A 126,845-nucleotide genomic window follows, 5' to 3' on the forward strand; every position below is an offset into this window, starting at 1 on the left:
GATCGAACCTGCATTTCTCAAGTATCCTGCATCAGCAGGCAGATTCTTTACCGCTGCACCACCTGGAAATCCCTCTTCAAGCACCTAGTGGTGGACTGTGGATCATGTTTTCACCTATTGCAGATCAGTTACTGCCTACTGCTTCTTTATAGGTAAGTTTGGGTAATGGGCTTTTCTACAAGATATCTCTTTTGAGCTGGGATCAGAAAATCAAGCAACAGTTTCCCTGGATGATTTGCTGAAGGAGAAAATGTGCCAAGCGTCAGTGGCAATGTGGCAAGCTCATACCACAAAACAAATGAGCAAGCTAACAAATAAAAAGCAAGGTTTGTTAATGGTACATTGTTACAGGCCTCAGTAACCGCCCTCCGCCCCCCACCCCATTCTTGCCTGGAGAATCCCAGGGACGGGGGAGCCTGGTGGGCTGCCATCTATGGGGTCGCACACAGTCGGACACGACTGAAGTGACTTAGCATCAGGAGCAGCAGAAACCGCCCCCCACCCCGCCATCAGCCTAGAAACCCTCCACCATCCGAGTCCAAGTGCATGCATGGGGTTGCATTTCACCCGACCTCTCTTTCTCCATGTTTTTTCAAGGGTTTCTAGAGGATTTTAGCTTTGATGATTTCTCCCGTTAAGCCTGCTTTTTAAAGAAATTCAGGAACGTCCACTGGTGGTCCAGTCTAAGACTCTGCATTCACAGCGGCTCAGGTTTGATCTCTAGTCAGGGAGCTAGATCCCACATGCCACAACTAAGACCTGGCATAGCCAAATAAATAAAAATATCCTTTTTTAAAACTGACATATTTATTTAAAAAAAAAATGCATTCAATTTTACTTGCTCCAGATGCATAAATATATGTAGGCCTATGGAGGAGATCCCACAGTATAAAGGATCAGTTTCCCTAGACTTCCTGTCTCTGCGCAGAGAGCGGAAGGATATTTTCCCTTCCTGCAGGTAAATTTGCTTACAGGCAGAATGGATGCAAATAAAATTTTTAAAGAGTAGTTGTAAAGAAAGAAGATCCTAAGTGTTCTCAGTGCATACACACACACACACACACACAATTGTAATTATGTGAGGTGATGAATGTGTTAATTAACTTTAGTGTGGTAATCATTTCATAATATATACATGTATCAAATCATCCCCTTGTGTATCTTAAATTTACACAATGTTATATGTCAATTATATCTCAATAAAGCTGGAAAAATGAAAGAGCAGCTATAATGAGGAAGATGGCTAGCAAGTAACAGTAGCTTAAGGAAAAATAAAATCTTTATATGAAATAACAGAAAGCTCGGGAAGTGGCCTCCTAGATGCTATTTTTATTTTCAGAGTTTCAGGTTAACACAGATTGAGTTAATGATGTTTTCCTATAGCTCCCAGGCAGCTCAGCAATGGCAGGGCTCAGACTAGCAGAGATGCACTTCATGCAGATTTGGAAGAGATGAGAAGTCAGGCCTAGGGGGTGTGCTGAGTCTCCAATCTGCAGACATAGAGGAAAGCAGTATTATGTCAGGGATTTCCTACTGCACCCTAGACACATGGCAATTTTCACAGGTCTTCTCATTGTCAGTTTAACCAGTTTGACTCAGCTACCCAATTTCAATGGCTAACAGGCTTTTTTATTAAAGTAACCCCAGAGGTTCAATGATGGAAAATGAGCCGTATTAGAGCAGAGGATCATTTAAGAATCCTGAATTCCATTTCACCCCCGGTGTTTATGTTTTCCAAGGGAGAGATAAAATTGTGTATGTTCAGAAAAAGGAAATTTCTGAAACCCTAATGGGAAAGTTTGAGATGCTTCCTGCTGCAAATGGATTGTTAAAGACTAAAGAATCATCTCAAACTGAGGTCCACTTTTTGGTTGACTGGTGATTGCTACTTAGAGACTTTATGTCAATCTGTTTAAGTCAATGAAGATTGGTTGAGACATTTTGAAGTTCCAGTTCCACTGTCTTTAGAAACATTTTCTCAATATATGCCTTTTATAGAATTATTTTCTCAACATTATTTAATTATTCAAAAACCTGACTCATGAATGCTTCATGAGTTTCAGCAAGTTGTGTATGTGTGTGTGAGTGCACACACATGCTCACATGCATGTGTATATTTTCATGTGTACTCTTTGGACAACTCTCTTAAATTTTCTGGACAATTGTCTGCATTGGAGTCATATTCTTTGAATCATAAGCTCCAATAGGGCTACTCCCAGATCACTGAGTATTGAATTCTATTATTGTGTGATGCTTAAAACATAAGCATAAGAGAGATGGTGTAAGATAGAGGATTTCCCTGAAAAGGGAATTGGAATTTTTTGGATATTCCTATCATATTATAATTCATATTATCAATGCGCATTGTCAAATTATGTTATTAAATTAAAATAGTATAGGTTTTGTATATCCTTTTTTGCCTTCCCTGCCCCCAAAATGCATTTAGGATAAATGAGATAAAGAAATCAGCCTGATGTGACCTATAAAAACAGAAGTCATAAATGTTTGGTCTTCCTATCAAACTCTTGGCCTTTAGGCAGCATATTTCATGTCAAATGCACTGTCTATTGTGTTTTTAATGACTTGTTTTATTGTGGCAAAGGCACATAACATAAAATTCACCATGTTAACCATCCTTAAGTATAGAGTTTAGTAGGGTTAAGTATATTCTCATTATTGTGCAAAGGATCTACAGAACTTTTTAATCTTGTAGAACTGAAAGTCTATACCCATAAAACAACAACCCCACCTTTCCTCTTTTTCTTAGCCCCAAGTAACAACCATTCTACTTTCCATTTCTAAGAATTCAACTACTCTCATGTAAGTGGAATAATAGGGATCTCATGTAAGTGGAATAATACAATATTCATCCTTTTTGTGATCAGCTTATTTCATTTAGCATAATGTTCTCAAAGTTCATCCATGTTGTAGCATCTGACAGGATGGCCTTCATTTTTAAAGGCTGAATAACATTCTATTGCATGTATATGTCACATTTTGTTTATCCATTCATTTATCAATGGGCGTTTGAGCTGCTTCTACCCCTTGGCTATTATAAATAGTGCTGCCATGACCATAGGTATGCAGATCTATTTGAGGTCCTGATATCAATTGTTTTGCTTGCATACCTGAAGTAGGAATGCTAAACCATACTACAGATGTATTTTGAAATTTTTGAGAAACCACTGTCTGTTTCCATAGTGGTTGAATCTTTTTACAGTCCTACTGATAGTGCACAAGGGTTCTAGTTTCTCCTCATCCTCATCAACACTTGCTATTTTCTGTTTTTCTGATATTAGCCATCCCCCTGGGTGTGAGTCTTACTGACTTTTGATTAACAGGTTCCACAACTTCTTTTAGGGTCTATTTCAGTCTCCTATAATCCTCACTATTGAAATTTCCTGGTTTCTGTTTTTTCACTCAGCCTTCATTTAGCACCAACTTTGTGATAGGGATAAGGGGATACAAAGACTTTTTAAAAAGACACCTTACATGCCATCAGAGAGTTGACAGTCTCATCAGGCACAGACCTGTAAATATATAATCATGTATTTACATGTGATAAACATGTTGCATGTACATCACATGAGCAATGTGTTAAGTGTCAAAATACACTCAGATACAGTGTTACATGGTAGTATTAAGAAGGGAGCACTTAACTGCTTGGGGAGAGAACCCCAAGGAAATAGTGGTTGAGCTGATTCTTGAAACATAAGACAGAGAAGGAGAAAGTAAAGGCTTAGGGATTTTGCAAGTGCAGAGGTACAAAAGAATGGAAGAACAACAACAAAAAAAAAAGAATGGAAGAACATTCAAGTTTAGGAAACCACCAGTTGCTTCTTCTGGATATGGTCAGAGCATAGCATATGGAGAGAAGTGTGAAAAGGCGCAAAGGAATGTGACAAAGGAAATGGCAGAGTTGATGCTAAAATGTACGCAGGAGTCAGAAATGAAGAGTCTTGTGTGTCATGCTCTGGAAAAGGATGTCACTTTCATGGTTAGGGAAGTGACACGTTTGCAAAGTGTAATGGTGGCTGGAGGAGGATTGGGGAGGACAAGAATGAAGATAAGGAGGACACTTCAGAAATTTCAGTTGTCCTCTACAAGTTAAATTAAATAGAGATGTTGATGTTGGACCAGATTCAAAAGATGCTTAATGGTTGAATACATGGGCTCTGATGAGTCTTTTGAAGTGACGCATAATGGAATATGAGGAATCTAGAATGGCTCGGATTTTTTATATTTCCCTTATTTCTGAAGGGCAATGGAATTACCTGAGAAGAGAAAATAGGAAGAAGGACAAGCAAGCTGTTGGTGTTTGTTGGGGTGAGACTCCAGGAAGATGACAAGGAGATAGAGAGGTAAGAAGCACCTGTGAAATATAGAAAGAAAGATGCTTAAAGACATAATTGGAAAAATTAGGCTGGAGTCCCAGAATGAGGTCTGAGCCAGAATAGCATAGATTTGGAAGTCACCATTGGTAAGTTAGTAAAGCCATGGGAGGGGATGACATTATTTAAGCAGACCATGCTGATCAGGAGAAGGTTGATCAAAGCTCCAGGAACCCCAGTATTCACAGGGTGAGGACTTTAGAAGAGCCAGAAGAAAAGGGTTCTCTGGTTACCCAGAGAAGTGACATAATGACTGAAAATTGTCTGGTGAATTTGGTTATTGTTACCTTAGCAAGAGCATATTCACTGGATTAAAGGCTTCAGAACTCAGATTGCAGTGACCTGAAGGAGGTGAGGACTGAAAACCCTAAATGCAGAATACTCTTTCAGGGTTTTTTTGTAAAAAAGAAGAGGAAAGGGTAGGAGAAATAGCTGGAGACCAGAAGAAAGTTTTTATTTTTCACTTTTTTTGGTTGTTAGATTTCCTGAGGTGCATATTCATTTCAGTTCAGTCACTCAGTCGTGTCCAACTCTTTGCGACCCCATGAACCGCAGCACACCAGGCCTCCCTGTCCATCACCAACTCCCGGAGTTTACCCAAACTCATGTCCATCGAGTTGGTGATTCCATCCAACCATCTCATTCTCCTTCTCCTCCTGCCCCCAATCCCTCCCAGCATCAGGGTCTTTTCAAATGAGTCAACTCTTCACATGAGGTGGCCAAAGTATTGAAGTTTCAGCTTCAGCATCAGTCCTTCCAATGAACACCCAGTACTGATCTCCTTTAGGATGGACTGGTTGGATCTCCTTGCAGTCCACGGGACTCTCAAGAGTCTTCTCCAACACCACAGTTCAAAAGCATCAGTTCTTTGGTGCTCAGCTTTCTTCACAGTCCAACTCTCACTTCCATACATGACCACTGGAAAAACCATAGCCTTGACTAGATGGACCTTTGTTGGCAAAGTAATGTCTCTGCTTTTTAATATGCTACCTAGGTTGGTCATAACTTTCCTTCCAAGGAGTAAGCATCTTTTAATTTCATGGCTGCAGTCACCATCTGCAGTGATTTTGGAGCCCCAAAATATAAAGCCTGACACTGTTTCCACTGTTTCCCCATCTATTTCCCATGAAGTGATGGGACCAGATGCCATGATCTTAGTTCTCTGAATGTTGAGCTTTAAGCCAACTTTTTCACTCTCCCCTTTCACTTTCATCAAGAAGCTTTTTAGTTCCTCTTCACTTTCTGCCATAAGGGTGGTGTCATCTGCATATCTGAGGCTATTGATATTTCTCCCAGCAATCTTGATTCCAGCTTGTGCTTCCTCCAGTCCAGCGTTTCTCATGATGTACTCTTCATATAAGTTAAATAAGCAAGGTGACAATATACAGCCTTGACATATTCCTTTTCCTATTTGGAACCAGTCTGTTGTTCCATGTCCAGTTCTAATTGTTGCTTCCTGGCCTGCATATAGGTTTCTCAAGAGGCAGGTCAGGTGGTCTGGTATTCCCATCTCTTTCAGAATTTTCCATAGTTTATTGTGATCCACACAGTCAAAGGCTTTGGCATAGTCAATAAAGCAGAAATAGATGCTTTTCTGGAACTCTCTTGTTTTTTGGATGATCCAGAAGATGTTGGCAATTTGATCTCTGGTTCCTCTGCCTTTTCTAAAACCAGATTGAACATCTGGAAGTTCACGGTTCACGTATTGCTGAAGCCTGGCTTGGAGAATTTTGAGCATTACTTTACTAGCGTGTGAGATGAGTGCAATTGTGCAGTAGTTTGAGCATTCTTTGGCATTACCTTTCTTAAGGATTGGAATGAAAACTGACCTTTTCCAGTCCTGTGGCCACTGCTGAGTTTTCCAAATTTACTGGCATATTGAGTGCAGCACTTTCACAGCATCATCTTTCAGGATTTGAAATAGCTCAACTGGGATTCCATCATCTCCACTAGCTTTTAGTGCATATTAGGAACCAGTAAAGAAGAAAAAGTTGGCAATGGAAGAGAAGGGGGAAATGGATAAATTGAAAAATTGGATGGGTTCAAAACAATGAGTAAAGACAGCACAGCTGACCAAAGGAGAGTCCCTTCTTCTTCAAGAAGAGAGAAAAAAAAAAAAAAGATATTCTGGGGTATACATCTGTATATGTAAGTGGTATCATTCCTATTTATAGCAAGTCTCTTAATTCTCAGCGAAGATAGAAAGTGGATCAACATTTTTCTCCATTATTAAAACAACAGAAATACAAATCCTTCTATCTAAATTTCTACTCCTCTTAGAACTCCAATGAAATCTTTTGTAAAAGTCGCCTTTGGTTTGCATGATCCAAAAACAAAAGGTTTCTCCTAGGCATTACTCTTTAGGATTTCCCAGCAAAAGAGGGATCCTGAGTTCCTTAATGGTGAGGTTACTAAGCAACCACGGCAGTATCTAACAATGGCCCTTCAAGGCTTCTAAACCAGGTAAGAAACAGTGTGTACAGTATATTCATTAAAGGACAGCGGATGGTATTACTCCTAGATCCTGTATAGAGAACTAATGAAATTGATGAGTAGATATATCTTGAAATGAAATCTAAAGTTAACACTTCTCTCACCTACCAGGTTAGAACTCTCTGGTAAGAGCACAAAACTCTGGTTACCACAGTTCAATTGTTTGAACAAGGAGGCCATGAGACTGGGGTGGCTTTACTTCTATTGTGGCCCATGTAAGCAAAGCACAATCTCAGCCTATAAATGCCTCCAGGTTACAAAATTGAAGCCTGAGGACAACCAATCACAAACAGCCAACTTGCTTAAACTATACCTGATCAACAATTTCCTTACTTTGTTCCACCCTCTCTCTAAAAGTCTTTCCCTGAGCTCCTGTTTGGAGAAAGAAATGGCAACCCACTCCAGTATTCTTACCTGGAAAATCCCGTGGACAGAGGAGTGTGGCAGGCTACTGTCCATGCGGTCGCAAAGAGTTAGACACGACTGAGCTACTTCACTTGAGCTCCTGCTAGTGGAGCACTCATCATCATTTCTGGTTTGGCACTATTTCAAATATATTTTTGCTCAGATATGCCTCAGTTTATCTGTTAACATCACTCAATGAAAACTATGGACTGAATGAATGAGGGAAAAATTTGGTGAATAATATCTGGATTTGATTTTGCAATTTGCACCTATTCATGCAAATTGTCTTCTCTTCCCTCTAAGGGCATCTCACTGCAAAATATACTGCCTCCTTGGTGAGATGTTCCCTCCCAAGGTAATGGCTTCTACAGCATTGCTATGTCTCTAATGCTTAGCATAGGAATCACTCAATATATACGTCAGGCTTCTGGCAATGATCCCTGCTATCCATTCCCTCTAGAAAGTGCTTCAGACATTCTAATCTATAGTTGCCTTCCTTCAATATCTGGAGAAAGAGATTTTGGAATATTAACTACCATCTACCTAGAAGAAAATAACTGGCTTTTCAAAGGGGTGTGTGTGTATGTGTGTGTTGCACACAATTCTGGTACATTTTGAACAGGCATCAGATTGTGTTACTACATTTGCTCTTCATATTGTTAGGGGAAGCACACTGATTGAAACCGCCCACCCTGGTCAGGTACCATAGTAACCATTTGCATGAGTTGTTTTATGGCAGGAGATCCTGATGAGGAATACGGAACTAATAGGCCACCACCAGCCGGAAGAGTTCGGGAAAGATCCAGAGGAGACACTACCTGTCCGTCCACTTCCCAGAATCCCTCTTGCTAGCATCCATCTTGGCTGAGCGATGCGTGCGCCACCAGGAAAGACTCTGAATTAGAATGATTGGCCAAAGACCACCCGGAAACTAATCCCATCACCATAAAACCCAAGACTGCGAGCCACGCGGCAGAGCAGTTCTCCTGGGTTCCCTTACCTACTGCTCTCCACTCGGGTGCCCTTTCCCAATAAAATCTCTTGCTTTGTCAGCACGTGTCTCCTCGGACAATTCTTTTCCGAGTGTTAGACAAGAGCCCAGTTTCGGGCCCTGGAAGGGGTCCCCCTTCCTGCAACAAATGGCGACCACGAAGGGACATCTTCTTCGCTGAGACTGACATCCTGACCACTCGGGGTTCTCAGGGGCCAGCTTGCCTGCCAATGGACCAGACCCAGCGGCCGCAACTGGGACCCTTTTGTCCCTGGTCTCCTCCTGACACGGACAACTGGCCAGAGTGCCCCGACCGGTAAGGAACAAGAGACTTTATTGACCTCCCTCCTCTTCCCTCTCTCTTTCCTCTCCTTAGCCCTTCCTATCCTTCCCGTTTTTCTAGTCCCCCGGTCCTGGACGCAGGAATCTGGTCGAAGGGCCTCAGCTTAAGCTGAGGATTGGAGACTGATCACCTCCTCTTGGCAGAGAACTCGAACTCTGGTTCTGGTAGGGCCGAGTTCCAGTCCTCCCTTCTCTGGAAGCCCAGGGAAAAGTCCCGTAACGCCTGGGTGTCTGCAGGTGGCAGGAGACGTCTGTAAGGCCACCCCTTTTTCTCTTTCTCTCCCCCACTCCTAGACCTTCTGTCTCGTCCCACTCCTCTTCTCTCAACCTGGCCCTCTTCCCTCTCTTTGAAGACCCAAGTTATTTCCGCTTACTCTGTCTGTCAATACTTGGACCTGAAGTTCTGGGTCTTTGTAAGAGATTTTCAGAGAGGCTACACCCTCTGCTCCCCATCAACTGTGCTTTCTGTTCCTGGGGAGACGATCAGGCGTTAGAAGCCCTCCATCGGGTGCCCTGTTTCTATAAATTCAGCCATTTAATTGCGCATTTGGCTGAGTGCTTCCACGTGGAAGTGATTGACGGGGTTCAGTATAGTCGCACCTGGTCTTGGGTGAAAATTAACACCCTAGATACATCCTTAGGGGTTAACTTACCTTTTGGGACCAGCCCTACAGCCCCATTGATTGTGCTTACTACCGAACATTTCCTTTGGCGCTTATACAATCAGGCCCTTTGGGACCAGGAGAGAGCTTACAATCTCTCTAGAGTCAGATATAGAGGCATCCGCCCCAGTACTGGTCCCTTGGGAACGAGATATAGGCTATACCATCGCTAAAATGGAAAATAAGCCTAGCTTCCCTCTAGACACCCCGCTCGGTTGTCTTTTGGACAACTGGGAGGGACACCAACTGGGAGGGTTAAAAAAAAAAAAAAAACTTATCAAATACTGTACTCAGTACTGGCCTACTTACTCCCTGGGAGGAGGGGAAAAATGGCCCCAGTCAGGATCACTTGGACACAACACCATTTTACAGCTCAGTCTATACTGCAAACGTGTGGGTAAATACAAGGAAGTTCCCTATGTTCAGGCCTTTATGGCCCTCTACCAGGATTCTAAAAAAAAAGGGAAAATATAAGCCTGAGGACTTCGATAAATGCTCTTCCAAAATCCTTTTAGCAAGGCCTAAAACAAAAGATCCCCTTGACCTTCTCTTGACCTCCCCTGCTTCAGCAGAGAGGCCACGAGGAAGGGAGGGTCAGACACGCCCGGAAGTCAGGAGCCCGGCCCAGAAGACATGAGATCAGAAGGGGAGTCACTCCCAGTCACCTCGGCTCCTCCTCCATATGTCCCCTCCCCCATGGGGTTACAATCAGGAAGTAAGCTTTGTCCTCTACAGAAGGAAAGGTCATCCTCAGACAAAATCTGCCCCCTAAGAGAGGTACCAGATGGGGAGGGGGGAACTATGCACATTCATGTTCCATTCTCTATGCAAGACATTACCCAATGCATGGAACAATTGGGTTCATATTCCGAGAACCCCCGAAAATTTAAGGATGAATTTAAGCGTCTTAGCCTTAACTTCTCCCTCACCTGGAGGGATATAATGGTCATCCTCACCTGGTGTTGTAATGATGAGGAAAAAGCTCGAATCCTAGATCAGGCTAGAAAAGTGGCTGATAAAAGACAGCGGGTAGATGTCAGTCTGGCCCCTGCCAAAGAGGCAATTCCCTCGACAGAGCCAGACTGGGATCCTAATACAAGGGCAGGAAAGGAATCCTTAAGACACCTCATTACTTGCCTACTACAGGGAATGACCCAGGGTGTGCGAAAGGTTGTTAATTATAATAAGATAAAAGAGGTTACACACAGAGAGAATGAAAATCCAGCTCTTTTTTTGGGCAGACTCACAGAAGCCTTTAAAAACTTTACCGAGACAGATTTAACAAGTATGGAAGGACGAGTCCTGTTGGCCCATTCCTTCATAACCCAGGCAGCCCCAGACATAAGGAGAAAATTACAAAAACTAGAAAAAGGACCAGAGACCCCAATTTCCGATTTGGTGGAGGAGGCAAATAGGGTGTTTTTGAACAGGGACCGGGAGGAGGAAGCAAGAAGGGAGCAAAAAGAAGTCCGAAAAGATAGGAGAATAGAGAGGCAGACCCAGGCCTTGGCCCAACAACAGGCTAAAATCTTGGCCTTGATTCATCCTGCCACTATGCGAGAGTCCCGGGGAGAGCAAGGAAGGAAAAAAGATCTTAACAATCCACCGCGGCTGAGCCGCACCCAATGTGCCTACTGCAGAGAGGATGGACATTGGAAAAGGGAGTGTCCATATCGCCCTAAGGGAAGGCGTATGGGGACCCCTGCTCCCTCTGTGTTAGTTCTGGGCGACCAGGACTGACGGTGCCCAGCGGCTCGAGAAACCCCCGCGAATGGTGAGATCCAGATCACTCCTCTCGACCCTTGGGTGACTCTACAAATAGAAGGTAAGGATGTGAACTTTCTTCTAGACACGGGGGCTGCCTTCTCCGTTCTTCCTTTCCGATTAAGACCTTTAGACTCCCAGACTAAAACGGTGATAGGGGTAGATGAAAAACCCCAAAACCGGAATTTTACTAAGCCCCTCCATTGTAAGGTGGGAAATTGGCAAGGAACCCACCCCTTCTTATACATCCCTGGTTGCCCTGCTCCCCTACTGGGGAGAGACCTTCTTTGCCGCCTCCAAACCAAAGTGACTTGGGGAAAGGCAGAAGTCGATAATTTTCTTTGCCTAGTGTCTGAATATTTACAGTCAGAGGTAGAAAAAAAGTCTGTCCCTTTCCTAGATGAGGTCAATCCCCAGGTGTGGGATGTCTCCAGCCCTGGTTTAGCCATAAATGTTCCACCGGTAAAGATTTCTCTGAGGCCAAATGCTCCCTACCCCTGGAAAAGACAATATCCCTTAAAACCAGAAGCTCTTGAGGGTCTTAGACCATTAGTTAACAAATACCGAAATACTGGAATTCTAATCAGCTGTGAGTCCCCCTGCAATACTCCAATCTTGCCCGTTAAAAAACCAGATGGATCTTATCGATTCGTCCAGGATCTAAGAGCTGTTAATGAAGCTGTGGTTCCCATCCACCCCATAGTCCCAAACCCGTATACCCTCCTATCCCAAGTCCCAGGAAAAGCCAAGTACTTCTCAGTCTTGGATCTTAAAGATGCTTTCTTTTGCATTCCTCTCCATCCTGAATCCCAAAAACTCTTTGCTTTTGAGTGGCGGGACTTGGAAACGAGGGAGACCATACAACTCTGCTGGACTCGACTACCACAAGGGTTTAGGGATAGCCCTCATATCTTTGGGACTTCCTTGGGGACAGAACTAAGGGAATTAACTTTAACCAATAGTAGTCTAATACAGTATGTGGATGACTTGCTCATAGCTAGTCCAGATTTTACCAGCTCTCAAATGGACACTATTAAAACTCTAAATTTCCTATATGAAAAGGGTTATCGAGTATCCCCCAAAAAGGCTCAGATTAGCTTAACCCAAGTAAAATACCTTGGATTTATAATTACAAAACGAAAAAGAATGCTTGACCCCGAGAGGAAATCCCTCATCTTAAATACCCCGTACCCCCAAACAAAAAAACAGCTTAGGGGATTTTTAGGAATGACCGGGTTTTGCAGGATCTGGATTCCTAATTATGGCAATCTGGCCAAACCCCTATATGAAAAGTTAAGGGGGAAAGAGGAAGAGCCACTCGACTGGGATGAGACCTGCAAGGTGGCCTTTAATGCCCTAAAAGAGTCCATCACTACAGCCCCAGCTTTAGGCCTCCCAAACCTGGAGAAGCCTTTTAGACTCTATGTTTCTGAAAGGATAGGAACTGCTCTTGGGATGTTAGGGCAGATGATGGGGCCTGTATTACAACCCGTGGCTTATCTCTCAAAACAACTAGATGAGGTGGCCAGAGGGTGGCCCACTTGCCTCCGGGCAGTAGCAGCCACCGCTCTTATGGTTAAGGAGGCATCTAGGCTGACCCTGGGTCAGCCCACCACAGTGTATACGCCTCACCAGGTGCAAGCAGTCTTGGAAACTAAGGGGGAAGGATCACCCAATACCAAGCCCTCCTCCTTGACACTCCAGAAATAAGGTTGAGGGTCTGCCAGACTTTAAATCCAGCAACCTTACTGTCAGATCCCCCTACTTCCCCTCTGGATCACCAATGCATACAAATCATAGACGAGTTATACTCTTCTCGCCCGGACCTATCAGAGACACCTTTATCTGACCCAGAGGAAAACTGGTACACAGATGGCAGCAGTTTTGTAGAAAAAGGAGAGAGGAAAGCAGGATATGCAGTAGTGAGCCTAGAAGAAACTAAAGAAAGTGGGTCTCTTCCCCCAGACACCTCAGCCCAGAAAGCTGAACTTTTTGCCCTGACAAGAGCTTTGGAGTTAGGAGAAGGAAAGAGGATTAATGTGTATACGGACTCTAAGTATGCTTTCCTCATTCTGCATGCCCATGCAGCAATTTGGAAAGAAAGAGGGATGCTCAGTGCCCGAAGCTCTCCTATTAAACACAAAGAGCTCATTCTCAGGCTCCTGGAGGCAGTCAAACTTCCTGCAAAATTAGCTGTCATCCACTGCAAGAGTCACCAAAAGGGGCAAGAAAAAGAGGCCCAGGGAAATAGGAAAGCTGATCAAGAGGCAAAACGAGCTGCCAGGAAAGCTACCCCTGCCACTGCTATCTGCCCCCTTTTCCCCAAGGAAACCCTGACTCCAGATTATACCCCAGAGGAACATTCCCGATATGCTGAGCGGGGGTGGGAGATTGGGTCACATGGGTGGTTTCAGCCTGCTCAGGCCCAAATAATACTCCCTGATTCTCAGGTTTGGAAAATTACTAACTCCTTACATAAGAGCACCCATTTTGGAAGAGATAATCTAGAAATCTTGCTTAAGTCTATTCTCTACCATCCCCAGTTAGCTAAGGTTGTTAGACAGGTCACACAGAATTGTGATACCTGTCTAAAAAATAATCCAAAAACCAGACCCTTGCCACCTCTAATTAAACCTGTCCAACATCGGGGATCATACCCAGGAGAGGACTGGCAAATAGATTTTACAGCCATGCCAAAGACCCAAGGGTTTTCTTATTTGCTAGTCTTTATTAACACATTCACAGGATGGATCGAAGCGTTCCCTACTAAGACAGAGAGAGCTACAGAAGTCTGTAAGGCTCTGCTGAAAGAGATAGTGCCTAGGTTTGGGCTGCCTCGGTCACTTCAGAGTGACAATGGGCCCTCATTTACAGCCACGATATCCCAAAACCTAGCCGCATGCTTAGGCATAAAATACCGGCTCCACTCATCCTAGAGGCCTCAAGCTTCAAGAAAGGTAGAGAGAGCCAACCAGACTCTTAAAAGGGCTCTGGCTAAGCTATGCCAAGAAACGCATAATAAGTGGATACACATGCTACCCATAGCCCTCATGAGGATACGGACATCCCCCAAACGGCCACTATTGTTAAGTCCTTATAAAATAATGTATAGACGTCCATTCTTAACTTCTGATTTGTTTTTTGATGAGGATGCCTCACAACACTTAAATCCGTTTCTAAATGCCCTCACTGCTGCCGGTTTTGCAGCAAGTGGGGTGACAGTCTCCTCCCAGCTGCTAAAGGACTGCCCCTGTTCCATTATGCCATGTTCCAGTTGTAAGGCAGATGAAAATCCTGTTCCTCTTTGGCAAACCCATTTTGCTGCCCAACTTAAACCTAGTCATGGTGTCTATTTCATATGTGGGGATAAAGCTTATTTATCCCTACCACCTTTTTAGTCAGAAACTTGCTCCCTAGGGTATGTTACGCCCCACATAGATCTGGCCTAGAGTAATACCTCCTTGCCTCTACCAGTATATACCAACCAGAGGATACGTCGTGCAGTAATACTTACCCCTATTTTCCTGGCATTAGGACTGACTGCTGGTTTAACAGGAGTTGCCATGGGAAAAACTTCTTTACATAAATTTCAGCAGCTTTCTACCGACACTGCTGTATCCATAAAAAAAACAGCGAGGACCCTCCAACACCTACAATCCCAGTTAGACTCCCTAGCCGCAATGGTCCTACAAAATCGTCGGGCCCTAGACTTATTGACTGCAGGACAGAGAGGCACTTGTCTATATCTAAAGGAAGAATGCTGTTTTTATTATAACCAGCCTGGGCAGGTCCAAGAAGATATCAAGGGGCTTTTGAAACAGGCTACAAAGATCCGGGATTTAAGTTCAACAGGTGTACGGAGTTCTCCTTCTTTCCCTTCTTGGCTCTTACCATTCATGGGTCCAGTGATAACTATCCTATTAGGCCTCCTACTTGGCCCTTGTATACTCCAACTCCTTACAAAGTTTATCTCCAGCAGACTCCAGCAGTTCCAGGCCAAATTGATGTTACTACAAGGGTGAGAGCTGGTTTCAAATATAGAACACCCCAACTTAGATCAGGTAGAGAGAGACTTCTGCTCTGCTAGGCAGGCCTACGCCCCGACACAGCAGGAAGAAGTTACAGAAAAAAGAGACCTCCGCCCCAATTCCCAAGAAGCATCTTGAATATGAAGTCTCTCAGGGGGGAGTTGTTAGGGGAAGCACACTGATTGAAACCGCCCACCCTGGTCAGGTACCATAGTAACCATTTGCATGAGTTGTTTTATGGCAGGAGATCCTGATAAGGAATACGGAACTAATAGGCCACCACCAGCCGGAAGAGTTCGGGAAAGATCGAACTAATAGGCCACCACCAGCCGGAAGAGTTCGGGAAAGATCGAGAGGAGACACTACCTGTCTGTCCACTTCCCAGAATCCCTCCTGCTAGCATCCATCTTGGCTGAGCGATGCGTGCGCCACCAGGAAAGACTCTGAATTAGAATGATTGGCCAAAGACCACCCGGAAACTAATCCCATCACCATAAAACCCAAGACTGCGAGCCACGTGGCAGAGCAGTTCTAATGGGTTCCCTTACCTACTGCTCTCCACCCGGGTGCCCTTTCCCAATAAAATCTCTTGCTTTGTCAGCACGTGTCTCCTCGGACAATTCTTTTCCGAGTGTTAGACAAGAGCCCAGTTTCGGGCCCTGGAAGGGGTCCCCCTTCCTGCAACAATATGAATGAAGACTGTAGGTCTGAGATACAATCTGTGAGAGTCAAATTTCCACCCATAAGACAGAGATACCTTGAAAAATGCATTTCACTGAAATTGTATTCTAAATGAATATTCACAACTAGACATGCATGCCGGGAGCCATTATGGGACATCCCACCCATGACAAGGTCATGAGGAGAAGACCTGAAACGCAAGGCTGTTCAGGCTACAAGGGACCCTCAGGTTGACCCCGGCCTCTACCCCACCCTGTATCCTCCCCTTCTTGCTATTGTCCTTGTTCGTCCCTTTGCGGATCTTTGCGTTGCCTGCCGAGAGCTCTCCTGCTCCTCTTTCACTAAATAAAGACCAACTTAGAACCCTAATTAATAAATCTCCTGGACGCTGGTTCCCTATGAAGGGGCCAGGGATGAAGGAAATGTTTCAAGTAAAAACCCTTTTGCTGGCACTCTGGTTTCTTTGGCAAATGCGTACTAATATACCTGACTGCTCACAACACCTTAATCATAAACAGCATAAAAAACCTGATCACAAAAGGCCCTAATGGTCACAGAACCCTTCAAGGGATGAGGAGGCCCTATTAGAGAACACAAAAATATTATTATAAAAGTGGTTATAGTTAAAGATTTATAAGAGTTTAGGATTGTTAATTTTAACCAGGAGTGCTAAACAGAGGCTGCCTCACCAGAGCTGCAGAGTCTTTGTGTGGTAAACTTTTTAGATAAATTTAGCTGAGAACTTTTGCAAAAAGACTGACCTTTGTGTTAACAGGATTGTATTTCTACTATGTTGCAACCTCCTCTACCGTGAGACTGCAACTTTTCTGTTTTCTGCTAAGCTCAAGGCAAAATAGAACAATAAAGAATAGACTACGAAAAACAGCTTTGCCTTCACCTAGGTCATAAAATGTTAATAGGCCCCAAGGCCAGAAGATAATGTACAAAGATCCACTATGAAAGAAGACTCTCATAAACAAAGAAGTATGCAGAAAACACCCTGGTTTTGTAAAGGACAAACTGACATAATATTAAACTAAACTTTGTATGCTTATCTTTCACCTACCCTTAGAAATGTACTACTTAGGGTATAAAGGCTATGGTAAAAAATAAAACACTGCCAGACCCTGCTGCACACTCCAGTCTGGTCTCTCTCTCTCTCTCTCTCTCTCTCTCCCCACCGTTCATCCTGAGGGTACCCCTGGATCCTGCTGAGGCTGGACCTCGGCACATGCAAATTAAGAAATTGATTTAAATACAGTAAAATTGATTTCACCCTAGTTTCAAGAAACTTGGAAAATAGAACTTCACACTTGGCAAACTTGGCTGTAAAAATGCACTAAGGTATTTCAGTCTTCTCATCAACCATAACTTTTGATCAAAAGTGAATGCCTTACCAGAAAAACAAACAACCCAATCAAAAATGGCTAGAAGACCTAAACAGACATTTCTCCAAAGAAGACATACAGATGGCTAATAAACACACGGAAAGATGTTCAACATTACTCATTATTAGAAAAATGCAAATTGAAACTATAATTAAGTATCACCTCACACCAATCAGAATGTCCATCATCAAAAAAAATCCACAAACAACAAATGCTGGAGAGGGTATGGAGAAAAGGGAACCCTCCTGCATTGTTAGTGGGAATGTAAATTGATACATCCACTATAGAGAACAGTAGAGAGATTCCTTTAAAAACTGAGAATAAAACTACCATATGACCCAACAAACCCATTATAGGGCATATACTTTGAGGAAGCCATAATTGAAGAATACTCATGTATCCCTAATGTTCGTGGCAGCACTGTTTACAATAGCTAGGACATGGAAGTAACCTAGATGTCCATCTACAGGTGAATGGATAAGGATGCGGTACATATATATGATGGACTATTACTCAGTCATGAAAAGGAACACATTTGAGTCAGTTCTAATGAGGTGGATGAACCTACAGCCTGTTATACACAGTGAATTAGGTCAGAAAGAGGGGGAAACTCATAAATACATATATTAACACATATATACAGACTCTAGAACGATGGTACTGATGGATCTATGTGCAGGGCAGCAGTGGAGACACAGACGTGCAGACACAGTGAGGGAAGGAAAGGGTGGAATGAACCGAGCAAGCAGCATTGAAACATATACATTACCACATGTAAAATAAGTAGTGGGAATTTGTTGTATGACATAGGAAGCTCCAACCCGGGGCTCTGTGACGACCTAGAGGGGTGAGGTAAAGTGGGACGTGGGAGGGAGGTTCAGGAGGAAGGGGACATAGGTATGTGTATGGATGATTCATGTTGATGAATGACACAAACTAACATAATATTATAAAGCAATTATCCTCCAATTAAAAATAAATTTTAAAAAGTAAATGCCTTTGTTACCTACAGATTTGTTTGTTTACCTCTGTCAGAGACTAAGCTGTTCATAAAATCTAATGGGTTCACGTGGCTCCATGTTGGCTAATTTAAAAAAAAAAAAAAAAAGCATGGATTTGAGGACTTTTCTGCCCTGTTTATGCACAAAAATTACCCTAAACTGGAAGATGTTTTGTGTTCCTTTACTCCCCTCTGCTGGTAAGTTCTAATATAGTGCTTAACTATTGAAAAGTTGATAGAAAATGTTCGCTGTGTTCTTAAAACCATAAGAGAAAATAATGTTGAAAATCATGGGAAAAAATTTGCAATTCTTTCAGTTTGATTTATTAAACATTATTTTCTAGAATAAATCATTGGCCTCAGTTCAGTCACTCAGTTGTGTTCAACTCTTGGTGATCACATGAACTGCAGCATGCCAGGCTTCCCTGTCCATCACCAGCTTCCGGAGGTTGCTCTGGAATAAACCCACCATAGGAGTGGGTTGCCATTTCCATCTCCAGGATATCTTCCTGACCCAGGGATTGAACTCCGGTCTCCTGCATTGCAGGCAGACACTTTACCATCTGAGCCGCCAGGGAAGCCATATGATCCAGAAATCCCACTCCTAGGCATATACCCTGAGGAAACCAAAATTGAAAGAGACACATTGTTCTTTGCAGCACTATTTACAATAGCTAGAACATGGAAGCAACCTAGATGTCCATCGACAGATGAATGGATAAAGAAGTTGTGGTACACAATGAAATATTATTCAGCCATAAAAAGGAACACATTTGAGTCAGTTCTGATGAGGTGGATGAACCTAGAACCTATTATACAGAGTGATGTGAGTCAGAAAGAGAAAGATAAATATCATATTCTAATGCATATATATGGAATCTAGAAAAATGGTACTGAAAAATTTATTTATAGGGCAGCAATGGAGAAACAGACATAGAGAATGGACTTATGGACATGGGGAGAGGGGAGGAGAGGGTGAGATGTATGAAAAGAGTGACATAGAAACTTACATTACCACATGTAAAATAGATAGCCAATGGGAATTTGCCATGTGGCCCAGGAAACTCAAACAGGGGTTCTGTGTCAGCCTGGAGGGGTGGGATGGGGAGGGAGGTTCAGGAGGGAGTGGATATGTTTATACTTATGGCTGATTCATGTTGAGGTTTGAGAGAAAACAACAAAATTCTGTAAATCAATTATCCTTCAATAAAAAATAAATACATTTAAAAAACAAAACAAAATCTGTGAACAATAAAGACTGGAGAGGATATGAAGAAATAGGAACTCTCCTGCACTGTTGGTGGGAATGTAAATTGAAACAGACACTATGGAGAACAGTATGGAGATTCCTTGAGACACCAGGAATAAAGCTATCATGTGTAAGTTGCTCAGTCATGTCTGACTCTTTGCAATCCCATGGACTGTAACCTGCCATGCTCCTCTGTTCATCGAATTTCCCAGGCAAGAATCCTGGAGTGGGTTGCCATTTCCGTCTCCAGGGGATCTTCCTGACCCAGGGATTGAACTCCGGTCTCCTGCATTGCAGGCAGACACTTTACCATCTGAGCCGCCAGGGAAGCCATATGATCCAGCAATTCCACTTCTGGGCATATATCCTGAGAATACCACAATTCAAAAAGACACATGCAGCCCAGTGTTCATTGCAACACTATTTACAATAGCCAGGACATGGAGGCAACCTAATTGTCCTTCAACAGAAGAATGGATAAAGAAGTTGTGGTTCATATATACAATGGAATATTGTTGTTGTTCAGTCACTAGGTCGTGTCCGACTCTTTGCAACCTCATGAGCTATAGCATGTCAGGCCTCCCTGTCCTTTACTATCTCCCTGAGTTTGCTCAAATTCATGTCCATTGATTCGGTGATGCTATCTTACCATGTCATTCTCTGCCACCCTGTTTTCCTTTTGCCTTCAATCTTTCCCAGCATCAGGTCTTTTCCAATGAGTCATCTCTTTGCATCAGGTGGCCAAAGTATTGGAGCTTCAGCTTCAGCATTGGTCCTTCCAATGAATATTCAGGGTTAGGTATAGTGAGGTGGATGAACCGAGAGCCTGTTGTACACAGTGAAGTCAGTCAGAAAGAAAAGAACAAATATTGTATACAATACAAGTGTGTGTGTCCTTAGCTGCTCAGTCATGTCCCACTCTTTGTGACCCCATGGAATGTAGCCTGCCAGGCTCCTCTGTCCTTGAGGATTCTCCAGGCAAGATCACTGGAGTGGGTTGCCATGCCCTCCTCCAGGGGATCTTTCTAATCCAGGGATTGAACCCAGGTTTCCCACACTTCAGGTGAATTCTTTACCATCTGAGCCACCAGGGAATGGAATTTAGAAAAACAGTACAGATGAACCTGTGTGCATGGAAGGAATGGAGATACAGATGTAGAGAACAAACCTATGGACTCAGCAGGGGAAGGAGAGAGTGGGACGAATTAAAAAAGTAGCATCTACATATATATAGTATATATATATATATATATATATATAGTATAGTATATAGTATATAGTAGTATATATATATATATATATATAGTATAGTATATATATATATACTACCATGTGTAAAACAGATAGCTAGTGGGAAGCTGCTGCATAAGACAGGGAGCCCAGCCATGTGCTCTGTGAGGACCTAGAGGGATGGATGGGAGAGAGCAGGGAGACTCAAGAGGGAGGGAATATATATATAATTATGGATGATTTGCATTGTTGTATGGAAGAAACCAATACAACATTGAAAAGCAATTATTCTCCAGTTAGAAACAAAATTTCTTTAAAAGTACCAAAAAAAAAAAAAAGAGGCTGTTCTCAAGTTCACTGGTATTCCCTGCAGAAAAGGTGCTGCAGTCCAGTTGTGTGTCTATCAGACTGAGCGTGTATTCTGGAGCCAGGCAGATACAGACTGGAACCTTAGCTCTGCCATCTAACAGTTTAGGACCTTGTACAGTTTTCTTAACCTTTCTAAGCCTCATTTCTCTCATTTGTAAAACAGGAATAGTACCTATTTCTGAGGGCTGCTATGAGGATTAATGCCTGATCTGTTGCATACAATAAATACTAGTTCCTTCTGCCTCTCTGCTTGGTGAAATTTCTCAGATGGCAGAGTAATTAAGTTTTGCCATAGGGAACACCAAAGATCATTTCAGTTATAAGGTTGTGAAGGTCAGTAAGCTCTTTCCGAGGAATTTTTCTTAAGAAACATTTCCTAGAAATATTTACCAACCAGGCCCCACAGCTGCTTCACCCAGAATTTCTGTAGGTATCAAGGATCCTCTTCTGAATGTGAGAGATCCATGGAGCTTCATCTTTGCTTCTGTACACTCTTTCTGGGCTGCAAGGCTACTATCTACGTTGAACAACTGCTTTTACTTGTTACAATATTGCTTCCATTTTAAGTTTTTGGTTTTTTGGCCATGAGGCACATGGGATTTTAGCCCCCCCGACCAGGGGTCGAACCCACACTCCCTGCATGCCACTTCTGCTTGGAGCAGTGCAGAGGGACAGATCCATGCAGGGCTGACCCTGCTGCATGGATAGTGGATGAACAGGTCATGAATTTAGGCTGGTCAGCATCATAGACCCAGGAGGTCAGGTGCCCAGTATCCTTGAGAAACCACTAGCACTCCTTTAACCATCATCCTCATCTCAAATGTGTGAAGATGTCTTACCCGCTGGTCCTGTGACCTATCACCCACTCTTGTCTCACCTTTAAGACTCCTGGCATGGGTTAAGAGAATACACTCATTTTAATTCTGGCCATAAAAATGTACTGAGGTAGTTCATTCTTCTCATCTCCAATAAATTTTGATCAAAAGTCAAGGCATTTGGATTTTAATGCCTCATATATTCTGTGGATTATAGTAATGTACTTTACTGCCATGACCTTTTCAATTTTCTGGAGTTTGCTTGACTTAGTCGGGAGCTCTTCTCTGTTTACAGTATTATTGACCTTTCTGCACGAGGCACACAGAAGACAGATTAAACACACTAGACTCTTCGAGGGACACTTGCCATGGGGAAGTCTCACACCAGCTCTGTCAGTCTGACAGTGAAGTGGGGATACTGTCCTTTCCCCCTGTGTTCAGCATTTGGGAGTGAACGCCTTTGCTCTAAGGAGTATGGAGAAAGGATCACATTCAAAAGATCCTGGAGAAGAATTCTACACACAGTACGGCACACAGGATAAAACTTCTCCTATGGCTTGGCATTTCCTCCAGCTGTCAGGATTCCCCAACGGCTGAGACTTCTGAGTTTGTACCAGCTACAAATACCTGTAAAACTTATTAACAGTTAACATTTATTGAGGTCTTCAGTGCACTGGGCAAGATACTAATAATTTCATGAATCACGTAAGTCTTATAAGAGGTGGATACTCTAATAATTTCCACTATAGGTGAGGAATCTGGGGCTCAGACAAGTTAGGTAACTTTTCCATAATTACATGGTAGAGCTGGAATTCAACCTCTGGTCACCTGACTTCATTGTCTTCGAAGGGTATTCTCAATGGGCTTACATGAACAGGGTGAACACTCCTCAAACACCAACCACCGAGTGCTTGGAAATAATGAGAGAAAAAATAATTTACCAGTCAAATACAGGAAGAGCAGCCCACTCCCTCCTCTTATTGGAAAGTCCCAGTGCACAATGGTGTATTAAAAGCCCTAGAGTCCCTATGGTAAAGAAACTGGTACATTTGTTTGACAGGAGACCTTTTTAACACTCTAAACAACTAGAGATCTGGAGTCTGTGCCCACAGACGTGTTGGCCTATAGGACCCCTGCCTTCCTCTCCTCCCAAATCCAGAGTCTTGCATTTTTCATCCTCCCGGTGTTCTGTTGCTTTTGTCTGTCTGATTATCCTATTCTGTAAGAGTGGGAGGGAAAGCTTTTCTTGCTAATAGGAATCCCTTATTTAATAATTCAAAAAGCATTCATTGAGATCTTTAGTCAAAGTTCAGGGCTACATTTTATGGGATGTGAACATGAACCTGGCCCCTGCCCTCTCAAGGGAATTTAGACCTGGAGGAGGAAAGTGATGTGTGCAACTAGCTGCTCCCACCAAGGACTCTAGTGTTGCCTCTCTGAACCCTCAGGGAAGGTTTTGTGGGAGAAATCACCTGAAGGAAGATGAGTGTCATACAATTCATGTAACTTTGTGACTTGCTTTTTCTCAAATTATATCTTGAACACCCTCCAAATCAATAAATTCATATCACTCGTGTGTGTATGTGTGTGTTAGTCGCTCAGCTGTGTCCGACTCTTTGCGACCCCATGGACTGTAGCCCACCAGGCTCCTTTTTCCGTGGGATTCTCCAGGCAAGAATACTGGAGTGGGTTGCCATTTCCTTCTCCATGTAATGGTGCTCAATAACTTATTAAGCCTGTATTGTGGTTGAAGGCACTATTAAACTGTCCACTTTGTAGTTTTGCGAAAGACAGAAAAAATCTTAAGCTTTTCTATACTTATAGTTTTATGTAATCATTTTGGCTTATCTATCACTGTCTTTTTCCACTCCATTTTTCCTATCTTCCCTCACACCACTGTAAAAAAAACCAGTTTGAATTTCTTGCTCTAGAACAGAACAGAAATTTGCAAGTGTCTCTTCCACTCATGAGTCTCCGAAGGCTATTATTCTATGTTTGACACCTTTTGTCTCAGAGTTATCACAAGTCCTCGACTTTTTTTGGATATCAGAACACCACATAAGGCAACCTCAAAAGGCAAAAGAAACCCTGTGACCTGAGACTAAAAGACCTAAAACTGAGTAGTCAGATAACATTTACTCTCTATTCTATTTGCATGATATAAAATACAACAAAACATTTTGTTGGGTTTTCCCACCTAATAACTCACAGTAAGAAATATTTATGAGTTCAGACCAATTGTCCTTTGAGCCTAGTCCAGAGTTTCTTAAACTTCAGTGTATAGATAACTCATCTGGAAATGTTATAAAAAGGCAGATTCTGATTCAGTAGATCTGGAGTGAGGCCTGAGTTACTTCTTTTCTAACTTTTCCATGGTGATAGCAGCGGTGCTGATTCATGGACCACATTTTGATAGCAAGGCTCTAGCTGGGAGCGCTGATTAGGGAAAGCATCAACCCTATGCCTTAGGGCTGCCTGAATAACAGGGACTGAGAAGGTTTGTGAGCAGGAGGCTTACTGGGGCAAACTCTTGGAACAGCAAGAGCAAACGAGTTTGGAAAGCAGGACTGGACAGATGGAAAGGCCGAGTTGTGATACAGTTGCCACATAGGCCTCAGCTCATCCTATAAGACTTTCTAGGGTTGGGAGGCCCTTCAGTCGTCCTGAACTGAGGTTAGGGACAGGTCTATGTCCCCCCACAAGGACCAGACATGGCACACAGACTGCCCCCCGGAGGAGGCGTCATCTGGGGTGAGGCAGCTCCCTTCTGTGAGAGCAATTCTCCACCCTCAGAGGGACTTGGCTGTGAGCCGTCTGTAGCCAATACTCCTGTAAGCAAAAAAAGAGCAAGCACCTCAGCCTTGGAGGGTGATGTAGGTGAAGCATCGCTGTGCCATTATTCTGGTGAGAACTGCAGTGACCTGAGAAAATCACTATATTATTTTCTGTTTTTCAAGCTAAATTTTAGACATCTCCCCAAATGTTTTGGTTTTATTAATCAGTGAAATCATGTCTCTGCAATGTGCCAGGTCTTGAAGACAATGATTTCAATGCCAATCACTTTGGCTTTACAGAGAATATCTCTGGATCTGATTTGGAAAGCTACTCAAGTCACCTTCTCCCAAGCAGGGGTGCAAGAAAAAAATGTAGGGAAGAACTTTGGGAGATACTTGACTAATTTCACAGAAAAGAGAGCTAAGTGGGATAGCTAAAGAAAAAGATGTGTGCTGCCTAGTGGGGCTAACTAGAAGCAAAGTCTAGGGAATTCCCTTGCCGTCTAGTGGTTAGGACTCTAGGGACCTGGGGTTCAATCCCTGTTTGGGGAATTAAGATCCCCACAAACTGCAGGGCACAGACAAAATTAAAATCAAATAGATAAAAATAAAGGCAAAGTCTAATGATCCAGTCAAGGTACTCTATGGGGCATTCAGTAGTAGTGTCTTGCTACTTCTAGAGGTAGGTGTGGGAGTTTGCTGAAGTGAGATAAAATGTCTAGGGCTGAGTAGCCATATAGAAAAAGGTAAAGCTTGATCCACCCTTTATTCTCCAATGGATAAATTCCAAATGGATCAGAGATGTAAATTTTTTTAAAAATGAAGCCATACTGATATATTTTCAAAAAGAATAAATGAATTCTTTTATAAGTTGGGAGTGGGAAAAACATTCCTACCTATCATCCAGGTCTCATTAAGGGAAGAGGTTGATTATTTTAACTACAGTTTAAACAGACAACAGATAAGCAAAGCAAATAGTCCAATAAAGGTTAGTTTTTAAAAGTGCAACCCAGGACTTCCCTGGTGGCCTAGTGGTTAAAGATTCACCTGCTGATGCAGGGGACATGGGTTCAGTCCCTGGTTGGGGAAGATCCCACATGTTGCAGAGCAACTAAGCCCCTGCACCACAACTATGTGCATGCCCTAGAACCATTCTCTGTAACAAGAGAAGCCACCTCAATAAAGGTCTGGCTGAATCAACTACAGTACATTCATAGTAACCAAAGAGAAGATGTATATGCAGCTCATTTAAAACACAGTTTTTTTCTGTACATTTCCAGTGGGACACTAATATGGAGGGAAAAAACACACACGCAAATTTAAACTTCATTCAGCAGTCTTATGTTAGCAATACTGCTATTCTTATTCTGTTAATATATATGTATTATTTATACATAAAGAGTTATGTGTGTATTTATAAATATGAATAAAGCAAGTAAATAATTGTGTCAATACACTAAGAACTAGTATTTTCATCTTAAGAGAAAGGACAAAACATAAAATCAAAGAGCTCAGCTTTAAAGAAAAAGCATTAAGACACAGTTAGAAAAATTAATATTCAAGAGATACAGTGGGTCCTAAAACCCAAAACAAAGAGAAGTTTGGGTAAAGGAGGAGGCTAAAAACCATGTAAGTAATTTTTTATAGTTATGTCTGAAGCAAGAAAAGAGGAGAAATATGTTTAGTATAGCCTCTGATGTACTGGTCCTGTCAAAATGGATAGCTTTTTCTGTAGTGCTTTTGTCTCCTGAATGCTAGTCCCAGTCCACCATCCCACCTTCACTTTTTATTAAGTTAATTTCTGCTGATTCTTCAGATCAGTTCGTTGTTACATCACTCCTCCCCCATCAAGGATCTTTCATTGTACCCTATCACAGAATATTCCTTTCCTTAGGGCATGTCTCCTGGTTAATAATTATGTCCCCGTTCATATAATTACTTGGTTGATGGTCTCCCCTGCTCCCTCCCTCGGAGGGCCGAAATCGTGTCTGGTTTCACTCACCCTGTATCAAACTGCTCGTGTATATGCTCAGTCGCTTCAGTCCCGACTCTGTGACCCCATGGGCTGCAGCCCGCCGGGCTCTTCTTTCCATGGGATTCTCCAGGCAAGAATACTGCAGGGGGCTGCCATGTCTGTTTCCATTTCAGGGCATCCTCTTAGATGGGAAAGGGTAGACTATCTAAGCACCTGAACTCCAAAAGGAACAAAATGCTTCTAAGAAAAAACTGTTCCCCACTTAAACCCTTTCAAGTCGGGCAAATGACGCATTTGGCCTCTGGCAATAAGCACACAAATGGATAAGGCAGATAAAGTTTTGTTTGTGTGTACGTGGTGTGTTTTTTTTTTTTTTTTTTTTTTTGTTACTCTTGCCAAGTTTACATGGGACGGAGGCATGGGTGGTAGTAAGCGTATGCTGTAGTATTTGAGTCCAAATCTCCAGCCCTAAGAATATTTAATCCCTGATGGGACTGCTGACGTTTGAGAATGGAAAAGCAGCCCGGGGACGAGTGCTGGGTATGTGCAGTCTTGTCTGTCAACAAGAGAAACCACGCTCTCTGCAGCGTGAAGGCCGGGAACCAGTCTCCTTCGTGGTCTAAGTCCAGACCTCACCGAATGAAGCTTTTGCAGCGGCCGCCTCCCCTAGATTTTCCTCCCGCACTCCATTCTCTCTTGACAGGTCTTCTTTATTGTATTTTAACTACCTAAACGCAAAGATCTGGGCGTCATCATCAGTCCCCTAAGTATGGACCAGTTCCCCAAAGCCGAAGTTTCCACTAAACAGTCCGGCTTAGGGTTACTAAAATCAGCGTTGATGAATCCCGACCAAATGGTCTCCCTTACGGGGCCGTAGAACCGGTTTCTTCGTAAAAGGGCCTTCAGCCTCCGCCGAGATCTTAAAAAAAAAAAAAAAGAGAATGAGGTGTCTACTACATTTCCCCAAATATATTATCTCAGGTTCAGACCAGGTGTTTTAAAATACACAATAGACAGTATTTCTCTATAAATTATGGCTAAGAAGGAGCAAGTGGAACCCATTTTTCTTTCCGTGTTTCTTAGTTTTGCCCTCCGCACCCTTCGTGCCCCACCCCGCCGCCCGCCCCCGGCCGGTAACCCGGTAACGCCTGGACAGGCAGCTCCTGGCCACCCTCCGGGGTCCTGATTTTGAAAAGAGGAGCGGACCAATCAGAGTGCGGAGCGCTGTTTGGCGCTGCCATTTGAGCCTGGGCTGAAAGCGAGGGTGGGCCGGCCGCGGCACCTTGGGTGTCTGCAGAGGCGGTGGGGGCGGAGGAATGAGGAGGGTCGCTCGACTTCAGTAAGCGCACCGGGATGTGCTGGCCGGGGCAGCCGGCAGGCTGATGGGGGAGGGAGGGAGCAGCCTGTGAAACGGGGTGACGGCGGCCACCAGCCCGGGCGGGGACCGGGACTGGGAGAGGCCCCTGAGCAGCCGGCTGGTCCGGGGGCTGGGCTAGGGTGGGGGGCGTGGGGTCGCAGGGACAGACGCTCAGCCGAGCCTGCGGGGGTAAGGAGGGCGAAAAGAAGGGTAGGCTTTACTGGTCGGAGAGAGACAGGACAAAGGGAGGTTTGGAAGAGAGTGGCTGGAAGTAGTGAGAAGCTGGTAACAGGCGTGCTGCAAGGATCTGAGAAAAAGAAGGGAAATCTATGTAAGTAGCTGAAACGATTAAGTGACAAGAAAGAAGGCCAGTGAAAGTGAAGGGAAGGTGAGGGGTGGCACAGGGCTAAGAGAAGGGTCGGTGGAAGTGTATAGAGGATCGAGGAAAAAGCCGTGGAAGTGGCTGGGGTCCGGGGCCGGAAGGCAGGGGAGCTGAGCGCAAAACTGAGAGTGTTTGGAAACTGGAAGGCTTGGTGGCGAAAGAGGATCAGGACTCAGATCGCACCTCGGAGAGTGAGCGACATGTCCGGGATGTGGGATCAGAGGTTGGTGCGTTTGGCGGTTGTGCAGCAGCTTCGGGCTGCCTATGGAATTAAGGTCAAGGGTGGCCGGGCGCAGAGCGATCGCAGGAGACCGGAAACAGCAACCACGGAAATAGTGGTAAGTTCTGGGGAAAGAGGTTTAGATTTTAGGGGCAGGGGGCGCATTCTGGACCGTCGCTTATTACCAGGTCATGCTAAAATGTTCTTTCTGTATGGATCCAAAAGAGTATGTTTAAGTGTATCAACCGCAGCAACATTGACATTTTGAACTAGATAATTCTTTGAGGGGCCTAGGGGTTAGCTGTTGTGTACATCATAGGATCTTTAGCAGCATTGGCTTCTACACACGAGAGGCCAATAGAGTGTCCCAGTTGTGACAATTAAAAATGTCTCCAGAAATTGCCAACTTAGTATTTTGAACAAGTCGCACGTGGGGAGGGAGACACACTTTCACCACTGTTGAGTAATATTTGGAGAGGGACAAGGGATACCAGTACATTTTCTAAATGAATCAGTAAATGAGGAGATGTGATAGCATTAGGAATAGGCTTTAAATGAGTAAATTGAGAAACCACAGTGGAATAGTTCAGAAGCAGTTGATTTTTGGGTGGTTGAGGTAAGGGGATTTTGAATGAGATTTTAATATTTGTACAGAATCCTCAAGAATTTCATTGTGAAAAATAAGTTGCATATAAGGATTTTGTTTTATATTTATATATAAATATATACCTTATATATATACACACCTAATTACATGGTACTTTCTTTTAAGATCTTTTAAGTAGGTTTGTAAGTGTGTGAAAGAATTTGTGTGCATATTTCTTTTTCTTACCTCTAAGGAAAGCTGACACTTTGCTTCTAGAGTCAGATAGACTTTGATTTGTGTTTGATTCATGCTCTCCTCCTATTTGGGGTGTGATCTTGGGCTGCTTGTCCTAAGCCTCAGTTTCCTACTCTATAAAATTGGAATGGTATCTCTCCTTGAGTTGTTTGGGGGAGTTAAAAAATAAGATTTGTAGATAAGACTAGCACACAGTGCCTGTCACATGCCACTTATTTATTCATCCAGTTGTTATGATAATAAGAGGTCTACATTTCAAATTAGTAGTCATGCTAGAAACCCTAATAAAGTAGAGAAATACAGAAGATTATTGTGTTATGAGATCTAACATGTTAGGTAATTATTTAAATACTAGATTTCTTTAGCTCTTTGGTGTTTTATTTTCTAATGAGAGTTTTGAGCTCTTTATGAAAAGTGCTAGGCATCTTTTTAAAGATGATATTGTAAATGGTGTTCTATTAAATTTTAAAAGCATGTTATTAGTTTTATGAGATTAAATTATAGCACTTATTTGTGAAGTCAATTATTGTGTGTAATGAACAAAAAAAAACACACCAACTCTGAGTTCTAGGTATGTATGACATTTGTAAACTTCAGCTTCGGCATATGATTTATTTTTGCATTTTGTTTAATTGTGTAGTATCAAGAAAATTCTGATTTACCCAAATAAGGGGTTGCCTATACTAACATAATTTTTTTTTTCCTTAAAATTTTTTTTGGCTGCACCTTGTAGCATGTGGGAAATTAGTCCCTGATCGGGGCCTTTTCCAATGAGTCAGCTCTTCCAAATCAGGTGGCCTAAGTATTGGAGCTTCAGCTTCAGCATCAGTCCTTCCAATGAATATTTAGGGTTGCTTTCCTTTATGATTGACTGGTTTGATCTCCTTGCAGTCCAAGGGACTCTCAGGGGTCCTCTGTAGCACCACAGCTTGAAAGCATCAATTCTTTGGCACTCTGCCTTCTTTGTGGATCAACTCTCACATCTGTACATGAATACTGGAAAAACCATAGCTTGACTAGACGGACCTTTGCTGGCAAAGTGATGTTGCTGCTTTTTAATACGTTGTCTGGGTTTGTCATAGCTTTCCTACCAAGGAGCAAGAGTCTTAATTTCATGGCTGCAATCATCATCTGCAGTGATTTTGTAGCCCAAGAAAATAAAATGTTACTGCTTCCCCTTTCCCCTTCCTATTTGTGATGGGGCCGGATGCCATGATCTTTCGGTTTTTAAAAGTTGAGTTTCAGGCCAGCTTTTTCACTCCTCTTTTCACACCCATCAAGAGGCTCTTTAGTTCCTCTTCACTTTGTGCCATCAGAGTGGTTGTTGTTACTGTTTAGTTGCCCACCCCTCTTCCATCTCCTTCATCAGCTCCCTTTTTCTTCTATTCCTTAAGTGTGGATCTTCCCCAGGGTTCAGATCTCTGTTCCTCTTTTCTGCTCTGCCCCTTTTGTTGTTGTTCCGTCACTAAGTCATGGCCAGCTCTTTTTGACTCCATGGACTGCAGCACTCCAGTCCTCCCTGTCCTTGACTATCTCCTGGAATTTGCTCAAACTCATGTCCATTGAATCCATAATGCTGTTCCACCATCTCATTCTCTGTCACCCCCTTCTCCTCCTGCCCTCAGTCTTTCCAAGCATCAGGGTCTTTTCCAGTGAGTCAGGTGTCTAAAGTATTGGAGCTTCTTCAGCTTCAGCGTTAGAGTAGTATCATCTGCATATCTGAGGTTGTTGATATTCCTCCCAGCAATCTTGATTCCAGCTTGTGATTGATTCATCCAGCCTGGGATTTCGCATGATGTACTCTGCATAGAAGTTAAATAAGCAGATGACAACATACTGCCTTGTCATATTCGTTTCCCAATTTTGAACCAGTTAGTTTTTCCATGTGCGGTTCTAACAATTGCTTCTTGGCCCGATACAGGTTTCTCAGGAGACGGGTAAGGTGGTATGGCACTCCTAGCTCTTTAAGAATTTTCCATTTTGTTATGATCCACACAGTCAAAGGCTTTAGCATAGTCAATGAAGCAGAAGTAGATGTTTTTCTGGAACTCCGTTGCTCTCTTTTCTATATTCATCAATTAAATTGAACCAGATGCTTGAAAAAGGACTAGTAAGATTTTGTCAGATCATTAAGGTGAATGGTTTTGCCATGTAATGCAGCTTGCAGAATCTTAGTTCCACGAGGGATGGAACCCTGACTCAAAGCAGTGAGTCCTAACCACTGGACTGCCAGGAAATTCCCTGAATGATTTATTATTGTTAATAAAAGTTAAATGTTAAAATATGCTTTAAAAATGTTAAGTGCTTCAAGAGCATTCAGGGAGAGCAGATGTATCTAAAATAAATTAACATATGTGATTAGGTGTGCCCACTTAATATAATTTTATATAAGCAGACATGTACAGGCTTGAATTAAAAATAAATTCAAGTCCAAGGTATTGCTACAGGCTTCTTAAACAGTGACTCATTTTTAAAGTTTGAATATATGCCCAAAAATAGTGGTAGATTCTTTATTCAGAGGTACGCATACTCAATCAACATGTGGATATACTCTTGGGATCTTCAAATGAATTAAAGTTTGAAGGTAATACATTCTATTGTGACTTAAAAATGGTTTTCAAAGTGTGAAATAAAATTTAAATTGTTTACAAAATCCTTTCCTTCGATATCCAGAGCAGATTGCTCAGTCCTCTCCGGGAATGTGGAAAGGGTTCCCAGGTGGCGCAGTGTAAAGACTCTGCCTGCCAATGCAGGAGACGCCAGAGATGTGGGGGTTCAATCCCTGGGTCGGATCAGTCGATTTGGCCTTCTGTTCAAGTTAGGAAATGTTTAGAAGGTGACCAATAGAAAGTTTAAGGTCAGTGTTTATATGTAGTTACCGAAGGAGCTTGTAGTATTTTCCAGAAATGTTAGTATTTTGGGCCAAATTCTGTGTAAGAATTTCCTGACTGAACACTAAATGGATTGATTTTCCATTGTGGGACTGGAAACAGGGAATTTGCTTCCTTGCTTAAGTGCAAAGTGACTGTTTTTGTACTCCCAGCACCTAGTATCTTAGTATTCAGTAGTTACTTTTTAACAAGTCTTGATGTAATTGTTTTCTATGTCTTGACTAATAGTTTATTTCTGCTATCTTGTTTTATTTTTTGAAATTTTTAATTTACCTAATATTTAAGAAAGCTTATATTGAGCCTAATATTTGTGTTAGAGTAACTGAATTTGTCATTCTAGGGTAAAATATTTGGAGTACCATTAAATGCATTGCCCCAGTCCGTTGTACCAGAATATGGACATATTCCAAGGTGAGCAAAGTTTGAAATGACAGCAAATATTTCAAACTACTATTTGAATGTATGAAAATAGTTAATTGATGCACACAATTAGTTGGAACTAGCAAATGATTTTATTTCTCAACATTTACTCAGATTAAAAGTTGTTTTTTTTTAATTTTTCTTATTCTAACTTTTTAATTTGTATTCATTTTCAGGATTGAATTTTAAGGTTCAGTAATGAATAAATGTTAGAAACAAGAATTTTTGGTTCTCTATCAGTCTTTTCACTGCTGTTCTGATTATACTCAGTGATATAGTAAACTATAAATTCTGTTATAATTTTTATTTTTTGTTTTAGACATGTTGGATAAAAGTATTTAAGCTTTTGGGGTATTTGTGAATATAAATTATGTAACCCTTGAACTTTTTTATGTCACTATTGGTAAATAACTTTTTGGACTAACTGCATCAGAAATTACTAGGGAAGTTTACGTCTTAAGAAAATAGTTTAAAAGTGCGTAATATAAACAAACTACCTTAGCTCTTACTAATTCATTTCTTCTCTATCCAAAATAGGGTTTATTCTGGCTACTATTGTCCAATAACCTAAGTTTTTAGTTGATGCATTCTCCAAAAGCTTTTGAACACCTTTTTGCCTTAGGACAATTTTCCCTCACTCACACTGTAGATTCACAGTCTTCATGAGGTAGCCACTTAGTATTTTGCCTTTTAGATGGCCTATGAAAGGCGTTTTTATGATGATATTTAACATTTAGAATTGCAGTCATAACCCTAGTGTGTGTGTGCATGCTTAGTCACTTCAGACGTGTCCGACTTTGTGATCCCATGGACTGTAGCCCGCCAGGCTCCTCTGCCCATGGGATTATACTGGCAGGAATACTGAAGTAGGTGGCCATGCCCTCCTCTAGGGCATCTTCCCAACCCATGGATCAAACCCATCTCTCTTATGTTTCCTGCATTGGCAGGCGGGATCCTTACCACTAGTGCTACCTGTGAAGCCCCATGTCCCTAGTAATAATGACTAAATCTTTGTTGTAATTTGTTTGCCTGCTGTTGTTTTTTTTTTTTTTCTCATTTATTTTTATTAGTTGGAGGCTAATTACTTTACAATATTGTAGTGGTTTTTGCCATACATTGACATGAATCAGCCATGGATTTACATATGTTCCCCATCCCCATCCCACCTCCCTCTCCATCCCATCCCTCTGGGTCTTCCCAGTGCACCAGCCCTGAGCACTTGTCTCAGGCATCCAACCTGGGCTGGTGATCTGTTTCACCCTGATAGTATACTTGTTTCAATGCTATTCTCTCCGAACATCCCACCCTCACCTTCTCCCACAGAGTCCAAAAGTCTGTTTTGTATATCTGTGTCTCTTTTTCTGTTTTGCATATAGGGTTATCATTACCATCTTTTAAAATTCCATATATATTGCCTGCTTTTTTAAAAAGAAAACTTTTCTGTCAGTAACTCTCTGCAACATTCAGCCACTCTGCATCAGTAGAATGCCTTCATTTTCTTGCAGCTGACATCCATTCAAATTTGTGTTACCAGCTGTTAACTAAGCATATAAAGCCAATATTGATTGTTAAAAATTATTCAGTATAAAGAAATTGAGCACACACCTCTAAAAACATGAGAAGGGTTGTAAGGACTGGGATCAATTTATCCGACTTTCTGAGAGGTAATATTGATGAGGGGAAAAAAAACCTTCCCTTATTTTTGGGCAAATGTGCAGATGCTAGGTTTTTTAAGCTATGTGTGTTGTGCAAGATCACCTGTGGAAAGAGAATAGGTAAAGAAAAGAAGGCTTTGGAGCCCTGGGTGATCTTAGGATGGAGAAGTCTGGCAGAAAAAGAAGAACCAGAAAAGAAGTTTGAGAAGGAGCAGTCAGGCAGACAAGGAGTTACTTACATTACTTACAAAGGAGTAAGTGTAATGAAAAACAGTATTTTCAAGATCATCAGGAGTGGTCAAGTATCAAGCAAGATAAAGACAGTGACTTGACTCTGGATTTGGCAAGGCAGAGGCCATTAGTGACTTTGATGGAGTAATGGGGATGAGTTTGATTGCAGAGGATTTGTGCATCTTGCCACCTGAGAAGAGTTCTGTCTTTCAGTTTTCTTGTTGATGCTTGCACGTCTTTAGAAGAGCATGTTCATACAGAAGGGCTTTTTAGGAAATCAGGATCTGTTATTCGTCTAAAAGCACTAAAGGTAAGCATATTCTTGAACTATATTTGTACCCCTCTTTGATTTGGTTTTTAGGATCGAAATATTTAGAATTAGTACATGAATTATTGACAGAAATTGAGTTTGCAAATAGCTTTTTTTCATAACAGAAGAACCTTTTTCCAAAGTGTGTATCGTTTATATAATCCTTTTTTTAAAAAATTGAGGTATAATTGACAAATATATTTAAGGCATACAACCTGATGTTTCGATATACCTATATGTTGTGAAATGATTTTCACAATCAAGCTATTTATATAATGCTTTAAAAATTTTCAGAGTACTTTCAAACTCATGGTCCTTGTCCCTGTGTACTATAGGAAATGAAAGTTCATTTAAAATTTTGTTTTTAGCCTTCTAAAAAGTAGTGATATATACTAAAACAAGAGTTAAGAGAAATTCATTAAAGAAAGCTCTTTAGAGTATAAGGAAGGATACTTTATTTGCGTTAAACCCTCAAGCCCCAGAGTACTCAAAATGATTATATTTATTTTAGAATAAACTCGATCATGGTGAAAGATGCCTGTCTTCTGCACCTCCTTGTGATACCGCGGGACTTCTGAAGCAGTTTTTTAGAGAATTGCCAGAGCCCATTCTCCCAGCTGATTTGCATGAAGCACTTTTCAAAGCTCAACAATTAAAAACAGAAGAGAAGAATAAAGCTACATTGTTGCTCTCCTGTCTTATGGCTGACCACACAATTGATATATTAAGATACTTCTTTAAGTTTCTCAGGAAAGTTTCTCTTAGGTAAGTAGTAAATAAAAGTTTTTGGGAGATGACAGTTTAATTTCTCAACTAGCTAGATTTACCCTTATGATAATAGATTTCATTTGGAATAGAAATTTTTCTTAGAGATATTATATTTTTCCTTACTATAAGAAGTTTATCCTGTACAATGAAAAATATGTAATATTTCCTTGCTGTCCTGGGGTTGCCATTGTGAATGCGTTAATGGCTTATTAGTGTTATAGGATTCTGAGGCCATTAAATGGCTTCTAATGATTACTATGTTTTTAAAATGTTTGTGGTTTGCTTTTCAATTTGTCCCTTCTCCTGGCTGTCATTGAGCCTGTTTGTTCTAAACATACTTACTGCCTTCAGTAACTTTGAATTTTCTGTATGTGAAAATCAAAGAAATGTGTTCAATTTGTGTGGGGGAAAAAAGTGTGGACTCTAGGGGTAGCAGTGTTTTCATGACATATATTTAAGCACACGGAGGCTGTGTATTTCTGATTCTGTCTTATTTAAAGTCAGTCATGTAGATGGGTAGGTGAGGGGTAACTGTATCTTGGTTTGTGTTTAACTGGTAAAGTGAGAGGTCTTCAGAATGTGCTCAGTGTTATTTAACTCTGTATTTTTATCTTTGACTCCATCTTATAAAACTTTTTTCATTTAAGGTCCAGTGAGAATAAGATGGATAGCAGCAATCTTGCTGTAATATTTGCACCAAATCTTCTTCAGACAAGTGAAGGACATGAAAAGATGTCTGCTAACACAGAAAAAAAGCTACGATTACAGGCTGCAGTAGTACAAACTTTTATTGATTATGCATCAGATATTGGTAAGATGTAGTTGCATTCTTAAGTAACAGAATTTGTTTAAATGAGGGAGGTCCCAGCTTTTTCTAAGTGAGCCACCAAGACAACTGTTAGGAAGTGGTTATGTACTATTTAAACATTTTGAGGGGTGGGTAGAGGAAAAATCTTGATTGTAAGCATTTTTGTTTAGGGCATGTTCCAGATTTTATCCTAGAAAGGATACCAGCGATGTTGGGTATTGATGGTCTCTGTGCTACTACATCGCTAGAAGGCTTTGAAGAAGGCGATTACGAAACTCCTGGTGACTGTAAGAGAAAACGAAGACAAAGTGTAGGAGGTAAGTGGTCATGGCAGTCCCATATGTGGAGGCACGGCAATTTGCGTTTGCCTGAAATGTGTTTCAACATAAAAAAAACATAAGCTATTAACTGTCCCATTGCTTTTTTGAATCTTTTGGCTTGTATGGCATTCCCACCTTCTCTTTCTTCTTGCCTTCCTTGTAGATTTTCCTTGTACCTTCTTTGTTCTGTAACAAAATACTTATGATCCATCCCATATCAAGGTATTTATCCAAAGAATATGAAAACACTAATTTGAGAAGACATATGCACCCTTATGTTCATCACAGAATTATTTTCAATAACCAAGATAAGGAAATAACCTTAAGTATCCATCAATGGATGAATAATAAAGATGTAGTATGTACATATATAATGAATACCACTATTCTTAATTTTTTTTGAGGAGTCTCCGTAATGTTTTCCATAGTGGCTGCACCAATTTACATTCGCACCAACAGTATATGGGGCTCCCTTTTCTCCACATCCTCTCCAACACTTCTTCTTTCTCGCCTGTTTGATAACAACCATTTTAACAGTTGTAAGGTAGTGTCTCGTGGTTTTGATTTGCATTTCCCTAATAGTTAATAATTTTGGACATCTTTTCATGTGCCTGGTGGCCATGTGTGTGTCTTTAGAGAAATGTCTATTGAGTTCCTCTGCCTATTTTTTGACTGGGTTGTTTTTTTTTTTTGGTGGTTGTTGTTGAATTATATCAGTTCTTTATATATTTTGGATATTAACCACTTATCAGATAAGTGATTTGCAGATATCTTCTCCTATTTAGTAGGTTGTCCTTTGATAAAACTGATGTCACATAGGCTACTGCCAATGTTTTCCTCTAGGAGTTTTATGGTTTCAGATCTTACATTCAGACCTTTAATCCATTTTGATAAGATTTTTGTCTGTAATGTAAGACGGTGGTTTAATTTCCTTCTTTTGCATGTGACTGTCTGGTTTTCCCAACACCATTTTTGAGAAGACTTTTCTCTCTCCATTTTATATTCCTTTGTCATAAGTTAATTTTTCATATATGTATATATGGGTTTATTTCTGGACTCCTTTTGGCTTCCCTGCTGGCTCATTGGTAAAGCATCTGCCTGCTAATGTAGGAGGTGTGGGTTTGAAACCTGGATCAGGAAGATTCCCCAGAGAAGGAAATGGCAACCCACTCCAGTATTCTAGTCTGGGAAATAACCATGGACAGAGGAGCCCGGTGGGCTACAGTCCATGGGGTTGCAAAGAGTCGGACACGGCATAGCAACTGAGCACGTACATACACCTCCATTTACCCACATTCTTTTGGCTGCCGTTTCCTTGGAGTATCACCTTCCATCCCTTCACTTTGAGCCTGTATCTATCTTTGAGCCGGGGTAAGTCTCCTGGAGGCAGGGTTTTGTTTTTTAATCCATTCAGCCACTCTGTATCTTGATCAGCGAATTCAATCCATGTACACTGTGACTCAGATGGTAAAGAATCTGCCTGCAGTGCAGGAGACCTGGGTTTGGTCCCTGGGTCAGGAAGATCCCCTGAAGAAGGAATAGCTGCCCATCCCAGTAGTCTTGGGCTTCCCTGGTGACTCAGATGGTAAAGAATCTGCCTGCAGTACAGGAGACCTGGGTTTGATCCCTGGGTCAGGAAGATCCCCTGGAGAAGGGAATGGCAACCCACTTCAGTGTTCTAGCCTGGAGAATCCCAGGGACAGAGGAGCCTGGCAGGCTGCAGTTCATGGGGTAGAAAAGCCAGACTTGACTGAGTGGCCCTTTCACTTTCACATTTAGGATGATTATTAACAGGTAAAAACTTAGTACTGCCTAAACTAATACTGTTTTCTGGTTGTTCTATTTGTCCATTGTTTCTTTTTCTTTGTGTTTCTGTCTTCCATTTTGTTCTATGGTGTTTTTCTGTTTTCTCTTTCATGTTTTGTGTCTCTGCTCTAGATTTATGTTTTGTGGTTACTGTGAAGTTGGTACCAATTGTCTTGTAGATGAAATAGTTCTTTTTCTGCCAATAGCATCTTATTACCTTCACTTGCTTATATGAATGTCATCCTCTTCCTCTTTTGTGTTTTTGTTGTCTCAAATTATGTCTTTATGTTGTGTGTTCACTACCAAATTGAAGTAGCTACAGTTTTACTGCTTTTTTCCCTTTAACCTTTAATATAGAATTATTTGACAGCTTATTCTGATACAGAGTTGCAATTTTCTGATTCTGTTTATCCTCTTACTCAAAGCTTTGTTTACTTTTGCATTTTGTTTCTGGTAGAAGAGTTCCTTTCAACATTTTTGTAAGGCAGGTGTAGCACTGATGAACTCCCTCAGCTTCTGTTTGTCTGGGAAGCTATTTCTCCTGCTTATCTGAGTAATATAGCTGACAGTTTTTATCTTTCAATATTTTGAGTATGTCATGTCATTCCAATCTGTCCTGGCTTGTCCTTAGTCATCAAAATTAGAATTCTACGTGTTCTTATCTGCTCTTCTCATTCCCATATCCTACTGTCTACCAAGTCTTATCACTCTGATCTCGTAAATACCTTTATTACTGTCTCTGTATCCACAGGACCTACCTCAGTTCAGAGCCTCTTCTCTTGCCTGGCTAATTCCCATTCTTCCTTCAGGTCTCACCTGAAATACCACTTCCTCAAGGATACCTCCACGATTTAAATCTGTTGTTAATATTTGTACTTCACGCTGTTTACCCATTTTTCGATAGGTATTTATTTGCTTATTATATTTAATGTTTGCTTCCTCCAATAGAAAGTTTCATAAAGGTCACTGTTTCATATTTTGGCTACTGTTGTATCGTCATTGTGTCTGACACATAATAGGTACAAAATATATATTTGTTGAATGACTGAATAAAATAGTTAGAAGAACCTTTAGCTAGTTTGCCTATCTCCAAGGAGGCTTACACACACACACCCACACACACACCCCCTGCCCCAACACACACACATACACCCTACCCCCAACTAATCTATCATACTGCTGTCAAAGTGCAAAAATGATGGTTTTGTTCCTTTTTCCCTTTGGAGAAGTTCAGATTCTTCAAAATTATATACAGCCTTGTTTTCCTTACAAGACTTATCTCTTAACCATATCCACAGTTCACTAGTTGCTCTAGCTGTATCAAACTCCTGGCTTCTAGTATACATAAATTCTGTTTTTTCTTACATGCCTTTGCATATGCTAGTCACCTAGCCTGAATTTTACCTTCTACCTAATCAACACCTACAAGGTTTTATTTCCCTTTCCAAGCTTTCTCTCTTGCTGCCATTTCTTCCCTTCCTCAAAACATAATGATACCCTCTTCTGTACTCTTTTATACATTGTATGCATTTTATACATTTTAGTTACTTGTTTTACAGTTCATTCTGTATTTAATGTTTTCCTGTTTATTTATGAATTATTGATGAAAGATAGGTAAATGTTGTTATAATTGATTATATGATTATATATGCCTTGCATTTCAGATTTTGTTAGTGGAGCATTAAATAAATTTAAATCTAACAGGACACCTTCTATTACACCTCAACAGGAAAGAATTGGTAGGTATTATATATTTTTATTTACTTGGACATTTATATGTGTACATTATAGGCTTCCCTGTTGGCTCAGATGGTAAAGAATCTGCCTGTATTGCAGGAGACCCAGGTTCTATCCCTGGGTCTGGTAGACCCCCTGGAGAAGGGAATGGCACCCGACTCCAGTATTCTCGCCTAGAGAATCCCATGGACAAAGGAGCCTGGTGGGCCACAGTCCATGGGGTCACAAAGAGTCAAACATGACTGAATGACTAACAGTTTCACACTTTCATGTATATTATACAGAAATTAATTGTGATAATAATTACCTGATTTATTTTGTTTAACCAATTCCAAGTGTAATTTTTAGTGGAGATTTGTACTATAATACTGTATTATGACATTGGATATATATGTGATTACATGTATAATTACAGTGGATATGTTGAACCTAATATTATAGGTAAGAATTTATTTTAGTCTGTGTTTTTTTTGTTTCTTTTTTTTTAATTTTCTTTTTTTTTTTCTTTGAACTTTTAATTTTGTTTTGGGGTACAGCCAATTAACAGTGTTGTGATAGTTTCAGGTGAACAGCTGAGGGACTCAGTCATACGTATACAATATTTTAGTCTGTTTTATATCTGTGATCTTCTAAGTCATGTTCTTCCATTTGCAAGTTGGATGCTACTGAGCATGTGAGACCGAAAAACTCAATCTCATTTTTATTTCAGAACCAGAAAATTATTACTGTTTGTTCCAGTTTTTTATTTTGATTTGCTTGTGGCTAAAATTATTTAACCTGGTAATAGAAAATTTGATTGTTTCATTTTCCAGATTGAAGACATTAATTGGTTAATAGTTACTATGAAAAGCAAAAATACTTAGATTAATTTTTGTTTCAGCTGTTACTAAGAATCTTGCCTCTTTACAACTTGACTTTAAGTAATTGCATACTGTTAATTTAGTTATTAACATATTTGTGATAATGCTAATGTAAACATCCCCCCATTTTTGGTTAGTTTTAAGTAATAGCTTTATAAGAAGAAGTTATATGAAGTGTTTGTATTTTATCAGCTCTGGGAGAAAAAACAAATTGTTTTTTTTCAGCCCAGCTATCCGTTTCACCAACAATTCTTACACCAAATGCTAAGCGTAAACTGCCGGTAGATTCTCATGGTTTCTCAAGTAAGAAAAGGAAGTCCATCAAGCACAATTTTAACTTTGAGTTGTTGCCAAGTAATCTCTTCAATAGCAGTTCTACACCAGTATCAGGTAACAAATAGAATTTGTATAACTGGATTATAAACATTAACATGGGTGCTTATCCTGGGCAAAGTGCTATTTCATAATAATTCCTTTAGAAGGCAGATTTTATTCTCTTTTTTATCAAATCTCTGGATTTTGTAAAGTCCCCTAACTTTTAAAATAGACAGTATGGTTCAGTATAATTAATGTGTATGTGTATGTGTGTATGTGTTTTACTGCCTTGCCTGTTGAAAGCTATGGGTCACTGTGAATAGGAATAGTACTGGTGCTCAGGTTTTACCTGATTGAATATCCTGAATTCTGCTTTAGTTACTTCTGGATCTATGGCTGTGAGTAGATTACTGCCTTGTGTTGAATTGAGGTCACCAGCATTTGAGTGTCTCTGAATTCAGAGTGGGGGTGTTACCATTAATGTAATCATTGTGGGTTAGTTGGGGACGGGTACTATTTTTAGTTTTATACTCAAGTAGCTTTTTTAAAAGCCCTAAGAGCTAAAATTTAACACCATTCCTTATGGCATGATTTCCACGTCCCTTTATCAGCTCCGTCATTTTATTCTGAATGAACTGCAAGCTCCTAATGTGGCCAGCCAGAGCCTCCAGAGAAAAATAAAATCACACTAATTTGAACACCAGGTTTTTGTTAGTGTAATCTTGGATTGGCTTGGCTCCTTTAGCATGTATGTGTAGAATACAAGTTGGCTCGTATTAAACTATGATCAACCCAAAATGAAATGAAGCTCTAAGCCCAGAGTCTTCCATCTCATATTTGTCTCACATTTAATCAAAATGTGAGTGGTCTCAGATTCTTTTAGATTTTCTTTGTTTTCAGACAATGTTAAGAGTTCTACTTTGAATTTGCTAGCTGGATTATGAGGTCTTCTTCCCAAAAGTCTCTGTTTTGTTTGTTATCCAAAAGCTTTACATTTTACTTGTCTTTTATTTTAAAAGGTGAACAGCATAGCAACTTGTTCTCTGTAGTCCTTCAGGTTCTCTATGGTTCATTAAAGTGTAATGATAAGAACTCTGAAGCTATGTCTGTAGTTCTGGTATTTACAGGTTGGAGATATAAACTTTAACTTAGTATATTTTTAATGTTCAGAGAGTTTTCCACTTTGGAGGACTATTTCCAAATGGCAGATGTGCATTGGAGTTTTTCTTGCCTTTGTTTATTAGTAATACAATATCTTCCCCAGGAAACAAACCTCTTTCTCTCCAAGCTCCTGACCCTAGAATAAAGCTACCTGAGTCACATTTGATATATCATATTGCCTCCAAGTTTTTTTTTTTTTTTTTTTAAGGCAAATGCACCCCAAAAGTCACGGTAATGGATAACTCTGGGGACCTGTGTAAATTCTTCATTAATACCAGTGAGAAGTTTAGAGGGTTCATGTTCACTGAGTGTATCCTGGGCAATAGTCAAATACAAGTCAAATGTATATGGAGCCTTTGCACATAACTCATAATACTTTTCCCCTAATTTTTTTCATTATAGTTGGTTTCATGATATAGTGTTAAATAACTTTATCAAAATGAGCTTTTGTAACCTCCACTTGTTAGCATGGAGCATGGCAGTAACCATGTGGTTAGATGTGTGTTATGGGTCAGTTTTTGTCAAAAATATTGGACAAAAAAAAAATTGGACAAAAATATTGGACAAATTACACTCTGGAGTCAGATAGACAGCAGGTTGGCTAGCAGATGCATACTGCATACTCAGACACTAAATTGCTTTTCAGTAGTTCATTTTTGATAATGGCATTAATTAATCTTATGCACCAGGTTCTGTGCTAGACATCTTATATACATTATAGCAATACTTATATTCACCATAAAAATCCAAATTTAGAGCCTAAAGCCATTTAGTAAGTGGTGGACAAACTCAGTCTGTCTCAAAAACTTATTTCTCTAAACTGCAGTAGTGCCCACCTCTCCGTTGTAAGTAAGTATTGAGTTTAAAGTAAAACTCTTAATATAAAAATAATGTTTAATCTGACCTTTAATTGGCAACTAAGAAGAAATTAATGCTTTTTTTTTTCTTTTTTAGTTAACTTGGGTTATTTGACCCTTGAGGATTCTAACCAGAGATTATGTGATTTGTTGTTGTTTAGCGATGGAAATTAAGACTTTAAATCTAATTGCTGTTAATATTTCATACTTTGAAAAGAAAATAAGTATGTATGGTCTATCACATGTGGTTGTTTTTATAGTTCACTGTGATACAAGCCCGGAAGGGTCATCTCAGAGTTCATTCTCTCCTGTCGCCATCAGTGGAAACCATTTGATCAGTACAAATGTGCTAAGGCGAAGTAAAAGGCTTGCAAGCAAAAAAGTTTGCAGGTAAGTTATCCAGGTTGGGTAAAAATTTGATATATATACTTTAAAAATATTTTATCTTTCTATTGAGAATCATATTTGAATAATAATCTTTAAAAATCCCCTTTGCCTTTATAGTCTTATTAATCTAGGGCCTATCCTTCCGAGAAAGATTCCTAATTTGAGTCCATTTTGCCTGTTTAAAATCCTATTTTATGTTGATGTGGGTAATTTTTAAATTTCCTGTTAATATAAAAAGCTAGTCTAATGATTCTGGTTTATAAGTGACTCAACTCTTATGATCAACAGGAAAAATCATTTTTTATGCAGATACAATGTGTTCATGTATGGTATCTTAAACCTAAAAAATTATTACTCTATTCAGTTATTAACAATGTGATTTGCTCTGGGCTTTCAAACTTTATTTTGTAGGAATTCCTCTAGTTCTTATGCTGTAAACTGATGTTTTTAATTTCAGTCTTTCTAGGGTGGAATCAGGAAAAGCAGGCTGCTTCTCTCCTAAAATCAGCCGTAAAGATAAGGTTCGAAGATCTCTTCGTTTGAAATTTAATCTAGGGAGAAACAGCAAAGATGGAGTAAGTGTCTTTCACCATTTCACTGCTATTCATATTAGTGTACAGCTGAAGATTGATGCTAAAAGGCCCTCTCAACCCTGTCTCTCTTCCATCTACTGCCCTGTTCTCAACTCGTCTTTATACCAAGCATTTACACTTGAGTAGTTATCTCCAGTTCCTCCTTTTCTATCCTCCTGAAATCAATTCCAGTGACGCTTTCATCCCCAACTCTCACTGAAATAGATCTCACAAGATTACTCATGAATTCAGCACTGCTCAAACAGGTGGACAAATATGAGTCCTTATTGGACTCAATCCATCAGCAACATGTAACCCAGCTAATGACTTGCTCTTCTTTGGCATATTTTCTTTCCTCGCTTCAAGGATATTTTAGTCTTTTGATTTTCTTCCTTCTTTGCCAGTTAATTTTCTAATTCCTTTATACTGGAGAAGCCAAAGCTTTGCCCTTGGATTTCTTTTCTCACTCCACTCACTCAAGGTGATCATCAGCTCTAACTAAATATCATGTATTTACTTAGGACTTTAAATTTGTATCTCTAGCCCAAATTGCTCTCCTGAACAACTTGACTGCTTAACATTTACCTATTTGACCTCCCAGTTGGGAGGTACTGACATCTTAATAGAGCTCCTGAGATGCATTTCTTCACTGCTGTTACTTCTCCACTCCTCCCTCTCTCCAACCTATACTTCTACCTGTAGTCTTCACCATCTCAGTTATGGCAATTTATTCTTCCAAGCATTTAGGCCAAAAACCATGCAGACATTCTGGACCCCTCACTTTGTCTCACACGTACCATCTAAACCATTAGGGAATCCTGTCTAACTTCTGCTTCCAGGGTCTATCCAGACTGACCACTTTTCACAGCACTTTATTTCTAACCTTTTGAGTTATGTCATTTAAAACTTGGATTACTACAAAAAGTTCCTACTTTGCTGCAGTACTAGAGCCTAAATTATCCCCTAAAGAGCAGAGTTAAGTCATGTCACCCCTTTTCAGAACCCTCCAGTGGCTCCCCGCTTCTCTGTCACGAAAAAAAAAAGTCAAAGTTCTTACACTGATTTGCAGTGCGCCACATGGTCTGTTCCTGGCCTCCCTCTTGGAGCTCTCCTCTACCACCCTCCCCTGCTCATCTGACTTCATTCACTTCTGCCTCTTTGTGATTTCTTGAATGTGCCAAAACTTGCTTCAGCATTAGAGGTTGAGGCATTTTCCTCTCCCTGGAATGTTCATTCCCCTTATACCTTCATGACTCACTCTGTTTTCTTTACTCACAAATCATCTTCAGATCAATGTGTTTAAAATTGTACCTCCCCCCGGCCACAAAAAAATTATACTCCCACCCTTCACCACTCCATATCCTTTTTACCCTGTTTTACTTTTCCTTCTAGCATTTTTCATTTTGTGTATTGTATATTATACATTATAATTTATTGTCTGCCTTACTCTGGTCTAAATCTCCCCATCAGAAATGTAAATTCCATGAGGGTAAGATTTTGGTCTGTTTTTGTTTTCTTTCACTCTGGTGAACAGTCCTGGGCACAGAATCACCACAAAAAAAATTTTTTTTAATTAATGTATGAGGCTGTTTTTATTTTAGATCATAATATAGCTAATATTATGATCTAATAATAGCCATTAATAGCCAGTCAAATGCTTATAATTTCCATCAGCATGCATGCAAATATATTGTTTGCTATAAAATTATTCCTAAATTATATATATCTACCTTTTAAAATTAGCTATAGATGATTTTGATAACTACAAAACAATAGTTTGTCTTAATATTTTGAATTAACAAGGTTTATTTCTTAACCAAAACATTTTCAATTTTTTGTGTACAGAATGAGTGTTCTGGTGTCAAAAGATCTGAAAATGTTGGTCGACGACTTGCAAATCAACAAAGTTTAAAAACTAGGATTGAATCTGTAAAAACAGGTCTGCTTTTTAGCCCAGATACTGATGAAAGATTAACAAAGAAAGGTATGTTTACATGATATTGGTAGAGTTTTACCCCAAAAACCTACTTTAAAAATTTTTTTTTTTTTTAGTTTTCTTTCCATTTTATTGAGATAATTGACATATAACCTTTAGTTGCTTTTTTAATGATAAAATGTATTAAGTACTTGAAAATTCATGTTTGAATAGTGAAAATATTTGAATTGGGGTGTATTTTTATATGAACAATTGGATCTTTACGATGTAAAAACAAAAATGTTTATTATTTATACATTAAAAAATTACTTTTTGTATTGACTTGTCATTTTTTATCCACACTTTAAACTTTTTATTTTGTATTGGAGTATAGTCAGTTAACAATGTTGTGGCAGTTTCAGGTGAGCTGCAAAGGGACTCAGCCATACATATACATATATATCACAAACAATTATTTTTAATACAAATCTAATTTATCGGAATTAAATGCTTAGTATTTATCATATATTTGAATAACATTTCAAAAGTAAGTTAAATATAAGTTTTAAAACACTGAAATGCTTTATTTTAGGTTCGAAAAAGATCAGTAAGTCAGAGGAAAACTTAATAACTCCAGAGCGACTAAGTGGAACAAATTACCGGATGTCTTGGATAGGACCTACTAACTCAGATTTTCAAGAAGTAGATGGAAATGAAGCTTCTCCAATAGATGGAACTCTTGAGGTGGAGGACTCTTCTTTGGAGCCTGATATGATGGTTGAAAAGTCCCCTATTGGCTCATACGAGCTTACCCCTCCTAATGTACACAGTACGCACAATAACAACATAACTGGCGGCTCTCTTAGTGGTGATGAAAATAACTTGACCACAGAGACTGTGGTGAAAATTCAGAAAGCATTTTCTGAATCTGGAAGTAATCTTCACGCATTGATAAATCACAAGCAGTCACCATTAACTAATGTGGAGAAAGTAAAATTCAATGAAACATCTTCTACCAAAGGTAGCCCAGAGAAAAATCTCTTGAAAACTAATTTGACTGTGATAGAATCAAATGGACACCGTACCAGTAACGATGAAAATAGCTTTTCAGAAAGTGACTTCTCACTACATCAGCCTCAAAAATCAGATAGAGAAGCCACTATAAAATGTTACTCAACTCAGATGAAGATACAACTGGAAAACAACATTCATTTGAATATACCAAAAGATTATTTAAGCAAGCAAGAGTTGCCCAGTGATGAACATGTAAGGAAACAAGAGTCCCCAGGGGATACCCTCAATACTAAATTAAAGGATAATCAAAATTTGATTGAAGAGAACTTACTGAAACACACAGCTTCTAGGGAGGTTGTGGCTAGCACCTCTTCCTCGGAACAGAGCACGTGCAGTAGCGCAGACCTGCCAGAACCGAGTCCTGTGGGGATCATTAAACAGCGGTCACTGGTGGAAACACGTGATGAAACGGTTTCTGAATGTTTACAAATGACAGAGCATGGAAGGGTTTCAGACCACATACAGTGGTTTAACAGACTTTCTTTAAATGAACCAAATAGGACAAAAGTTAAGTCACCTCTTAAGTTTCAGCGTACGCCTGTCCGTCAGTCAGTGAGAAGAATCAATTCTTTGTTGGAGTATGGTGGACCTCCTCCAAGGCATAAATTAGCAAGTCTTGGTGATACTGCTTCTCCTCTGGTTAAATCAGTGAGCTGTGAGAGTGCTCTTCCCTCTTGTATAGAAAGTATGACTATGACAAAAGATTCCTCCCTTCCATGTACCAGATCAGGTCCTAAAGAACAGAAGTCTACATCTTGCAAGCAGTCAAATATTGATATGATTTCAAAATCAAGCATGGAGGTAACTTCTACATCTTTCTTACAAATGAAGAGGCACCCAAACTCTGTGAATGCGTCTCTTGGGTCCACCAGAGTTTGTAAACAAGAAGTGATATCTAATAATCAAATTAAGTTTCCCTTGGATGATCTAACAAACCATGATATAGTAAAATCTATTGTAAGTAATGATAAGGTCATTCCCCCTAGCGTAAGCAACAGGGTCCTTAGAAAACCATCAGAAAAAGAGAGGATCTGGTATAAAGGTTCTCCAAAAAATCCTATTGGAAAAGTTCAACTACTACCAACAAGTAAACCTGTAGACTTGTAATTGGTAAATGTTGTTCTTGTCATTAATGTATATAAAATTATCAATTGGTGATATGACTTGCAAGGTAATATGATGTGTTTGTAGCTCAGGATGATTGTTATGTGATGAATTTAATTTCATTGCACAAGCAACTTGAATTCTTGTTTTTCTTAATTATGGCAATATTTAAGCTATCTTTAATTTTATTGTGATCTCTTAAAGCAGAGGTTACACTTTACTTTCTTAAAGAAATTGTTGACTGGGTTTATAAGAAGTTAATTTTTGAGAATTGGATGGATTTTATTTTTTAATGTGTGATAGAATGGAATGAGTTGTGCTGATTTCTTGTTACTCCTAAGTCAGATGAAGTTTCTCCAAGAAATCTCAACACACAGAGGGAGAGATAAGCCCTGCAGATCTTATTTCTCAAATTCCATTAATGTTCAGTGTCTTTAAAAATCCCTAGAAATTAATTTGCTTCAATAGCATTTTAATCCTTTGTTCCTTTTGGATGTAATTAGGTTTATATTGCCTATAGATGTGACAGTGTGGTCCCTAGAACTAAGAATAATGGCTGGTGCAGAATGACGATGACTCAAGTGTGCTCACATAGTATGAGGCTACAGAAATAACAGATGACTTTTAAGCCATACTACATTTTTAAAGTTAATTTGCACAAATACATTTGTATCTGTTTTGTCCAATATAGAATTTAAAATTTTTTAAGAAGGGGTAATTAAGCTTGGAAGATTTTAATCAAAGTGATTGCTTGTATGCAGATGCTTGGTTTTAGACTTTGAAGTAATTGATGCGCCTCTGTACATTTACCTTGGATTCTTTCAAGAACCTGTGATGGTTTTGTCATGTGTGTAAATGTTATTTATTTAGCATAGACATTAAAGATAACTTTCTGGAAAATGACTTGCCTGAGACTCTAATGAAATTCAAAGTACCTTTTAGAATTTGATCCAAATTGTCAAGCTAATCTATCTAAATTGATATTTAAATTATTAGAAATAACAAAGTTTTAAGGACAGAATACTATCACCAGTAGAGTGTATTTAAGTTTTAGAAGAAGGAATATGCATGCAGAATCAATCACTAAAGATGGTTTTGCAGGTCAGGTGTTAGAATGCCACATTCAAAGGTGAGGGCAGAACAGAACCACACTGCACACCGCTCAGAACAACCAGGCAGTATGAATGTGTGGGAGGAATTTAAAGTCATCAGAGGTTTGCTTTACCAAGCCCTCCTTGATAGCAGTACATCTTATTCAAAAGCTATTTCCCATTTCTATAATCACTACCTAGGAATTGACCCTATCTCAGAATTAGGAAGTATTACTTATTATGTAAAGACTAAAATCTGTAGATAGAAACATCATGTTTATCTGACATCAAAACAGGTTTTTAATACAGGTATGCATTTCTGTTGATGGTATTTCTAATAGTAAGTAGATATAGAAAATATTCTTAAATTCTGAGATGTTTGTTTTTGCAAGCAGTTCTTTTTAACTTTATTTTTTTAAATGCATTAATGTCCTTTGATTTCCATGGGAGTAGGTGAAATGTTGAATTGAAAGCCTAATTCAGTAAGAAGGCAAGAAATTAACTGTACAAATCACCTGAATCAGTGGATTTTCTGAGAGACTAATCATTAATAATAAAAGATATTTATAAAAAAAAAAAAACTACCCACATGTCACTCCATTTTTTGTTAGCTGAAAGCTGCAGTACAGAGTAAAGGATTATGCAGGTGCAAAGCTTGGAGATGTAACTGGAGAGTTGGGAAAGTTGAGTTTTAGCCTTGATTTAGTATTCATGTTTTCATTTTTTCTTATACAATAGAATGTTTTTAATCTCATGGGGATATTTAATCAAATGATATACAAACATACTTAAAAGTCTGGGCATGTGCGGTAACTCCAAAAACTATTTTCATTTTATTCTTACAAGTAAATGAAACTCTAATATTAATTTGGTTATTATGGGCAACAAACAATACAGTTATACATAGAACTTAATAGACCGCTTGACAACATTCTAAAATCACTAAAAATTTTTGATACAAGATTGTGAAAATCATCAAGCTCAGAACATACAAGGTTTTGTTTTTAGAATATAAAATTTCATATGAAGCATGAACAGTGTAGTTTGGTCAGATTTCCATTCAACACAAAGGCAGTCAATTATAGTGGCATTTCTGTTTTTCCAGGCACAAAATGAAGATAATAAACATTAAAATTTAGAATTGGAAAAAACCCTCATTATGTGTGAATAATAAATATTAAAATCCAGCATGGTCTTTAAGCCTAGAACCAATGGGCAATATATTTGTTATTTTGCACTGTTAGCATGCGCTGAAATAAAAAGCTGGAAGCATAAGACCATCCATGGAAGAAAAGGTGCTAGGAAGGAGGCTGGCTTCAAACCAAAAGGTCATGGATGAATTTTGCAGGCCCCCTCTTGATTGCATAAAGTTGCTGTTGATGATAATGGATTTGGGGACAGAACAAGGATACAGAATTCTGGATTCTAACCTCATCAAGGTATTTACTCTGGGATCTCCAAGTACTTAATCTCCAAGTATTTAACATCCCCAGTCTTGATGAAAGAAACTGAAATACTTATTCGTCGTATGGTTTTACATTTCAATTCTTGTGTTTGAAAAGAATAAAAATGGATATGTTTTCCAGTGTGCAGAGTATGATTTCAGGCAAAAGAAATCTTACTTGATAGCTGGTGTGGAAGTTTAGAAATAGCATTCAGAACTAATATTCCTAGAGGTTTTCATGTGGTTTTGGTTTATCACTTTAACAGAAATTTAGAGCATCTTGTATTAAATATCTCCATAATTTTCCTGCTCAATGAAAAGTCTTCTGAAAGCACTCAATATACCTGATCACTGCCATCATTAAATATTCTTAAGGCCTCAACTTCTGTTTCTCTCTCCTATCAGTGCCCCAGTACCTGTTTCCTCTTAAATATAAAAGATGTTTAAAAAGCTGAAAAGTGGCAAAATTAAAGGTGTGCTATTGCAAATGAAGGACAGAAGTGGGGAGGCAATCTAGCCCATTGTTTAGATAATTGCTTGAGAAAAGGTTCATTACTTCCAAAGGGGTCGACGGAGGAAGAGGGCCTCGGGGAGATGTGTATGTGGGATGCGTGGGCGAAAGGCCCCCAGCTTCTGGGTTGGCTTCTGGGGAGTCCTGGCCAGCAGCCTCCACCTGCTGGAGGAGGGACGGGGCGGGGCTAAGATGAGGTGGGAGGTGACGCACCAGCAACCCAGATCGCCCCGCTTCTCGCCCGACCCCCGCAGAGGCCCAGACCGCGGCAGGCTCCTCCGTCTGCAGCTCGGTGAGTCCTTGGCTGATGCCAGCTCAGACCTCGGCCTGACGCCCACCCCCGGCCGACGGGTTCTTCGCGATCGGGAGTGGGGGAGGGCGTCCCGCTGAAATCCTTGAGCCAGAGGCTGGGGGCAGACAAAGGATGGGTGGGAAAATCGGAGGATCGGCTCTAAATGAGAGGGAAAGAGTCGGGAGGAAGAAGGTTGGGTAGCTCGTCAAATCTGAACGATGTTGGCTGGGGGTGTAAATGAAACAAAGACATCCTGCGTGCAGAGCCGAGGAGGGAAAGACGGAGATGGCCGGAGAGGCGGGTGCCTGCCTCTGGCCTTTTGGTCAGATTGCGGGCTCTGCTCTCTCAGCTCTTTGTAGAACAAGGTTTTCCATCTGAGAGTGGCTTCTTAAAAGCCTTTCCTTTACAGAACTAGAATTTGGGGGTTATGAATATTTCCGTTTCAGGGGAGAAATGCACGCCGCCACCATCTCTGCCGGCTCCCAGAGCAGGGTGGGCAGAAGAGGGTTTGCAGGGCCCCTGCCTGAGGTGTCCGCCCTAAGGTCCAGCAGCTGCAGACGGAATCTGTGTGAATATTTGTTCTCTTGTTCTGCAGGCTTGCGGTTGCATAGATAGAAGCCAACGTTCAGGACAGGTTGACTCCCCCGACTTTCACCTTCTCTTTCACTTGTTCTTTTCTCTCGTCACCTTTCGATCCCCCCAATTCCAACCTCCAGAACAGTGCGGTGATATTGCCAACTTAATAACAGCAATCTGGGGGTCTCTGTGCCCGGCACTGTTCTCTGCGCTCTTGCATGTGCTCCCACACTTATCCTCACGGTGACCCTGAAAGACAGATGCTTTTCTCGTCCGTTTTAGCAGAGACGGAAGCTGAGGCATTTGCCTACGACCCCCTGGTCTCATTTGGTGCAGCAAGCAGCCCTCCTCTTTCTTCCCAGATTGCAGGGCAGGCCTGAGCTGTGTATATATTCATCCGCACTCAGGATCTCAGGTGTGTTCCGTGTTTGCTCAGCTAAGATGGTCTCTTCTGCCAGCCCCAAGCTCTCTGTGCTTCTGTACGGTGTGCGTCTTCCAGCGCCTTCCCATGAGCCTGTTCTTCCCCAGGACGAGGAAAGCCAAGATGTCACTCTCCCTCTCCCTTTCTCAAGATGGAAGCAAAGTTTTGTTGTTTGTTTAAAAGCCGGAGAGAGTGGTGGAGGAGGAATGGTGCAGAACTTCCAGAGAGCTATGAGGACAATAAAAAATGACAGAACTGCCATTATCGTCTAGTCTTTCAGGATGTGAGGACACAGGGAACTGGCCATCTCGGACAATTTTGTTTCTTTAATACCTTCTCACAGCTCATCTCCTGGTTAGTGTGGACATGTGAGGCCTAAGCAAACCCTTAAGAATTTTCATTGCAGTCTCTCCCTGGGCGGCCCTTGAATCACTCCCTGGAGTGATCACATGATCGCATCATCACAGTTGATGATTGTGGCCAATCGATGTACGTGTGGTCTTTTTTCTGCAGGTTAAAAATGGTCTCCAGGATGGTTTCTACCATGCTGTCTGGCCTGGTGTTATGGCTGATGTTTGGATGGACTCCGACAGCTGCTTATAGCCCAAGAACCCCAGACCGGGTCTCAGAAACAGACATCCAGAGGCTGCTCCATGGCGTGATGGAGCAGCTGGGCATTGCCAGGCCTCGGGTAGAGTACCCAGCTCACCAGGCCATGAACCTTGTGGGCCCGCAGAGTATCGAAGGTATTTACTGTGTCCTGCCAGTTAGCAGTTTCTATCATTGCTGTTGTTCAGGTGCTAAGTTGTGTCTGACTGTTTGCAACTCCATGGACTGTAGCACACCAGGCTTCCCTGTCCTTCACTATTAGCAGTTTCTATTAGCAGTAAAATAATTAATACATATTGAAGAAACTCTACTTTCTCCCTGTTTTCCCTTTCTTCTTATACTATACAGCATATACATGCAGACACATAAGAATATAAGTCCTGTGATAACAGCGACCTTATCTAATTCACAGCTGTAGCCCTAGCATCTAGCACAAAGTCTGATACGTTAGTATATATCAAGTGAATGAAGAAACATCTAGCGTTGTCACTAAAAAAAGATTAGATCCCAGATCCCACATCTTCTCCCAAACTGATCTTTGGGAAATTGTATCCCCAGCTGCCTACCTCTGAACCACTGCCAGCCAGTATTTAAAAAAGATCTTCAAAATATAGGACCTAAAGGATCTGATTTGATTCTTAAGGAGGACATCAGATAAACCTAGAAGGAGCCAATGACGTACTGGCATTAAGAGTTTAGGTCAAAAACTTAAAAAATATATCTTAAAGTGTAACGAATGTTAATTTAATTGTTTCATGGTGGTAAGACGATTGCCCCCTTGAGTTTCCCTGAGTTTCTGGCAATATAGTTTTAATACTTTTCTTAGAAAGTGGTACTTTTTTGCTTAGCGCTTTATTTATAGAGAATTGGAGCCTAGGTCTTGAGCAGCTCTTAAGAGCAGGTGCCTTATTTCCATGCCTGGCTTTATATCTCTGATTCTGAATGTTCTCTTTCTCCACTGAGGTGGAGCCCTAAAGCTGGAGGATGGTTAATTTTGTTTGAACACAAGAGAGCACTTCAGGTGCTTGGGCACAGGAGTGGGTCTGAAGAAAACATGTGAATTCTTTCTCTGAGTTTTGTCAAAACATACAACCAGCAAATGCTATTTCCCGTGCATCAATTTTGTATAATTTTGCCTGAGTCTATAATTTCTTACAACAGCTATCTGCCTTGGGGGTCCAGGGAATGCCATGGATATTGTTGACATATGATTCTCATTTCTGTCGTTTTACCCATAGTTCTAAACCACTGAGAAAAACTAACTCTGTGGGATTGTTGTGTATGTGGCTGACATTTGATTTCAGGAGTGGATTAACGCAGATGACTTGAATCAAAAGCATGCCAGCCTAGCACGGGGCTTGAGGTGGGAACAAATCAGACAGAGCTTCACACCACCCCTTCTGGGGTGAATCTAAATCCTGCCCAGTACCTGCTGCCACCTCTGGCTTCAAACACACCTACCCATTTCAGACCAGCTCTTTCAAGACATGAATATGCCCCTTTAATCATAAGTGCTGTTTAGTCACCCAGCTGTTGTCATGGAGACAGTTTCCCAGGTTTCCTTTAATACTGGAAGCCTGATCATCTGTGCGGAAGAGAAACAGCAAATCCCTGGCCATCCGCAGCCTGTGTTTATCCAGAGCCTCCTTGTCTTTGCTCAGTAGCCAGCTGTTTGGCACCTGCTCTGTGACAGCCACTGTGCAGAAGGCGCTGAGACCGCTCTGTTCTAGAGGATTCTTGTCTGGGAGTAGGGGCAAGGGGAGGTGATTACTGTGTCAGGGCCAGTGTTCTGACAGATATACAGGCAAGGTGCTACCACGGAAGTGAAGAACAAAGTATAACCTATTCTGCTTGGGGGTAGATGGAGGTGGTGGCTTTAAAGAAATGCTTCTTTGAAGGAGCAATGTTTGAACTGGGTTTTGAAGTTTGAATAGGAATTCATCAGGGAATGGCAAGTGAAAAGGTATGGAGATACGAAAGCGTGGCTTAGAACAATTCAGAATCAAAAACTGTTTTTATTACCCTTGGGGTAATGTGATGTCATGAGCTTCCCAGGTGGCGCTAGTGGTAAAGACCCCAGCTGGTGCAAGGGATGGAAGAGATGTGGGTTCCATCCCTGGGTTGGGAAGACCCTCTGGAGGAGGGCATGGCAACCCTCTCAGTATTCTTTCCTGGAGAATCCCAAGGACAGAGAAGCCTGGTGGGCTACACAGTCCACAGGGTCACACGGTGCCAAACACGAATGAAGCGCCTTAGCGCGCGTGCAGTGTGATGTCATAGCCGTGTTGGATCTCTTATAACAGTGTCTGTGGAAGGTATGAATATCAGCTTGTGTTCTAGATTTGTTACTGTGTAAAATTTATCAGACATTTAGCAGCTTAATACAGTACTTACTTGTTACGTCAGAGTTTCCTTTAGTCAGGAGTCGGGCATGGGTTAAGCAGGGCCTTCGGCTCAGAGTCTCATCAGGCTGAAAATCTCAGTGTTGACAGGAGATGCAGTCCTGGCTGGAGCTTGGGGTTCTCTTCGGAATGCATCTAGATTGTTGGCAGAATTCAATTTTTTGCTCTTGTGGGACCAAGGCCCCTTTCTCTGGTTGGCCGTCAGTGGGGTCCCTCAGGTTGCTTGTAAGCCTCTCACAGCTTGGCAGCTTACTTTCTCAAAGCCAGAGGGAGAATGTCCCTTTAGTCTGCTAATCATCATACAGTATCATTGTAGGAGTGATGGTCCCTTTGTCTTCGTCATTTGTCAACGGAGTGATAGTCCACTGCGTTCCCAGGCCGCACCCACGCTCGAAGGCAGAGGATTACTGCAGGGCGTGTGCACCAGTAGGTGGGAATCTTGGGGGGAGTGGGGGGGTCATCATAGAATTCTGCCTATTACAGCTTGAATGCAAACTAACAGAGAAAATAGCCCAAAGACTTTGGAGGGAAGAGGAAACAAACTGGGAAGCCTGACTTTTTTCCTGTTGTGGACTTTGGCATTTAAGTTATTGCATGGTCTAATATTTTCTCATGTGAGTGTATGATTGTTTCAGCTCACTTGTTTATTTGCATTGTCTCTGCTCAGACAATCATTCCTGCTAATTCCCAGGGGTCTGACAGATGCCTGGGTTATCTTCCATATACCTTCAACATTTATTTTAGTATATTGTTATGAAGGACCAAGTTAGAAAGGCTTTCGAATTTTTATAGGAAGAATACCCAGAATATAAATGCAAAAACCTCAAGATGAGCGCAGGGAGGCTGGTGTGGCTGCAGTTTCAAAGTCATCCGCTCAGAGAGGCCTGCCCAACTGCCCAGAGGAGCTCTCCCCATTCTCTGCCATGGTGCCCTTTTGTATTTTTTAAACTCTAGCATTTAAAAAAAAAATTATAATGAATGTTTATTTCCTTGCTTGTTTATTGTCTGTCTTCCCACTGGAATGTCAGTTCCACGAGGCCACATCTTTTGTTTACTGCTTTATACCCAGACACATTGTAGGCAGTTGGTAAATATTTGAAGAATGGATGTGTATTTGAATAAATATTTTAAAACTAAATATATCTGGCAGTGGGCTGCCCAGGTGGCTCAGAGGGTAAAGAATCCACCTACAATGAAAGAGACACGGTTCAGTCCCTGGGTTGGGAAGATCCCCTGGAGAAGGAAATGGCAACCCCCTCCAGTATTCTTGCCTGGAGAATTCCATGGACAGAGGAGCCTGGTGGGCTACAGTCCATGAGGTTGGAAAAGAACTGGATACAACTTTGAACAACAACATATCTGGCATCAGTAAGTATATGAGTATAGAATTTATATTCTATTTGACATCTGGGTCTCTTGAGACTTCTTCCCCTTAAGCTCAAGGAAAATATTCCACTTCTGTTCTCTCTTTTAAAAATCAGGACCTCGGTGATAATGTGCTCGTCCAAAGGTCTGTTTACTTTGACGACGACTGATCGACTGATCCCCAGGGTGCAAGTTTCCTACCTTCCCTCCAGGGGCGTATTGAGAAATGGGGACTTCTGCAGTTCTGGAACAAAACCAGCAGAGGGCCTACTAGACCTGAAGCATGTAGATGTAAGAGGGTTCCTGAAGCCTGCTACCCAGCCTCCTGGTTGTTAAGCCAGCCTCCTTGTTGACCTACTGTAGATGGTCGCTGGGGAGAAAGCGTTTGCCCAAAGCATCAAGAGGTTGGAGGTTATTTTTCACTTCTCCATAGGTACCTTAATCATGACTTGGTAAGGAATATCTTTCAAATGTGTAAATTTGTAACCTAAAGCAAAACAAAAACAGAGTGAAGACAAACAGGCACCAACTAATTGTTTTATAGAGAAGAAAACATGGTTTAATGGAAAGGAAAACCTGGCATGAGTCTTTTTTTTTTGGATGGTAGTTTATTTTTCCAGATTGAGTCTTAAGCATACTTTTTACAAGCTGTGTGTGATCTCAGTGACTTTCCTGAAACTTGGTTTTCTTATACATAAAGTGGGGCTCCAGCCTACTTACATGTGAAAAGTGGGTGCTGTTAGTAACTGAATCAGGCAAGCCTTTTCTCACTTTGTGGAGTATCAGGAGCATAGCTGCAGTCTTTAATGGCCTTCCCTGATATTATTGTGGGTGATTCACCCAGTTACCAGTACATCTCAGCCGTGCTACCATGCACCTTGCATCTCAGCTGTGTCCCCAAGCTCAAATCGGCTCATTAGTCAAAATGACATAGATAACTGCTTACTGTTGTTATATTTTCCCCAGAAACAAGGAAAGTCACCAGCTGTCCAAGAGATTAGTTCAGAGAGCCATTAGCTATGAGGTAGAAATGCTTGGGAGTCAGAAGTGGCTCTGCCAGCAGACACTAATGTTAGCTTTTGATGAATCCAATCAGAAAATGTGCTTCTGTTTTCAGGATAGCAGCCTCAGGTAGAAAGGGGTCTGCTCAATGCCACGGGTTCATTTCCCCCTACCCTCCTAGACCACCTGATAACACCAGATATCAAACCACTGAGGGATTTATATATACTGGCACTTAATGGATCCCAAATAAATTTAAACCGATATTGCCAAACATACAAATACCAAAATTCCTTTTTATAACGCTAAATTTTGGGCTTTAAAATTTCTTTTTACTTTAAACAAAAATTATTTACTTAATAAATGTCAGGTGGAGAAAGAATCTGTAAGATAAGGTCTGTTTAAAGGGGTGGATGCTAAGGAGCCTCTATTTCGTCAACCTCTGGCCTCGTAAAGGAACCGCAGTGCCTGCATTTGACCACCAGGGGGCACCAGTTGCCTCCTATTTGAAGGTTGGTGGTGGTTTAGTTGCTAAAGCGTGTCTGACTCGAGACCTCCAGGACTGTAGCCCGCCAGGTTCCTCTGTCCGTGGGATTTCCCAGGCAAGAATACTGGAGTAGGTTGCCATTTCCTTCTCCAGGGGATCTTCCTGACCCAGGGATCAAACCTGAATCTCCTGCATTGCTGTGGTCTCCTGCGTTGTGGGCGGATTCTTTACCGACTGAGCCACCAAAGGTGCCGGTTGAAGAGAAGAGTCTTAAACACTGATCAACTGACCTGAGCCTCTCAATTTCAGGCTAGCCTCTGTCTGCAGTTGGAGGAAGGGCTGGGGGCTGAGACAGATATCTTGACTAAAATCTGTTTCTAGGTTATCCTCATCCTGGGAGAGCCAATGAGAGCAATGGGCTGGAAGGGTTGTCTTTGAGTGCAGCAGGGCCTCCAGTTTGGCTCATGTCCTTTGGGGTTCTGTTGAGCTCACCCTGAATTCAAATCCTTAATGTTTCCCTGGATGATTTCCAGTTTTTTGTCTTAGGCAATTACACCAATAGTGATAAGAAATTGAAAAGGAATAGGGGGAAATTTGGGTTTTTTTCTGGTGGTAGGGGAATAAGGAGATAAAAATGATGACTTATTTTACTGTTGCTTAAGGTGTCCTGGGACATCCAGGTGTGGATGTCCGGAAGGCACTTGGATGTATATGACACAGGAGAGCTCTCTGGGTGAAGGAAGGGGTTTGATAGTCATCATCATATTAGTGGTGGCTGATGTCATAGAAATGGATGAAGTTTCCTGGTGAAGTATTAATTAAGAAGAGCAGATACCTGAGAAAAAGCCTGGAAGACTCCATTTATAGGGCCAGGTAAAAGAATCTGCAAAGGAAGCCCAGAAAGATTGGGCATTAAGGAGAAACTGACAGGTTCAGTGTAACCAAAGAATGAGAGTTTCAGGAAGGGGCTGTGATCACTTTGTCAAAATTAGCAGAGAATTTATATAAAATCAGGACCATTGGTGCGGAGTGTATGCTAAGTGTAACCTCACTGAAGTTCCTGGGACTTTGGGTAGAACAGGTTCTGCAGAATAGTGGGGGCCAGAAACCACAGTGCAGGAAATAGAAGACAAGATATAGAAGTCTGTTCCAGAATGTCAGGTTGTGGGAGAAGACTGTGAAACGGTTGTGGAAGGATGAGGGGGTTGGTGATGGAGAGATGAGCAAGGTTTTTGTGTAGGTTGTTGTTTTAGAGATTTGAACTTGTCGAAGTGCTAATTGGCAAGAGCTGATGGAGAGAGGGGTTTCCCCGGTGGCTCAGACAGTAAAGAATCTGCCTACAATGCAGGAGATGCAGGTTTGATCCCTGGGTTGGGAAGATCCCCTGGAGGAGGAACTGGCAACCCACTCCAGTATTCTTGCCTGGAGAATTCTATGGGCATAGGAGCCTGGTAAGTTACAGTTCATGAGGTTGCAAAAAAGTCAAACATGGCTGAGCAACTAAGCATGCATGCACGCACATTGGAGAGAGAGTTAATGTTATGGGATGAAGGGCAGATGACTGATGGGAGGATATGGGAGGAGATGAAACCAAGAGCTCAGGTGGAGGCTGGGCTTTAGGTCTTTCCTCAACTGGGAAAAAAGGGAAGACATAGAAGTGTGTCAGGATGCAGTGAAGTTCATGCTTTGTTGTTCTTATTGTTGTTGTTCAGTCACCAAGTTGAGTCTGACTCTGCAACCCCATGGACTGAAGCACGCCAGGCTTCCCTGCCCCTCACCATCTCCCGGAGTTTGCCCAAGTTCATGTCTGTTGAGTCAGTGATGCCATCCAACCGTCTCATCCTCTGTCTCCCTCTTCTTCTTCTCCCTTCAATCTTTCCCAGCATCAAGGTCTTTTCCAATGAATCAGCTGTTCCTCCTCACCCCTCACAATCACTTCCTTGATTCAGTCGAGGAGGGCAGGTATTCTTTGCCACATTGTACAGAGGTGGAAGGAGAAGGTCAGAGAAGTGACTTTTCTAGGGATGCAGTTTGTATTTGAACTTGGTTCAAACACACTAGACTCTGGTATATCCTTCTTCTATCCTGGTCTGCTGTACAGAGCATGCTGCTTCTTAGGCTAGTTGATTAATGGTATGGTAGAGCACAGGCTTGATCTTGGACCAAACTGGGAAACAGTTTTATCTTTAGGGATGATCCTTGTTCCTGGGCTCATTGTTGACCTTTCTTTGAATTTGCTGCTCCATATAGACTGCCCATGAAGTGGCACTTATGATAAAGGGCCGTTTCCCTTCCCCGCCAAACTATGAGATCTGCAGGAGCAGACGCAGGGTCTGACCTGCTTTTTCTGTGTGCAGGGCCTAGACAGGGCCAGGCATGTAATGGATGATCACGAAATGTTTTTTGAAAGACCCTCTCACAGTATGTGTCCTAGAAACACTGACCTCTGAGATGCCAGCAGGTGAAACTGGTGTTATTTTAGTTCAGATCATCCAGCCTGTAAGTTTGAGCATTTAACCCTGATAATCCAATACTCACTGGCTTCCCTCCTACCCTTTGAGAATCCCAGCTCCTCAAAGTGTCTTAAATCCATGCATGATCCAGAACACAGAGGGCTGGTCCCTACCCTGGGGCACTTACCCATGTTCTCCTCTTTCCTCTCCTTGTCCCCATTGCTGGGCACCCCCTCATCCTCTGGACTCCAGCCTCTGAGCAGTTGCAGCCTCAGGGAGTCTGTCATAAGTGTTGGGTGGTGAAGATAGGGGGAGACCCCTCTGGTACCTCTAAAGAGGTTTAGGGACACAGAGCTTTCCCTTTTATTTCTCACTGTTCCCAACAACCCGCCGCCCCACCCGCACACCATGCTCTCCATAGATTCACAGGAGAGGTTGCACGGGAGAAACACCTAACTGGGCATCGGGCACCAAAGGGGTGAAAGTGGGTAAAGAATCCGCCTGCAATGCAGGAGACCCCGGCTCAATGCCTGGGTCGGGAAGATCCGCTGGAGAAGGGGTAGCCCCATTTCCCTCCACACCCCCACTGCCCATGAAGGCAGAGCTTGTCCCTGCCTCTGGTTGGCCAGCCAAACTCCTTCTCCCTTTAGTTTGAGCTTTTCCCCAGGGTGTATCTCATTCTTGGTGCATACAGGCTTCTGGAGATTGTCCTCCCAGACACACTGTCTCGTCTGAAGCCCAGAGCAGGTTCAAGCTGGGACCTCGACCTCATCCCACATCACCTGAGACTCACCATCTGGAGAGAGGGTGTGACAACGGCAGCCGCTGAGTCACCGCGGAGCGTGATGTCCACAGATAATTGGCAAAGGGGATCACACACGTATGGGAAAATGGTAACCAAATCTTATGTAATACTCTATGGTTTGCAAAAAACCCTTTCCTGAGCCCTGTCATATTTGATCGAACCTTTCTAACCATTAAAAAAAGTGTGATGTTGCCTGCAGTCACATCGCTTGATCTTTTCAATTTAGCTGGCAAACCAGCTGTGTTGGGTTTGACTGCATTTCTCCAGCCAGCTGTCTTCCATCCCCATCGACTTGGCTAATCCTGTGATATTTAGCTGAGAAGCTGTAATGATGCTGGGAGTCGTGGTAAACCACAGGCGAATTGGGGCAGATGGTGATCCCGGGATAGGAAGCCTCAGAAAGCAAAGTGTCTGACAAAATTGCCCTCTTGGAACAAATTGGCACCGTGGTCGTAAAGAAAGCTATGGAAGCCGGCTTGGGAAGGTTTAGCAGATCACAGCTTGGCACCACAGTTAAAAGTAAGCATGACTTTCAGCCATTGCAGGCCGTGGGATTGGAGTAGCAGAAGGGGCATGTGGTGTGGATGGTGGGGGATGTGGTCTCTGTGGAGCGGAGCAGGAACGGTGAGGCTTGAAGCCCAGGGGTTTGGGTCCTGGCTCAGACCAGCTGTGTGGCACTAAGTCAGTCCCTTAAACACTATGAAGTTTAGTTTTCCAGTCTGAAGACGGAGGTGAGCTACCCAGACCATCTCTCGGGGTTGATATAGTCGTCATGTTAAATCATGTGTGTAAAAGTGTTTGGGGCAATATGAAGTTTTACTCGTAATGGGAAGTATCGCTGTCATGGTCATTACTGCTTTCATTCAACCGTATGTATTTCTAGGTTAAAGGTTCCAGGGCTGGAAGATGGTATGTCTGTAGTGGTATCCCGTGTTTCCTGTTCCCCGTGTCCTCCTAGACTTGGCCTGGGGAAAATTGCCTGCAATAGTTGCATGTTAGACTTGGAGGAACCAGTTGACCTCTGGCCTTAGGAACTGCTAAGCTGCCTGTTAGTGTTACCTTAGGAGTTAGGAACTGTGTCTGCAGTGAGGATGGATGGTTCCTGAAAACCAGTAAAGATTAACTTTTCCATACTCAACAGTGCTCTGTTCTACTTCTTTTCTGGGTGGCTGTATAAGTCTTGTGTTTGGCTGTGACATGGGTTATAGAAGCATCTTAAAAGTTAGGACGACTGGCTGTTTAGTCAACTGCCAAGCCAAGAGCTTGCTCATGTGCATGTAGGAGATGCTGGTGTGAGAATGGTGTGCAGATGGGTTGGAAAGCATGTTCTCAGTGGCTTGAAAGGAGGCTGTCTACATGTCCGTGTTTCCATGGATGTGACTGGCAGGCCCTGGTCGGTACACTTCCCCTGAACCATGCATTCTATCAAAATACCATTTAACATATTTCCATCTTTATTAACTTTCTAAGTAATTATTGAGTACCTACACATTTGGGCTTCCCTGGTGGTGCTAGTGATAAAGAACCTGTATGCCAATACAGGAGACAGAGGAGACGAGGGTTCGATCCCTGGGTCGGGAAGATGCCCTGGAGGAGGGCATGGCAACCCACTACAGTATTCTTGCCAGGAGAATCCCATGGACAGAGGAGCCTGGTGGGCTGCAGTCCATGGGGTTGCAGAGTTGGACACAGGTGAAGTGACTGAGCAAGCATGTTACCACCTGCCAGGAACTGTGGCCTGGACATTTGCAAACCAACCTACGTACGTCTAATGTATTTACAAAGGATCTTTGTGAACTAGTTAAGAGTCAGCCATTATCTTCTAACCTGTTAGTAAAGGTTAAACTCTGACGTGAGGGACTGAGGCGTTTTCCCGAGACCCGGGGCAGCGGCAGGATTGGACAGCCTTTCCCCTCACTTTCGCATCCCTGGATGCGTTTTCCATCGGCGCTTCAGTCTCAAGGCCTCCAGAAGAATGCGTGTGTGCTAAATCACTTCAGTCGTGTATGTCTCTTTCCAACCCTGTGGACTGTAGCCCGCCAGGCTCCTCTGTCCTTGGGATTCTCCAGGCAAGAAGGCTGAAGTGGGTTGTCATTTCTACTTCAGGGGATCTTCCCGACCCGGGGATAGAACCCATGTCTCTTAGGTATCCTGCATTGGCAGGCAGGCTGTTTAACACTAGCACCACCTAGGAAGCCCTCCTGAAGGATAAGAATCAGAAAACACAGGCCATATCAGGAATGATGAGCTGTGTTTTCACATACCTGCTAGCTCCAGTGGGGTGGGCTGGCTAAATACAAACTGATCTCCAAGGAGCTGCTGGTTAGTAGCTGGGCCTGTGTTCTCTTATTGTAACCAGAAGCCCTTGTTTAAGCAGCTTGAAGTCCAGGTGAGGAAAAAGGACATAGAAATGGAAATGCACGCTTTCCACAGGCTGGGATAGAAGCTGAGAGTCCAGCATCTTGTTCTCATAGTCACCGTGACAGGAGCTCTGGGGGGAGTAAGGTGTTGTGCCCACAGCCTGCCCCTCACCAGTCGAAAAGATGTAGCAGGTCAGTTGAACTTGAGTTGGGCTTCCTTGAGGAGGGAACATGTGGATCAGGGGGACTCAGGTTCACGAAGGAAGAGGTAGGAGGAAATAGACTTTTTTATCCAGAATGTGTTGAGTGCAGGATGGTTGGGGGTGGGGAGGAGGTGGCAGGAAGGCTGGACACTTTTAAGGTTGTCACTGAATTTCTCTCCTTAAGGGGATCTGGGGGCACTTAACCTGATGGTCCAGTGGTTAAGACTCTCCGCTTCCACTGCAGGGGGCACGAGTTTGAGCCCTGTTTGGGGAACTAAGATCCCACATGCCAAGCAGTACAGCCAAATAAAGAAATAAAAGCGCTTAAAAAAAAAAAAAAGAAAAGATTTATACAAAGAATGTTGCAAGTGCCTCTGGCGACAGGGGCAGGTGGTCTGTGAGGCTCAGGGCCCTAAACTCCCCCAGGGCAGCACCTGCCTCCCCAGCCCGTCCCCTTGTCTGCAGAGTGTCCAATGAGCTCTCCGTCTGCTGGCAGATAAGGTCACCCGAGCCTGCAGGTGCCCTGGAGGCAGCAGTGGGCTGGTGGTACTGGGTGGGAGGTGGGGTGGGTACTGCGTTGTGTTTTGTCAAATACATGCACACTCAGTGCAGCACCGGTGGGGTCTCAGGGGCTGGAGGTGGGTGTCGCTTCCGTCACTCAGCGCATGTGGGTGTCAGAGAATAGAGGGGGCCTGCCTCGCACCTCGCTCAGCAAGGGCTGGATGATCTACCTGCACGCCGGCTCATTCCTCTAGTGGCTTCACTGTCCCGGGTCGTTCTTCCCTTGGACACCCTAGATTGTAAGCTCCCAGGGGAGCAGACACCGACCCTTCCCGGCACTTCAGAGGACACTGGTGCCCAGTGGGAGGTAACACTGCAGTGGGAAGAGAGCTTTGGCATGGCATCGGGCCTGAGCAAGGCAGAGGGATGCTCCCCCAGGGCCCGTAACGACTGTGGTGATGGGCCCGTCCCCCGGGGCTCCCCGGCAGGCTCAGGACACCGCTGGCCCGCTCCCATGGAGGCCTGTCAGAGTTTATCTTTGTGCGAGACATTGTGGCTGAGAAGACAGTCAGTCCAGGAGACTGGCCGGCCCTGCAGAGGCCCAGGGGACCTTCCTGGTACCATCCTCCCGCTCCAAGGATTCAGCAGGCCTGTTGTCAACCAGCCCAGCCCAGCTTGGATGAGATGCGGGTGACTAACGTTTTCCTCCCAGGCAGCAGGAGTGGACAGGCCTGCTGGGAGGAGTCCCTTTGCTGTAAAGTATGAGACGCCCGTCTCCCGAGCTGAACCAGTGGGTCTCTTGCTTTCTTCTTTTTTCTTAATCTTTCAGCAGATGATGGGAGGGGTCATCTGTTGAGTTTGTCCAGACTCTGAATAGTCCTTGGTCGCTGGAGTGTGCAAAAATATGGCAACAACACAGGTGCTCTTGCCTGAAAATGTTACCAAAAGGATGGGAACAAGAGCGGTCCTTCTGACAGTAAATGATGCATTATGCTAATATCAGAAGGGCTTTTTTTTTTTCCCCCTCCCCACATGTGTGGTCAGTGAAGAGAATTTTGGCAGTTGGTTCTCATTGAACCGGGTCTGTATACAGCACTCTGGAGCCCGGTCATCGCCTCTGGCTTTTTTAAAGGCAGGGTTGTGGTGCCTAGGGGTCTGGGCTGTGACGGCAGGACGTGCCTGCAGCAAGCAGGGAGTGGTCAGCCCACTCTCAGCTCTCCAGATCCAGGCCTTGAGCAGAGTGAGCAATTGGTACCCACGCAGCCGTCTTTGCAGCCTGCCCGCCCACGCAGGCCTCCCGACCCTCCCGACCCTGCTTCAGGGCATTCCTTTGTGGTTAATGACGAGTCAAATCTCATCCCTTACCCCCAGTTACAGCACCGAGGCGAGCACATGGTGACCATCAGCCTCGCTCCAGTCTAAGCAGACAAGCTGAGAGGCAACTAGTGGAAAACATAATAGTTTCTTTCTTTAAATGTTTTAGGGGAAGAGAACTAATATTGATTTTGTATCTACTATGTGCCAAACACTATATATATATATATATATATATGTATGTATATGTGGTGATGGTGGTGATTTAATCGCTAAGTTGTGTCCAACTCTTGTGACCCCATGGACTGTAGCCCACCAGGCTCCTCTGTCCCTAGGATTTCCCTAGGCTAGAATACTGGAATGGGTTGCCATTTCCTTCTCCAGGGGATCTTCCCAACCCAGGGATCAAAACTGGGTCTCCTGCATTGCAGGTGGATATACATGTGTGTGTGTGTGTGTGTGTGTGTGTGTGTGTGTGTGTGTGTGTAGTGTATATATATATATGCATATACTTTTGTCCTCAGAATTCCTATGAGATGCTTTCCTCTTGCAAGGACAAGTTGAGGTGTAGAGTTGGTGAGTAATTAATTGGGCAGGACTGACTAGCTAAGGGGGATATGGGTCTAGATTCAAATCATGTGAGTTTGACTCTAGAGCAGAGTTTTCATCCTCAGGACCTGTGACATTGGCCAGAGACGACTCTTGTTGTGGATGCTGGCAGAACGCCTTCGCTTTTGACAACCAGAAATGTCACCTGTGGATCATTATCGCCCCCTGTGGAGAACCAGTTTTCTACAGGCTCTATTATTCCTGCCACAGCACATTTCAAAAGGATATTTGGGGTACCTTTAAAGACTCTCTTGGGCTTCCCTGGTGCCTCAGAGGTTAAAGCGTCTGCCTGCAGTGCGGGAGACCTGGGTTTGATCCCTGGGTCGGGAAGATCCCCCGGAGAAGGAAATGGCAACCCACTCCAGTATTCTTGCCTGGAGAATCCCATGGACAGAGAAGTCTGGTGGGCTACAGTCCAGGGGGTAGCAAAGAGTCGGACACGACTGAGCAACTTCACTTCACTTAAAGACTCTCTAGATGGTATGGACTAATTATTTACAGTAATTTTTATTATAAAAGTAATAAAAGTCATTATGGATGATTTGGAAAATCGTATATAATTGCATATATTTCTATGAAAAGAAAAATTAGGTCAAACTCCATGCATATTTTTAGGCTCCATTTCCTACATAGTATCAGATTGATTTCTGTAAATGTTCGACTAATAAGGTTGTTCTCTCTGTCTCTCTGTGGGAATCTTATTTCACTTGTTAACTATGAGTATTACCATACAAATCCTTGAATTTAACAGGCAAAAAAAGATGTCTCTTTGTTTCAGTTTGTATTTACTTGATTACTAACAAACATGACCATCTTTCTATCTATTGTATAGCTATTTGCTTTTCTTATTCTCTGAAATATTTGTTAATAGGATGTGCTGGTGTTTAGTAGATCTAGTTGTGACTCCCCACTTTCAGATTTTGCCGTCTTCAGAGTGCAGGCTCATAAAGTTCCTTACGCTTTTTAGCAGTAATTGAGGGACTGGACTCTGGGAAAGGATTGGGAGAAGAGAGGAAGGGAATGCTTGTGTATAAATACTTAATTACCTAAATTAGAATGAATCGAACCCTGAAGCTGGAAGCAGGAAAGAGGAGAGAATGGCTTATGCCTGAGGTCCCCAGACCATGAGAGAAGGTAGGGCACAAGGACCTGGGCAGAGATTTCCTGTGATGGCCACCAGGTGGTGCTATCAGCCTGGGACGATTTTGGTGTCTGATGGGGGAGAGAGAGGCAAGTATTAACAAGTGGTCACAGGTGAGTGAGGTGATAAGGAGGCTGAGTGTCCAACACAGAGGCTTGTTGGGTGTTTGGCGTTAACCTGCCAGTGATCACAAGTTGGCCTGGTGCGTGTATGTGTTTTTATATGTGTGTACAGAGGAGGAAGGGAAGGTTAGGACTGGTTATTTACTTATTTATTGATTGAGATATAATTCATATACCATAAAATGCACCCACTTCCAGCATACACTTTGATGGTTTTCAGCATATACTCATCACCATAATCAACTTTAGAACATTTTTATCACCCCTAGAAGAAACCCCCTTCCTCTTAGCTATCACTCCCCCTCCATCTCTGCCACCCGCCTCCTCCCTTCACTTCGTATTCCCCTTTCCCAGTCCCTGGCAACCACTAATCTACTTTCTGTCTGTCTGGATTTGTGTGCTCTGGACACCTCATGTAACTGGATAGTACAACGGGTGTTCTCTTGTGAAAGGGCTATTTTCTGGTTGTTACTACTTGTCCCAGCTAAAGCTACCCCAGTTGACTTTGTAGCAAGAGGCATCAGAGTAGCTAGATAGACTATTTCAAGTGCTGTGGCATTTCCAGGCATATTAGGATAGAGAAAGCTACAGAGAGCAGCAAGATTCTCATCTGATAGATAAACAGAATCACCTGGGAAGCTTATGGACTCTCTCTCCAGAGAGCTTCCCACGTGGTGCGGTGGTAAAGAATCCGCCTGCCAATACAGGAGATGTGGTTCGATCCCTGGATCAGGAAGATCCACTGGAGAAGGAAAATAGCAACCCACTCCAATATGCTTGCCTGGGAAATCCCATGGGGCAGAGGAGCCTGGTGGACTACAGTCCATGGGATCGCAAGAGTTGGACACAACTTAGCAACTAACCAACAACTTCTCCAGGAATTTATATTTGGTAGTTCTAGGGAGTTGAGGCTGCTGAGGATTTTTTTTTTTTTTTTTTTTTTGGTGCCCCAGGTGATTCCAATGATTGTCTAGCCGTCGGCAGTGGGCAGTCAAGTAGTGGAGAGTGGAGAAAAAGAAACCTGGTTTGGCTTGGAGGCAAGAGAACAAAACGACCTTTCCCTGCAGACTGTCTCAATCAGCTGCAGCTTCAAATCCAGCACCTCTCGTGGGAAGGGAGCTGCACGCTTACGGTCGCCACAACCACATGCTACAAGGCTGGTTCATGTCAGAGCGTCATCTTTGACTCAGCATGACAAGAGTGCATTTTTGAAGGCCATCAAAAACAATGACATCAGCCTTATTTAAATACTGCTCGGCTGGCAAATAGCTTTAATGGGGTATAGCAGAAGGAACACTGAATTAGAAGCCGGAAACTCGCCAGAATTCTCCACTGAATACTCCCTGCAGCTATTGTGAGCATCTGGTGAGAGTGGGTGAGAGGTGTGGCCCGTGGCTTAGGTTAGGGCAGCGCAGGACAAGACGGGTCTTCAGAGAGCATCTGGTCCACCTGTCCTGTCCCATGGAAGAGCGCACTGTGGTCCTGAAGTTCCTTGCTGAAGGTGACGGACGTACCAGCTACCAGCAGCGCAGCCAGGAGCGGAGCTGAGGGCTCAGGTCCTTCGCCGCCCCCTCTCCCCCTGCGTCTCACTTCTCCACATCTCTCCTTTTGGGATCTGAGGAATCCTATTGAGTCACCTGTCACTTTCAGAAGTGAGGAAACCCAGACCTAATTTGTCCAGGGTTCCAGAGCTAAATGATTTATATTTGCCTTTGGCTAAGCAGGAGTTAAAATAATGGCAGATGAAAACTCCACAATGGCATTCATGGATGGCTTTTAAGAACAAGCCCAGAACAGATCCAAGCTTTGTGAGGCCTGAAGCTTATGTAATTTGGAAACCCTCTTTAAGACAAATAATACCAAATTACAAAATTAGGTCCAGGGCCTTGGAAGCAGTCTGTGCAAATGAGAGACTTTGAACCCTCAGCTTCATTCACTTCACTGTCAGCTCACCTCTAGGAACAGTTATTGCAAGATCCCTGGTCATCTGTGTTCTGCTAGAATTTTTTTTATGTGTGTAAATAACACATATCCTGCTTCGAACCATTTAGTTACACCAGTCTCACCAAATGGAGGCCATTCTGTCAACAAATACGTCTTGAGTAGCTACTGTACATAAGGAATACTGAAGGAGGCGAGTTCTCTGGTGGCCTAGTGGTTGGGATTCTGGGCTTTTACTGCTGTGGTCTAGGTTCAATCCCTGGTCAGGGAACTGAGATCCTACAAGCTGTGTGGCCAAAAAGAAAAAAAAAAAAAGAATACTGAAGGGGACAGAGGCGACAGTAAGGAGTAAGTACAGTAAGTAAGGAGTAAGTACAATAAGTAAGGAATAAGTACAGTAACTATAGTAAGGAGGCCACAGTCTCAGGATATGCAGCTCCAAAGTATGTAATAATAAATCCCAAGACCATTCTTTCTTCCCAGCCATGGGCTGGGCCAGGGATGGATGCCTAAGGGGTCTCAGCCTCTATTTGTGTCTCCAATTTTGGTCTCAGAGAGCCTTCCTTTCACAGTCATTCTTCTCCCTCCATCAGACGGGGAACGGACATCAACTTGAGGGAAACTCTTGGGGTTTTTGAATGAAAACCTTTTCATGGTTTAAATGACATCTCTGTGGTTGGGCACCCCTTCCCAACCCACTGCAAAGTCCCTTAAATCTAAAATCATTGCCTTCAAATGAATTAAAAGTACGTTCATCCATCAGGGTCCCTTTTCCCTAAAATGTGCCTGATGCCATTGAGATAGTTAGAATCACATGAGTATCCTGAAAAATCTCTATGAAGATTCTCAGGATATTTATTTCCACTTTGGTAAGAAGTGCATGCATGCTAAGTCACTTCAGTCCTGTCTGACTCTGCGTGATCCTATGGGTGGTAGCCTGACAGACTTCTCTGTCCATGGGATTCTTCAGGCAAGAATACTGGAGTGGTTTGTTATGCCCTCCTCCAAGAGAATCTTCCCAATTCAGGGTTCAAACCAGTATCTCTTATGTCTCCTGCATTGGCAGATGGGTTCATCATCTCTGGTGCCACCTGGGAAGCCCTTTGGTAAGACATCTGTACTCAATTCTGTTTATTTAATTGACCATATCAGTATTAACTCCCGTGTTTTTTTTAAAGGTGTGGGTTTTGCCACTTTCTGAGAGAAAGAACATGGTGATCGAGATAAATCTGGGTCAGGAGGGGGCCTACGTCAGTGGAGGGTGTTTTGTGATGGTTGTTTTATTTCATTTTTTAATTGATACCCTTAGTTTTATTGATTTCCCTGGAGAAATGGGGAGTCAGAGATGTGAGTCCCTTTAGGTAAAATCAAGTACTGTTCATGTCTTACTGAAATTTCCCTTTCCGTTGGTGGGAGGGGTGGCTGAGTCCTTGCTGTCATCTAAAGCTCAGTGATTCTTGTGGCAGTTTTATTATTCAAAAACGAGCCTTCTGGAACATTAAAAGCATGAAGGGACATTAAAACCTTGGGAGGGTTTACAACATTTTGAAGTGCAGGGTGGAAGGTTCTGAGCTCCTGGGTTGAGGAATGGCTGGATCCTTCTGGTGTCATAAGCAATCCCATCACTCTTGGGACCCTCCCTGTTTTGAATCATGGATTTCAAACATCCTCAAAAGTTCTTCTCTGGTAATTCCAAAACTCTTAACAAATCAATCCTAAGAAAAAATAAACAAATACGCAGAGGAGCAGAAGGATATTTAGGATATGGTTCTAATTAAAATTTTTAAGTTTTCCTTCTCAAAATCTTGTATAAGCCATTAAATATGAAAAAAAAAAAAACAACAACAAAACTCCAGAGTAGGAAAGCAGTCAAAGCCATTACCATTAGAGATTTTGAATTTTATAACACACAAACAGTTTGTTTTTCTTCTTATTAACACCAAGAGAATCAAGTCACGGCTGTAGCTTTAAAACACTGAATGGCCGTCTAGTTGAACTGGGCATGCATAGGGACAGATCCCAGAAGGTGAAACTCCATCTTCCATCAGCATATGAAGCAGCGAGCCTGCTTGCTGTCAGATGGCCTCTGGTACAGGCACTACAAAAGAAGCACGCCTTGCGGGCCTTCTCAGACTGCCCGAGGTAGGCTGGAGCCATCTGGATGTTTGCCTGCAGTTCCCTTGTGACGACTGAGTCTGCCAGCTACCCAAGCCTATTTACCTCTGTGGCTGTTCTGTTGGTCTTTTGGCTATTTCTCTGTTTGGTGACACCTGAAGCCAAGGGGAAACAAACGAACATTTATTAAGTCCTATGTTTGTACCAGTTAATCTTCTTAATGAAGCATTACTATCACCCCTGTTTTACAGAAAAGGAAAATGAACATTGTAAAAGGTAAAGATGTCTTGTCCAGGATCACATAAGTTTTAAAGCATGGAGTGCATGCATTGTAAAATGACAACCACTTAACATTTGCCAGGATCCTGCAAAAACTTTACAAGGTCTATTTTATTTTTATATTTTTTTACTTTATTATTTTATTTTACTATTTTTTTAAAATATTTTTAATTTTTAAAATTTTATTATTATTTTCATTTATTCATTTGTATTATTTATGCATTTCATTGTTCCATTATCTTATTTTTTTAACTTTTTATTTTGTATTGGGGTGTAGCTGATTGACAATGTTATGATAGTTTTAGGTGCACAGCAAAGAGACTCAGCCACATATACACATGTATCTATTCTCCCCTCGAATCCCCTCCCATCCGGGCTGCCACATAACATTGAGCAGAGTTCCATTCTAAATGTGACGGTGGGTACATATCCATCCCAAACTCCATAACTGTCCCTTCCCCCCATCCTTTTTTATTTTATCCTCATACCAACCTCTTAAAATTGACATAATTTATATTTGCATTTTATAGATGAAGTCATACAGTAGTATGATGGAGCCAAGATTCAAACTCAGGTAGGCAGACTGCAGAGCCCCTACTTCTGCACAACATACCTCACCTCCTCTGATTTGAGCTGTCCGCATAGACCCCAGCCACGGGTGGCTGCCACACACTTGACAGGTGCCTGGTTTGAATTGCAAGGTACTCTACGTATAAGCCACACACCAGATTTTGAAGGTAATACCATAAATAAATAAACAAACAAAAGAATGCAAAATATCTCATCAGCCCTTCTTATTTATGAAATGATAGCAATTTGCATTTATTGGGATACATTTTTTAAAATTAAACTTCATCTTTCTTTTTTTTGAAATAAGGCTACTAGACAATTTAAAATTAACTATGTAGCTTTCATCATATTTCTCTAGGATAGCACTGCTATCTACTATTGCAAGTAAAGAAGGGGCTGTGAAATTTGTTTCTCATCAGCAGTTAAAATTTTGGTTAGTAGAGTGGGTGGGGAGGTTGAAGCTGTTTCAAAATTTTGTAAAGTGTTTTTTAAGGCTATTTTAAACTGTAAGCCTGGATTTATGAATGAATTTGAATTATGCTTTCTTCACATACCATGTGTGGGTAAGAAAGACTGCCATTTCTAAGGTTCAGAAGGAACTTGTGATTTATGATTTCAGTGTTTGCGTGGCTGATGCCTTTCTTCTATCCTCCGTGGTGGGAGCTGCTTCCATTTCCACACACTTTGTGACAGCCAGCTTTGTGTCTCCTCCAGCATGCCAGGGGGCCCTAGCTCTGGGTATGGCGCTTGGCCCTTAGTTTATACTAAGTAATGAAGATAGAATAAGTAGTTAAGCACTTTTTATTGGTTTTGATGTTGTCGTAATATTTTTTAAATTGACACTTAGTTTAAATTTCTATTTTTTAGCTATTATGGTTTAACGTCTCTCTGAACATTGAGTACAAGTTTTTGTGGGGGGATATCTTTTCATTTCTCTCGGGTATATATCAATACCTAGACCTGGGTCGTAGGATAGCTCTGTGGAACTGAAGCTCTGTGAAGCTGCCAGATTGTTTCCCAAAGCAGCCGCCTCCTGGTATTGATACATTCCCATCTGCAGTGTGTGAGGATGTGGTTTTATTCTTAACTATTGCCAGGCAGAGATTACATGGATACAAAAGGAAGAAGTTGGGAATATTTGTGTGAGATAGGCAGACTACAGACCAGAAACACTATATACCAAATGTTTGCAGGAGATTTAGTCCAAGTGCCCCTCCTTCCTCCAACACACATACCATCTGCCCTCTCCTCCCGAGGCTAGAATTCAGAAACAATAAAAAGAAAGAAAAAAGGTAATAGCTGCTTAGAAACTCAGAAAAGAATGTCCTGCAAAGAGATCACTGTTTGTCCAAAACAAATGCTTATGCTGCTGCTGCTAAGCTGCTAAGGCACTTCAGTCGTGTCCGACTCTGTGCGACCCCATAGACGGCAGCCCACCAGGCTCCCCTGTCCCTGGGATTCTCCAGGCAAGAACACTGGAGTGGGTTGCCATTTCCTTCTCCAGTGCATGAAAGTGAAGTCATTCAGTCGTGTCCGACTCTTAGCGACCCCATGGACTGCAGCCTACCAGGCTCCTCCATCCATGGGATTTTCCAGGCAAGAATGGGAGTGGGGTTCCTTCTCCGATGCTTATGCTAGCTCTTTGTAAAAGATGCTTAGCTACTTATGGCAGCTTTGCATGGAGAAAGGGAAATAGGGACTATATCAGGTAGGTACCGATTAGTAAGACCAAGTGGGAGTGTTCTTTGTCATGGCCCAAAGGCCTTCTCTGACCCCCAATTCAGTTCCTTTGTCTTAATCTACTGACAAGGGGGCTGACATATGAAATGATTGGATTTCAGAGCCAGGTTGCTGCTCCTCTGGCCAGTGCAGAACCTCAGAGAGGAGATGACTCCAAGCAAGTGGAGTGCCAAGCCCTATCACCTCTCCCATCTCCATCCCATTCAGAATGGACCCATTGTGGTCTCTGCTGCCCCTTATTCACACCTCCTTGTCAGTGTGTTCCCAGTGGCCTGCTTCCTCTGTAACACTCAAGCTTTACCAAAGAGCTTAACGTCTGGCGCAGAGGACCACCTCCATGATCATAAGGACTTGCTGTTGATTTCACCTATTGGCTCATCCATTCAGTGCTTCCCTATTTTTTGCTTCTGCAGACATCCTTCCCTGGTGGCTCAGGCGGTAAAGAATTTGCCTTCAATCTAGGAGACCCAGGTTCGATCCCTGGGTGGGAAAGATTCCCTGGAGAAGGAAATGGCAACTCACTCCAGTATTCTTGCCTGGAGAATTCCATGGACAGAGGAGCCTGGTGGGCTACAGTTCATGGGGTTGCAAAGAGTTGGACACGATAGAATGAATAACACTTTCACTTCACTTTCAGACATCCCTTATTTTCTTATGTGTTGGAAGCTATTTCCTTGGATGCTCAGTCTCTAACTGTGAATGTTGTAGCCATTTCCTTGGCTCTGGTTTGGCCTCTGAGGTCCTCCTTACGTTGATTTTTGCCTGCCAACCTGGATTATTACTGCCATTGCCCTTTCTCCTGACCTGAAAACCGGATGTAGCCTGCTTGTTTCTTTGGCTGGTACACCAGGGAGCCAGGAACCTCCTGTTAGTGAAGTCATGAACTTAAGTTAAAATAATTATCCCAGGAATTCTATAATGTGCAAAGATATTATACAGGAGCAGAGTACCATGTGTTAATTCATACTCAGAGACCCTCTCCCACAGGAATGACACCCAGGACTTGTCACATCATTGAGAACAAAGATGTGGCGCCTAGATTTTGGACAGAGGATGTCTTCAGTAAGTGAAGTTTCAAAAAGGAAGATGTAGTTGGGAGCTTTGAGAAACTGGAGACAGCAGGACTCTAGATGGAACCAGGTTCTGGAGGCTCCAAGTGCATAGTTTGCCTTTTTTTTTTTTAAAGCAATATCCTCACCTAATACCCATCCCTACCACAAATTTGTGTTGTTGTTTTTCAGTTGCTAAGTCATGTCCAACTCTTTGCAACCCCATGGACTGCAGCACCCCAGGCTTCCCTGTTCTTCACTATTTCCCAGAGTTTGCTCAAACTCATGTCCATTGTGTCGATGATGTCATCCAGCCATCTCCTCCTCTTTCACCCCCTTCTTCTCCTGGCCTCAATCTTTCCCAGCGTCAGGGTCTTTTCCAATGCATCAGCTCTTTGCATCAGGTGGCCAAAGTATTGTAGCATCAGCTTCAGCATCAGTTTAGTTTTTCCCAATGAATATTCAGGGTTGATTTCCTTTAGGATTGTCTGGTTTGATCTCTTTGCAGTCCAAGGGACTCTTCGAGAGTCTTCAAGAGAACTATTTGAAAGCATCACTCAGCCTTCTTTATGGTCCAACTCTCACATCTGTACATAATTCCTGGAAAAATCATAGCTTTGCCTGTGTGGACCTTTGTCGGCAAAGTGAAGTCTCTGCTTTGTAATACACTGTCTAGGTTTGTCATAGCTTTTCTTCCAAGGAGCAAGTATCTTAATTTCGTGGCCGCAGTCACCACCTGCTGTGATTTTGAATCCCGAGAAAATAAAATCTGTCACTATTTCGACTTTTTCTCCATCTATTTGCCATGAAGTGATGGGAGCAGCTTTGTTTATATGTCCCATTATTTTTTCAACATTAGTTGATCAACCTTAATTTAAGCTCCACTACCTCCTAGTCAAATCACGTAATTTCAGCAAGAATCACAGACTACAGGTTTTAAATGACCCCAAATTGGCTCTAACCTCAGTACAAAAACACACCTGGTCTCCAAACCAATTGCCAAATAGAGACTTCATTTCAGGCAGCAAATAAATTTACATGAAGGGCCTGGAAATGCTACAATGTAAATTACCTGTTAAAACAATTTTTTCAAAACCCACAAAATTCACAGCTATCCTGAAAATGCCTCATTTTCAAATTAATGCATTTTACTTTAACTTGGGGTTTGGGGTGTACGTGTTGGGAAGGGGCGGGGCTTGTGGCAGCTGCAGGCAAATGAGTTAAATTCACAGAATAGAATTTGAACTTTTGCAAATGAGTAAATAGCCAAAACAAACACTGCTTTGGAAAAAAATACACATTTTCTCCTTTTGAAAAGCAAGCAATGCCTAAGCAAAATACCTTAAAAGTGAACTAAAAAGCTTTTCTAAAATAAACAACTCTGCTTGTGATCCTAAATTGGGACCATATGGACATGCGAAAGCTACAAACGCACTACATTTCGACTCCTAGTTTCTGCCTTCACTGTTTGCGTGCCTCCAAGTAGATGCTGATAAAGTTGCCTTTGGTCCCAAAGGAACCTGAGATTCTTAGATCCTAGGATGAGGGAGCAAGCAGAAGAAGAAAGAAAAGGAATGAAAACAAATGCCTTTCAAGACAAAATATCTGAACAGTGAGTTTTATTTTTGCTTCCTTGCCAGCAGGCACGACTCAATTTGAATCTCTCCGGCACATATAGGATGATGCCAGCGAAATGGAGTGCATTTACCAGGGATGCTAGCTATGTGGGGAAGTCCCTGTTGAGGAACCAGGCTCACACTCAGAGCATTAGGATAGCTTTAGCAAGCCGCCTGGACTAGCCCCCTGCCCTGGGGCAAATCAATGAATAAGCCAATTCAGCATAGATAGAATCATTCCTTTGTTTTTCTCAATTACCAAATGTTGTGTGCTTTGGGGTCACTTGTCATGAGTTTAGAGAATGTGAATATTGCAACATAAGTCCTCACCATTCTAAGCAGCTTAAACTGAATTCCATTTCTAGGGAGGAGGAGAGCTGAAGACACAGCATCCATCGCTAATTGTATATAATTAGAGGCTATTTTCTCATCCTAGGGTACGTCTTTCTTTTCTCCCACAGTGCTCATGGTCTGTTCCATGAAACCGGCACTTATATCAGGTGTGAATTTATGTGGATATATTCTGTTTCCTATAACTGGGTAGCAAATCATTGAGAAAGAGATGATGCCACCTGGTTGGGGAAGGGGCGGTGTGCTTAACCTTGAAAACAATGAGTGAAATGAGTTCAAGCATTAATTTTTTAGTTTTAAGTGAATGAGGATGCACTACTGTTAATGAAGAGTTCAGCTGTTTTTGAGTCCTTGTTGCTAACTGCCCCAGATACAGAACTGTGGGCATCAGAATGAAAAATATGTAGGATCATGAATCTGGGCTCTGTTAATTGTGCTATTAGGAAATATTGATTGGATAATGGAAGGAGTTTACATTTCTTGAGTGCTTATTACATTCCAGGCACTTAGTTATGCATTTAGCATCTTATGCCCAAGTTAAAAAGGGTTTGGGATATCCTCAGATGCCTGACAACATGTGGATTTGAACCTGAACAAAGGGAAGCTATCAAGTTTCTTCATATAAAAGGTGCTCTGTGTGCGTGTGTGCCTCATCGCTCAGTCGTGTCCAATTCTTTGTGACCGCATGGAATGTAACCCACCAGTCCCCTCTGATTATGGGATCTTTCAGGCAAGAATACTGGATGGGGTTGTCATTTCCTTCTCCAGGGGATCTTTCCCGCCCAGGGACTGAACCTGCATCTCCTCTGTCTCCTGCATTGCAGGCATATTCTTTACCCAGGCTTGTCTGTGTATGTGCAGTAAATGAAAATTAGTTGCTTTTCACAACTACATTTGACCTTTAGGACTCTCATGTCTCACCAGGAATCAAGGCGAAAAAGGCTCTAATGCACAGAGTTAATTTGGAGAGTGGATATGTACAGAAACTACTTTTTAAAGAATTTATTGAAGTAGAAATAAATACAGTAAATATTATAAATCAATACTGTATTAATTTTTGAACAGCAAAGTGATTCAGTTATACATATAAATATATTTCCTTTTCCATTTTGGTTTTGTCATAGGATGTTGAGTGTAGTTCCCCGTGGTATACAGTAGGACCTTGTTGTTTATCCTTCCTGTGTATAATAGCCTGCATCTGCTAATCCCAGACTCCCAGTTCTTCACTCCCCTACTGCTCTCCCCACTGGCAACCACAAGTCTCTTCTCTGTGTCTCTGTGTGAGTCTGCAGAAACTACTCTTAACTCTTTTCATTTCTCCCTTTGAGCCCACTGAAATTACTGGGTTTGAAGGAGGAAGAAACAAAGGTTAGACATTAAAAATTTTAAAAATCCTACCCCTTAAGTTGGCCATTTCTTTCAGGTGTTCCTCCCTCATGAATAAGGCCCAAGTTGTTTCTTTCCAGCCCTTTCTCCTTGCTTCTACTCTCTGCTCCAGTGCAGACAGTCATGTGCATTGAAACTGCCTGAAAGCTATGCTGAGAAACCCAGGCATGACTGTATCGGAGGTGACAGATTACAGGCGTTCTCATTTTATTGCGCTGCACAAATGATGCAGGGTTTTTTTTTTTTTTTTTTTTTTTTATTAGTTGGAGGCTAATTACTTCACAACATTTCAGTGGGTTTTGTCATACATTGATATGAATCAGCCATGGATTTACACGTATTCCCCACCCCGATCCCCGCTCCCACCTCCCTCTCCACCCGATTCCTCTGGGTCTTCCCAGTGCACCAGGCCGGAGCCCTTGTCCCATGCATCCCACCTGGGCTGGTGATCTGTTTCACCATAGATAATATACATGCTGTTCTTTTGAAATATCCCACCCTCACATTCTCCCACAGAGTTCAAAAGTCTGTTCTGTATTTCTGTGTCTCTTTTTCTGTTTTGCATATAGGGTTATCGTTACCATCTTTCTAAATTCCATATATATGTGTTAGTATGCTGTAATGTTCTTTATCTTTCTGGCTTACTTCACTCTGTATAAGGGGCTCCAGCTTCATCCATCTCATTAGGACTGGTTCAAATGAATTCTTTTTAATGGCTGAGTAATATTCCATGGTGTATATGTACCACAGCTTCCTTATCCATTCATCTGCTGATGGGCATCTAGGTTGCTTCCATGTCCTGGCTATTATAAACAGTGCTGCGATGAACATTGGGGTGCACGTGTCTCTTTCAGATCTGGTTTCCTCAGTGTGTATGCCCAGAAGTGGGATTGCTGGGTCATATGGTCATATTTCCAGTTTTTTAAGAAATCTCCACACTGTTTTCCATAGCGGCTGTACTAGTTTGCATTCCCACCAACAGTGTAAGAGGGTTCCCTTTTCGCCACACCCTCTCCAGAATTTATTGCTTGTAGACTTTTGGATAGCAGCCATCCTGACTGGTGTGTAATGGTACCTCATTGTGGTTTTGATTTGCATTTCTCTAATAATGAGTGATGTTGAGCATCTTTTCATGTGTTTGTTAGCCATCTGTATGTTTTCTTTGGAGAAATGTCTGTTTAGTTCTTTGGCCCATTTTTTGATTGGGTCATTTATTTTTCTGGAATTGAGCTGCAGGAGTTGCTTGTATATTTTTGAGATTAATCCTTTGTCTGTTTCTTCATTTGCTATTATTTTCTCCCAATCTGAGGGCTGTCTTTTCACCTTACTTATAGTTTCCTTTGTAGTGCAAAAGCTTTTAAGTTTCATTAGGTCCCATTTGTTTAATTTTGCTTTTATTTCCAATATTCTGGGAGGTGGGTCATAGAGGATCTTGCTGTGATTTATGTCGGAGAGTGTTTTGCCTATGTTCTCCTCTAGGAGTTTTATAGTTTCTGGTCTTACATTTAGATCTTTAATCCATTTTGAGTTTATTTTTGTGTATGGTGTTAGAAAGTGTTCTAGTTTCATTCTTTTTTTTTTTTTTTAGTTTCATTCTTTTACAAGTGGTTGACCAGTTTTCCCAGCACCACTTGTTAAAGAGGTTGTCTTTTTTTCCATTGTATATCCTTGCCTCCTTTGTCAAAGATAAGGTGTCCATAGGTTCGTGGATTTATCTCTGGGCTTTCTATTCTGTTCCATTGATCTATATTTCTGTCTTTGTGCCAGTACCATACTGTCTTGATGACTGTGGCTTTGTAGTAGAGTCTGAAGTCAGGCAGATTGATTCCTCCAGTTCCATTCTTCTTTCTCAAGATTACTTTGGCTATTCGAGGTTTTTTGTATTTCCATACAAATTGTGAAATTCTTTGGTCTAGTTCTGTGAAAAATACCGTTGGTAGCTTGATAGGGATTGCATTGAATCTATAGATTGCTTTGGGTAGAATAGCCATTTTGACAATATTGATTCTTCCAATCCATGAACACGGTATGTTTCTCCATCTGTTTGTGTCCTCTTTGATTTCTTTCATCAGTGTTTTATAGTTTTCTATGTATAGGTCTTTTGTTTCTTTAGGTAGATATACTCCTAAGTATTTTATTCTTTTTGTTGCAATGGTGAATGGTATTGTTTCCTTAATTTCTCTTTCTGTTGTTTCATTGTTAGTATATAGGAATGCAAGGGATTTCTCTGTGTTAATTTTATATCCTGCAACTTTACTATATTCACTGATTAGCTCTAGTAATTTTCTGGAAGAGTCTTTAGGGTTTTCTATGTAGAGGATCATGTCATCTGCAAACAGTGAGAGTTTCACTTCTTCTTTTCCTATCTGGATTCCTTTTACTTCTTTTTCTGCTCTGATTGCTGTGGCCAAAACTTCCAACACTATGTTGAATAGTAGTGGTGAGAGTGGGCACCCTTGTCTTGTTCCTGATTTCAGGGGAAATGCTTTCAATTTTTCACCATTGAGGGTGATGCTTGCTGTGGGTTTGTCATATATAGCTTTTATTATGTTGAGGTATGTTCCTTCTATTCCTGCTTTTTGGAGAGTTTTAATCATAAATGAGTGTTGAATTTTGTCAAAGGCTTTCTCTGCATCTATTGAGATAATCATATGGTTTTTATCTTTCAGTTTGTTAATGTGGTGTATTACATTGATTGATTTGCGGATATTAAAGAATCCTTGCATTCCTGGGATATAGCCCACTTGGTCATGGTGTATGATTTTTTTAATATGTTGTTGGATTCTGTTTGCTAGAATTTTGTTAAGGATTTTTGCATCTATGTTCATCAGTGATATTGGCCTGTAGTTTTCTTTTTTTGTGGCATCTTTGTCTGGTTTTGGAATTAGGGTGATGGTGGCCTCATAGAATGAGTTTGGAAGCTTACCTTCATCTGCAATTTTCTGGAAGAGTTTGAGTAAGATAGGTATTAGCTCTTCTCTAAATTTTTGGTAGAATTCCGCTGTGAAGCCATCTGGTCCTGGGCTTTTGTTTGCTGGAAGATTTTTGATTACAGTTTCGATTTCCTTGCTTGTGATGGGTCTGTTAAGATCTTCTATTTCTTCCTGGTTCAGTTTTGGAAAGTTATACTTTTCTAAGAATTTGTCCATTTCATCCAAGTTGTCCATTTTATTGGCATAGAGCTGCTGGTAGTAGTCTCTTATGATCCTTTGTATTTCAGTGTTGTCTGTTGTGATTTCTCCATTTTCATTTCTAATTTTGCTAATTTGGTTTTTCTCTCTTTGTTTCTTAATGAGTCTTGCTAATGGTTTGTCAATTTTGTTTATTTTTTCAAAAAACCAGCTTTTAGCTTTGTTGATTTTTGCTATGGTCTCTTTAGTTTCTTTTGCATTTATTTCTGCCCTGATTTTTAAGATTTCTTTCCTTCTGATGCAGGGTTTTGTTTCACTTTTTTTTTTTAAACAAATTGAAGGTTTGTAGCAACCCTACATTGAACAAGTCGATCAGCACCATTTTCCCAACAGCGTTTGCTCTTCTTGTCTCTGTCACATTTGGGTGACTCTCACGCTGAAAGGGAAAATGAAAGTCACTCCGTCGTGTCCGACTCTATAGTCCCTGGAATTCTCCAGGCCAGGATACTGGAGTGGGTAGCCTTTCCCTCCTCCAGGGGATCTTCCCAACCCAGGGATCGAACCCAGGTGTCCTGCATTGCAGGCGGGTTCTTTACCAGCTGAGCCACAAGGGAAGGCCAAGAATACTGGATTCACACTCCTGGAAGCTTTTTCATTATCATATTTGTTACAGTGATCTGTGATCAGTGATCTTGGTGACCACTACGACTTGCTGAAGGCTCTGGTGATGGTTGGCATTTTCTAATAAGAATGTCTTTTTTTTTTTTTTTTCAAATATGCCCTGATATTAGTTTTATTTTTTTTTCTTTTTTTTTTTTTAAATTTTAACTTTGTGTTGGAGTATAGCTGGCTAACAATGTTGTGATAGCTTCAGGTACACAGCCGAGCAGCTCCGTGATACACAGTAAGGATATGTGTATCTTCTTAATGAAGGTATGTACATTGTTTTCTTAGACATAATGCTCTGCACACCTAATAGACTACAGCACAGTGTGAACATCACTTTTATATGCGCTGGGAAACCAAAACATTGGTGTGACTGGCTTCATTGTGATATTTACTCATGGCAGTGGTCTGGAACCAAGCCCGCCACATCCCCAGGGCCTGCCTAGCGTCCTCCGAGTTGAGAAGTGATGGCTCTTTTTTTGTAAAAGTGTGTGTGTGTTTACAGGTTGTGAGGAAAAACCCACAGCCCTTCAGGGCCAGCCAGCCCTCCCTCATGAAGGCCCCCTGGTCCCCCACGTCCAGCCAGTGCTGCCCCATCACAGGATCCACACCTCAGGCGCCCTGCCTGCCTCACTTTACCTCCCTCCTCAGCCCCTGAGGGAGAACGCCCAGGTGGTGCGGTGGTAAGGGGTCCACCTGCCACTGCAGGAGAGGTGGGTTCCATCCCTGGGAGGATCCCCTGGAGGAGGAAGTGGCAACCCACCTCAGTATTCCTGCCTGGGAAGTCCCGTGGACAGAGGGGCCTGGCGGGCTGCAGTCCATAGGGTTGCAGAGAGTCAGACACGACTGAGCATGCACACCGCAAAAATGTCGGCCCCAGCGGGGGCCTTTGCTGTCTCTCCACCTTCTTTCCTCTTGGCCTGCTGCCCTCTTTGCACCTTTGAAGGGAGAAACACAGCGGGGCTCCATTCATTGGCATCACCTATCTGACTGCTTCAGTCTCCCAGACTGTGAACAAAAGGAAAGCTGGTCATCGCTTTATAAATGATGTATGGAGACACGCGGAGGAATGAAGGCCCAGACCGCAGTGTATTTTTAGCGTCTGCTGTTTGTGGTAACATAAGTGAAAACTGCTGGATGCCTTCCCTTCAGCTGAATGGCTGGCATTCAGGCGAGTGTGCCCGCTGCCTGCCAGACTCTCCTCACGGAACTCCCTCTTTATGAGGTGGGTGACTGGCTCCTTGGCACCAGGCGGCCCCGCCACAATTCTCCTTTATTGCCCGGTCGCATGGATCCCCAGGGGCCCCAGCATGGGGCTGCGGGTGAGACTGCTGGCCGCGAGCTTGTCAGGGTGTTACCAGATTGCAAGGCAGAGTCTGCAGGGCAGGGACTGTGTCTGGATGCTCTAAACCTTCTGGCATGAAGCTGGCACCCAGACACGCAGGAACCACAGTGGTGAGGCCCATGGCTGGCGCCCCATCTCAGAGTCATTCTTCTGGTGCCTGGCTTGAGTAGGATGTCAACCCCCACTGGTCGCTGACACTCTGGAGCCTCAGAGTGAGATAGAAAATATGAGAGAGGCCTCTCTTATGCCGACAGGTCATTCTACCAATGGTTGCTCTCGAGCTAATCTTTGGAAAGGATCTGGGTGGGCTGCCTGAGGCCCCTTGGGGGCATGGAAGCAGCCCTGGGATCCCAGGCTGCAAATAGCACTGACTGGCTAAGCAGCTTTAGGCAAGTAAAGGTCTCCCAGGACTCACTTGCTCACAGTTATGAGTAGTAACTCTTGTCCTACTGACCTCACTAAAAATTTTTAATAAAGATATTAAAATAGTCTGAAACAATTGAGACCATAATGTTACAAAAAGGCAGGGGAGTGGTGCGTTTATTTTCTTCATTTCTGACCAACCTTGACTTCTACCAGAACCATCCCCCTCTGACCCCAGCTCTTGCATCATGGGGCGACCCGTGGGGCTCCGCTTAGTCCCTGAGAGGACGTTGCTTATTCCATGAGAACGTACCTTCATGCTTCATGAGCGGGGTCTTTGCTTCCAGTCCCTACAGGATTAGGGTGAAAAAGGGTGCTGTGGGCTCCTTGTGAAATGTGTGAGAGTGCCTCTATAATTGGAATAAAACCTTCTGTAAAGGGGCTTAAGCCAGCTATGGCTCCCTTATCTGAAACCTTAAGTGACTTTCAAAAAGTCACGAACTCCACAAATGAAGACGGTCACGCCAACATTCTCAGTGCTGATTTACTCTTAGTTTGCATCTAATTTGAGTAAGTCTGGCTCTCTCCTTTTCTAGCCCTTGATACTGAATGTATGGTTAATGGACCAATAGCATCAATGTCACCTGGGGGCTTGTTGAAACTGTGGTGTCAGGTCTATCCCTCACTTGATCAGAACGTAGACCAGAGTCTACGTTTTGACAGGACCCTCAAGTTATGCATATGTGTGTGGTAAAGCAAATTAGAAGACAAGACTTGCAGGACCTAGACCCACTATTTATTTATGCACTGTACTTTATTATGAAAAGGATTGAGGATGACCAGGATTAATAGCTTACAAAGAAGGAGGAGACAAAGAACTTTAAAAGCCCTAGCAGCTGGGACCACTTATTACAGTTGTATTACTGTATACATTTTAATGCTCTGAGAACACACTGCTACAGCGCTATAGAGTCACGGATATTCCCAATAATAGTCCCAAAGTATCAAGAAGAGGTAAGGTCATATTCCGAAGTTGCTGTTTATAGAAGCAAAAGGGCTTAACATTTATTGGGCAAGAATGAAATATTTTCTGTCTATTCTAGAGACATTTGTGGAGTGATATGGCCATGATGGAAACATAAATAAAGCATCATCACCAGATAGAATTAATTAATTAATTGCCTGAAATAATTTAAAAGCTGTAGTGAAAGATCCCATCTTTAACCAATGGCATTATTTTCCCAAATAAAGAGGCCTCTAGATTTGGGAAACTTCATGTGAAATGGAGCAGGACCCCCATGGTCCCTCCCCCCACCCCACCCCTACCACGTTCTCTGCCTGCCTTTTGTCTGTGGAAAACTTTAGTCAAAGGATAAGTTTAATCAGAGAAATGAGAACTTGCAGAAACAAAGGAAAACAGTCAACGGAGACCAAATGATAATAATGTAGTCATTCAGCATGGTCAAGGACCTTTATTTCTTTCTCACGGGCTGTAGATAATATTCTGAGCCATATCCTGTGAGCTGTCTTGTAGATACTAAAACATCAGGTGGAGAAGTTAACTACATGGTGACCAGACTATACCCAGGACATGAGCTGCTTCAATTCTAAGAAATGGCCTCAAAGAAACAGGGACAAATGGACCCTAGAACTGAAGGTTAACTGTCCCTGAAGCAATCGAGATGACACTGGTCAGAGCACTGATGACCAATTTGAAGATGACTGTCAGATCAGAGATGACTGTGCTGTTTCTGCATGTAGCCCCCTCCTTCTGTCTATAAAAGCTATTGCCCCGCTAGTTACCAGTTGTGGGGGGGCGGGGAGTCGGCCTTTGGACAGATGTCCGCCCCCAACCCCCACCCGTGGTTGCCAGCATCTGAAATGAAGCAAACTTTCCTTTCCACCAACCTCGTGTGTTTATTGGCTTTGTGGCAGTGAGCAGCCAGATCCCCCGCCTCACCTCTCAGTAACGCATGGACTCTTGACTCATCTCTCCCTTCTGCACTGTTTGAAATTTCTCTTACTTCTGCTCATGTTGTGGCTGCTCCAGCCCCGATCTTTATCACCTCTCCCCTGAGTTTCAGCAGTAGTGTTATATTAAGCCTTCTTAACTTCCCTCCGGTCTAGCTTTGTACAGTGGTCTGCAGAAAGATGCTTGAGTACAGTGGATCTGGAGTAAAGGGCTGGAATTTTTTAAAATTCCACAAGTGATTCTGATGTGCACCCTTGGTGGGAAAGAGGGTTTTAAACTATTGATAAATTAATGCTCTACACAACATCCAATTATTATATCACTCTTTTTCCCATAAAGCTTTGGTTGCTGTTTGTTATTATATCAGTTCATAATTTTCTCCTTGGTATTGGCTGTCTCCCCTTCTCTCTAGCTCCTCCCTTCCCAGCAGTGCTCCTCATTGATGCTCAAATATTGCTTGCTTTCACCTACCTCTGTGCCCTACGTGTGGCTTTTCCTTCACCTCCAATAAGGATGGATCCTGCCTTTGCTGCTTCAACTCAAGTGTCACCTCCTCCATGGAAGTTTTCCTGGAAGGTTCCCTATTGCCTGAATTTCCACATCATTTATAATACCATAATGAATTATATCAAGGAATGTTATCTCATCAGGTACCCGCTGGCTTGTTGTGTTGTTGTGCTGGTGCTGAACAACCAGCTAGAATGAAGAACTAAGTAGGGAGCAGAAGTCCTGTCTTTTACATTTGTATTTTCTGTGGCACAGAGCATAATCGTTGGCACATAGCTTCTTGCAGGCAATCCTTCATGTCTTAGATCTAGGTTAGATATTTCTTCTCTACATACCTGTGACATCTCACTGTAACCCTGTCACATCATAACTCTGCATCTTAAATGTATTTCCTTTCTTTTTACTGAGGTATAATTAATTTGCAATATTGAATTTACAATGTTGTGTTAGTTTCAAGTGTAGCGCAAAGTGATTCAGTTATATATATATATATATATACACTTTTATACATATATAAAAAGTGTATATATATACTTTTTTAGATTCCTTTCTATCTCAGGTTATTATGAAATATTGAGTACAGTTTCTTGTGCTATAGAGTAGGTCCTTGTGGTTTACCTATTTTACATACTGTAGTGTGTATGTGTTAATCCCAAATTCCTCATTTATTTCTCCCCTCCTCCTGCTCTCCCTTTTGGTAACTATTAGTTTGTTTTCCATGTGTGTGAGTATATTTCTGTGTTGCAAATAACTTCACTTGCATCATTAAATGTGTGTTTCATTATGTCTCCCTTACAAAACTGTAAACTCTGTAAGATCGGGGGTCATTTTTACCTGGCTCATCACTGACCCTCTAGTCCATGTCTTGATGGTCATATATACTCAAGAAATATTTTTTAAGTTGACTGAATAATAACTTTAAAATATGTTTGGTTTTTAGAGACAAATAGACCAGATAGCATCCATGGCATCCTAACAGTTTGATTGACTTGGTTTCAGGTGCAAAATAGAGCAGCATAATCTAAACGTTATACTGAACCAGTTAACTAGCATTTGATTGTATACTCAAGTATATAATTTTCTAGTTATTTTCTATATGTGGTTACTTTTCTTGGCTGGCTTCCCTGATGGCTTAGGTGGTAAAGAATCTGCCTGTGAGGTGTGGGAGACCTGGGTTTGATCCCTGGGTTGGGAAGATTTCTTGGACAAGGGAATGGCAACCAATTCTAGTATTCTTGCCTAGAGAATTCCATGGACAGAGGAGCCTGGCAGGCTACATACAGTCCGTGGGGTCACAAAGAGTCAGACACAGCTGAACCACTAACAGTTTTACTTTCTTATCTATAAAATTCAAGCTCTTGGAGAACAAAGGATAGCATTAAAAATAATTTTTTTAAAAAATGTTGTATTGTGGTATAGTCGATTAACAATGTTGTGATAGTTCCAGTTGAACAGCAAAGGGACTCAGCCATACATATATATGTATCCCTTCTTCCCTAAACTCCCCCCCACCCATCCAGGTGCAAAAGATAGATTTTTTTTTTTTAATTTCCATCGAACTCCCATAGTTCCTCAGTGAGTATTTCTTGATTTGATGTAATTAAATGTAGTTTTAAAGGAGCCTGTGTTATATCTGCCTGGTGCTAAACATCTGTTGCTTCCTAACAAGTGTACCATTCATTCTAATGGCACTGGTGCACAGAGGTAAACAGAACCTTGGCAGGCATTCCATAAAGGAAACTGTGTTTGCTTCCTTCATTAATTACTAGCAGAGCATTAAGACATGCATCTCCCTGAAGCCAAGTTGGATAATTCCTGGCACTTAAGCCTAGGGTGCTTTCAAAAGTTGAGACATGTATTGACGCACCAGAAGGCATGCCCTATAGCAATCACCAAGGTGGCTCTAATGCCAAGATGGTATGAAGCCTCAGATATACCAATACCAAGCATGCTGGTCTATCTCTCTAAACTTTTGTGGGTCTTGGGTTAATGTGAGATAATAAATGTGAATTTCTAGAATGTCTCTGAAGGCAGGCACCTCAGTATGAATTGGATAAATCTTCAGAGAGATATAGAAAGTTTAAAAATAAAAGAATGATCAAAAGTTCACCAAACAAAACAACAGAATGAAAGTGGCAATGCTAATGGCAGAAATATGTGTCAAGATATGATTTGTCAATTGTTATTAATTTTGCCAGTTAATGACAATTAAAATGAAGAATTTATACTCTTGGACATAGCAATTAGCATAGCATCAAAATACTAAAGCAAAAACAATAAGAAATGAAAGATACTGACAGACACTTATTGGTAGTAATAGATTTTAACACAGCCATCAGATTGTGATAAATAAAATATGAATAAGGACATAAAAGAATATGATTAATAATGTTGGATAATTGGCTATATTTAGGTATTTATGGGTTATATAAAAATACATCTTAAATACTCACATGGAAAATTTATAAAAATAATACCTTTCTTTAAAAATGCAAAACTTCTGTGCACTACTCACTCAGTGAACTATAATATAAAGGTAAACAAAAAAACCCAGTTACTTTATGATGTCTATATTTGGAAGCTAGAGGAATTTGGAATTAAAAGAGGTACAATTATCCTTTTAAGAATTAAGACTCTACACTTCCACTGCAGGGGGCATGGGTTTGATTCCTGGTTGGGGAACTAAAATACCACAAGCCATGCTATGTGGTCGAAACAAAAAAACAAACAAACCAAAGGAATAAATGTTAATCAAGCACAATAAATTAAGACAGAAAGATGCAATGTGACTTCAAAGAGACGATAGGATTCCCAGGACACTAGGAGCTAGCCATGATCCTACTGAATAGATTAATATTTCCAAAGGAAAATTATGTGTTGATCTCAATGGGAGTTGATTCAACCAACAAAGAGGGGAAAAAGCAAGTGTCGGAGGTTTATGCCTTGGCACAACTTGTCCAGGGGAAAAGGGAGATTCACCTAGCTCAACTTAAGTAACATAACCCATTGGCAAGACCATGTTTCCTGTGACGGTGGAAGTATGGTTACTTTATGCTATGCTGTGATTAGTCACTTCAGTCATGTCTGACTCTTTGTGACCCCCAGAGACTGCAACCTGCCGGGCTACTCTGTCCATGGGGATTCTCCAGGCAAGAATACTGGAGTGGGTTGCGTGCCCTCCTCCAGGGGAACCTTCCAACCCAGGGATCGAACCCAGGTCTCCCACATTGCAGGCAGATTCTTTACTGTCTGAGCTACCAGGGAAGCCCAAGAATACGAGTGGATAGCCTATCCCTTCTCCACGGGATCTTCCCAACCCAGGAATAGAACCAGGGTCTCCGGCATTGCAGGTGAATTCTTTACCAGCTGAGCTACCTGATTTTGTTTCTAATTTCATGCACATCAAGCAAGCACATTTTGATCTGCCCTTTTGTGTGTAGGTCTATGTAAATAGTGATTATGCATCAAGGCAGTGGTATCACGATACAGCTAATAAATAGGAATTCATTTCTGAAATGGCTGCTATAGTGTTGGAAGAGTAAGATTCCTGAGCCTTATGGGATATTAAGGCTGCAAGAGAAGAGTCTGGAAACGGACATGCATCCAGGTGGTGCAGAGGTAAAGAATCTGCCTGCCAGTGCAAGAGATGCAGGAGACAGAGTTCGATCCCAGGGTCAGGAAGATCCCCTAGAGAAGGAAATGACAACCCACTCCAGTATTCTTGCCTGGAGAATCCCATGCACTGAGGAGCCTAGCAGGCTACAGTCCATGAGGTTGCGAAGAGTCAGACATGACTGAGCAACGGAGCATGAGCAGGATGTTTAAGTAAAGCAAGTTATACAATGTGAACCTACTTGCTCTTATTCACTGTTGTGCCTTGGTGTTCAGAGCAGGCTTGGTATCTATGGGGCAACTAAATATTTGTTGAAGGGATGAAATATGTAGAGAAGGACAGAATCACTCAGCAAATGCCAATAGGATAATTGGTTAATTATTTTACATGCCCTAAAACACACACTGTATATATAACAGAGTTAATTTTTTCTTTTTTTTTTGGAAGTACAGTTGACTTGCAATATTATATTAGTTTCAGGTGCACAACATAGTGAATCCCATATTTTTATAGATTACATACCATACAAATTTATTATAATACTATTAACTATATTCCTTGTGCTGTATATTGCTTACTGTTGACTTATTTTATAACTGCAGTTTGTGTAATTCCCTTCCTCTACTTTCATTCAACCCCTTGCCACCCCCATTCCCCTCTGGCAACTACTAGTTTGCTCTCTGTATCTGAATCTGTTTCTATTTTGTTATTTTCTTCATTTGTTTTGTTTTTGAGATTTCATATACAGGTGAGAGCATATAGTATTTCACTTAGTTTAATACCCTCCAGGTCCATCCATGTTGTCATATGGCTGAGTAATATTCCACTGACTGACATTCTCTCTCTATATATATATATGTATATATACATGCACACACATGTCTTCTTTATCCATTCATCTGTTGATTCATTCAGTTGCTTTCATATCTTGGCTATTTTAAATAATGCTGCAATGAATATTGGACTGCATATATCTTTTTGAATTAGTGTTTTCATTTTCTTTGGATAAATACCCAGTTGCATTGCTCGATCACATAGCAGTTCTGTTTTTCATTTTTTCAGGAACCTCAACAGTGTTTTCATAGTGGCTGTACCAAAGAGTTAATTTTAAAAATAGAAAACTGAAATATCTAAATATTGAAAGTACTTTTGTGAAGGGCCAATAGTTTTGTAAGTTTAGAAGGTGAGAGGAGATAATGAAGGATAACAACAACAAACCTATGTTAGCAAACTATTACAAATATAATGACCAGAAGTCAGTCAGACAACATGGAAAGTGTTTGCAGGAAATGTAATGGCCAAAGACTTGATACCTTTATTAGGTAAAATGTTCTTGCAAGTTGATAAGAGAAACACTAAAATTCCAAGAGCATAAACAGACAACTCACAGAAAAGAAATTAAATCGGGTAAATAAACATGGAAAAAATTCGACTGAGCTAGTAATCAAAGACATTCAAAATGAAACAGTAATTTTTCTAAAAGCCTTTAAAATTAGCAAAGAAAACATAAAACTTTATTTTGGTAAAACCCAATACTGGTTAAAATGTATAAATATGGAATTCTCAGATTTTGTTGATATTTTATAAATTGGTACCTCCTTTCTGGAAAACAGTTTGGCAATATAATATAAAGAGTCATAAAAATATTTATAGCCTTTGACCCAGTAATTTGACTTCTGGGAATCTTTCCTGAGGAAAACTAATCCAAAATATGGAAAAAATTAAATGCCTAAGAGCAAATTGGGAAACACTAAACATCCCACAATGGGGGAATGATTAATATGTTGTGGTAGAACCACTGGATTGAAGACTACATAGTCATTTATAATCATGGGGCTAGAGACCGTGCAGCCACATGCTTTAATAGTAAATGAAAAATGAACAAATGGATAGAAAAAGATGCACAGAGGAGAAAAGATTGAAATAAATACACCCAATTTTAAGTGGTTGATTTCGAATGGGAGAAGGTCAAATATTTTCTTCATCTCCCTTTTATGGGTAATTGGTTGTCATTCAGCCTGTCCTTTTATCTGGATGCCAGTTGCATCTTTGTCTCTTCCCTGAGCCCCGTGCCCAACTTGCAAAGTCCAGCCCATCTGTGCCAGTGCCACTCAAGCTCCAACTTGTCCAAAAGCCCTGCCATCCTATCAGCCTAATGAAGCCTCCCTCTACGCTGTTCCAAGTACTGTATTTTAACATGTCCACCATAGCACATACACAGTGTGCCCTAAGTGGAAATGGTATTTGTGCAGTTTGTGCCTGTTTCCACAATGAAAACTTTAACCCCCTAAGGGCAGGAACTATTGTATTTCCTTTTCTCTCTCCACAGCATAGAACACAGTACTTTGCTTGTCTGGTGTGCCTGAATAAATAGTAGTTGAAATGAATGGCATTGCCCCGAAATGATCTACTTCTGATTTCCTGGCAGGTGGAGCTCATGAAGGTCTGCAACACTTGGGTCCCTTTGGCAACATCCCAAACATCGTGGCAGAGTTGACCGGTGACAACATTCCTAAGGACTTCAGTGAGGACCAGGGCTACCCAGACCCTCCAAACCCCTGCCCCGTTGGAAAAACAGGTAGTGAGCATTAGTGGGCACGCTCCTGGGTTCCCATGAAAGGTAGGAGCTTTGGGAGGAAATTAAAAATGCTAACATTGGCTGCATATGCTCAGAGAAAAAGTATTTCTAGTCCCATGAGCCCCTATGTATTTATTTGTAGGTGGATTGGAAAGGGAAGTTGATTCTAGAACTCCTGGTGAGTTCTGGTGTTCAGATATACCTGCAGAGGCCTCTCTTGCCAAGGCTTCACCTTCTCTCTCCCTCTTTGGGAAGTGATGTTCTTTTCTTCATGTGCTTCTTTTTTTAATAAAAGAGAGGGCTTTCTCTTTTTTGCCTCTTCTTTGGTACAGTTGCTGCCCACTTTGGAACTTGTTTCCTTTGTGGATGATCCATGCCCATTCGTTTTCCTCACTTCTCTTGACAATCGACACTTCAACTATGTTGTAACCAGTGAGCGTCTATCCTGAAATATTTCTTTGGGAGTTGGGAGGTGGCATGAGAGAGGGGACCCAGGAAGGTAAGTTGGTTAAGGAAGTAGGCTGAAACCTTCCTTGCTGTTCATGCATTTCTCCCAATTTTCTACCCTCCAGTGCCAAAGAGGATGAATGGGGAGTGAGCTTCACTTATGCTGGGCTTTGAGCAGCTTACTTTGCTGGTTCAGAGTAGTTGCTCTAGACAGAGGACTACCTGAATTCAAACCCCAGGTCAGGAGATGTGACCTCGAACAAGTTAATAAATGACTTGCATCTCAGCTTCCTTATTTGCAAAATGGAGGTTATTGGGGAATTAAATGAAATTATCCATGTTAAGCACTTGGCACATCACCTCACACAGAGTAAGGACTCATTAAATATCATCCAGATTGTAAATAGCTTTGCCACTAGTAAGCAACCAGAGTAGTCTTTTCCAATAATAATAATAATGTTAGTATTTATTGGGCTTCCCCCTGGTGGCTCAGATGGTAAAGAATCTACCTGCAATGCAGGAGTCCCAGGTTCGATCCCTAGGTCGGGAAGATCCCTGGAGAAGGAAACAGCAGCCCACTCCAGTATTCTTGCCTGGAGAGTTCCATGGACAGAGGAACCTGGCGGGCTACATGGGGTCACTAACAGTTGGACACGACTGAATGACTAACACTACACTTACATATAATGAACCTGAAGCTTCCAAAATAGCTTGCTCAAGGTTATTTATGTAACAAGTAGCTGAGCCAAGACTCAAACTTGGGTCTATCTGATTCAGGACCATGGACCCAACCACTAAGACATGCTGCCTTGCTCTGAAAATTCTGGCAGTATTTGTACCTCAGCTTTTCTTAAACACAATACAGGCTCTCTTTGAAAGAGGTTCCCTCTGAAAGATAGGTGAGGTCTCTCTTTCCCATGGGGGACAGAGCCTCCATCCTGGGATGGGACAACCAAAATAGACATGGCCAAGCCAGTGTGGGGATGCTGGCCCAGGACTGTAGGAAAGTCTAACTCACTGCACAGAACCAGTGATTCAGCCACATTTCACTTGCCTGTGAGGCTTTGGATGAGCAGGAAGAAAGACCAGTTTGGAGTCTGAAGAGTAACAGTCTCCATGGGGGCTTGGTTAAACTGATTCAATATCATATCAGACATTGGTTCTTAAAATGTAGTCCTGGCAGTATCAGCATTACCTGGAGACTTATTGGGAAGGCAGATCTTCACCCCTATTCCAGAGCTATTGATTTAGAAATGCTGGGGGTAAAAAATAAAAAAGTAAAATGTTAGTTGCTTAGTCGTGTCCAACTCTTTGTGACCCCATGAACTGTATGTGGCCCACCAGGCTCCTCTGTCCAGTGAAAAAGAAACCCTGGGGGTAGGATGCAGAAATCTGTATTTTAAGCTGCCTTTCCTATGATTCTGGAGCATACTGAAGTTTGGAGAACTGCTGTTAGAGGAGAATGGAAGGAGAGCCAGAGTTTGAGCCAACAGATCTGCTATCTAGTCCTCATTACAGCGTGTCAGTTTACTTCCTTGGGCCTCAGTTTCTTCATCTGTAAAATGAAGACATAGTCAGTGCCTTAAAAAAGCGTTCAGTGTAGTCCTAGCTAATCCTTGAAACAAGTAGTATAGAGATCTATGTAATCAAGCCCTAATCAGTAGCACTTAGGAGCTCTGAGATGGAGCAGTCCTGGCTGGCGGATAGAGTTGGATAAAAACCCAGCTCCCAGGCCCTTTCTTGTCTGCCATTATCTGCCCCTTCCCTCCCTGCCTTTCCAATAAGCTAACATACTTCTCCCTCTTTGTTCTACCATAATCTGCATTCTAGAAAAAACTCACTTGCTAAATTTAGCCATTATTTGTAAGAAATTGCTTGAGACATGCCTCATTGAGAATCATGACACCGCATAGTCCAGCCATCCAAGAATAACCTTCACTTCCCTCCCCAAGCCACACTCACCTCTGAATCATGGCTCACTCACTCTGGTAGAGCGGCAAACAGAACTCACAGCCTGTCCTGGGCCTCAGGGAGCATTTTCAGGCTCCAGACACCTTCGGTTCCCAGAGCCACAGGGCTCTATCTCTACACCTCAGTTTGGGCCCACTCAGAGGTACTTGAGAAACAATTAGGAAGAGGTAGTAAAGCTGCCATGTGCAGACTGCCTGACCTCTTTTGCTCTGCTCTCCCTTTCCTTCATGTTAATTGCTCTAGATGAAGAAATCAGATAACCAGTTCAGTGAGAAGTGGGGAGCCATGTTAGAGTCACATTAGGGTTTTTCCAAATGCGAGTGCTTTCCTCCCAAGCTTCCTGCTGCTGAGGGATGAGAGACTGGATGCTGAAAGCTGCTGGTAGGCGTCAGAGCAGTCTCAAGAGACCGGACTACCTGCCTGATTATGTTAGACCCCTTTTAGCATTGACTTTGATGCTTCACTCTCCCTTTGAAAGGAAGCCTCTTTCATTTTCCTAGTCCTGCACAAACCACCCTCCCAACCTCCCCCACCTCCTCCCCACCCCCACCCTTTTAAAGCTGTTGTCTATAAAGCACATTAGAGACGGGGAAAAAAAGGACTCAGTTTCAGAGCACTGTGTCTTGTAATGACAGGGCTTAGGTAAAAGCAGCCTCCGAGAGGGATAACCTTTTTCTGTGTTTGAATGGAAGACATGCTTTATTTCAAAGAGCATTGATAATAAGAACTGTCATTTAAAGAGAGATGGTGAGAAGGGAACTAAAACATAGAGGAAACCTATTATGTGCCAGATGCTCTCTACATGATCATCTCTATTCCCTATAGCTACTCTGAAACGTAGGGATTTGATTATTCTCATCTCATAGGTGAATGAATGAAATTAGACTAAGTTAACTCTCTGAAGGAACTAACCCTGTCTATCACTCATGAGCTAAGGTTTGAACCCTGAGCTCGGGTCTATCTTTCTGACTCCAGGCTTACCCTGTTACCACTACAACACACACCATCAAGTTCTGTCTAATAATTATTTTTCTTATATAATGGATTTTCTCCAAGAAGCCAAAATCATTTCTAAAGAGCCACCCAAGAGAAAACAGAGTAAGTCATGTGGAATGGAAGTGTATCAGTAAAGGAAATAATTGCTGTTATGACAGATAAAAAATAGCACTGGCTTAACACAATAGAAGTTTATTTCTCATTTGTGTGAAGTCCTGCCAGAGATGGGTGAGGGTGTTGTGGAGGTGGATGGTTCAGCAACCCAGACTGCCATCTTTCATCTTTGCACTTGACATCCACAGTTGCCCTGGTCGGCAACATGTAGCAAGCAGACCAACAGATGCTGGGGGTGAGGGTGGGGTTGGGAGAGCAAGAGAGGGGGTCCTTTAGAGGGTTTTTATGGGCCAGGCTTGGAGGTGGAATACATCACTTCTGCCCACATTCCATCAGCACAAACCCAGGCATATGACTCCACCTGATTGCATAGCAAGGCTGGGAAATTAGCCATGTGCCGATGGGGAATGGGAAGTGGGTTTGGTGAGCAGCCAACCATTCTCTGCCATGGGTAGGAGAGGAATGGGAATCTGGGATGAGCAGATCCCAGAAGGATATTGATTTAGAATGACTGATGTGAATACATTCTGACCTTTGGATGTCTAGTTGTTTTTAATAAATTAACTCTTAGAATAACAATAGATCCTTGGCTGTTCCTCAAAAAACCTTTTGTTGTTTGCAGTAGATGATGGATGTCTAGAAAACACCCCTGACACAGCAGAGTTCAGTCGAGAATTCCAGTTACACCAGCACCTTTTTGATCCAGAACATGACTATCCAGGCTTGGGCAAGTGGGTAAGTCCAATCTTCATTGCTAGTAGGTCCTATGCTCTGGTACTCTGAAGGTACTGATGGCAGAGAGAAACAATATGGGTGGGGAGAGAGAAGGAAAATTGTTTAGACTCTGATTTTTTTTCCAGAAATCTCTAGTTGAGAGGGACTTTTAATTCCAAACCACACTCACTGCCTAGAGCACAATATACCAACCCATTTGAAGAGTCAGTGACCTGAACCAATCTTATCAGCTCTAATCTCAAGAGGGTTCTACTCTGGTCTGCTCCATAATCTGTGTCATAATACGTCCTAAAATCTCACCAGTGTTTTATTCACCTCTTACAGGAAGTATATGAAACTTCTGTTTTAAAAAAAAAGGATACTAAGAAAATTTGCAGATTTCCCCCCTAGACTGAGGGAAGTGATCTCTGCAGAACTAAAGGAAAACCATGCCAGAAACTGAGAAACAGACATACAGTTCTGCTTTATGGAAAGAGAAGAAAAATTCCAAAATATGTGGCAGTGAACTTGCCATCAATGGCAAGAACCTACAACTGCCAGTTAAGGAAATTGTTTATACGCACTTGGAAAGCAAAATCATGACCACTTGGCACAGGTTTGCTAAAAACAAGTCTTGTCGATCTAATTATATTCTTCCACTTGCCAGCATTATTCATTTACTTTCCAGCTTGATGAGGGAAATGAAGTGAGCATGGTGCGTTTAGACTTTAGCAAAGTATTTGATGAGCTCTTTCATGATATCCTGTTGGAAGAGGTGGAGAGTTACAACCTAGGCAGGAAAACATCACCAAAAGGGAGCTTGTTAAAGAGTCCATGTCAAGAGGGAGAGCAATTTCACATGTATCCTCTGTGTCTTAGCGATATCCCACTCCACATGTTTATAAATGTTTGTAGTAAAAGCTATAGAGCATATGCTTATCAGATTCTCAAAGAAAGACACAAAGTTGGAAGGGAGAACCCTGAATGACAGAATTGGGATTCAAGAAGATCCCAACTAACTGGAATAATGAATTGAACAAGATCACAATTGAATGGAGATAGATCTGTTTTCCTGTGGTTTGGATGATGTAATCAAATGCAGAAGCCATGTGAGCAAAGTGGAAAACTACTAAGGAGGCTTAGTTCACATATACAGAGGTGGTCAATACACCTGTGGAAGGAGTGAGTGAATGAGGAATGAGCAGATACTCCTAACTGCCTAAACCTATCTACAGCTATAGGTCTCCATCACTGGCAGCCAACTTGCTACCTACTTTACTGGGAATACTGTGGTCTCAGAACTAAACTCTCTCTCTTCCTTTTTACATTGTTTTAGAGAGAGAGGTCCCTCCTCATTAATGACCACTTCCACTTTTTGTATCATCCAAGCATTGAGTTTGATTCCCTCTCCTGTCAACATGCACATGTTTCCTGTCTTAAATTGACAAGGCAACAATACCCTCTGTTAATTTTGCTTCCTCCAATATGCATTCTTCTATTTCTCTTCTTTTTCATAAGCAGTTAGGGAGAATTTGCAGAGCCATCCTGAAGCCTACTAGCAGGGTTTAAACATGTTGAATTAAATAGGCAACCATCTGTAGGTTCTTGAATAGGAGGCTAAAATCATGAAAGTCTTCTATAAAAGTTATTCTGGTGGCATAGGGAAGGAGGAGATGTAGAGAGAAGAAACTAAAGGTGGGAAAAAAATAAAGGAGATAATTCTAGTTACAAAGGCTGTGAACACAGAGAATTTAAGTGAATCTCACTAAAGCTATAAGAATCCAAGACATTTCAAAGGGAACTAGGAAACTGACTAGGTTTGGTATATGGCATAAACATAGCATGAGAAGGTAAAAAGAGCTATGTTAGGTTTGTAAGAAATTGATGGTATGAACTTTTCCTCTGAGGAAACTTTTTTAAAAAGAAAGGAAGAAGAGAGGGAGGTAGGAGGGGAAGAAAGGAGCAGAGGAAGAGTAGGAAGGAGTAGATCGTAGAGGAGCACTAGGAAGGAATCTACAAGAGATGGGCAAAAGTGCTACCTAACAGAAGCAAGGGACCAGACAGAGCCTGCGGTGTTCCAGGCACTGGGCTAGGTGCTCGATCTACAGCAGTCATTGACATGATATTGGTCTCAATGAGCTTACCAACTTGGGATAAATTGCATGTGATTAAAATGAACCTATCTCAGCACGGATCAGCTTCCTGATCAAGCTCTGCCAGGTGCAGTTACTGGGGGAGATGAAAGAACATAGTCAAGGAAGGCTTCCAGGACTGAGGACTCTCACATGGCCAGTTGTATAGTAACCATTGAGGATGCCGAAGGTGCTAAAAAGGGGCAGCACTGGATTCTAGGGTGACCCATCTACCGTGCATGACTGCTAGTCTGGAAATGAGGGGCAGGTGCAAGGGGAAGATGGAGGACAGTCTGAGTGGGGGCAGAGAACCCAACTGAGGATGTGAGAGAGATGGAAACTTCTCTCTTGCCAACTTTCCTCTCCTCTTCTAGAAAATCTTTACAGACTTCTCTCATCGTGTTCCACTCACTCCCAGCACTCCGGTATGAAGCCAGCCACCATCTCATTGTTTTTGCCTCCTTTCAATACTGACTTCTTTCCTTTGAGTCACTGCCGTTCATTGTCTACATCGGAGCTAAAGACTAGAAGTTTAGGACTATGACAGATCAATGAGCAGGAAGAATGCTTACACACTTTCCTCACCTGTAATTATGTGTCTGTTTAAACTTGTTTCCTTCATTTATTTCCTCATTACCACCTAGCAGGCAAGCATGAGTTCCACTTCATGTGGAAGTATGAATTGAGTCTGTCTTGCTTTTCTAAGCTGGGGTCCCCAAGCTTTCCTCAGCATTTATAAAGAATGATGGTCTCAAGCTCCACTGTCTTTTAAATTAGCAAAGGGATCATCTTTCACAAGAGAGCTACACACAAGATCCTGATTCCTTTTTTTTTTTTTTTTTTTGCTAGTAATGTTTCCCTGTGTTTGACATTAGCTGGAGTTCAGTTGAGTCTTGAGTAGTGATTCACATAAGTATCAGCGTCTGTCTAATTTCCTGCATTTCTCTCTCTTTGTTAATGCATCAAGACACATTTATTAAATGCATATCATATACCTTCCAGGCCCTGCATTAAGTGATGGGAATACAAAGGTGATAATAGTCATTGTATTTTATAATAAGACAGTAAGTAGTTATATTTGTTGAGCACATACTGTGTGCCAGACACTGTGCTAAATACGTGAATTAATTTCATTCAGTCTGCCTTCCCTATCATGCTCATTTTACAGATGAGAAAATACAGGCTTAGGGAGTTTAAGGGCTTCCTGGGTAGCACTAGTGGAAAGGAACTCACCTGCCAATGCAGGAGACGTAAGAAATGCAGGTTTGATCCCTGGGTTGGAAAATTCCCTGGAAGAGGGCATGGCAGCTCACTCCAGTATTCTTGCCTGGAGAATCCCATGGACAGAGGAGCCTGGTGGGCTCTAGTCCATAGGGTCGCAAAGAGTCGGACATGACTGAAGCGACTAAGCAGGGATGCATGAAGAGGGAGTTTAAAAGGCCTGCCTAACCCCACGGAGCTGATCATTGACAGAACTGGGATTTGAACCAGAACACTGGACTCTAGGAGTTCTCTAAAAACTGGATAAATTCCTTTTCTTTCCATGGCTCAGCGCTTATCATGTGTCCTGTACAGTGGTTCTGTCGAGTCCTGTCTACAACTGGTTGTCTTTCAGATGATGTGTCACCTGGAGCCGCCATAGACAAAGGCTGGCTACCATGGATGTCAGCCAACCCCTCCTTCACACATTCGTTACTGAGTATTACTCACTTGGGACGAAGTTGCCTTGAAAAGCAAATGTTTCTCCTTTCCAAGTGCTTTTCACATCTTTTCACCAGCAGCTTGGGTGACTAGAGGCTCCCTCCTTAACCGGATGCAGCTGAACTGAGCCTTGAACCTGAGCCATGGGAGAAATGAGGCACAGGACCCTCTGCCTTTCCCTGTCTTTCACGCCCTCATTGTGTCTGAAGAGTCAGATGCTCTTGAGTTTGGGTTTCTCTCATGTTTCCATGTCCTTAGTCATGAGCTGTGCCTTTCTGATATGTTCTTAGTGTTTCCCTCAGGAAATGACTGAAGCCAGTTTATCCCAGAGTTGGTGGTGACTTGGGCAAAGTGGTGTCTGCCAGTTTTCTCCAGTGTAAAGTTACTATTTTTCCCTTTGAAATTAATAATTAATCTGTGGGGATTTACTTCAGTTCAGTTCAGTCACTCAGTCGTGTCCAACTCTTTGCGACCCCATGAATCCCAGCACACCAGGCCTCCCTGTCCATCACCAACTCCCGGAGTTTACTCAGACTCATGTCCATCGAGTTGGTGATGCCATCCAACCATCTCATCCTCTTTCATCCCCTTCTCCTCCTGCCCCCAATCCCTCCCAGCATCAGGGTCTTTTCCAATGAGTCAACTCTTCGCATCAGGTGGCCAAAGTATTGGAGTTTCAGCTTCAACATCAGTCCTTCCAATGAATACCCAGGACTAATCTCCTTTAGGATGGACTGGTTGGATCTCCTTGCAGTCCAAGGGACTCTCAAGAGTCTTCTCCAACACCACTGTTCAAAAGCATCATTTTTTCGGCCCTCAGCTTTCTTCACAGTCCAACTCTCACATCCATACATGACCACTGGAAAAACCATAGCCTTGACTAGATGGACCTTTGTTGGCAAAGTAATGTCTCTGCTTTTTAATATGCTATCTAGGTTGGGGATTTACTTCAAGACTGTATGAATATTCTGTCCCTGTTACACTTTCAACTAACAATTTTAATATCCACTGATGGCACTCGCCAGAATAATGATAACTATGGTAGTTTTAAAATGGTGATTTATTTTAAAATGTTACTATTCTTTCGGCATTTCTTGGTTGGCATTCTATTCTAAGCAAGAGTTTCCCCTGTTCCCCCACTTTTAAAAAAATTTTTTATCAGTATAGATTCATTGTTTCCTATTATTATTTGTTTTGCTGTTCAAACTGTCCTAGATTCAGCCAGTGGGAGTCTCTGCAGGCTGGCTTTTCTTTCCTTTCACGATGTCTCATCACTTTTTGAGCACTTCCTTACTTTCTGGCCCAATTAGATATCCCAACTTCATTCATCCTTATACTTTCCCTGCCCTAGCTCTGGAATCAGACATTTCTCCAAGAAGCCTCCCTGGTTCCATTTAGGAATGGAATTTGAAACCAAGATCTGGGCAGTTGTCCAAAATCTTGATGGCACAATGGAAAGCCCTCTTTGTGAACTCAGACCTGCTACTCACATGGAAAACAGGCTCACTGCTCCCCCTCCCCACCCTATCTACAGGGAATGGGTGTCAGGAGGGGAGCTGGTCTCTTCTCATCGGCTTTCTGTACTTCTTTCACCCACAGGAGACCTGTCAATCCCTGCCTTCAAATCCATACAATAGCAGGGCTCATCAGGAATGCCAAGATCACTGGCAGGCAGGGGTGGGAAAGCATCTGGCTCATCCTAACCTGCACTCTTAGGGAAACACAGGGACCATCTTTGAGAGGAAGGCTTCAGTACCTTTCCTTTTCTCTTTGAATGAAGGCTCTTATGAGTATAACCCTGGCCTTCTAAAGGGGAGTAACTAAGATGCTGCTGTCTTTACCCTGTTGGTGGCACAGTGGACCTCAACCATGGCTGGCTGGCTGTCCCACCCCATGGTACCAGCTCGAGGGCCCTGTGCCCTCCCTCCCGCTCAGGCAGCTGATCCCAGTGATTCACAGAAGCCTCTTTCATGGCCCCCTATCTCCTAACCCCTGTCCCCAGCTTTGGCATGAATTCCCAGGACCTTCTCTTTCACCAGGAATTGTTCCATCTACAGAAAGGCAAGCACAGACAGCAGAAATGAGCCTTACAGCAGTACCCTCATTCCTCGAGTGAATGATCTGTACTTTTCTCCCTTCTGAGATGAAACTCATCAATTCTCCAAGTGAGCATGAGCTTCAGGCTGCGGCCAGGACCGATCTTTGGGGCTGTGGAGGCTCCTTGACTCTCTGGCACGGCCTCAGTGCATAGTTGAGGTTGGGCAAGAGATACACATTGTAAATTGTGGGTGGAGTAGATTTTAATGAACATGAAAATTCTGACCTCGTTCTTGGTATTTGTCATTTTCATTTCCAAATCTACCATGAAAAAAAGAACTTGATATCCAAACAGCTCAGAAGATACAAGGGTTGTATAAACTTGTTCCTTACCAGAACTCTGTCATCTTCTTCTTTTAAAAAATCAATGTCAGGGTATTTTAGAGTAAGATGAATCACCTCTTTTATATATTATCTCCCTTCTGATAAAAAGTTTTTTAAAAAAGCGAACAACTTGAGAACGCCCCCAGTTCCCCATTTCCTCTCTTCAGGTTAAGTGTCCTGTCTCTTATAATCCCAATAGAAGGGAAATATATTCAACATGCATGTGATATTCTAGAGCTCATTTAAATCCACTATGTGTTTGAAATCCAGAAATATGTGGAAACACTTATACAAACTGTGTTAACAGTGCCTGTCCTGCACCCCCCTCAGCAACATAGCTTTTCTTCTGCCAAGAAGATTTTTGGCAGTTTTTAAAAGGTTCACTCTATTAAAAATGTTATAGACCAAATGGTTTTCCGATTGTCTTGACTGAGGACACTGACTCAAGCCACAAGGGGAAGGGTTGCAGAAGTCGGATGTCTCGTTTATTTACATAGAGGATTGTTGCTAATAGTCAGACACTCCTCTAGAGAACAGTTTATGTGTACAGCTCATAAAAAGGGAGTTAGATACTAAAGTAAAATAAGATAAAACTGTTTGCTTTAAACAAAGGCTATTCAAAGTGAGGAGATGGGTCTCCAGTGCCCCTTGTGTGTTAGAATGTCGTATTTTCTGATTTATATGATTGTTGATGACATGGGTGTGCCTTGGGGCATCGCAGAGAACTTTATTAAAAGCTGGACAACACCAGCTTTTCTCTTGTGGTCTGTCTTTCTGACACGACACTCCTTTCATCTGGTTTTGTTTCCAAAATATGTGTATGCAAATATCCAGGGGGACACACCAAGGATATAATAGCCCATTGACCAAATGTGATCCATACTTCTGCATTTGTGTTTTCTTTTCTCTTGACTCCAGAACAAGAAGCTCCTTTATGAGAAGATGAAGGGAGGACAGAGACGCAAGCGGAGGGTAATGTCTGACTGGCTGCGAGGCTGGGGGATGCCGAGAGCTTTCTGAGTGGGGCAGTTGACAGGCTGTTACCCTTGGGAGGTCAGAAAGTAGCAGAGTCCTTACACGTACAGTCCTGCATGGGGGCGAGGCTGAACAGTGGTCCCTGGTGACAGGAACCGTGCCTAGAAAGTCTGCCCTTGGTTTCTGTTGTGTCTTCTCTAGACTTTAGCATGTAATTTTTAGTGGCACACCAAGTTCTTTTTTAATCTTTTTATTTTGTATCAGAGTATAGCCATTACTGTACCATGTTGTGATAGTGCCGGGCAGACAGCAGAGGGACTCAGCCATAGGTACACATGTATCCATTCTGCCCGAAAATCCCCTCCCATCCAGGCTGCCACATAACACTGAGCAGAGTTCCCTGTGCTATACAGTAGGTCCTTGTTGGTTATTCATTTTAAATATAGCAGTGTGTACATGACCTTCCCAAACTCCCTAACTATCCCTTCCTCCCATCTCTTCCCCCATCCTTTCCCACTGGACAAGCTTAATTTTTTTTAACTTTGATTTTTATTTTGTATTGGAGTACAGGCGTTACTATACAATGCTGTGATTGTTTCAGATGGACAGCAAAGGGACTCAGCCATACATATGCATGTAGCTATTCTTCCCCAAAATCCCCTCCCATCTAGGCTGCCACATAACACTGAGCAGACTTCCCTGTGCTATACAGTAGGTCCTTGTTGGTTATTCATCTGGCACAGTAAGTTTTGTGGCAAATCCACCACCATCACTGCACTCATAAAAAGCCAATTGCATTTCACCCGTGGGTGTAGATAGGGATGTGGGGAGCATAGGAGTGTATGTCCTTCCTCAAAGGATCTATAGGCCACACATCCATCTGCATCAATTACATAAAAACTCAAACCAAGTACCAGGAAGTGTTGAACTGCCTGCTCCAGGCAATAATTTTGAAGAAGTGTAGGGCAAAAGATGACATGAACAAATCTCATTCCTTCTGCATACTTTTTTTCTTGGTCCGGCCAGATGGATGTAAAAATCTACTAGATCCATTTTATTTGTTTACTGACTGGCATTTGCAGGGCTAGTTATTCACCATCCCAGGGCTGCCCTAGGCGCTGTTCATTTAGCCACTATAGTGATTCCTCTTTCAAAGCTGATGTCACTTGACTCTGGGCTTCCAATGTGTTTGATGGTGTTGAGACTGAACAAGTGGCTGGTGGTTGGTGCCTTTTTAGACAAAACTGCCTGGCCACCTGCCATTTAAAAGCAAAATTTTGGCAGCACTAAACAGCATGTGGGATCTTAGTTCCCCCTCCAGGCATCGAACCTGTGCCCCTGCCACAACCCGCTTCTGCCTACAACATTGGCAGCATGGAGTCTCAATCACCAGACCACCAGAGAAGTCCCACCTGCTTTTTTCTTTTTTTAAATCAGATTTTAAAAGTTAAAGTCTGCTTATTCCATAGTAAAATGCTGCCAGATAGTAACCATCTTAGTTAAAATATACAAACCAAACCATACACGCAAGGCCCCTGACTATGTATTTAGAATAGGAAGTACCTGGATCCTGACAAAATTGGGGAGTTTGGACAGTGGTCATTGTGGCCTTTCTGAATAGTTTTGCCAAATCTAGTCAGAATGCTTGAAGAGGTGTAGGTTTTCTGGACTCAGCATTAATTCCTCAGGCCCCCAGAACAGAAAGGCAGCCCCTGTGCTGCCTGACAAAATACAGAAGACCCATGGCCAGTTTTCTATTCAAGAAGCAAAGCTTTGCTTTGGAAACAGATGTTCAGAGAGTTAATCGGGTTATTCAGAGATTTCTCTTGGATGATTACAGTCTCCAGTGGTAGATGGTGGCAGGGAAGGTCTGAAGGGTGTAATGTGGTCTTGAGAGAACATCAAGAAATTCTATTCCAGGAGCTCAGAATACATATAATTTACCAGTAAGATGGCTTGAATGTCTCCCCATGGTACAATAAGGGCATTTCCAAATAAGAACAATGACCATACTGAAATGGGTATCTTAGCATGAAGCTTTAATTGTCTCTACTTCCTGGCTCACTATTCCTCCTGGCCTGCCTTGGTTAATGACTGCAGGTCATGATTTAGGTCATTTTTATATGAGACTGGTGATGACCAAAACTCAGTTTGGCTAGGACACATGTTATAAAGGATTTTGCTTTGGCTTCATCTTACTCCACATAGGAAAGGCTGAGAATTTATGAAAATAGGGTCACTTTGACCCAGAGGTATCAAGTTCTTCCTATTCTCAGATATCTACAAAGATCCATGCCCATGTCATAAACCAGGGCCCTCTCAGGTCTGGAGGAGAAACAGAACTTATCTCCCTTGTCTTCAGACCTCAGATCATGTTCCCATCTTGATTGATGACTTTGACCGCTCCTTCCAGTATGCAAATCAATATGAAGAAATTATGGGCTTGCTGTTATGAAAAATCAGGGCTTTCTCCAGTGAAGCTCAGCATCTGCTTTGGGTTTCCAAAGGTCATCAGAGGCAGGGGTCCAATCCCAATGGTTCTATCAGTTGTGAAATAGCAACTGTGTAACCTACCCAGTCTCTCACCCAAGGGAGAAGGTAAATATCTAAGTGCCTTGAGTTCTTCAGAAGGTATTTAAAACTAAGTATCATCACTATTGGGCTTCCCTGGTGGCTTAGTGGTAAAAAATATGCCTGCTGATGCAGGAGATGAGGATTCAATCCCTGGGTCAGGAAGATCCCCTGAAGGAGGAAATGGCAACCCACTCCAGTATTCTTGCCTGGGAAATCCCATGAACAGAGGAGCCTTGCAGGCTACAGTCCATGGGATCACCAAAAAGTCAGACACAACTGAGAAACAGTATGCACACACGTCATCATTATTATTAACCTTGTATGTAGGATTCAGTACTCAGACATTTATCAAAGAACTTCAAGTGATTGCTCCTTTTACTTCCTCATTAATTCAGTTCCTTCATTGCCTGCTTCATTTGTTATAGCCTAGGTCTGGGCAGAAGGACTTGCTCTCATGACAGTCCCTTACCAGGATGGCTTCTCCCCAGAATTACAACAGAGCCTTGGGTGGTTTTATGTAGCTTTCTAAATTTGCTCAAATCCAGTTGAATTCCTAGTTGCTTCAAGAAGGAAAGGTCAATAAATGACCTTTTAAATGGCTTCAAATTTTTAATTCTTAGGAGATATCTTGTTAATATTTGAGATCTACTATTCATCTTATTTAAAGAGTTTGTCAGCCCTTTATTCCTGTATTTGATAAACATGACTATCATGAAGGGATGCATGTATATGTATGACTGAGTCCTTTTGCTCACCACCTGAAATACTATCACATCATTGTTAATCAGCTATATGTCAATATCAATTTTTTTTAAATGCTCCAAAATCACATTAAAGAACATAGCTTAGAAAAAATATTTTTAAATGAATATCTCATATCCTTTTAAATATGTTAGAAATTTCAGAATATATTTTTACTAAAAAAAAATAAAAAATATTTATAGTACTGAATATACTTTTTCAGTCCATATGTGCTCCACCTAGCCAGAGATTCTGAAATGATTCTCTGGGTTAAGCCAGGCCATTCTAGTTGACAATTCCTAATATAAAAAAGTAGTTATTTAAAATATTTTAAAGATGCTTCCCAGCAAAGTACTGTTATTTGGTGACATACCACTTTTCAGATCAATGAGAACATTGCATACTTTGTAATTCTCAGCTTGTTTATGATGCATTTTTGCAGGATAAGTTGGGCCTTTCATCATTCATACTTTTACCTATCAGAATGTGGAAGTACATTTTTAAATACTAAACTCAGATTCCAGGCCTTCTGTTTAGGAGAATGTCTGCTCAAAAGTCATAGCAGGCAATGTCCCATGGGCAAGAGAGACCCCCTGTGAAATGCCTCCATTCATCCGTGGGGCTTAGAGGTGCCATGGGATTGCAGATATGTTGTAACTACAGTTCTTTCTTATATTTGTGTTTAGTTATTGGAAGACAACGTCAATAAACAAATACCTTTCAAAACTTGAATTTTTGTCTGCTTGCTAAATACTGTTATAAAACTCCAATTCCTAGTTCAAATCCAAACCTCAGAAAATAGATATAAAATAAAGAATGAATGGAAAAACATTGACTCATTCAGAATACCAACAGCTGAAAAGAATTTCAGACAGTGGAGTCTTGAGTCAAAAATAAAGGAGTTATGTAAATAAGTTCATTTGCACTATTTTTTTGATTTCACATATAAACAACATCATGTGTCATTTGTCTTTATGTGTCTGACTTGCTTCACTCAGTATGACAATCTCTAGGTTCATCCATGTTGCTGCAAATGGCATTATTTTGTTCTTTTTTATAGCTAAATAATATTCCATTGTATGTATGTACCACATCTTTATCCATTCCTCTGTTGATGGATGTTTAGGTTGCTTCCATGTCCTGCTATTGTAAATAGTGCTGTAATGAACTTTGGAGTGCATGTATCTATTCAAATTATGCTTTTCTCTGGGTATATGCCCAACAGTAGATTGCTGGATCATATGATAGTTCTATTTTTAGTTTTTTTTAAGGACCCTCCATACTGTTCTCCATAGTGGATGTACCAATTTACATTCCTATCAACAGTGTAAGAGGGTTCCCTTTTTTCCACACCCTCTCCAGCATTTAGTGTTTGTAGATTTTTGATGACCATTCTGACCGATGAGGTAATACCTCTGTAGATTGGAGTCACAGATGTAGATAACAAACTTACAGTTACCAGGGGCTAAGGGGGAGACAGAATAAATTGGGACTGACATATACACATGATGCTTCCCTGCTGGCTCAGCTGATAAAGAACCCACCTGCAATGTGGGAGACCTGGGTTCAGGAGGATCCCCTGGAGAAGGGAATGGCTACCCACTCCAGTATTCTGGCCTGGAGAATTCCATGGATTGTATAGTCTATGGGGTCACAAAGAATCGGACATGACTGAGCAATTTTCACTATACACATTAGTATATATAAAATAAGTAACTAGTAAGAACCTGCTCTATAGCACAGGAAGCTCTACTCAGTACTCTGTAATGGCCTATATGGGAAGAGAATCTTTAAAAAAAAAAAAAGAGTGGATATATGTATTTGCCGTACACCTGAAGCTAAGTTGTTAGTTAGCTATACTACAATAAAAAAATTTAAAAACAAAATATCACCATTTTATACATCCTAAAAAGTAATAATAAATACAGAAGCTTTCTGTATAATTTCCTTTCCTTCGGCTTTTGAATTTGACTGAGAGAAGGCGACAGTGAAAACTAGAGCCCTTGAGGAGTCCTCTTTAAGTGGAAGGCTGCTTTGGAAGAGTCAGTCACAGCAGCAGGTAATCTCGGACCACTCTTCCCATTTGGCTCCATTCTGTCCTCTTCTTTAGAACATTCTTCTTGTCAAATGATTTAATTCTGTTTCATGTGAGACTTTGTATCTGTTAATAGTGAGGGTTTATTAGCTGGTTCACTTCAAATCTTTATTCCAAAAAAGGGAGTGGGACCAAGCTGCACCTGATAATGAGTTGTGTGAAACAGTTGTGTGAAAGACATAATTAGACACATCTGTCAGTCAGTGTTTCTCTGGCCACTGAGGCATTGATTCGTGCACCGAAGCCATCATTTGGTAGGTGGCAGGCTCCACTGTTACCTAGTTAACCCAACAGGTGAGAAAGAGTTCTGTTCACCTCTTCTGTGAGATGTCTGTATCTGATATTCACGTGTGATTCTAAACCATTATATATTTTCCAGAGTGTCAATCCATATCTACAAGGACAGAGACTGGACAATGTTGTTGCAAAGAAGTCAGTCCCCCATTTTTCAGATGAAGATAAGGACGCAGAGTAAAGTGAAGACGCAGTGTGGAAATTCATGTGACCTGCTAGACCGCCTTGGTACTGCTTCTGCCCGTGTGTTGTTAGAGCCCCTGTGAAGGGAAGCATGTTTCTAATTTAGATAAGTATGGACGAAAAGGAAACGTATTTTGGTATTGTGTTGTCCTTCATGCCGATAGCTCTGCTTCCTGCTAAATTAGGGTAAGAGCCTTTTTTCCCCTTTAAATGTGGATCTGCAGTGAGCATTAAAATTGAAGTGTATGTGTCAACAACAATAAAAAGCAAATGAATGAAATGTCCTCTGATTTCTTGCAATTTAAAATGATGTTTTGGGGAGCACTGTTTTGGCCAAGACTATAAAAAGCTGGCATTTGATTTTTATTATGCAGTTCAGTCAGCCCTTATGCACTGTTACACACCAGTGAAGGAGACGGTATCCAGGAGGAGGGGCTGACACATTTCACTTGGGTACATCTTAATAAATGTGCAAGCACAGGTATGTGAATTTTTAAAAATTTGAGGCTCTAAATTTTTTAAATTAAAAAAAATTAATTAAAAAATTAAATTTATATCAATGTATGACCAAAAAAAAAATAACAATAATAATAAAAAAAAAGAAAATAAAAAAAAATTAAATTTAGAGCATTATAAGAATGATTTCTTTGCTTACTAGCTCAAACTCTCAAATATGATCTTATTTTAACAACAATACTGTGAAGTAAATATGGAGTCAGTATTATCATTCCCATTTGACAGATGGTGGGACTGAGACTCAGCTTCCACGAAAAGCTGAAAGTGGCACAGTCAACAAATAGGGACTAAGGGCAACTGACTCTGAGTTGTTTTATTGATTCAGCAGACTTTGGGTTTCTACGATGCGTCAGGCACAGAGCTGGGCTCTGGGCTGGGGGGGTGGGGTCGGGGGTGCACTGGGGACTCACACTGATACCAGCAAGGTCCTCAGGCAGCAAAGCATTCAATCCGTGAGCTTTAGGTAGGTCAGTCTTGGAATGCAGATGCAGACGTGCTTTCCTGCATGTTTCTGAAGAGTCGTGCCGTCTTCTTTCAGCTGAGTCCTCCCAAGTCAGAAAATCATTTCAGTGAAAGGTTGGTGGGAATTCACTGGTGAGATTATTTTTGTGCTCTTTATACCTCCTCACTGTACAATTGTAAAGGAGATGATGGTTTCAGACTTTGATATCATTGGCCTCAATTTCCTTTTCTATAAAAGGGAGATGACAGTGAGGAAGCACTCAGGGACAAAGATCATTCTTTTTTCTTTTTAAAAAAAATTTTTGACTGCACAACACAGCATGTGAGATCTTAGCTCCCTGATTAGGGATTGATCCTGGGTCCCCTGCATCAGAAGCACAGAGTCTTAACCACTGGACCACCAGGGAAGTCTAGAATGATCATTTTTCATTTTAATAAGTGAATGTGTGCTACATGCTAAGTCGCTTCAGTCGTATGTTACTCTTTGTGACCCTGTGGACTTTAGCTCACCAGGCTCCTCTGTCCATGGAATTCTCCAAGTAAGAATACTGGAGTAGGTTTGCCATGCCCTCCTCCAGGGGACCTTCCCGACCCAGGGGTCAAACCCATGTCTCCTGTATTGGCAGGCAGGTTCTTTACCACTAGCGCCACCTGGGAAGCTCTAATAAGTGATTATTAAATCTAAATGTCAATGACTTGTGTAATAGAAATAGCTTGCCCATATTTAGTTAGCGCAGGAGTCTGTTATTATCACTTATACGAACTAGGAGAGGTATTGACACCTGTTTCAGGATGCATTTTTCCTAGAGAGTTTCAGCAGGCAATTTCTCCACAATCCATAGCATCATTTCAGAAGAATCATTAACACCTGATTTTAAAGGAAAATTCACTCACATTCTAGAGACGTTCAGAGCTGGGAGGGTCTACCCCAGGGATTCTGTGTTTCATAAGCCTTTTAATTACAATTTATACCAGTTTCAGCTCTCTTAGAAAAAGTAAAAGACACCTTTTTTCCAAGATTGACCAGAAGGAAGGCAAGATGGCTAAAGACGTATTCTGAGGTCAGGAGGAAGGAAGTATATGCGAAGCAGGAGGCGGAGGTGGCTGTTTGACTCATTTGCCTTTCAATGCCTTTTTTTTTTTTTTGGCCTTTCCCTATTTCCCAGGCTCCCTTGTCAGCTGACATCTGGCTGGGTCTAACGTGAGGTGGCTGAGGGCAGAGTAGAAGGAGAGAAAATGGAAGAAAACAAGGTCATTCATTTTTGCTCCCAGTAGCTGCGTCTTCTCTGAGGCTCCATCTCCTGCCAGGTAAGCCTGGCCCCCTCAGGGCACCAGTCACGTCACCTCTTCCCCTGGTCCCTGCAGCCTAAGGAGGTTACAGCTTCTGTCATATTGTTAATCTCTGGTTTATTTCACCAACTCCTGTTTGGCTTCCTGGCCCTTCTATCACCTGTATAAACCATTTTCTATATTGAATTATTTCTGTGTGAAATCCTTAGGATATTTTCTATTTTCCCACCTGGTCCCTGACTGATACACTCATCCATAGGGGAATCAAGAATGAAGTATTATGAAAAAAAATTTAGAAAAACTCATGTGGGGAACAGACAGGAGGGTGTTTCTTGATCGTTAATGATTCACTTAGGGATATTGTTAAAACCACACGTTCTGATACAGTAGTTCCAGGAAGGGCCTTCTGTTTTGCATTTGTTTAAGTTCATAGGCAGTGCTGTTGCTGCTGGCCCTTGAACAACATCTTGAGTAGCACAGAAATAGGGAATTAGAAAAAGGTGAAAGTGTGTGAACTTCTCTGAGAGCCCAGTTTAGTAACTTACTCTGAATTTGTAAGGACCCTGCCAACATGGTCTATAACCTTATCCAGTCACTCTCAGCACCTTGAGGGGAAGAGCTGATAGAGGAGACATGAAAGTGAGCCCTCCTCAACTGACATATGTACAACATTAAGGTGTCAGGATTCTAAGACACGAGGAAAAGCAATCCTGAGATGCCCTATTGTAGACATGAGGCTCTGTGAAGGGTCTCAACTGATCTGAGAAATGTCAAAAGAATTATGGAAATGATGTGACCCAAAATAAGCTTTGTATCAGTAGATACAAAGGGGAATGAGAGGGAAAGGGAAAAGAGTTAGCAGCCTGGGAGAAGCTGAGTTTGGGTTCTCCGCAAAGGAAAAACCTCAAGTAACAATGAATGACGTCTCTGTTGTGACAGCTACAGCAAGTAGAATTGAGTGGAGCTGACGACCAATGCACTTGAAGTAGAAGAACCATAAGGTCAGGGGAACCAAAGACAGAATCAGTAATACAAGGGGTAAAGTGTTAGAGGGAAAGTCAAGGGAGCAAGGTTCTGTACAAGGTCAAAGTTGTACACAAGCTTGTAGGTTGCAGGCTGAATCTGAGTTCGAAGAACCTCTGACACTCACTGGAATTCTGTGCGCCTGTGCATATCTGGAGAGGTGCTTTTCCTCTTATGAAGGAGTTCCAGATTCTCAAAGGGATCTGTGACCCCCAAAACCTTAGAAATCAATGCTAAAAGTAGTACTGTGAGCGATGTTGGTTGTCGCTGTGGAGTAGAAAAGTCTGTTGAGGAACCCTTGAAAAAGGCAAGAGGGTGGAGTAAAACTTATGGGGATTTCAAAAGGAAATGTCATGGCCAATAATCATCAATGCCCTCTAACCACCAGGTGAAAGACCAAAGAGTTAATTGCTAGTAGATCCATCAGGCCAGCAGCTCCTGAACCCACTGGTCAATCAGATCAAACAAGAGACAGATATTATGGGCCTCGAGACCTTAGTAATCTCACAACTGCCATAAAATTAAAGTAGACCAATACAAAATAGATACTGCACTTCCTCTGACACTTAAGAATTGTATCCTGTTTAGCCAAACTCATTGGGAGCCCTTTGGGCGTCATCAAGCACCTATTTAAGAGGGAAAGATGCTCCATCAGGGCATCAGAACTGCAAGGGGCACCTGGTGGGCTACTGGGCTCCTCACCACTTTGCAATCAACACTACTTTTCATCAATGGCAGTGTTCCATGTTCAATAATCATTCAAGCACATGCCAGGCAGGTGGTCCAGAATCTCTTTTCTTAGGGCCCCTTCAAGCAACAGTTTAAGGAGCCCAGGGCACTCCATCCGCTGAAGTTGGGTGGGAAGAGATTATTACATCCTTGTAGGTGCCTGTGTCGTCTTGCTACCACACAGCCTTGTTGGTAAAGCTTAGTCTTGCCTGGTGCGTAGACACTTGCCTAGTTGGGTGGCCGATGTGGGGCTCCATGATTGGGATATGACGTTAACATTCTCTCAATTCACAGTCACAGCTGCTTTCTAGAGCACCATCTAGCTCTCGGGGCACGTGGAGTTGCTCCAACACTTGCCACCCCGTCACGCTATCCCCTGCCCTCTCTCCAAAGGACCACAGTAACGCAGAGTAGGTCCAGCCACACCCTTTCCCAGGACACCTCGATACCCAAGAAGAGCCAGCGGCCCTTCTCCCTCTCACTTTTGTCTCTGCTGCAGATGGTATTCACACTCTGCCCCTAAACACAGAAGAGGCTGGCATCTGAAGCATGTGTGTGTGACTCCTCTGGCTCTTTATGACAGTCTCTGCCTCCCTCACTGGACTCCTCTCTCAGCTCTCTTCTCCATGTTACCCCTAAAACTATCACCAGACGGGGCTCCCCCATGCACTGTTGCCTCTCTCTCCTCTGCACTTTCATCAGGCACTTCATTTATAGTCTCTTGGGGGGGGGGGGGGGCGCATTCCTGCATCTCCACGTGTGAGGACTGCTGAGATTCTCTCCAAGGTTCTGTGATTCCATCCAAGCATTTCAAGAGTTGGGACTGAGCCAGGTGGGGAGACAGAAAGGATTTCTGAGCCCAAGGAACTCACCATGAAGCGGGGCTGCTAGGAGGAGAGGAGTCATGGCAGAGTCCACGTAGGTATAATGAGGACCCAGAAGAGGGGCAGCTGACCCAGAGGGAAAGGGTCAGGAAAGGAAATCAGAAGGCCACACCCAAGCTGAGGCTCAAAAGAGTTTTTCAGGGCTTCCCTGGTGGTCCAGTGGTTAGGGATCCACCTGCCAATGCAGGAGACTCAGGTTTGATCCCTGGTGTGGGAAGATTCCACATGCCACAGGGCAGCTAAGCTTGCAGACCTCAGCTACTGAAGCCTGCACACCTAGAGTCCATGCTCTACAATAAGAGAAGCCACCACAAAGAGAAGTCCACTGCGACTGGAGAGTAGCCCCCACTATCTGCAACTAGAGGAAAGCTGCACACAATGATGAAGACCCAGCACAACCATAAATAAATAAGTAGAATTTTTTTAAAGGAATATTTTTTTAATAAGTTAAATTTAAAAAAAAAGAGAGTTCTTCAAAATCAAGAAGGAGAATGGAAGGGAGAATGTTTCAGGCACAGGAGTGTATGTTCAAAACTACAGAGGAGAGTGAGGCAACAGTGCATGGGAGATCCCCGTCTGATGATAGTTTTAGGGGTAACATGGAGAGAAGAGCCGAGAGAGGAGTCTGGTGAGGGAGGCAGAGACTGTCAAAAAGAGCCAGAGGGGTCACACTAGAGAGGATGGATTTTATCTTGAAGGGTAAAAAAATCTCAAAAGGATTTCATCAGAGGTGGGAACATTATAATTTCTTGTTTTAGAAAGGTCACTGGCAGTAGTATATAGACCAGGCCAAAGGCTGTTCAAGTTTCTAATCTACACAAGAAAAAAAAAATGAGATGGTGGTAAGGGAGCTAAAAATACTGAAATGTCAAGGCATATAGAAAATCCAGGTCTTGTGAGCCCTGGGAGAGATTTGTAAAGCTAGGTAGACTCAGGGCTGGGTGAGTATACTATCTCCACCTCATGATGTCAGAATAGTCAAGGCTCACTCATAAAGAATATGAACTCCCACATATGGGGTAGATCTTCCTAGCAACTTTCACCTGGAAATACAGCCAGGTGGGAGGTCACTCTTTCCCCCAACATCAAGTAGTGTTGACTCTTTTATCACCCTTCGTAGGAGTGTGTCTCTAGGAGACTGCCACATATTTCCATTCAGTCCCTGTAACTGGGTATAATAATAATGAGTTACTATGTATGCAGAGCCGACAAAGGTCCATCTGTCAAAGCTATGGTTTTTCCAGTAGTCATGTATGGATGTGAGAGTTGGACCATAAAGAAATCTGAGCGCCGAAGAATTGATGCTTTTGAACTGTGGTGGTGGAGAAGACTCCTGAGAGTCCCTTGGACTGCAAGGAGATCAAACCAGTCAATCCTAAAGGAAATCAGTCCTGAATATTCATTGGAAAGACTGACGCTGAAGCTGAATACTTTGACCACCTGATGCAGAGAGCCAACTCACTGGAAAAAGACCCTGATGCTGGGAAAGATTGAAGGCAGGAGGAGAAGGGGATGACAGAGGATGAGATGGCTGGATGGCATCACCAACTCAATGGACGTAAGTTTGGGCAAGCTTCGGGAGATGGTGATGAACAGGGAAGCCTGGCGTGCTGTAGTCCAAGGAGTCGCAAGGAGTCGGACACAACTGAGCAACTGAACTGAACTATGTATGCAGAGCAGGTTATGTATATGTGGATCATTTAATTCTCCCTCCTTACGTTTTCTAGATGAAATAATTAAGGCAGAGACATTACATAACTTAACCAAGACTCTGTGACTCTGGCAGAGTTGGAAATTGAATTTTGGTCTCTTGATCTCCACAGTTAATACTCGTCTTTGTACCACACTGCTAGCCAATACTTATTGTTTTATGATGTGTCTGCCTCACTCCACTAGGTTATAAACTCTTTGAGGTCATGGACTGTGTCTCATTTTGCATTCTATCCTGGTATTTACATAGGGCCTGATAAACAGTAACTGCTGAATGAACGACCATTACGAAGTATTTTAAAGAAGTCATATGAGTTTGAATATCTTAGAGTATGTGTAAAGAAGGAAGAATGAGAGAATTCCCTGGCAGTCCAATGCTTAGGTCTTAGAGCTTCCATTGCCGGGGCCCAGGTTCAATCTTTGGTCTGGGAACTAAGATCCTGCAAGCTGCATGGTGCAGCCAGGAAAAGAAAAAAAGAGATTACCATTATTACCCCTTACTTTATGTTGAGTTGACAGATTGACAATAAGTTGTGTATATGATTGTCAAGTTCTTTTAAATATCAGAAATAGAACAGCACCTTACTTTCCTGAATCATCGTCCAGATATTGGCAGCTAAGGCGTTCCAGCCACATATCTCCATTTGCTGTACTCAAACGATGGCTGTGCATGACTTAATCATCAAGGAAATGGACCAGACTAGGGGAGTGGTCCCTGCTTACCATGAAGACAGATCCGTGGGCAGCATCAGCATTGGGTTACACTATGGCCTTTCATCTTTGGGTGTTCCTCTGACCAGGGGAACATCCAGTAGCCATGTGGGAAGCACACAGGGCATATGTGAGTCTTTAACTGTATTGTGCTGTGGCAACTGCTTTGGGGATTAGAGCAGTGAGACCTTGGGAAACACTGGCTGATCCATGGGGACTTGCTTAGTGCACAGAGGAGGCCCAAGGAGAAGTCAGAAGCGTGGGTCAGTTCTATCACTACCCCTCAAAAGCAACTCCCAGGACATTCAGCAGGAGAACTATTGAAAGTCAGACCTACTTAAAGAAGTGTGTATTTTGAGAAAGTAGCATTTCCTGAAGCCCCTCGAAGCCTGTTTTGTGAACAGCCTGAGTACAGCAGGATTCAGAATGTTTGTTCTTCACATCCATGACTTCCTGTTTCTAAAGGATAAAAGAGCCTCTACCAGGACTCTGTGGCTGTCAGGCTACTCTCCTCAGTTTGATGACTTCATTGTAGATGAATCAGAAGCAGATGGATCAAATTTCCTCCTAAACTACACATGGCAACTGAAAAAATATATGTAGAATGTAGCAGATCTGGTGGGCTTCCCAGGTGGCGCTAGTGGTAAAGAACCCCCCCTGCCAATGCTGGAGACACAAGAGACTCTGGTTCGATCCCTGGGTCAGGAAGATCCCCTGGAGGAGGGTATGGCAACCCACTTTAGTATTCTTGCTTGGAGAATCCCATGGACAGAGAAGCCTGGCAAGCTACGGTCTGGTCCAAAGGGTTGCAAAAAGTTGGACACCACAGAAGCGGCTTAGCAAGCAAGCAAGGATAGCAAAATCTGGTAGCTCCCAGCCCTTTGAGAAAGCAGGGGCCACTGAAAATTGTCATAACTATTTAGAGTGGAAAATGGGTTGCTGTTGGTGCAGAGGAAACCCCTGAAAGAACTAGCAAGAGCTTTGTGGCTGTCTTACCTTGGCTTCTGAGGTTTGTAAGCAAAGGCAAGGTGTTTGCAAAGGTTCTACTAGGGACATGTCCTTGAATGTGGGTTCAGAAACCTTACTTGTGAATTATAAAGAAAGAAATTTTTAGAAAAGAGATGCTCCAAGATGGGATGAAATATATAGATCTAAAAGTCCACCCTAAGAGACTGCATGTTCTATTGTTTGATGACTTTGATGTGGCAGTAGAACTTGTTGATAATCTATTCCTCCCAACAGAAACAGAAAAATACTTGTAATCACTCTTAGTGGAGGCATGGGCTTCCCTGGTGGTTCAGTCCATAAAGAATCCAGCTGTAGTGCAGGAAACCCGGGTTCAATCCCTGGATCAGGAAGATCCCCTGGAGAAGGAAATGGAAACCCACTCCAGTATTCTTGCTTGGGGAATCCCATGCATAGAGGAGCCTGGCAGTCTCCACTCCATGGGGCCACAAGGGTTGGACATGAATTAGTGACTCAACCACCGCAATGTTAGCGGAAGCAACTGAACACATGAGGAGTGAGAAATATATTAATAAAACCAGTTTGACAACTTTAATAAAACCACAAGCAGGCCATCATATAAATCGTTGTCTTTGGATGTCACTTTCCTTGGTCAGAACTCATCACAATGCCATCCATTTATTCATTTATTCTTTCAGCAGTCATTTATAAAGGACCTAACCTAGGCATCAAATACTGAGCAATGCTCTGGGATTTGAGAACCTCATAAAAGCTATGTAATATGTAGACTCTTCCTTCATGTGCTGTACAGAAAAGCGAATAAAAAAATCTTTGGCTCTTTGTACGTAATTACTCTGTATTGATCACGTACCATCAGAGCAGTTAGGCAAAAAACTTTGTAATTAGATTTGCATTTGACCTTGGATTCTGCTACTAACAAACTGAGTGACCTTGAATGTTATTCTGCCTCTGAATTTTAATTCTTTCATCTGTCAAGTGGGAAAGGTAATACTTAGTTCATTAAATTGAGGTAAGGACAAATTCCCTGCACTACCACACCTGTATTCAACCTTGATGTAGGTGCCAGATTCAGAATTAGTCAGATTATAGTGCACAAAACAAATTCTTTATTCTGGATATTTCCAGATAAAAGTGATTTAATGCAAAGAATTGGGTGCTTAGAAAATTATTTGAAGATGTGGAGGAGCAGGCAGGAACCCACGGCTGGGCTTAACCAATTCAAAGTCACCAGCATAATAGGAATCCAGATATCAGGAAGTGGTGACTGATGTCACTTCCACCACCACCCTGCTATGACAGATGATGATACCCCCAAAGCCACTGTCTTGACACAAGTGTGCAGCAACTGTCTCTCATAGCAGAAACAGCAGCAGAAAAATACTCTCCTCTTCCAAAGCCTATGGGAGTGCATCTATCTGATGTTTTATTTTCTTCCAGAATCCTTGCTGGCCTCAGGTTAGCAAAGGATTCAGTTAGCAAAGGATGCAGTTTTTAGTTTTCCAGTCCTTCTGTGCAGGAAGGCACATAGAAGGTGATGGGAGTAAGTATTGTGCACCAGTTGACCATATCCAGTGTTTCAGCCACTTAGCACAGTATCAACATCAGTTCAGTTCAGTTCAGTTCAGTCACTCAGTCATGTCTGACTCTTTGCGACCCCATGAATTGCAGCATGCCAGGCCTCCCTGTCCATCACCAACTCCCGGAGTCTACCCAGACCCATGTCCATCGAGTCAGTGATGGCATCCAACCATCTCACCCTCTGTCGTCCCCTTCTCCTCCTGCCCCCAATCCCTCCCAGCATCAGGGTCTTTTCCAGTGAGTCAACTCTTCACATGAGGTGGCCAAAGTACTCGAGTTTCAGCTTCAGCATCAGTCCTTCCAATGAACACCCAGGACTGATCTCCTTTAGGATGGACTGGTTGGATCTCCTTGCAGTCCAAGGGACTCTCAAGAGTCTTCTCCAACACCACAGTTCAAAAGCATCAATTCTTTGGTGCTCAGCTTTCTTCACAGTCCAACTCTCACATCCATACATGACGACTGGAAAAACCATAGCCTTGACCAGACAGACCTTTGTTGGCAAAGTAATGTCTCTGCTTTTTAATATGCTATCTAGTTTGGTCATAACTTTCCTTCCAAGGAGTAAGCATCTTTTAATTTCATGGTTGCAGTCACCATCTGCAGTGATTTTGGAGCCCAAAAAAATATAGTCTGACACTGTTTCCACTGTTTCCCCATCTATTTCCCACGAAGTGATGGGACCAGATGCCATGATCTTAGTTTTCTGAATGTTAAGCTTTAAGCAAACTTTTTCACTCTCCTCTTTCACTTTCATCAAGAGGCTTTTTAGTTCATCTTCACTTTCTGCCATAAGAGGGGTGTCATCTGCATATCTGAGGTTATTGATATTTCTCCTGGCTATCTTCATTCCAGCTTGTGCTTCCTCCAGTCCAGCGTTTCTCATGATGTACTCTGCATATAAGCTAAACAAGCAGGGTGACAGTATACAGCCTTGATGTACTCCTTTTCCTACTTGGAACCAGTGTGTTGTTCCATGTCCAGTTCTAACTGTTGCTTCCTGACCTGCATACAGGTTTCTCAAGAGGCAGGTCAGGTGGTCTGGTCTTCCCATCTCTTCCAGAATTTTCCACAGTTTATTGTGATCCACACAGGCAAAGGCTTTGGCGTAGTCAATAAGGCAGAGATAGATGTTTTTCTGGAAATCTCTTGCTTTTTCAATGATCTAGCAGATATTGGCAATTTGATCTCTGGGTCCTCTGCCTTTTCTAAAACCAGCTTGAACATCTGGAAGTTCATAGTTCACGTATTGCTGAAGACTGGCTTGGAGAATTTTGAGCATTACTTTACTAGCATGTGAGATGAGTGCAATTGTGTGGTAGTTTGAGCATTCTTTGGGATTGTCTTTCTTAGGGATTGGAATGAAAACTGACCTTTTCCAGTCCTGTGGCCACTGCTGAGTTTTCCAAATTTGCTGGCATATTGAGTGCAGCACTTTCACAGCATCATCTTTCAGGATTTGAAATAGCTCAACTGGAATTCCATCACCTCCACTAGCTTTGTTCGTAGTGATGCTTTCTAAGGCCCACCTGACTTCACATTCCAGGATGTCTGGCTCTAGGTGAGTGCTCACACCATTGTGATTATCTGGGTCATGAAGATCTTTTTTTTACAGTTCTTCTGTGTATTCTTGCCACCTCTTCTTTATATCTTCTGCTTCTGTTAGTTCCATACCATTTCTGTCCTTCATCGAACCCATCTTTGCATGAAATGTTCCCTTGGTAACTCTAATTTTCTTGAAGAGATCTCTAGTCTTTCCCATTCTGTTGTTTTCCTCTATTTCTTTGCCTTGATTGCTGAGGAAGGCTTTCTTATCTCTCCTGGCTATTCTTTGGAACTCTGCATTCAAATGGTCCACTGGAGAAGGGAATGGCAAACCACTTCAGTATTCTTGCCTTGAGAACCCCATGAACAGTATGAAAAGGCAAAATGATAGGATAGTGAAAGAGGAACTCTCCAGGTCGGTAGGTGCCCAATATGCTACTGGAGATCAGTGGAGAAATAACTCCAGAAAGAATGAAGGGATGGAGCCAAAGCAAAAGCAATACCCAGTTGTTGATGTGACTGGTGATAGAAGCAAGATCTGATGCTGTAAAGAGCAATATTGCATAGGAACCTGGAATGTTAGGTCCATGAATCCAGGCAAATTGGAAGTGGTCAAACAGGAGATGGCAAGAGTGAACATCGACATTCTAGGAATCAGCGAACTAAGATGGACTGGAATAGGTGAATTTAACTCAGATGACCATTATATCTACTACTGTGGGCAAGAATCCCTTAGAAGAAATGGAGTAGCCATCATAGTCAATGAAAGAGTCTGAAATGCAGTACTTGGATGCAATCTCAAAAATGACAGAATGATCTCTGTTCGTTTCAAAGGCAAACCATTCAATACCACAGTAATCCAAGCCTATGCCCCCAAGCAGTAATGCTGAAGAAGCTGAAGTTGAATGGTTCTGTGAAGACCTGCAAGACCTTTTAGAACTAACACCAAAAAAAGATGTCCTTTTCATTATAGGGGACTGGAATGCAAAAGTAGGAAGTCAAGAAACACCTGGAGTAACAGGCGAATTTGGCCTTGGAGTACGGAATGAAGCAGGGCAAAGGCTAATAGAGTTTTGCTGAGAGAACGCACTGGTCACAGCAAACACCCTCTTCCAACAACACAAAAGAAGACTCTACACATGGACATCACCAGATGGTCAACACTGAAATCAGATTGATTATATTCTTTGCAGCCAAAGATGGAGAAGCTCTATACAGTCAGCAAAAACAAGACCGGGAGCTGACTATGGCTCAGATCATGAACTCCTTACTGCCCAATTCAGGCTTAAACTGACGAAAGTAGGGAAAACCACTAGACCATTCAGGTATGACCTAAATCAAATCCCTTATGACTATACAGGGGAAATGAGAAATAGTTTTAAGGGACGAGATCTGATTGACAGAGAGCCTGATGAACTATGGACAGAGGTTCTCGACATTGTACAGGAGACAGGGATTGAGACCATCCCCATGGAAAAGAAATGCAAAAAGGCAAAATGGTTGTCTGAGGAGGCCTTACAAATAGCTGTGAAAAGAAGAGAAGTGAAAAGCAAAGGAGAAAAGGAAAGATATTCCCATTTGAATGCAGTGTCAACATAGAAGATCCTAAATGTTAATCATCATTACTAATAGATTTACAAATTTAAGCCAACATTCATAAGCTATTCTTCTTAGACATGACGGTAGTCCATATCATATCTTCCTGCTCTACTCTATCAAGTAAATCATCAGGAAATCTCTCTTTTCCATCTAGGAGTGGTTGAAGCACAGGTCAGTTGAATGCTCTGTCAAAGGTCAAAGTAGGGCCCGTTGACCTGATCTCAGTTTAGCAATTATTCACCATTTTATAGTAGCTCTACAGGAGAAAGTATGGCCGAACTGTAGACTGGAATTTCAGTCTCCTTTTTAAATGAATATACTCATGTTGAGTAATTGCAGCAAAGGTGTAATCACACTCAAGCTTTATCATTGGCATTGGCATAGGAACCATTTCCCCCTGCCCCATTTGTACAGTGGCATGAATGAAGAAGGTGAAAATGGAGGGGTTTTCTTTTTCATTTTTCACTATACTTTGATCTTTTTTGGTTGAGGTTTGAACTGGGCTGTTACCTAATTTATCCTCTGTGGATTTTGGAAGCTTTCAGATTGGATGATGCTATTTTGGAGTGTCTGGCGGGGAATCATCATCATAGCCAGGTGGCACCCATTATCCAAAATGGTCAGATTACTTTTCAACTCTGAATATTCGTTGGAAGGACTGATGCTGAAGCTGAAGTTCCAATACTTTGGCTACCTGATGCAAAGAGCCAACTCATTAGAAAAGCCCCTGATGCTGGGAAAGATTGAAGGCGGGAGGAGAAGGTGACAACGGAGGACAAGATGGTTGGATGGCTTCACCAACTCAGTGGACATAAGTCTGAGCAAGCTCTGGGAGATGGTGAAGGACAGGGAAGCCTGGCATGCTGCAGTCCATGGGGTCACAAAGAGTTGGGCACCACTGAGTGGCTGACAATAGCAGCAACTTTTGATTAGGCAACCATACCCCCAGAAAACTCTTGAGACAGTTTGGCATCATAGGGAGGGAGTTATTTTTATTGTGACAGTAGATGAACTTAGAGAGTGAAAGGGGCCAATGGAAAAGCAAGAAAGAGTATGGAGAGATGCCCCTACACACCCCCTCATAACCCAGAAGAAATTTTCCAAATCACTTTTTACACATGCCCTGAGTGTTGGTTCATCAAAGCTGTCTTCAATAGATTCACAACTCAAACCACATTGCAGTAGTTTTTTGAATAAAGCAGAGAATTGAAAATGTGAATAGAGTATTTCTTTTATTTTTACAAATGGATGTGTTCAAAACAAAACACTGTCAGCAGCTAATACTATGCTTGTTAATATGCTCAGATCAAGTGGGTACACATTCCCAAATGAAGTATGTATGATCAGATGCTCTCACATGCAGTTTGTCTTCTTCCTCCACATCATAAGAGGAAAGGGCTTTTTTTGGCCAGATTTTGTCAACGCTAAACAGCGTTAACAGCTTTTCTCAAGACGCTAGAGTGTTTTCCTCCTGATTCACTGTGGATGTCTACACAAGTATTTCCTTTTAAGTTAAAGCATTTTACACATTCTTTCTCCTGAATCAATTTACATACTTTTCTCATCACTATTTTTAATGAGTAACTTTTCTTACTAAAAATGTATTTCATTTTGTCCCAACCTTTCTGTGATGCTTGGAAGAAAAGAAACAGAGTTCATTTAAAACACTCTTGTTTATGATGGAAGAAACCACAAACTTTTTGTGATGTTGACCCACTCACAGACAGAGAATCTGAACTTTAGAATGTTTTGTCTTTGGAGAGAAGGCACACCAAGGAGAATGGGCTCATTTCAATTCAATATATTACAGGAAGGAAAAGATCAAGGAAGAGCTGGTCTTAAAACTGTCAAAATATGAAAATTTGATGGGAAGAAAGAAGGAAAACAGAGCAGTTGGAAATGTAAAGATAAAAGAGTTGGACCCAGACATGTCTATGTAATTTCCCAGAAATGGAAACTGTACTGGCAATTTGGAAAGAGATAGCGAGAAACAATATGCATTAAACGTTCAGCATTTCTTACAGAAATGAACTTGGAAGGCTCTTAGAACACATGGCATGATGGTCTTATGATTCATCTACATATGGCCTTGTTCTTAGCGACTGAGAAAGGGAGAAAAGAACTTTCATAAGGAATTAAACATAGAAGAAGAAGCTAAACACTGTTTCAGAAAAAAGATTCTGGGAAGCCTCTAGGTCACATGAGGGTATTAACTAACTTGGCCTGTTAAATACTCACAGGGATTGATCACATAGTTAATGTCCTTTATATTTGCCACATCCTTGTTATGTAGGTGTCATTTCTTCTGTTTTCCTCATAGTCCAAGAGGTGACTTGTCTAGAGTTGTTTAGGCAGTTGCTGGTTGAGCTTAGGTGCAAATAGAATTCTTTCCTCTACCCCAGTGATTTCCAAACCTGGTTACTTATGAGAATCATCTGAAGAGTGCTGTAAAAATACAGATTCTTGGGCTCCAGCCCAGGAAATTTTGATTCAGTATTCTAGAGCAAGTTCTGAGAATCAAAAAAAAGTTTAAGTCCCTCCAGTGACTCTGATGCCTGGTCCATTTGGGAAAACAATTGTGGGTCTTGTTGTGCATATTGTGGGTATAGTTACAACCAGAGACAGTGTGAGAACAGGTGATGATAAGAGATCAGGAGAGAGTGGGTGGGATGCCCTCCACTGGCCTCTGCTGTTGCTATTGTTCAGTCACTCAGTTGTGTCCAACTCTTTGCAACCCCACGGACTGCAGCATGCCAGGCTTCCCTCGACAGTGGACAGAACTACACCTGACCACAGTCAGTCTCGCAAAATTCTACCAGATCTGAAAAACATGACTTGGCATCACCTGAATTGATTCCTGAGACCCCAGACCTTTCTAACCAGCCTACTTCCTGCCAAATGATGATCAGATACTCCTGTGGTTTGGAACTGGGCTTTCAGAAGCCACAATAACCATGATAAAAATGCTGTCACTA

General features: G+C 42.1%; 1 protein-coding gene and 1 long non-coding RNA gene across 7 annotated transcripts; one reads left to right on the plus strand and one right to left on the minus strand.

Moving 5' to 3' along the window:
• Positions 1 to 1,250: 1,250 nt before the first annotated feature.
• LOC133067261 (uncharacterized) lies at positions 1,251 to 27,438 on the minus strand. The gene is made up of 3 exons (XR_009695231.1): positions 26,585 to 27,438; positions 20,044 to 20,220; positions 1,251 to 1,490 (listed from the first exon to the last, which is right to left on the minus strand). It is a non-coding gene; the product is annotated as an uncharacterized LOC133067261 (long non-coding RNA).
• Positions 27,439 to 27,891: 453 nt separating this feature from the next.
• LOC133066493 (neuroendocrine protein 7B2) lies at positions 27,892 to 111,116 on the plus strand. Of its 6 annotated transcripts, XM_061157638.1 has the most exons (14): positions 27,892 to 28,634; positions 32,589 to 32,659; positions 34,768 to 34,864; positions 35,376 to 35,629; positions 36,280 to 36,443; positions 36,611 to 36,757; positions 40,231 to 40,305; positions 41,389 to 41,553; positions 43,757 to 43,886; positions 53,397 to 53,629; positions 93,329 to 93,478; positions 97,632 to 97,741; positions 104,893 to 104,946; positions 110,739 to 111,116. In XM_061157638.1, the coding sequence occupies exons 1-14, from the start codon at positions 28,497 to 28,499 to the stop codon at positions 110,832 to 110,834; spliced, it is 1,884 nt and encodes a 627-aa protein (XP_061013621.1). In that variant the 5' UTR covers positions 27,892 to 28,496; the 3' UTR covers positions 110,835 to 111,116. The 6 variants fall into 6 exon arrangements, with proteins under 6 accessions (XP_061013621.1, XP_061013616.1, XP_061013617.1 ...); XM_061157633.1 differs by lacking the exons at positions 53,397 to 53,629; positions 93,329 to 93,478; positions 97,632 to 97,741; positions 104,893 to 104,946; positions 110,739 to 111,116 and adding exons at positions 44,341 to 44,458; positions 46,301 to 46,439; positions 46,963 to 51,367 and having other exon boundaries at positions 27,899 to 28,634; XM_061157634.1 differs by lacking the exons at positions 27,892 to 28,634; positions 32,589 to 32,659; positions 34,768 to 34,864; ... (4 more) ...; positions 41,389 to 41,553; positions 43,757 to 43,886 and adding exons at positions 51,792 to 51,886; positions 110,246 to 110,323 and having other exon boundaries at positions 97,629 to 97,741.
• Positions 111,117 to 126,845: the final 15,729 nt, after the last annotated feature.

Source organism: Dama dama, chromosome 12, assembly GCF_033118175.1.
Source record: "Dama dama isolate Ldn47 chromosome 12, ASM3311817v1, whole genome shotgun sequence".
Classification (NCBI taxonomy): Eukaryota; Metazoa; Chordata; class Mammalia; order Artiodactyla; family Cervidae; genus Dama; species Dama dama.

Coding starts and splice junctions, on each gene's coding strand:
- LOC133066493 (XM_061157633.1), top strand. CDS start 28,497: ATGTCCGGGATGTGGGATCAGAGGTTGGTGCGTTTGGCGGTTGTGCAG. Junction 32,660..34,767: donor GAATATGGACATATTCCAAG/GTGAGCAAAGTT, acceptor TCTGTCTTTCAG/TTTTCTTGTTGATGCTTGCA. Junction 44,459..46,300: donor GGAGAAACAGCAAAGATGGA/GTAAGTGTCTTT, acceptor TTTTGTGTACAG/AATGAGTGTTCTGGTGTCAA.